General features: G+C 43.5%; 1 protein-coding gene across 4 annotated transcripts; it reads right to left on the bottom strand.

Moving 5' to 3' along the window:
- Positions 1-50,858: 50,858 nt before the first annotated feature.
- WDR11 (WD repeat domain 11) lies at positions 50,859-112,494 on the bottom strand. 4 transcript variants are annotated; one of them, XR_011564308.1, is made up of 31 exons: positions 112,337-112,494; positions 111,228-111,339; positions 105,722-105,875; positions 104,607-104,780; positions 102,039-102,225; positions 99,272-99,437; positions 98,753-98,864; positions 96,130-96,325; positions 95,737-95,840; positions 95,432-95,497; positions 92,304-92,480; positions 89,242-89,326; positions 80,504-80,610; positions 78,010-78,085; positions 75,078-75,186; positions 71,773-71,897; positions 70,911-71,058; positions 66,881-66,987; positions 66,349-66,463; positions 65,806-65,977; positions 63,080-63,188; positions 61,678-61,740; positions 60,474-60,539; positions 59,543-59,720; positions 58,836-58,931; positions 58,063-58,228; positions 57,237-57,334; positions 56,646-56,791; positions 55,815-55,894; positions 53,040-54,192; positions 50,859-52,445 (listed from the first exon to the last, which is right to left on the bottom strand). XR_011564308.1 is itself a non-coding variant. In XM_070780941.1 (30 exons), the coding sequence occupies exons 1-30, from the start codon at positions 112,420-112,422 to the stop codon at positions 54,038-54,040; spliced, it is 3,735 nt and encodes a 1,244-aa protein (XP_070637042.1). In that variant the 5' UTR covers positions 112,423-112,494; the 3' UTR covers positions 50,859-54,037. The 4 variants fall into 4 exon arrangements, 3 of the variants coding, with proteins under 3 accessions (XP_070637042.1, XP_070637043.1, XP_070637044.1); XM_070780941.1 differs by having other exon boundaries at positions 50,859-54,192; XM_070780942.1 differs by lacking the exon at positions 95,432-95,497 and having other exon boundaries at positions 50,859-54,192.
- Between the last annotated feature and the right edge of the window lie 31,685 nt (positions 112,495-144,179).

Here is a 144,179-nt window from a genome sequence, read left to right as displayed (position 1 = left end):
ATCAATGAATAAGTTCAATCAGAGATGTACTGCATTTGAAGTGTGCCGTTGATTCCAAATAGAGGGTTTGCAGCCATCAGGTGGAAACGTAGCACAGAAACATTTGCACAGAGAGTTCCAAAGAGACAACGCAGAGAGAAAGCCAAAATTGCAGCCTGAGAGGTTGCCTATTTTTAGGAGCTGGTACATCAGACACTAAATCTGAAATTCCCTTTTCTACGATCTCTATCTTCTCTACCTATTTTAGTTGAAATCACTTTGGACTCACAGTGCGTCTGCCAATTTTCCCCCTGACCTTGTTTTGATCTTAAAGCCTCATAAATCGGAGGCCTCTCTAGGCATGCACCCCCCACCCCCCAGCAACTTGGGAGACAGCCTGGCTAGCAGCATCCTTGAACTTTGTATCACATTGTGATAAACGGTCCTGGACAATGAACTGCCCTTCCCTTCCCTCACCTTGGCTCTTCTGCCATCCCTGGACACAAATTATCTGCTAAGAGAGCGTATAAAAGCAGGTGTTTTCAGCTCACACATTGGAGCTGGCTGGGAGTATCCTTGTGTCATGAAACAAGGCATTGGCCTCATAGCCTGGGAGCAAAGAAACAGAAATGTAACTGACCAAGGTCAGAGATGACGGTGAGGGAGAAGAATGATGGCCAGGATGGAGTGATGGGCAGGAAGTGAACTTTCTAAACTGGGAGAGATTGGCCTGAATTTGAGTGTTCATGAAAGGAGAGTATTTGTGTAGACGAATGTGAGGATAAGGATGGAGGGTTGACCGAGGGGGCAGTGTCTGGGGAACCATGTCAGCCTGCAGCCAGGACCTCCACCCGGACAACCAGCCAGGAAGAGCCTTTGGCGGGGTAGGGAGAGAGTGAGGGGAGTTCAGGGGTCCCACGTGACTAGAAGACAATACAGAGCTGGACTCTGGGCCAGTGGCAGCTTTCTAACCTCTGCCAAGCTACGTTTCCAGCAATATAATCATTTCTCTGGGCAGAGTGTCCGGGGTAGTTTGGGAACACTGGAACACTCAACCCCCCACCTCCTGCCATCCCCGAAGGCCAACACAGAACAGAAGGTCCTCAGCTCCCCAGTGGAGCTGTCAGAAGTGCCTATGGTGGCCTCAGGTCATCCCCAGCACTGCTCAAAAATCTCCTGGAATCTGTGCCTCACGCTCCCTGCTGTGGTCTCCATGCCATGCTCTGGTCAGCAGAGGCTGCTGAGATGAACTGACCCTCATTCGCAGAGAATTTATTTGCATTTCTAGAAGCAGGCATGCCCTTACAGGAAGGATCCTCCCACGGATAAACAGCGGTTGCTCTCGTAATGTGTAGGATCAGCCAAGACTTAGGGTCCAGTTGTAGAAATGGTGACACCTTGGAATTGTCAGAGTCTGGGGGCTTAGTCCTGGCGGGAGTCTTACGGCACATTTAAGGTAGTTTTAAAAGAAACTCTTGTGTATATGGTGTGACACAACATTTAAGCCATTTTGATATGTATGACTTGGTGGCATTCGGTACATCCACAGTGCTGTGCAGCTACCATCACTGTCAAATTCTAGAATATTTTTATCACCCAGAAGGAAACCATGTGTCCATTAAGCAGTTCTCCCCAGTCTCACCTCCCCTGCGCCCCTCACAACCACTGATCTGTTTTCTGTCTCTGTGGATTTGTCTATTCTGGATATTTTATATAAATGAAATCTTACAGTATGTGGCCATCTCACTGGACTTCTTTCACTTCATATAATTTTTCAAGGTTCATCCAGCTTGAAGCTTGTAGCAGGACTTCATTCCTTTTTATTGCCAAATAATATCCACTGTATGCATATATCTTATTTTGTTTATCCACCTATCCATTGATGTACATTTGAATTCTTTCCACCTTTTGGTTATTGTGAATGATGCTGCTTATGAACATTCACGTGCAAGTTTTTATTTGAGCACCTGTTTTTTTTTTTTGGTCTATACCTAAGAATGGGATTGTTAGATTGTATAGTAATTCTATGTTTAACTTACTAAGGAATCGCCAAAATGTTTTATGCAATGGCTACACTGTTTTACATTTCCAGCAGCAGCGAACGAGGGTGCCGCTTTCTCTGCATCCTCACCCATACTTGTTAGTTTCCTTTTGTTCTGTTTGTTGCCATCCTGGTGTGTGTGAGGGGATCTCATTGTGTTTTCATTTCCATCTCCCTATTGACTAAGAAGGTTAAGTATCTTCATGTGCTTGTTGGTTATTTGTATATCTTCTTTGGAGAAATGCCTGTTCAAGCCCTTTGCCCATTTATAAATTATTTATTAATTGGGTTGTTTGCCTTTATTATTATTTGGAGAAGGCAATGACACCCCACTCCAGTACTCTTGCCTGGAAAATCCAATGGACGGAGGAGCCTGGTGGGCTGCAGTCCATTGGGTCGCTAAGAGTTGGACACAACTGAGCGACTTCACTTTCACTTTTCACTTTTATGCATTGAAGAAGGAAATGGCAACCCACTCCAGTGTTCTTGCCTGGAGAATCCCACGGGTGGGGGAGCCTGGTGGGCTGCTGTCTATGGGGTCGCACAGAGTCAGACATGACTGAAGTGACTTAGAAGCAGCAGCCTTTATTATTGAGTTGTATGCATATATCACATACATTCTTTATATATACATATATATATATATCAGAGAAGGCAATGGCACCCCACTCCAGTACTCTTGCCTGGAAAATCCAATGGACGGAGGAGCCTGGTGGGCTGCAGTCCATTGGGTCGCTAAGAGTTGGACACAACTGAGCGACTTCACTTTCACTTTTCACTTTCATGCATTGGAGAAGGCAATGGCAACCCACTTCAATGTTCTTGCCTGGAAAATCCCAGGGACGAAGGAGCCTGGTGGGCTGCCGTCTATGGGGTCGCATAGAGTCGGACACAACTGATGTGACTTAGCAGCAGTATATATATGTGTGTGTGTATATATATATATATAGTGTGTGTGTGTGAAAGAGAGAGAGAAACAGAGAAAAACTTGAAGATGCTACCACCTTGAAGATGGAGGAAGAGACTACGAGCCAAAGAATGCAGGAGGCTTCTAGAAACTGGAAGAGGCAATGAAACAGATTCTCCCCTAGAGCCTGTGGAAGGAACACAGCCCCTCTGGGACTTCATTATTTTGACCTAATGAGACCTGTTTTGGACTTATGACCTCTAGAACTGTAAGATAATAAATTTGTGTTAGGATTCAAGCCATGGAATTTGTGGTAATTTATTACAGCATTGTGTGTGTGCTAAGCTGCTTCAGTCCTGTCCAGCTCTTTTTGACCCCATGGACGGTAGCCCACCAGGCTCCTCTGTCCATGGGATTCTCCAGGTAAGAATACTGGAAGGGGTTGCCATTTCCTTCTCCAGGGGATCTTCCCGACCCAGGGATAGAACCCACAGCTCTTATGCCTCCTGCATCAGCGGATGGGTTCTTTACCACTAGCTCCACCCGGGGAAGCCCAATTACAATCCTAACAGGAACCTAGCACAGGAGGAGCCGGTGGAAGATCCCCCCACCTCCCTCTGCATGGGGAAACCTGGGGCTACAGATCTGAGAAGAACTTTGTGTGACCACATTTGCTCTCTCCAGGAAGACCACCTTTCAGAAATCCCAGGTTTCTCTAGATGGAGAGGTAGCATAAATGACTTGTGATTTACTGTCCAGGATTCACTCAGAGAAGTAGAATCGGGGGGATTTATTGTAAGAACTGAGTGTTACCTGACACTGAAAACTGGTAGGACATTCTCTGAAAGGCTGTTGCCTCTGGCGTCGAGTCTGAGGTTGATTAGGTTTACAGAGCAGTAGGTTCGAAAAGAAGGCTGTTGTGAAGCAGAGGAGAGCAAGGGTCAGCTGGGATCTGCCTGGGAACTGGAACCGAAAGCTATCTCCCATGCAACCTCGATGACGTAGGTGACCTGCTGGAGAAACCGTGTCCCGTGCCATAGAAGTCATAGGCACCTGGCCCAAGACTGGGAGAAGTTGAAGCAGGAGACCCAGCAGAGCTGCTGAAGCTACTGGTACACATGCTGCTGTGAGTGTCAACAGAGTGAGTCAGTGAAGCAGTGCCTCAGACGGGCTGCCACCGTCCCCTAGACTGACCTTCAGAGCCTGAGGCGGCGACTGCACCACCTGCGCTTTGCAGTAGCTGTTTCATGCTCTGAAGGTCAGTCTAGGGAACGGAGGCAGCTCATCCATACACTGGTATAGCCATACAATGGAAGACTACTCAGGCATAAAAAAGAATAAAGCACTGACATACTACAACATGGATGAACCTTGAAAACATTATTGTAAATGCAAGAACCAGTCTCCTATTGTATGATTCCACTGATACGAACATTTAAAATAGGCAAATGCATAGAGACAGAAAGCAGATGAGAGATTTCTTAGAGCTGCTGCTGCTGCTCAGACACTTCAGTCGTGTCCAACTCTTGCGAACCCATGGACAGTAACAAACCAGGCTCCTCTGTCCATGGGATTTCCCAGGCAAGAATACTGGAGTGGGTTGCCATTTCCTTCTCCAGGGGAATCTTCCCATGCCCTCCTCCAAGGGATCTTCCCAGCTCTCCTGCTTTGCAGCAGAATTCTTTACCACTGAGCCTCTGGGGAAGCCTGTCTTAGGGCTAAAGGGTTAAGAATAAAGGGAAGTGAAGTCGCTCAGTCGTGTCTGACTCTTTGCAACCCCGTGGACTGTAGCCCATCAGGCTCCTCCGTCCATGGGATTCTCCAGGCAAGAATACTGGAGTGGGTTGCCATTTCCTTCTCCAGGGGAATCTTCCCAATGCAGGGATCGAACCCTGGTCTCCCGCATTGCAGGCATACGCTTTAACCTCTGAGCCACCAGGGAAGCCCCAGTAAGAATAAAGGGAGAGTGACTGCTAATGGACCTAGAGTTTCTCTTTTGGTGTAACAGCAATGTTCTACGATTGACTGTAGTAATGACTGCACCACTCTGTGAATGGACCAGCAACCACTGAACTGAAGGTACAAAGTATATGATCACATTGCATGATCATATAATAAAGCTGTTAAAAAATCATGCCACTAGTAAAGAGTAAAGCACATGGTCCTGCTAGGGTTTATGTTTTTACTCGAAAGCCATCTCAGTCCTTAGTATTAGCAGACCCCCAACCTCACCAGGTAGAAGAATCACATGATGAGTTTGTGAAACATACAGATTCCCTGGTCCCCTTCCCAGAGTCCAGCTCAGTAAAAGCAGTGAGGTTCAGGGAATCTTTGTGCTCCACAAGATCCACATGAGTTGAGTGCAGGTGGTCTGAGAAACCGATATCCTCTGCTTAATATAATGAGGGTGTCGGCATCTCAGAGCCAAACATGGCTCCCAATAGTCAATAAGATTAGAGAAAGTGGAACTTACAGAGGTCAGGCTTTTTAGTGGTTTTTTGTTGTTTTGTTTTCCAGACGCTGGGTAGATGTAAAGGAGGGAAGGAAAAAGAGAGGGACGTGGATGCTCGTAGACCAGGAGACTGTATTGGAAGAAGATGCTGAGTCTGAGGGCTTCCCAGGCGGTGCTAGTGGTAAAGAAGCCGCTGCTAATGCAGGAGATGTAAGAGATGCAGGTTCAATCCCTGGGTCGGGAAGATCCCACGGAGGAGGGCATGGCAACCTGCTCTAGTATTCTTGCCTGGAGACTCCCATGGACAGAGGAGCCTGGTGGGCTACAACCCCTGGGGTCGCAAAGAGTCAGACACGACTGAAACGATTTAGCACACACGTGTGCACTTAGTCAGAAACCCATCTGAGGGAAGGCATACCAGAGAAGAAAGGAATGTCAACAGCATGTGGAAATTACTCCAAAGAGGAGAGAGAAAGCAAATACTCACACACTAGCAAAGTTGACCACCTGCCTGAGGCTTTCAGGAGACTGGCTTCAAATTCAAGTATAATCCTTGAGAGAAAGAGGATTTCAGTGAACCTGAGGTAACGTCAGTTCTCTGGGGCTTCTTTTTGAAGAACTAATCTGAACAAGTTTGGAAAGCACCCAGCGGTGGAGGTTAAATTTCAATCTTTTTGTGTGCTTACATCTCTGTTCTCTTTACCTCTGCCTTGAAGTGGAAATGATTGATGCCTAAGTAACTTCAACTAGTGAGTAATGTTTACTCAGACTGCAGGGGAACAAGATAGGGCTTAAAAATGAGGTGGACATTTTTCCTTTGAATGGCGCAAGTTGAGCCTTTGAAAGTCAAGTGTATTCCCAATTGCTCAGTAGAATAAAGAGCAAGGGGCCAGTGGGCAAAAGGTCTCCTGCAAATGATCAATGTACAGTAGTTAAGTGGAACTCAAATAGTCTCAGAAAGCCACCTGAGTTGAGGCCCCAGATGATAAATATTGACTCATTTGGGGGAATATCTTAGGTCTTGTGGTGAGCCCTTTTGACCCAGGAACTGGAGGGCTTTGTAAATAACCTTCTAAAGTTCTGAGGAAAGAGACAAGTCATGTTCCCATATTCTAAACTCTCTCTAGATAACGCCCGCACCCCCTCAGAGGCGAGGGAGCCTGGCAAGGAAAGGGAATCTCCCTCAACACCAGTGATGGGGCGATTGCTGCTAGAGTCCAGTCTCTCCCATGTGTGGGCTGCTTCGTCCCAGTTGGTGCGCGCTGACCTGTTGAAGTCAACAGAACTCAGACCAATCCAAAACACACCCAGTGATTAGGCTGGGTACACTCTGATTCAGTCTGAAAATACATAAGCAACAGCAGGAGGGACTTCCCTGGTGGCTCAGATGGTAAAGCGTCTGCCTACAATGAGGGAGACCTGAATTCAATCCCTGGGTCAGGAAGATCTCCTGGAGAAGGAAATGGCAACCCACTCCAGTATTCTTGCCTGGAAAATCCCATGGATGGAGGAACTTGGTAGGCTACAGTCGATGGGGTCGCAAAGAGTCTGACACGACTGAGCAACTTCACTTTCTTTCTTTCTTTCATTTGCAAGGGTATTCTAACAATTGACTTGGTCGTCTTTGAACCTATGGATTGAAGATTGAACAAAGGACCTACACTCTCCTGGGAAGTAAAGTTAAAATTTTCTGGGCTCTGAATGATAGGTCCAGCAGGGTGAGGAAACAGTTCTCTCTTCTTCGTCTGTGGGGTGAGGTTGGAAGAAGAGCTGGGGGTCTCTATACACGCTGTCTCCCACCTACCTTTCAATGGTCTCTGGATTTGGAGGGCAAGAGCGTGGCGATCTATACTGAGAGGACTAACAAGTTCATTGCCACCATTCCCATCACACCGTGACCAGCTGATGCTCAGTCCTAAAGTGAAAGGGAAGGAGGGATGGAGGAGACTCCGAGAGCTTCTAAAGGGGGCTTTGGGGTTGGTTTTCTTAGATGGAGCCGAGTGGGTGGGAAGGACTCCAGATCCATGAGTTGGCTTGTACTTCTGGCTGTTATACAGCAAGGAATCTCAACTCCAGAATACTTCGATCTTTAACTCCTTCATATTTTAAGCATTTATATTCTTATTTCCTACTCTACTCCTGTTAAAATTTTTAATAAAGTTATCTTTGAAAAATCTCAATCATTCCCTTCGAGCTAAGCAACAGGAGAATTTTCCCCTTGCTTGAGCATATGATACCAGCAGAAAACAAGAGATATATAGTACCATATCTTTCTCTGGTATCATACTTCCATGTGCAAAGACGATTTATAATGGACGGGGTCAAGTTTCAAATGATGGGCTCATTCTTCATGATCACTGATCATAAAGTTGGGGGGAAAAGCTTTATATGTTGCTGTAAAAATTTGATGTTGTGCGACTTTCTTAAGATCACACCACTTGTAGGTGGCAGAACCATGATCTCTGTTTGGGAGAAAGGAAAGATGGATGTGTTCTGAAACAGCCAGTAAAGATGTCTATATTTGTCAGAGTTTGTTAAACTCTGCAGTGACAAAGATCCTCAAATCTTATTGGCTTTCAGCAACAAGAACTTCACTCTCACTCGTGTTGAGAGCTGCAAGGCGGCCGCAGGTTCCACTCCATGAGTCGTTTCATTCTGGGACATGTCCTGAGAAGGAACAATCATACTTGGGATATTGTGTTCTTTTGGCAAAGGGAAAAGTACAAGAGACCAGGTCAAGCCACGTAACTACCTTTAATGCTGCTGAGATGAGGCTTCTGTCTTACCCATTCACATTCCATCAGCCAAAGCAAGTCACACAGCCAAACCTGGAAGCAGGGCAGGGAAGAATCCCCTGCAGTTGGTCACGTGTCAATGAATCAGGATGTTTGGTTCTCCTACAGGGAAGGCAGTAGGAGGGAATATTAATATCATCAACCGTAGCTTCCAGAAGGCAAAGTAGTTACTTACAATCTGTAAGCCTTGGACTACTGGCAACCATTCCTTCATTTAACAGGTTTCTATTAAACATCCCCTAAATGCCAAGGCACTAGGGAGCAAAAACAAGTATGTTTTCTGTCTTTGTGGAGTTTACGGTTGAGAGAGAAAGACCAAGATTAATTATGCTGCTGCTGCTGCTAAGTCACTTCAGTCGTGTCTGACTCTGTGCGACCCCATAGACGGCAGCCCACCAGGCTCCCCCGTCCCTGGGATTCTCCAGGCAAGAACACTGGAGTGGGTTGCCATTTCCTTCTCCAATGCATGAAAGTGAAAAGTGAAAGTGAAGTCGCTCAGTTGTGTCTGACTCTTCTTGACCCCATGGACTGCAGCCTACCAGGCCCCTCTGTCCATGGGATTTTCCAGGCAAGAGTACTGGAGTGGGTTGCCATTGCCTTCTCCAGAGATTAATTATAGAAGTACATAAATCATGATGGAATTCTAACAAATGTATGTGGTGTGTGTGTATACAGACCTAGTCAGGGGATCCAAGAACCCAGAACCATGTGTGCCGACCCACAGAGAGAACCTGACTTCCTGGGCTCCATCGTGATGCGTGCTGACCTGGTGGTAGCAATGCGCTCCCCTGTGACACCGCTTTCTATCAGTTACAGGGTGCCCATGAAGCTACTACAAGGATGTGAGAATAACCAACCCCACAGGAGGACAGGAGGACCTTGATCTTTATGGAAAGAAAAAATGAGGCCCATGGCTAGAGGGCCAGGATGGGTGATTACCCCAGGAGGAGGCTGCTAAGATGTAGCAGTGATGAGACAGGGAGTTACAAGAACGCAGGCTCACTTTTGCCATCTAGGAGCCCTCCCTGGGTGGGCGTCAGTTTTCTCATCTATGGGGGTAATAATGCCCTTCAGATTCACGTGACTGTGATTGGAGATGGGATAAAGGTTCCCCCAGTTAAGTTCAGTTTAGTCGCTCAGTCGGGTCCGACTCTTTGTGACCCCATGGACTGCAGCATGCCAGGCTTCCCTGTCCATCACCAAATCCTGGAGCTTGCTCAAACTCCTGTCCAACATGTCAGTGATGCCATCCAACCATCTCATCCTCGGTCGTCCCCTTCTCCTCCCACCTTCAATCTTTCCCAGCAGCAGGGTCTTTCAAATGAGTCCGCTCTTCCCATCAGGTGGCCAAAGTATTGGAGTTTCAGCTTCAGCATCAGTCCTTCCAAAAAATATTCAGCACTGATTTCCTTCAGGATTGACTGGTTGGATCTCCTTGCAGTCCAAGGGACTCTCAAGAGTCTTCTCCGACACCACAGTTGAGAAACATCATTTCTTCAGCGCTCAGCTTTCTTTATAGCCCCCGACCAAAGATTGTTAAGAATTTTCAACTGGGAGATTCTCCTGGTGAGTCCAATGTAATCACAGGGTTCTTAGATGAGGGAGAGAGAACAGAAAGTCAGAGGAGGAGACATGAGACAAACAGAGATGAGAGGATTCGAGGAAGGGACCACAAGCCAAGAAATGTGGGCGCCTCAAGAATTCAAAAAAGGGAAGAATGGATTCCCAGCAAAGCCTGAGGAAGGAGCACTGCCCCGGGAACCCCTTGGTTTTAGCCCCACAAGCTGGTGTTGGAAGACTGACCTCCAGGACGGTAAGGTAAGAGGTTTGTGTTGTTTCAGGCACATTCATTACATTTGTGTTGATTGGTTACATCATCAATAGAAAACTAGTACACGCGTTAAAATAAAATCATGGATGTTCCAGTTCTTTGAAAAGGGCTTCCTACATGAAAATCGGAAATGTTTGGGCAGCCGGGAGGCGTGGAGGGGCGGAGCTGGCCTCTGGATTGGTCAGACTCACCCTCCTTATTGATTCTGGCCCTCTCTAGGTGGATAAAACTCCCAAACAGCTGGATGCTAGCATCATCCTTCCTGTTACCACAGAGGCATGTACTACTGAGCCACCCCACCGCCAACAGAAATTAGCAGCACCCCTCCATTCCGTTTTCACCAGCTCTGGAATCTTTGGTGGTTCTCAACCCTGGTGTCACACCAAAATCTCCTGGAGAGCTTTGAAAATATTCTTGAGAATGGTGTCCACCTTCAGAGGATCAGATGGGCTTGCTCTGCAGCGTGGCTCAGGCCTCAGCATTTTTGAAACACTCCCATAGAAGCATCCGGTGTGCAGCCGGAGCTGGGAGTGGCTAGCCAAGAGGGGCCACCGCTCGGGTCCGCGGGAGAGTGCCCCCCGCCTCCGACTCACAGGGACGCTGGTGTCCAATTTCTCCCAGCCCCCGCAGCCTGCCTGGCGTCAGCTTTGCCCACTAAGCCAGCTCCTCCCAGACAGGCAGGCTCAACCATAAATTTTAATTCAAAATTTTTCCTTTTTATTATTTTCAAAGGCTCAAGGCCCTACATGAGATGAAAAACTTTTCTCACACTGAAACCTGCAGAAAAGAAGAGAACTTCTCTGCAAGTTCCCCATTGACAAGATGCGTCGTATTTCAGCAGCCCCACCCCCTGTACATGCACACACACACACACACGCGCGCACGCACACTCACATGTTAAACTAGTTATTCTTTGCATCTGTGGATACTGTTCTATCCAAGTGTGAGGCCACTGACTTTGCTCTGCTAAACTCTTTGTGTGGCGGCTCCTTCTCTGGGGCCAAATGGAAAAAGAATCCAGATAATCGTGGATAATGTAAGTGCTGACAGGTCCGGGCGCACAGCTCCACCTGTACGGGCTGCCTCCTCACTGAGACCCACAAGCGTGCCCCAGCACGACTCGCCGCGGCTCCTCGCTGGCGTGAGCTCACCTGCATTCCCGGGTTGTTTTGTTTCTTGCCTCTGCACCCGCCCGACGCCCTGTGCCTGAGACTGACTGAGCCCCTTCTGGCTGGCCTCCAGCCTGGAGCCTTGAAAACCCGAAAACCCGAGGCTGAAGCCTTGCTTAGCATCTGGAGGGCAGTCCTGGTCCTGCTCAGCCTCCCTGGCCTGAGTCTGGGAGTGGAGGGACCATCCTTGAGGTCACACGGCCCCAGGCAGCGAGCACTTGGTCTGGGAGCCCTCAGAAAGACACAGGGCCCTGGTGAACTGGAGAAGCCGGGTCCAGTGGGTCTGATGTGGGCCCAAGGTGCTGTATTTCTCACAAGCTCGCAGAGGAGGCCGATGGGCCTGGTACCTGGACCACACCTCGAGTAGAAAGGCCTGGGGGTTTCCATTGGGCTTTGCATCTAGGACCAAACTCAGCAGGAGCTTTAACAGCAGCATCACTTGCTTATAGGCAGACAAGCTCCAAAGGGAGCCATGGGGGACGCTTGAAGGTCAGCATAGCAGGCTGACCCATTTATGGTCCTAGCTGATGTGCGGATGTAGCCATGATGATGCTGCCCCCAGGCAACCGGTGGAAGAGGCCTCCCGTCTCTCTCCCTTCCAGCCTGTACCCCACAGCCCAGAAGCTGAGACAGTATCCCCTTGTTAGATTCCTTCTGTAGCTCCCTTAGACTAGGCGAGACCTTCCCAAAATCTGGGGCAGCATGTTGGGTCTCTCCCTCGGGTCTCAACCCACCTCTCCAGCCTGAGCCTGCTGCCCCACATCCCTGACCCTGACCCCTGACCCCTGTCCTCTCTCAGGCTGGGACCCCGGACACCCCATCCTGGTCGGAGGCTGAGCTCGGAGCCACCTCCGCTGTGTCGTCTCCCCACCTTCTGCTAGAATGATCCTTGTGTACCCAGGGCTTGAAACACCTTGTTCAGACCCCTCCTCTGCAGCTTTCCTTGTTGTGCTATAATTGTCTCCCCTGCCCGCCTCTGAGTACCTTAAAAATAGCACCTGCCAGGCATGCGGGTCAGTCGCAGGCAGTCAATACCTGTTTAAAATATAAATAGGGTGAGCTGCCTCCCCGCTGTGCACAGAAGAAATCCTTCCCTAACAATATAACAAAAATCAGCCCAGTTCAGAGCCCAGGAAGCAGAAAGGGCATTCTCTGTACAGGAGCACAAGCTGGGCAGAGAAGGACTGTGCTGAGATAAGAGGAGATAGATGAAAAGTCATGTCTCGCTCTGACACTCCCCCTTAATCTTCTTTCCTAAAGAAAAAGCCCCAGGTCTGCAACACGAGCCTCCTTGGAACCAGCAGGTGTATGGAGACCTCGTGGTGTGAGGGCTGAGGATCCCTTTGACAAAGAAGTTCATCCCCCACGAGGGGAGGGTTGGGTTCTGGTCCAAGGCACCCGCCAAGGCCAAGGGGCCGTTGTCTCTGAGGCTTCAGCCTTTCAGTGATGAGATAGGCTCAAATGGCAAGCCAGTCCAGTATTCGTGCTTGGAGAATCCCAAAGACAAGAGGAGCCTGGCAGGCTGCAGTCCACGGGGTCGCAAAGAGTCGGACATGACTGAGCACACACTCAGGCTCACAGCTTTTCCCTCTTCTTTCTTTCCGGGGAGGTGTAGGTCTTTGTTAAGAGCTTTGTAGAGCTCCCAGGGAGCTCGTTTTGGGCGAAGCTATTCCAGGAAAATACAGGAGATGAAAGAGACACGGGTTCGATCTCTGGGTCGGGAAGATCCCCTGGAGTAGGAAATAATGGCAACCCACACCAGTATCCTTGCCTGGAAAATTCGTGGGCTTGCAAAGAGTCAGACACGAGCGCGCGCGCGCACACACACACACTTCTTATTAAATCAAACACATTAAAATACATGCCTGGTTAATATTCGAACACATTTTCACATAACAATTAGAGTGGCAGTTGACTTAGATGCAGCCTTATGCTTTGTAGACATTAAATTTTAGTTTTGTTTTTTTCACTCCCTATCTTTGAGGGAGGGGATGTGGCTTAAACCCTTCTGTACAGTCTGGGTCCTAAGCAAGCCCCATGCCTCTGGGGCCCTGGCAGACCTGCCTGGCTGGGCCGTGGGCCTTGGGAGAGGGGAGTAGGAGGCAGGGAGGCATCACTTTTCTCTTCTCCCATTATCTTCTTGGACAAGCATCAGTGTCCAGCTCATGGCGTCTCTTTTCCGCCTTCAAGCGGGATTCTTCCTCCAAGTTCTCTCCTTTGCGGAAGCGAGGGGAGTGAGCGCCCTGTTGAATAGAATAATTTACCTTGAGCCAGGAACTCAGTGACAGTCCACTCCTTAAGCCACCTAAGTCATGAGGACCCAAAAGTCAACCTGTGGGTTTCTATTTTTCTTTGAGAGGTACAGTCTCCAGGTATGATTGTACAGTTACTTTTCTTTGATGTTGCCCAGCCCAGGGCCCTTTCTAGTGGCCTGACTCCTGCTGAAAAAGCACTTCTGCGGCCCAAGGGCCATGGCGGTGCTCATCTCTGGCCCTCCCTCCCTACTCTACATTTTTTCTGAGTCCCTTTAACCCCAGGTGTCTTCACTGCCCTCCCTGCCAGACGCCACCCCCCCACCCCCCCGCCGCCCCCCGGAAACACAGCTGCAGCGCGAAGCCTCCTGACCTGGGCTGGGCCAGGCAGGTGTGCTCTCCACATTCCACTCCACACTGCGCCTTGCCTCCGGGCTGGCTCAGACAAGCACCCCTCTCCAGCTCCGGATGCACCCCCAGAGGCCTTTCCCGCTCTGCGGCTGGGCCTAATTGCAGCGAAGCCTGGATGCGAGCATCAGGAGGGACCAATGAGAACAGGTGAATGAACAAGCCAGACGCTCCCGCTCTGAATTCTTCACCAGTCAGGATGCCCCAAGCGTGAGGCCCAGAAGCAGAGACAGTGCAGGGGACGGAGCTAATTAAGCTGTAAGCCAGCCCCCAGAGTCCCCACTCATTTGTAATTATGCTCTCTGATCTCAGAAGCAGCCTGGGGCGCTCTGGGAGGGCAAGGTGGAGAAGGGGAAGCAGATGATTGAGAAGTTGATCGGGCCTTTTACAACGGATTTTCATGAAACTGACATGTACACCCTTCTCAGAGACTCCAGCTCCCTGAAAAGAACCAAAAACCGTGCCTAATTCTGCCAGGTGATCTGAGGAGCTCCAATTGGCCGGCCCCAGGGGGGTGCTGACTTATTTTATGTAGGTCAGGGGACCCCTGTGTGGTGTAATTTTGGAAGCCCCCCGCCTTGCTCCTGCCCACAGAAATACCCTGGTTCAGCTCACTGAGGCTGGCAGTCAAGTCGTGCAAGCATTCTAGTGCTTTGGCATCGCAAAAACCCAAACGCTGTGCTTGCTCTTGCAGACGCTGACTTCAGTGCACAGGAGGCACACCTAGTCTCTGTGACAGGACCTGACTGCTGTGTACCCCAACCCGTATTTTTTGTAAACTGTCAGCAAATCAAAACATGATCTAATTTTTAGACCCAATTTTTCGAATAAGTAAACTGAGGACCAGAAAGAGCTAACGACTTAATTAAAGACCAAGGAGACAGGATGTAGCAGAGCAGGACCTGTACCCTCTGGCCTCCAGTCAAGTGGACTCTGCAGTTCATAAGACATGGGGTACAAAGAACAAGCTAGAAAGCTAACGATTGACCAAGCATCATTGTGGAGGCTGGTATTGGGTGGGGAAGGGAGCCTGCAGAAAGGGCTGGAGTCCGAACTTGGTCCCTGTTATCACCTTTGGTTACTTTTTGATTTGTTGACTGTTAGCAAAATCCAGGTTGAGAACACAGCCATGCTCCAAAGGATAAATTGCAAGCAGAAGCTCTCGAGCCGATGCGCTTCCATCTGTTAAGCTCATCCCGTGTCCTAACGGGTCCTGCTGACAGCTGACTCGGGTCTGGGCCCCTGAGCACAGGCTCCCCCAGACCCTGCTGCTCCCCAGACAGCCCCACAGAACCAAATAGCAGCCGCTCGTCTTCGTGTGCCTTTGAAGAAAGCCAGATAATACTGGGCTCAGCCTAGTTTAGGCAGTGGCTATTTCTTTTAAAAACAAAGAAGGAGACAGACAAAATTCCTGCCTGAATCCGTTTGCCCTGGCCCTGTGGCCAAGCCCCAGGAATTCTGCCCTGGCGGGGAAGATTCCAGCCTCAGCACTTTTCTGAGCAGACTTGGGGACTTGGGCCAGAGTCTCCGCCCCTGACTCTGGTTCCCAGAGTGGCAGCAAGGCATGTCAGAGGGAGCTGGCCTTCCAGAGCCTTCCAGATCTATGGCATGAAGCTAGGGGATCTTGAGACTTTTTCTATTTTTGTTACAAATTGTAAACAAAGCTTGTTTCATGGAGTTTTAATAAAGACTCCAGAGTTAAGGAACTTAGCCTAGTACCAGGCAGAGAGTAAGCACCCCCAAAATGGTCATTATGAAAATAATACATTTCTAGTGATAAAGGTAGCTGTCTCATTATAAACAAATTTAGAAAATACTGAGATGTACGAGGAACAAAATGAAATTTATTTACAATCCAAACTCACATACATGGGACCTTATGGATATATATCCTTCCAGAGTTTTTTCATAAACTCAATATATCTGTATCATAAACTGGATTATAATATAATAAACTATATTATAAAGCTGGGTTTAGAAAAGGCAGAGGAACCAGAGGTCAAATTGCCAACATTCACGGGATCTTAGAGAAAGCAAGGGAATTCCAGAAAAACATTGACTTCTGCTTCATTGACTACAAGAAAGCCTTTGACTGTGTGGATCATAATAAACTGTGGAAAATTCTTAAAGAGATGGAAATACCAGACCACCTTACCTGTCTCCTGAGAAACCTGTATGCAGGTCAAGAAGCAACAGTTAGGACCTTACATGGAAAAACTGACTTGTTCAAAACTGGGAAAGGAGTGTGACAGAATTGTATAACTCTGGTGCTGGAGAAGACTCTTGAGAGTCCCTTGGACTGCAAGGAAATCAAACCAGTCAATCCTAGAGGAAGTCAACCCTGAATATTTATTAGAAAGACTGATGCTGAAGCTGTAACTCCAATACTTTGGCCACCTGATGCAAAGGGCCAACTCATTGGAAAAGACCCTGATGCTGGGAAAGATTGAGGGCAGGAGGAGAAGGGAGTGACAGGGGATGAGATGGTTGGATGGCATCACTGACACAATGGACATGACTTTGAGCAAACTCCAGGAGATAGTGAAGGACAGGGAAGCCTGGTGGGCTACAGTCCATGGGGTGGCAAAGAGTTGGACAAAACTCAGTGACTGACCAACAACAAATAAACTGGATATGTCTGTCTCACACAGCATAAATGGAATGTATTTATTCACACAAAAATTTTGTTCATAAACATGGTTATATGTATTATTTGACTATATTTTCACTTTACAGCATTTCATGAGCTTCTTTTCATATTAATATTAACAAATATTCATTTAGTTATTATTCAGAACCACACAGTGTTCCATTATATCACAAACAACTCTTCAGTGAGCATCTTTGCACATAGAGATTCACTCACTTCTGGATAATTCTGTGTAGTTAAAGAGCTTAGGGCCACACGACCCAGCTCCTCTCTAGAATGAGTGGACCAGTCTTTATCCTGAGATCCTTTCAGGTACTAACAATACATTGACACGAGTCTCTCATCATTATTCATGGATTCCGTGTTTGCAAATTCTCGACAAGCATTCCCCAAAGTGTTCCAGAAGTCTCTATGGAAAATAGGATTCAAATGTTGGATATTAAACTTTTAATGCCCCTGGTATACATAATAAGCATTCATTAAATACGGCGTGTGTTGAATGAGTGGGGGGAATAGCCAGAGGTGGTTATACAATTTGGACTGCAACGCAGCATAATGAACTCTTCTGCTTCCTCCTTTGGAACCGGGGTGCTCCTCACCACGTTTGGGCGGCTCTCTATGGGCATTTCTCTGAGGCGCGTGCACCCGCCTTACACGCCCCCTTGAGAAGCAAGGTCCAGATCACACCCTTGATCTGTTGTTACCCCCGGAATTACCAAGCACAGTGGGAGTGCAGCATGGATGATCCTATGTCCCAAACGAAAAGTCAGAAACAAGGATGTTATCTGATTTATAAATCTACTTATGGGGAAGAAGAAAAACACTTGCAGAAAAATAATATTTTGTGACATGTGAAGATTATACAGCACTCAAATTTCAGTGTCCGTAAATAATATCGTTGGAACCTAGCCACACCCATTTGTTCCTGACCCTTGCTGGTTGATTTTGTGACCCTGTGGTCACGTGGAGTAGTTACAACAGAGACTGCACAGCCCACAAAGCCTAAAATATTTACTCTCTGGTACTTTACAGAAAAGTTTGCCAACCGCGGGCCTGGAGGTAGGAAAGGATATTCAGTCACAGTGGACTTAGTATCACAGACACACTCAGAGGGCAAACGTCCTACTGTTGAAAACCATGACTCTCAAACTCCTTGGCCTCGGAACCCTCTTTAACACTGGAAATCACTGAAGGGCTTCCCTGGGGGGCTCAGTGGTAAAGAATCTGCCTGCCAGGGCAAGAGACACAGGTTCAATCCCTGGTCCAGGAAGATTCCATATGCTGCAGAGCAACTAAGCCCATGCATCACAGCTACTGAGCCCGAGCTCTAGAGCCTGGGAGATGCAAGCACTAAGCCCTCGGGCTGCAGCTATTGAAGCCCATGAGCCTAGAGCCTGTGCTCCTCAAAAAGAAAGCCACTGTAATGAGAAGAACGGGCACCGAAACTAGAGAGTAGCCCCTGCTCACCACAGCCACAGAAGAGCCAGTGCCACAGTGAAGACCCAGCACAGCCAAAATAAATAAATAAAATTATAAAGAAACAAAAAAGAAAATCACTGAAGACCCCAGAGAGCTTTTGTTGGCTGTGAGTTGCATCTATTGATATTTGCCATACTTGAAATGGAAACTGTGAGACATTTCAAGCATTTATGTATTAGTTTGTTTAAATTAACTCCACTCATCTTCCCACCAGCAGCCTAGCTTTTCCTGCCTGGGGCCCGATGAGGATTCCTGCTTAAATAAAACCACTAGGCCAGCCTTTTGTGAGCCAGCTCATGAGCTGGTTCTTTTGTTGTAGATCATTGCATTAGTCAGGTTAGGCTCACTACACTACAATAACTCCGAGACTTTAGTGCCTAACATAACAAAGGCTTATTCCTCACCCAGTGTGGCTTGGGGAGAGGCTGAAAGGGAGTCAATGAACTTGTTCTCCACATAGCCCCTTAAAGACCCAGACTAATGACAGCTCCTGCATCTTAGAGTTACACTCCCAAGAACAGGTGTCCTCCATGATTACCATGGAAGGGGAAGAGAGTGTCCCCTGGGATAGCCCACTCCTTCTGTCTTATATTTTAACCCAGAAGTAACAGCTCACTTCCTCTCACAGCCCATTGGCCAGAACTAGTCACACGGGCCCACCTATCTGCAAGGGGACTGGGAAACATGGGAAATGAACACCATATATGGTGGGCAGGAAATGTCTCTGCCCTCCCATGTAAGCACCCACATGTTTACAATCAGGTCCTACTGAAAAACATTCTCGAGCATGCATGCTTAATCCGAGCTACCCCATGGGCTGTCCATGGCTCCTCTGTCCATGGAATTTTCTAAGCAAGAATATGGGAGGGGGTTACCATTTCCTACTCCAGGGGATCATCCCAATCCAGAGATCAAACCCACATCTCCTGTGTCTCCTGCATTGGCAGGCAGGTTCTTTTTACCACTGAGCCACCTGGGAAGCCAGTCCTTTCCTTAGTCTTTAGTGGGGACAGGTGAGATAGTCTAGGCTTCAGTTGGGGAAAGCATGGATGCATGAGAACTTTCCTGGTATCTCTGTCCTAGTGACAGAGGAGGTGAGAATCTGAAGAAATATTTGATGGCTAAGGAGTGATTGATGGCTAAAGAGAACTTCCCTGGTGGTTCAGATGGTAAAGAAACTTCCTGCAATGCAGGAGACCCAGGTTCAGACCCTGGGTTGGGAAGATCCCCTGGAGAAGGGAATGGCTACCCATTTCAGTATTCTTGCCTGAAGAATTCCATGGACCATGGTGCCTGGTGGGGTTACAGTCTATGGGGTCGGAAAGAGTCAGACATGACTGAGAGACATTTTCACTTTCAAGAGTGATTACTCAAGCAGAGCCTGGGAACTAAAAGAGGACACTTGGTGGCCTGAGGAGAAAGAAGCCAATTTTTCCATTGGTGTCTGCCTTACAGACCATGAAGACATCTGGGCCAGTACCTGGAGCACCATCTCTTCCTCCACCTTCTCTGATCCCCTCCAAAATGGATGAGAGGAAATAGATACACAGATTTGTGGGCTTTGAAAAGTGATAAACTTGGGAGTATATATCTAGAGAAATATACATTTTTATTTATACCCTAAGTCCTCCAGTCTAAACACATTAGCTTTTATTTCAGTTCAGTTCAGTCACTCAGTCATATCCAACTCTTTGCGACCCCATGGACTGCAGCACACCAGGCTTCCCTGTCCATCACCAGCTCCCAGAGTTTACTCAAACTCATGTTCATTGAGTCAGTGGTGGCATCAAACCATCTAATCTCTGTTGTCCCCTTCTCCTCTCGCCTTCAATCTTTCCTAGCATCAGGGTCTTTTCAAATGAGTCACTTCTTTGCCATGAACAGTATGAAAAGATTTTATTTAAGAGGTTTCAAAAAGAAAGAGTTAGCTTCTGTTTTTTTACAGTTAGCCAATTCCAAGGAGCGCTTGAGGACCTTGTGGAACCAGAGGCTGTCTCAGTTTTGCTCTGAAATGTAAATCAATCACTCAGGTATTGACTTTGTCCCTCTCATGTACCTGGTGCAATGCTAAATACTTTGATGAAAAGTGCAGTGTGCTATGTGGCAATGAGACTGGTTTTGTAGTAAAACATGCCATTTTTGTAATATTTAACCCTAAAGAATTTGTCCTTTGAAGTAGTCCCTTTAAAAGACTACTTAGAAATAGAAGAGAAGCAACGCCCAGTGAATCTGTATCTAGAAAAATGTGCTGTAGCTGCTGAAGGCAAACTCCAAAGTGCATTTTAAAATTTTGTGGCAGATTATATTGTCCCAAACCAATATATCTAATGATATTTCTCATTCTATATGCTTTTTGAGAAACCTGACACCCACTCATTAAGATGGGGGCTGTAATTCCTCTCCCCTTGAAGCCAGGTGAGCTTCTGACTCACTTGTAACCAACAGAATGGGCGGAAGTGATGCTGTCTGACTTCAGGGTGAGGTCATAAAAAGCAGTTGAGTTCTGCCTTGTGAGCCAAACACTCTCCCCGGAGCCGTGACCCACCCTGTAAGCACTCTGATGCTCCGAAGCCGCGATGCTCTGAAGAAGCCCGAACTCCCCAACATGGAGGAACCGCATGACTGTGAGGAGTGGGAGATTTCCAGGCAGCCACCAGCTGCTCTCTCCTCGCCCAGCTCCAGCCATCATCTGACTGCAAAATGCACAAGAGATCCCAAACCATCCAAACAAGTCCTTCGTTTCCTGTCCCACAGAAGCTGTGAGATAATAAAATCCTTGCTGTATTAAACACAGCCAGTGATGTGTTGGTAGATTTTTTTAAAGATAATTCTAGGCTGTCCAGGAAAAAAAAAAAAAATCCAGATTTGTACTTACTATCTCTATGGTATAGATACTCCCACAATGGCCAACCTTCAGCTACCACTGTGGTGACTGTCGAGCTGGGAGGAGATGCACACAGCCGGCTCAGCCAAGTGCATGAGCTGGCTCCAGTGTATCGAGCTGTATCCAGGGCCAAAGACAGACCCTCTGCAGTCCCAAATGGAGCCCCTGAATGTGCTTTAAAGTTCCTTCCCCAGTTTATGTGACCGAGCCCAGAGCCATGTGGCACTCGAATTTGTGAAGCGTAACTGTGTTAAGGGGTTAAGAGGTCACATAAGGACCCCTCATTTGACAGCATCTTCTCCTGACACTTGAAAAATGTAGTGGAGGAAGCCCTTCACCTTCTAAGGGATAGATATTTTAAGGGGTGGGCAAGTGAAGCCATAGCTCTTTGGGGTTCTGAAGACTCTACTTCCACAACTAGGCTGGGAAAACCTGTCCTGAGGGACTTGACAAGTGCAGAACAAACTTGTACACAAGAAGCTTTGGGAGTGTGGGGCCTGCTTCCTGAGACGTGGCCACATTTCTAGGGAGACAATGTGTCTATACACACCACTCCCACCAGCACCTAGGAAAAAATCTAATCCTACTCATCACCATCCAAGTCTACTCGAGGGGGACAGAACTAGAAAGTCATGCCATTTCAAGAACTTTTTTTTAAATCATAAATTAATATATTCTACTCTGGGAAACACACACACACACACACGAAAGGAGAAAATAAGTCACACCCAAACCCACTATCCCAGCAGAAAACTGTGGGGTTTTGTCTTCAGTCTTTTATATAAATAGTATACACAGGTTTTATCTGAAGTTGTTCTCTTAGAGTTACATCATGGTCACGTCCTTAAAAAATAACGATTATAGGGACTTCCCTGGCAGTCCAGTAGCTAAGACTCCAGGCTTCCACCGTAGGGAGTGCAGGTTTGTTCTCTCATCAAGGAAGGAACATCCCACTTGTGGTGCAGTGTGGCCAAAATGTAATAAAAATTATTACTTTTTTAATGTACCAACAGATCTTATGCCTAGTGAGATGCTTTAAAAAAAGATTCACTTTGAAAAAAATGATGGTAATGGCTGTATAATATTCCATCATTTGGACGCTAACAATTCTAATTAACAGTAGAAGCCACCTCCCAAAACTTTTAAGCCTCTCCAAAAATGGAAAACCTTGTGATTAAGGCTTTGTGTTTTTATTTGACTGTAGAGTATTTGTAGCAACAGGAAAATATAATGAAAGAATATGACCACTTTTAAGACTCTTGATTAATGTTATTGTTTTAAGAAAGTTTCTATCAGTGTGAACACCCATGAGGAATGTGAAAGAGAGTCTGCCCTACAGTAAATTAATACACAAGATGAATTTTCATTATTGGTTTGATTTAAATTTTTGATTAACATATTTGAGTATTTTACACGTTTGTTAAACATTTATATTTCTGTACTTGTGCTCTTGGCCCATTTTAATATAGTTACCTTAGCATTTTTCTCATTTTTTGCAATAGCCTTTCACATAAAAATAAGATTCTTTGCAATACTCATCACAAACACCTTTCCAGGATGTCTAGAAGTTTTAAGGTTTCTGTGGTCAAACACAATAATCTTTTCCTTTTTAACCTATGTCTTAAGCTTTTATATCTATAAAATTCTCCTCTCAAGATCTGAAATTTCCCCATGTCTTCTATTTTTATGTTATTTTTGCATATAACTTCTAAGTGCATGTGGAATTTATTTTGCTATATGGGGAAAGCTAGGGATTATGTCTAATATTTTCCACATGGTTGGTCCTAACATCATTTATTGACTAATCTCCCTTTCCTCACGGATCTTTACCACGTACTAATTTTTTATCTCTACTAGGGTCTGTGCTTGAGACATTCTGTTATACCCATCCATCTGTTGATGGTTTGATTTGACTATTGAAGTTTTACAATATCTTTGTGTTTCTTCTTTTCCCTCAATGGTATAATATTTTTAATAGACTTCGTTCTCAAAATAATCTGGGCTGGATCAAGCTACCAAAATTTCTTGAGAAGGAGCAATCCAGGCTACTGCAGGTCTTGTCTGAATGTAACCCTTGTTGATCTGAGTAGCCGTTGTCTTCTCGTGATAATAATCAACTTTACAACTTTCACCCAGGAACCTACTCTTTTGAATTTTTTTCCCCCTGCTCATCCCAGTTTTTGTTTTGGAATGGAAAAGCAAACAAGGGCAGAAGGAAGAAAGAGCTTGGGCCTTGCTGGGCCACTGTGATAGAAAACTAATATATGTGGTCACTTTTTTTTTTTTTTTTGAATGTCATGTGCCTATTGTTGCTAGAAAGCAACAGCTTCCATTTAGCTGTGTTTTCATTGAGACTTAGCAGAGAGACACCCACAAAGGAAACTAGTAGCTGCTCATTAAAGGACACCCAGCAAGAGGGAGGGGCTCTATTTGTAATGCACGCGTGCTAAGCCATTTCAGTCATTCCCGACTCTTTGTGACCCCATGAAACTGTAACCTGCCAGGCTCCTCTGTCCATGGGATTCTCCATGGACATAAGAATATTGGAGTGGGTTGCCATTTCCTTCTCCAGGGGATCTTTCCTCCCCAGGGACTGAACCCATGTCTCATGTCTCCTGCATTAGCAGGTGGGTTCTTTTCCACTAGCGCCGCCTGGGAAGCCCCTTACTTGTAACTCCACTAAATTATCTTGAGTGCGCTGCTGCTCCTCTCTGGTATTCCACCACATCATCTATAAAATGAGTCTTCCAGACTGGACAGCCTCCAGCTCTAACACAGTGCCACTGGTTCTAAACAGCAGTGCCCAAATCTTACAATGAAATCCTCCAACTGCCTTTATTTTCTGGAAACCAGCATCTGTCTGAACTTTTCAATAGCTCAAAGTGTAGCCATCTTCCTGTTTTTCCTGAGTCTTCTTGCTTTGTGAATGATCCTTTCAAGATCCCAGGAATAAAGCTGTCCCCAAAGCGTGAAGCAGATAAAAAGCAACAGCCATACAAGAGAAGAAGAAATTTGTGGGCTTTTTTCCCTGCCTCTCATTAATTTAACTTCTGACCGATTTAAACATTTGTTACACTTTTCCTGGAAACTTAAAAGTTGAATTTGGAATTCAGTCATGGAGAGAAAATTCTGCTGAGTATATAATGCAAAAATATGGTTGCTAATGAATGGCACTGATTTAACAGGAAATAAGGGAGAAAAATACAAATTTTGGAAGAAAATAAGCAATTTCACAATGTTTCCATTTGCTCCATATCCAGCTTCATTGCTTCAGGGGGTAGCTTGGAAATTTTTCTCCTGAAAGCGCAGTAAATATTCCTGTAGACTGTCTATTTTCTGACCTGGAAGAACTGGCTAGAGATGACAAATTTCCTAGAACAACTCTGGGAAATTTGTGTTGATGGTACCTCTGATTTTAAAATCTTCATTCTTTCTTTTAGTAAAAACACATCAAATTTTGCAACAAGGCAGAACAGAGCAAATTCCTGGTTCTTTAATTAAAAAAAAAAAAACATCTTTTAAGCCTTGGTGGTTGCTTTGTTTGCATGTAAATCCTGGGGGGGTGGGGGCAGGGGGCAACGTTTTTAGATGCCTTTTGAGATAGTTTAGGGAGACAGCACAAAGCAGCCACCTTCCTCTCCATTAGAAATTCTGATTTTACACCATTAATTGGCATTTTCAAAACAACCCGCACCCAATTTGAAGTCTACAAATAAAATCCAAGCCCAGATGCTGTGTTCACACTTGCATGCATTTAACACTTCATAAGCAGTTCATTAAACTGATAACACTTTAAATGGTAACACTGCCTCTTTCAGACTCCCTCAGCCTGTAATTGTCCTGAGGCTCCGAATGAACCCTTCTCAGGCTGGAAACCGCAGGAATTTACATTCTTGACGTGTGTCTCTTAATTATGGACACCAGCGTCCCTGAGTCACAGAAGGCCAGGCTCGGGCCTGCACACCCCAGTGACCACGCACATAGGGACAGGCCCCAGGGGCTGTCGCCAGGGCGGCGCAGGGACCTATCCCAACGGAGGAAAAACCAAGTCTCATAACTTTTCTGAAACTCCTCAGCTGGGTTTCAGCCAAGCCCCTTGCTTCTCCTAAACACCTTCCTTCTGACCTGAAACCCGTTTCCCAGGCGTCAATCTTCCTGATCCAAAAGGATATGGGATGCACCTTCACCACCTTCCTTTTAAGAGTCCTAACCCCACCACTCAAGTTTTCTCCAGAACAAGGGAGACCCTAGTGCAGGGAGGCCTCCCACACTCCCTGTAAACACCCCCAGGATGCGGGGTGACTGTGGCTAGAGAGGTGAAAGAATGTCTTGGTCCACAGTACACCTCCTAGAACAGTGGAAAGGTTAATGGTCTTTGGCTATTCGGACTGTGCCCCGTGAATATGAGCTCCGTATGCCTCTCATTCAAACTCGCAACAAGCCAGAGTGGGCACTGGACTTCTTCTGTTGACGGTGACCCGAGACCAGTCTGGCCCGAGTCAAGGGATGACCATGGTCAGTGCCTCTTCAGTGTGCTTGAGCGCAGGGCGCTGTCCTAGGTCTTTTCCTGCATCATCTCCTTCAATCCCACCAACCCTTCGGAACTAATATTATCCCCACTTTGCAAAACAGAAAAGGGAGGTGGAAAGTCTGGGACAGTATTTGGAACTCAAGTCCTTCGGGCTCTCCTAACAAGGCAATTGTGGAGAAGGAAATGGCAATCCACTCCAGTATTCTTGCCTGGAGAATTCCATGGACAGAGGAGCCTGACAGGCTACAGTTCATAGGGTCGCAAGAGTTGGACAGGACTTAGCGACTAAACCACCACCACCACCATCACCAATAAGGCAATTGACTTCCAGGCCATGGCCCCTCGGTGGACATCGGGTGTGTACAACAAATTAGAGGTTCTCAATGTCTGGCACGGGGGGTTTCACAGGCGAGAATCCTGTCCCTCTTGCCTCTCCCCCACCCCGGCCCCGCTGCCCAGCTCGAGGCCGGGACCCCGGGGTTCCCACGCCTACCACCTGCCCAGGAGATGATTTCCAGTCCCCTGGAAAGAGATGATTTCCAGTCCCCTGGAAATGATCGGTAACTGATGGGCAACTGATGGGTAACTGATGAGTAACTGATTAACCTGAGTGGGGCTTCTAAGACGCTGCAAGCGACACGCGAGCCCCCTTCCCAGGCCCGGAGCCCCGCGGTCTGTGGGAACCAGGAGAGGAACCCGGATTTCCCTGCGCGGAGCCTGCCGTGAGCGCGCGCGCGCGCGCGTGGTTGGAGGAGCGGCGGTTCCCAGGCCGGGCCCACAGCGCCATCGTGTGGTCTGAGACGGCAGCACGGCTGGGGCCGTCGGCTCCCACCTTCTCCAGGACCGCAGTGGGTTAGGCGATGCCTGCGGACGGAGGAAAGACCTCCGCGTCCTAGAGGAACATCACCTGGGCTCCAGCTCTGGGCGCGGGCGGACTGTGGCCGCAGCAGCAAAGGGAGTGGCCCGGTGGAGTCCTGCTGGGTGAGGACTCCTTGGTCAGACCTGGACGCTCCGCGTGGGGAGCAGGCAAGCCACCCAGCCTCTCCCCATGGGGACCGGGTTTGTCACAGAGAAAGGTGCATTGGTGACAAAGGCTGCTGGGAGCCTTCTGCCGCTTCGAGTATGCACCACACTTGGCAGGAAGCCAGGCCGGGTTACATTAAGGCTCCTGCTAACATTCATTCTTTCGTTGTCTGGTTCATCCAGTGAATCGGTTCACAAAAATGTCATGAATTCCTACCATTGCCACCGGGACTCTAGGTGGCTCTTGATACAGAAAAGACTAAAAGTGGTAGCGTAGAGCGGAGTGGGCGCCTTCGCTGGTCACATGAAGCCCCTGGGATCCTTTTAATTGCGGAATGGTCGTGTTCTGTGTTAATATATGATGTCACAAGAACTACAAACCTTTATGTTAACTTCCAGGTTTTCAAAATAGCGATGAGCACAAATGGTATTTCAAGATAACTACCAATTGCAAGGTGACATGAAAATAGCTGAGATTTCTTGGTTAGGAAGCCACAGTCCCTGCTAATACACTGTGACATATTGCACATAATTCATAATTGAAAAAATGTTACATTTCTGTTCGAGGTTACTCAGACTAGTGATGTAAATGCTTCCCTAGGCAAGTTCAAGAACCTTCTGGATTCTATCCACAGAACACTTGGTTAAGAAGCCTAGTAGCTGAGCAGACAATAAGTAAGTAAACAGGGTGAGTGTAGATGGTGCTGAAGGCCCTGAAGGAAATCAAGAGGGTGATTTTGACAATAAAAACAGACGAGAGGGCCTGACTCTGGGGGGATGTCACAAAAAGCCCGGAAGACATTTGATGTTACAAAGCCTCTTACAGAGGCAGGAAATGGCCACCAGGGGCCCCATGCGGCCTAAGCCCTGCACAGTGAAAAATCTGACTCCAGTGGAAGATCTGTTTTTACTTTCTGACCACTGTGCTCCCCCAGTTCCTAAAACCCAGGCTCATTTACATCCTGTGGCTCAAGGGTAAAGAATCCGCTTGTCAAAGCAGAAGACTCGAGTTCAATCCCTGGGTCAGGAAGATCTTCTGGAGGAGGAAATGGCAACCCACTCCAGTATGCTTGCCTGGAGAATCCCCATGGACAGGGGAACCTGGTGGGCTACAGTCCATGGGGTTCCAAAAGAGTGGGACACGACTCAGAGACTAAACAGCAACAACAATTAGGCCCTAAAGGCATTTGATTTTGCAGATTTACTTGTTTGCAGTGAACCAGCCAAATAGCATCGATCTGCCCTGCAAAACTGAACCCCTCAAAGTTTAAAGAAATAGCTCAGTATCTCTCAGATCAGATCAGATCAGTTGAGCAGTCATGTCCGACTCTTTGCGACCCCATGAATCACAACACACCAGGCCTCCCTGTCCATCACCAACTCCTGGAGTTCACTCAGACTCATGTCCATAGAGTCAGTGATGCCATCCAGCCATCTCATCCTCTGTCGTCCCCTTCTCCTCCTGCCCCCAATCCCTCCCAGCATCAGAGTCTTTTCCAATGAGTCAACTCTTCGCATGAGGTGGCCAAAGTACTGGAGTTTCAGCTTTAGCATCATTCCTTCCAAAGAAATCCCAGGGCTCATCTCCTTCAGAATCTCCTTGCAGTCCAAGGGACTCTCAAGAGTCTTCTCCAACACCACAGTTCAAAAGCATCAATTCTTTGGCGCTCAGCCTTCTTCACAGTCCAACTCTCACATCCACACATGACCACAGGAAAAACCATAGCCTTGACTAGACAGACCTTTGTTGGCAAAGTAATGTCTCTGCTTTTGAATATGCTATCTAGGTTGGTCATAACTTTCCTTCCAAGGAGTAAGCGTCTTTTAATTTCATGGCTGCAGTCACCATCTGCAGTGATTTTGGAGCCCAGAAAGATAAAGTCTGACACTGTTTCCACTGCTTCCCCATCTATTTCCCATGAAGTGATGGGACCGGATGCCATGATCTTCGTTTTCTGAAAGTTGAGCTTTAAGCCAACTTTTTCACTCTCCACTTTCACTTTCATCAAGAGGCTTTTTAGTTCCTCTTCACTTTCTGCCATAAGGCTGGTGTCATCTGCATATCTCAGGTTATTGATATTTCTCCCGGCAATCTTGATTCCAGCTTGTGTTTCTTCCAGTCCAACATTTCTCATGATGTACTCTGCATATAAGTTAAATAAACAGGGTGACAATATACAGCTTTGACGTACTCCTTTTCCTATTTGCAACCAGTCTGTTGTTCCATGTCCAGTTCTAACTGTTGCTTCCTGACCTGCATACAAATTTCTCAAGAGGCAGATCAGGTGGTCTGATATTCCCATCTCTTTCAGAATTTTCCACAGTTTCTTGTGATCCACACAGTCAAAGGCTTTGGCATAGTCAATAAAGCAGAAATAGATGTTTTTCTGGAACTCTCTTGCCTTTTCTATGATCCAGTGGATGTTGGCAATTTGATCTCTGGTTCCTCTGCCTTTTCTAAAACCAGCTTGAACATCAGGAAGTTCACGGTTCACATATTGCTGAAGCCTGGCTTGGAGAATTTTGAGCATGACTTTACTAGCGTGTGAGATGAGTGCAACTGTGTGGTAGTTTGAGCATTCTTTAGCATTGCCTTTCTTTGGGATTGGAATGAAAACTGACCTTTTCCAGTCCTGTGGCCACTGCTGAGTTTTCCAAATTTCCTGGCATATTGAGTACAGCACTTTCACAGCATCATCTTTCAGGATTTGGAATAGCTCAACTGGAATTCTATCACCTCCACTAGCTTTGTTCGTAGTGATGCTTTCTAAGGCCCACTTGACTTCACATTCCAGGATGTCTGGCTCTAGGTCAGTGATCACACCATCGTCATTATCTGGGTCATGAAGGTCTTTTTTGTACAGTATCTCTGAATAGTCCTAATTGGGAACCAGCCTCCTTAAGGCTTGGAGAACCCCTGAACCTTCAAGGTCTCTACCATCTTTCATTCAAACTGATGGCCCAGGGTCCCCTCCCCTCAAGCTAGTGGGACACCTGGGTTCTCACCCATGGGTTCCCAGTCCAGAAGCAGCACGGGAGCAGCATTTGGGGCGGGGGAAGAGTTGGTGAGCTCAGGGTGGGTCGGAAGCGGCCTCTGTGGCTGGGCATGAAGCACTGCAGCAGGTTTGTGGGGTGACGTCAGGGTTGGCAGCCGTGAAGAACAACTTTGTTGACAAGAAGATTAATTAGACAAACGTAGTGCCCATCAGCTATTACCGCCCCTCCTCGGGGTCAGCTCTACTCAAGCCTTTGCAAGAGACTTTTTTTGTTCATCTTTTAAAATGAAAACCTAATCTCCTCACAAGGCAGCCAGAAAATAATTCATGGTGTGCCAGAGAGCAAGTACCTACAAGCAGGGACTGGAGAGGAAGGGTTCCTGTAAACCGCCAGGCCGCGGGCTGGCCCCGCCTGGGAGCGACCCGGCCTCTTCCTTCTGCCTGTACAGACCCGGCCCCAGGAAGCATGTTGAGCCCTGAATCCCTCCTCACAAGGGAGGACTCCCGGCTGGTGAGCTGTCTTGATCTCTCTTCCTCTCTCCCTTTCATGGGAGAGCGTCTCTGGAGTGGGGCTGGCAGCCAGCCACACCAGGTCTGCAGAGCTTGGGGCCTTCCGCCACCTACACCTTCCCTCTTTTCAAACGCCCTCTTTCTCCCAGCAGGAGCCTGCCCCATTGTCCTATTATTGGAAGAGACAGTGAATCAGTAAGTCGTCATGGCCTCATTCATCATCCGATAACTATTCCTTGACCCTCTTATGTGCCAGCAACAGCAGGGAGGAAGGGGCGATCGTGATATATCCCCTTGCTTTGGGGGCAGAGGCTTATATTCTGGAAGGAGAGATACAGCAGTGAGTAAGATAAACGCACACAGGCGCCTGTGGTAAAGGTCCAGACAGAGCAAAGTGAGGGGATGTGGTGGAGAGGGCCTGGAGGTGGCAGCCATGTTGGCAAGGGTGTCCCAAGGAGGTGAAATTGCAGTTGAGATCTGAGGAGGGAGGGAAGATGTTGGGGAGAGGTGGCATTCTCTCAGCTACAGGGGACAAGAGTCCGGTGGTGCCAAGGGAAGGGACTCTCTGTAAATACCTATTGACTGAATGAATTAAAAAATGTTTCTAAGTTTAACATTTTAATGTGAATTAGAACCTTCTGGGGACTTGCAGCCCCGTCAGTCCTGTCAGGTCTCCCTGAGGTTCTGGAACGCCCTCACCGTCAGACTGTGCTGTGCTGTGCTTAATCGCTCAGTCATGTCTGACCCTTTGTGACACCATGGATAGTAGCCTGCCAGGCTCCTCTGTCCATAGGGATTCTCCATGCAAGAATACTGGAGTGGGTTGCCATGCCCTCCTCCAGGGGATCTTCCTGACCCAGGAATCGAACCAGGGTCTCCTGCACTGCAGGTGGATTCCTTACCAGCTGAGCCAACATGGAAGCCTCCAGAGTCAGGCTAGGGACACCCAAACCTCATGGATGTCAACAAGCCAGTCCTGGGAACTTGTCAGAGCCCAGGGGGGCCTCGGGGGAGGCCCAGGCCTTAAGTTGTGCGTGGTGGGGGCAGCTGAGCACATGGAGGCTCCAAGTCCCAGAGGTCTCCTTGGTGTGGCAGATGAGCTGGCCTTCTCTTTCCCGGGCCTCTGAAAGCCTCCTAGGGCTGGGCATGGGTGATGGCACTTGATGGCTTTGTCAACCATTTTCTTAGTAGACTCCCCAAAGCTCCACGGGTCCCCCAGCAGCCTCCTGAACCCATATCTACTTCTTCTTGGACAGAACTGAGAATCCTGCCTGCGGGAGCCCAGGTCCGATGGGCATCTGCACCCAGGGCGATCCCAGGAGCCCGGAGGTGCGTCCCGCCCTTTAAGGAGCAAAGCACAGCGGTCACTGCACAGTCCTCCGTCTTCCACGGAAGGAGGAGCCTGTTTGCCGCCTTGAGGGTGTCCTGTCGGAGACCGGAGTGGGAAGGAGCATCTGTGCTGCCTCCTGGGGCCACGCCCCTCTGTGGGCGGACAGGGCCTGCGTCCTGTCCTATCAAGGTCATCTCGAGTCCGTGGAGCCCTGAATTGGCCCCAGGTCTGTGTGTGCCTGACTCCTCCATCTGTTTTCCTCTGGGTGACACAGCAGCTGGATGTGTGTATATGTGTCGGGGGGTGAGGCAGACAGAACTTGGACACGTGAGGCTGATGGGCACACACTCGTGTGCCCTCGCACACAAGCACAAGACCCCTTCAGTGGGCCCACAAAGAGCTGGGGGTGGACCTCCAAGGGATGGGCTATACAGCCCGGCTCCCCGCACCACTGTGTCCTGACAGCCCACTCCTGTGCTTCTTAAATTCAAACCTGGAGGAAGATGTTTATCAAGGTAGAAAAGTAACACATTTTATCTCACAGCTTCTTATCTTGATTAGGAATGGCAATCGACACATGGCATGGGGCCTCCACGTTTACCCTTGTCCTGGCCTCCAAAATGTCAGGAAGTTAGGACACTCTTGGAGGAATTTACCAGAACCAAGGAATCCTCCTCATGGGGACAGCTGAGTCCGTGTCCCCTTTCTCGCATCTTGCGTGAATGAACCTCTGCACCCTGATCCTCCAGGTGAGGGCCAGCCTGGGTTTAACATGAGGTCCCAGGGCCGCCCCCAGATCCGATGAACAGGGTCTCGGGGGAGGGTCTTGGGAAGCTGTGTCTTTTGCCCCTGTTCTCCTTTCTCCATCAAGTGACTCAGAAGTGTGAGCCCTTTGTGGGGAAGGGGACAGGAGTTCTCTGTTTAAAGCCCAGTGGGGGAAATGCAGTCTTGGACTTGCCTGCTGTCTCTGAATAGATCTCTGGGGGCCGTGGGGTCAGATCCTTGTAGGGAACCCCCTTTTCCAGCTGCACATGGAGGGGGCTCCAGACTCATGGGGCTTAACTTAAGAAACCACTCATGTCTGTCCTACACCCCATCTGGAGGCCCCCAGAGCCCCACCTGGTCCTGATTCTCCTCCAGGAGGGGATGCAAAAGTTAGAACAGGAGGCAGTGAATGGCCTGTGTATTATTCTGACCTGCCACCAATCTGTGACCGTGGGCCTTTTTTTCCCCTTTCCAGGCCTCAGTTTCCCAGGGCTATAAAGGTGATTTCAGAAAAAAAACTTCCACATAAGGCATCAATTCACCTCTCCTGGTCACAAGAGAGGGCAAATGGATTAGAAAGTTTTCATTCCTTTGGTCTAGCGGTTTTTGGAGCACTGAGTTGCCAGAGGAAGTGAAGCCACTTAGTCTTGTCTGACTCTTTGCAACATTTTGGACTGTAGCCTATCAGGCTCCTCCACCCATGGGATTTTCCAGGCAAGAGTAATGGCAAGAGTAGGTTGCCATTTCTTTCTCCAGGGGATCTTCCCAACCCAGGGATCGAACCCGGGTCTCCCGTGTTGCGGGCAGATGCTTTATTGTCTGAGCCACCAGGGAACAGATGTTCAAACAGAAGACTCAGTGCCCACACACTGAGTGGGCTCATCCAGCTGCCCGACTCTTCTCGGTTTCCCGGTCTCTGCTGCCCTCTGCTGCCCAGAGCAGGCTGGGCCAGGCCAATGCAATCAGCCTGGAGCGTGGAGCCCAGGACCCCTTTCTAAAGCTTTCTCTTTTCACTTGCAGGAGACCTGAGGCTCAGAATGGACAGCGTCTTCCTCTAGGCCACACACCAGCTAAGCAGGGCAGAGGGTCCTCTGCCCCATGGCCCCTCCTGGGGCCTGGACCAGCCTCCAGAAGGGCAGCTTCTCAGGCCTCATTCCAGACCTGACTCTGAAACGGGTGGCTGCCACTCAGCTTTCAGCATCTTCATAAACCCTCCACGTGATTCTCATGCATACTCCAGATGAGAACCTTTGCTATGGCTCTGAACCTGGAATTTCAGAGGAGGAGTAGACTTTAAGAAAAAAAATCATATTGTGCATCAGAGGAGCCTGGTGGGCTACAGTCCTTGGGGTAGCAAAGAGTCAGACACAACTGAGTGACTAAGCGTATGCACGAACACACACACGCATCTTTAAAATTAAAATGATACATGAAAATGCAGAAGTTCAACTGCTTGGTTTTTATTTCATCCTTAAGCTCAGCACTGTGAGAATGCTGGATTTCCGTAGCACACAGGTGGGTTCTGTTCAAGCTTTTGTTGAGACTCCTTGGGGACACATAGAAAGTTTTCTCTGATCTGGGTGATATGTGTGCCACTCTAGTGAGTGACAGAGAGCTTCTGCTATCGAGCAGGATTTCTGAAGTCTGGAGAGAAGCATGTGATGATCGGCAGCATCAGGGAAGGACTTTGGACTTCCAAGACAGTCCTGATTTGAATTCATTCGTCTATATATTCACCCCTTCACTTACACAACTGTTTATCAAGCTCCAACTATGAATTCTGCAGACTGTGCTGGCTGTTCAGCCTTTGGTCTCTACCCTTACTGATACAGTCCAGTGGGAAAGACAGAGAGGAGACCAAAAATTACACAGAAAAATGAATTCCACTGAAATTAATTAGTCATAATGATAATGAGTTCCCTGAAGAGGGCTTTCTGGGTGTCCTGATAGTCATGAGGGCACAGCCTAGGGAGAGGATTATAAAACAGGGTGACGATATATCTAATGAAGAAGGTGGTCCCGAGGGCTATGGGAGGGGAAGGGATGCCCTCTTCCCACAGGAGCTGCAAGGGGAACCCAGAGAAAAGACCTCACGGAGGTTGAGGGTTGGTGGGCTGAGTCTTTTTACTATTAGAATTTAAACTTGACTTTTATTATGAGACAACATTTTATTCTTAAAAATGTTTTGAATATAGATAATACAGTAAATGTTAAACCACAGACAATCCCACTGTGTAGACATAACCACTGACAAGAGTTTGCTCTAGAGACTTCTGAATATTTTATGTCAGTCTGTGTGATACCGTGTTATGCTATGTGAAAGTGTTAGTCACTCAGCCATGTCTGATTCTTTTGTGACCCCATGGGCTGTAGCCCACCAAGCTCCTCTGTCCGTGGGATTCTCCGACAAGAATACTGGAGTGGGTTGTCATTTCCTTCTCCGGGGGGTCTTCCTGACCCAGGGATTGAACCCGTGTTTTTTGCGTTGCAGGCAGATGCTTTATGGTCTGAGCCACCACTAGCCACCATGCTACGTATTGTTTGGTGATTTGCTTTTTAAATGAGCAATGTGCATGGGCCTTCTTTCTTCCTGCCTACCCTTCATGTGTGAATACCTCTCTGCTAGTACCTGGCTGTTTCAAGGACATCCAATGTTTCTTTCATTTTAATACCTGTCAAGTTGTCCCCCCATCCCTAGGTGTACCGAACACGTCAGACCACTGGGAGGGGATTTTTGTTATGAAAAATGTGGTAGCTTTGGGACTTCCCTAGTGATCCAGTGGTTAAGATTCTGCGCTCCCAATGCAGGGGATCAGAGTCCGTTCCCTGGTCAGGGTAACTAGATCCTGCATGCTGCAACCAAGACGAGGCACAGCCAAAAAAAAAAAAAAACCAAAAAACAAAGAAAAAACTCAAAAATAAAAATGTGGTAACTTTAAGATAGCAGTGGCGGTGTTCTGGGACTTACTGTGGGAAAAATCGTTACACACTCACAGAGATAATAATCCCCTAAGGGCCAGAAGATCATGAAATCAGACCAGAAGCTCCAAGCAAGAGGTGGAGGGGTTCCTGCCCAGGCGGAGACTGGAAGGGAGGAGAAGGGAGACAGCGGTGTGGGTTTGGGGGTTTGGGGGTCACACAGGGAAAGGCAGAGCCCGCTTGGGAGCAGAGAGATCGGGGCTGAGGTGCTCGCTGCCCACTTGCTTTTCTGGGTGGACAACATCGTAACGAGGATCAAAGTCTCCTCCCCACAGACTGCCAATCCACAGTGGAGCCGAGTGCCCTCACGGTGCCCTGGACCAGACACGGCCCCAGGACTCAGCCTCTGAGGGTGACAGAGCCTTCCACAAGGTTCTGCTGACAACGGGCAAGAGCCAGGGTGGAGAGGGGAGTAGCTCCCAGCACACGGGTCTGCTCGAAGCAGCATGGCGGCGTTCGTGCAGAGGGCAGGTGAAGAACTCCGACACAAAGAGAGGGCTAGGTGCCGGAGAAAGCTCAGAAAACGATGTATGCACGTGTGCTGTGTTCACAGCGACCAGCTGCTCTGAGAATTCTGTATCAGTGTCAGAATGATGACTGCGCTTAAACTAGGGAAGCACAGATCACATAGCAAAGCGCTCCAGCCAGGGACAGAGGAAGGCCCTACCTGGGTCTTCACCCATCTCTGAAGGGTCCAGAAAGTCAGCCAAGGGGAAGAGGTGAACACACCCCTGTGCTGAGAAGATGGTCCTTTGTAAGCCGTCGGAGTCTTTTATGAAGAGGGTGGCCTGGCAGGCACTTCATCTCGTAGTCGCCTTCACTGTGATGGGAGGAGAACAGAGGGATAAGCAAAGAAACTCAATCCTGGCCGCACGTGAAAGTCCCTTGGGGGCACTGTGTAAACCTCAGGCTCTCAGACCCCGGCTCTTGAGACTCCAACTGAACAAGGCTGTGTGGTTATATGATTTTTAAAAAGGAGTTTACACACACATGTCCAGTAGCCAGGAGTGAGGCAGAACTTCCTGGGACCCTACTCTCAGAGCCCAAGTGCATCAGTGAGGGGCCTCAGTAGCTCAGAAAGACTAGGGTACTCCAAAGAGCGGCACGTCTTTTAGCTTCTTTTTTCTTTTCTGTTTTTTTCCTTTCTAACATAGTAAAGCTAAGAGATTAAGCGTGATGCTGATGCGTTCTTATTTTTATGATTATGGAAGTCAAAAACTGTCAGCACAAAAGCTGATTTTGGCCTAGCGATGTATTTTGTTTGGCGTTCACTGGATTTTTTTTTTTAAAACTCAAGCCAACCTTTAAAAATCTGGATATTTCATGGAGTTATTTGGACTTGCAGTTTCTTTTGAAAGATCAAAAGCATCTGATACTTGGTGCCCCAATGGCATTGTCTCTGTGCCCACAGACAGCAAGTGCTGAGTAGGGGCTCTGGCTTACTTCGCTGAGCCTGTTGCCCTGGGACCCCCTAATACAGGGTGTGCTTTGCCACTGCACCCTGACTTTCTGATTTGTTTTTAAGCCTGTGGATCCCACATAAGTAAAAGAAAAAAAATTGGTCCATCAGAATCTAATCTGTGCTAAAATTGAGCAACACAAAGTGAGTTGCTCACAGTTCTTTCCAAACCAGAAAAGTGTGTACACTTCATTTTGCCCCAGGAACCAGCCAAACAACATTAGCCAATTTGTCAAAATTACAGCAACACAGTCTGTTTTCATTTTTAAAATAGCATAACCACAAACGTATCTAGAGAAAAAAAATCTGCTGAATTTGACGTTGTTGGTCATTTCCAAGTTCCCTGTTGTACACTGTGTCTGCTCCTTTGCTCACTAATGCAAGGTAAGTTTATCAAAGCCAATGGGAGATTCGACAATGACGTGCTTTCTCTGGCTGCCTTGCGGGGAGGGTGCCTAATAAGGCATTTACCATGCACAGTGCGGCCGGAGACCATGCAGGTGAGGGACCAGGGCTGCTGAATCTCATCGTTTTCTTCAAGTGGCCAAAATGGTTTTTTCCTGGGTTTATACCTGGAAGGACTGATGTTGAAGCTGAAACTCCAATACTTTGGCCACCTGATGCGAAGAGCTGACTCTGGAAAAGACCCTGATGCTGGCAAAGATTGAAGGCAGGAGAAGGGGACGACAGAGAATGAGATGGTTGGATGGCATCACCGACTCAATGGACATGAATTTGAGTAAACTCCGGGAGTTGGTGATGGACAGGGAGGCCTGGCGTGCTGCAGTCCATAGGGTCGCAAAGAGTCGGAGATGACTGAGCGACTGAACTGAACTGACACCTGATGACAGAGAGGCTGAGAACCAAAGTGAAGCTTTCAGCAGACAAAAAGGGATTGAGGGACCCTGAGAGGCTTGGGAACGTGATATAACGTGTGGGGCTCAGAGGTAGGGCACCTGATCTGGGTGGTGGGGGAATGGGAGGCGTGAGGTGGGAGAGGATGCTCAGCCTTGAGGATGTGAGGATGGTTACATGTTCTCCAGGCAGATGAGGCAGGTCAGGTGGTCTGGTATTCCCATCTCTTGAAGAATTTTCCACAGTTTCTTGTGATCCATACAGTCAAAGGCTTTGGCATAGTCAATAAAGCAGAAATAGATGTTTTTCTGGAACTCTCTTGCTTTTTCCATGATCCAGCGGATGTTGGCAATTTGATCTCTGCTTCCTCTGCCTTTTCTAAAACCAGCTTGAACATCTGGAAGTTCATGGTTCATGTATTGCTGAAACCTGGCTTGGAGAATTTTGAGCATGACTTTACTAGCGTGTGAGATGAGTGCAACTGTGTGGTAGTTTGAGCATTCTTTGGCATTGCCTTTCTTTGGGATTGGAATGAAAACTGACCTTTTCCAGTCCTGTGGCCACTGCTGAGTTTTCCAAATTTGCTGGCATATTGAGTGCAGCACTTTCACAGCATCATCTTTCACGATTTGAAATAGCTCCACTGGAATTCCATCACCTCCACTAGCTTTGTTCGTAGTGATGCTTTCTAAGGCCCACTTGACTTCACATTCCAGGATGTCTGGCTCTAGGTCAGTGATCACACCATCGTGATTATCTGGGTCGTGAAGCTCTTTTTTGTACAGTTCTTCTGTGTATTCTTGCCACCTCTTCTTAATATCTTCTGCTTCTGTTAGGTCCATACCATTTCTGTCCTTTATCGAGCCCATCTTTGCATGAAATGTTCCCTTGGTATGTCTAATTTTCTTGAAGAGATCTCTAGTCTTTCCCATTCTGTTGTTTTCCTCTATTTCTTTGCATTGATCACTGAGGAAGGCTTTCTTATCTCTTCTTGCTATTCTTTGGAACTCTGCATTCAGATGCTTATATCTTTCCTTTTCTCCTTTGCTTTTTGCTTCTCTTCTTTTCACAGCTATTTGTAAGGCCCGCCCCCACCCCAGACAGCCATTTTGCTTTTTTGCATTTCTTTTCCATGGGGATGGTCTCGATCCCTGTCTCCTGTACAATGTCACGAACCTCAGTCCATAGTTCATCAGGCACTCTATCAGATCTAGTCCCTTAAATCTATTTCTCACTTTCACTGTATAATCATAAGGGATTTGATTTAGGTCATACCTGAATGGTCTAGTGGTTTTCCCTACTTTCTTCAATTTAAGTCTGAATTTGGCAACAAGGAGTTCATGATCTGAGCCACAGTCAATACCAGACCACCTGACCTGCCTCTTGAGAAACCTGTATGCAGATCAGGAAGTAACAGTTAGAACTGGACATGGAACAACAGACTGGTTCCAAATAGGAAAAGGAGTACATCAAGGCTGTATATTGCCACCCTGCTTATTTAACTTCTATGCAGAGTACATCATGAGAAACGCTGGGCTGGAAGAAGCACAAGCCGGAATCAAGATTGCAGGGAGAAATATCAATAACCTCAGATATGCAGATGACACCACCCTTATGGCGGAAAGTGAAGAGGAACTAAAAAGCCTCTTGATGAAAGTGAAAGAGGAGAGTGAAAAAGTTGGCTTAAAGCTCAACATTCAGAAAACAAAGATCATGGCATCTGGTCCCATCACTTCATAGCAAATAGACGGGAAAACAGTAGAAACAGTGTCAGACTTTACCTTTTGGGGCTCCAAAATCACTGCAGATGGTGACTGCAGCCATGAAATTAAAAGACGCTTACTCCTTGAAAGAAAAGTTATGACCAACCTAGATAGCATATTGAAAAGCAGAGACATTACTAAATGTCTGTTTAGTCAAGGCTATGGTTTTTCCAGTGGTCATGTATGGATGTGAGAGTTGGACTGTGAAGAAAACTGAGCACCAAAGAATTGATGCTTTTGAACTGTGGTGTTAGAGAAGACTCTTGAGAGTCCCTTGGACTGCAAGGAGATCCAACCAGTCCATTCTGAAGGAGATCAGCCCTGGGTGTTCTTTGGAAGGACTGATGCTAAAGCTGAAACTCCAATACTTTGGCTACCTCATGCGAAGAGTTGACTTGTTGGAAAAGACTCTGATGCTGGGAGGGATTGGGGCAGGAGGAAAAGAGGACGACAGAGGATGAGATGGCTGGATGGCATCACTGACTCAATGGACGTGAGTCTGAGTGAACTCTGGGAGTTGGTGATGGACAGGGAGGCCTGGCGTGCTGCGATTCATGGGGTTGCAAAGAGTTGGACACGACTGAGCGACTGAACTGAACTCAACTGAGGCAGATGAGGCAGGAAAGGTGTCCCAGACAGCAAGGACCAAGCTGTGACTATGTCACATGATCAGGAATCACAAGTGTCTCGGGTTGATCACATTGTAAGGTGCAAAGAACAGATGCTGAGTGAGAGGCGTGGCCTGACCCTGGATGATGGAGGGTATTTCATGTCATTTAACTTGAGCCTAGGGGGTTCAGTGACATAGTTACACTGATCTATGGGGAAGACTGGAAGAGCAAAGTGGTTTTCTAAACTTGGAAGAGAGAGCTCTGGTAGGAGATAAGGAAGGGAGGGACATCTTCATTGTTGCAATTCAACAAAGCACAGCTGGCTAAAAGCAAGCAGAATGCAGAGAGAACCTGTGATCAAGCAGGTTTGGGAACCCTGAACACTGTGTCCTTTGCTTGAAGGGACTCAACTTGTATCTGACATATTAAAAGTCCTGAGGTCTGCAATACAGTAATTTGCTTAACTATGTTTATTTTGGCAGTTCCCAAACTTATTTGACTATGATGTTTAAAACATTTATTAATATTTTTGCAGGATATTACAGTTCTAAGGAACACGTACTGGGATAAATTGGCAAAACGGATTTTCTGTTCCAGAAGCCAAGAAAGCTAAAACCACAGAGAATCCTGGACTCTGGAATCTTCCCCGAGCCAGAGTCATGGGTCTGGATGGCTTTGACTCCCTAGGGCTTCCCTGAGCTGTGGGTGCTGGAACTGTTGCTGTCCATGGTTTTCCCTGATCCACAGTGGGCCTCAGAGAGAGATGCCTGCAAAGCATCATGAGGGCTTCTGGAAAGATGGAAACGGAAGGCTGGGAGCCTGGTTATGTCAACCTGGTTGACAGGGAAATTTCTAGTCCAGAAGTACAACTGAAAACCATTCCTCTGTTTCTGGAACTCTGGGCTCTTCCCTGACAAAGCAGATTCAGTAAAACAAACATAGGCAGAAAGCCTCCTCCAGCTTAGCCAGGAGGCGAGGATGGGGGAACGGAGGCAGAATTCTTACCGTTCCGGGTGATGAAGGGGGGCATTGGCCCTACAGCTTGAGGTCCCTGAGGAATTCCCGGTCCTCCTTTTTGCTCAGAGGAGGTGTGTTAGTTGGCCAGGATTGCCATAAAAAAAAAAAAAAAAAGGCACAAACTTAGTGGCTTGAAACAAGAGGAGTTTGTTCTCCCGGGGTTCTGCAAGCCAGATGTCTGTAATCAAAGTTGGTAGGGCCATGCTTTCTCTGCAGGTTCCAGGGAAGAATCCTTCTTGCCACATCCCAGCTTCTGTCCTTCCAGTGAGCCTCAGCATCTGTGGCCGGCAGCTGCATCACTCCGATCCCCACCTGTCTTCACACAATCTTCATCCCTGTGTGTGTCCTCTTCTCTTCCTATAAAGACACCATCATTGTCTGATGATGTCATCTCAAGGTCTAATCACTTCTGCAAAGACCCTATTTTCAAATAAAGTCACATTCTGAGGTTCCAAGTGGACATGAATTTAATGGGAGGGAGATATCATTCAAGCCCCTACAAGGAGCCAGCAATTCCCCAGCAGTCTCCAGCAGGCCTCCCCCTTGGCAGAGGCTGACATGTGTGTCTGTGGGGCCCTCTCTTTCTATTTTGATTTGGATTTGATCATGGCCTGAAGGTCTGGGAGCTCGGAGGCTGGGCTGCAGCCCTGAAATTCACCAAGCCTCTCTGTTACTCTGTGAAAAAGCAGAGCCCCCACCTCTCAGACACAGCAACACCATTCACATCCCCACCAGCCGGCTGAGGCACGAGTGACTGAAATCTCACGGGGAGTCGAGTTTGGCTCAGAAACTTGAGTGGGCGGGAACTTAGGGTAGTGATGGAGCTCAGAGGTTCTCCTTTGTCTCTTTGCTTTTTTAACCTGCCATTGTGTTCTTGAAGTTGTCAGCTGGCTCTGTTTCTAGAAGCGGTTGGAAACTCCATAATCACCTTGGGGATGGACTTTCTTTATTGCTGGACAAAGTGTCTCCAAGGGTTCTGGGGAGCCCTTTGGGGTATACTGTTCCTTCCCCAGGCCCTGAACTTGGAAGCTCAGGGGGAGAAGTTAGGAGAGGCTTGGAAGCAGATTGCGGGAGAAGTTAGGAGAGGTTCCCCACCATTGACAGCTACAAATGGACATAGGGTCCCAAAAGATGGGGAGGCTCATGTCCAACTCTGCAACCTCATGGACTGTAGCACGCAGGCTTCCCTATCCTTCACTATCTCCTGGAGTCTGCTCAAGTTCATGCCCACTGAATCAGTGATACTACATAACCATCTCATCCTCTGGCTCCCCCTTCTTATCCTGCCCTCAGTCTTTCCCAGCATTAGGGTCTTTTCCAATGAGTCGGCACTTTACATCAGGTGGCCAAAGTATGGGAGCTTTAGCTTCAGCATCAGTCCTTGCCATGGATATTCAGAGTTGATTTCCTTTAGGATTGACTGGAGGGTCCTGGACTGCAAGGACATCAAACCAGTCAACAGCCCTAGGGGGGAAGTATAAGTCACCATCCCCATTTGGCAGGGGACTAAACTGAGGCTCAGAGAGGCATAGCTTGCTGCCCGTTGGCACACAGCTATGATGGAGCTGGGATTCTGACTAGCTGGATTGATTCAGAGATCAGGTTTTCACCTGCTACACTGCACTGCCGCTGCCACTTGGGGGGCCTCTGGAGTCATCCCGCTGTCAGCTAATGCCCCTTCTAGTGGCAGAACTTATGATTGATCAGCGGACAGCCTGGGAGGTAGTGAGCACCCGTCCCAGGAGGCCTGTGAGCAGACGCAGGATGGCCGTTTGGAAGAGACCATGGCAAGGCTGGCTTCCCACCCCCAGGGAGCCTGAGAAGCAAAGTGGAAAGAAATCTGCGGTGGCATGAATTATTCAGAAACTCCAAGGGTTAAGCAATCTCATTAAGTGTGTTCTGTTCTCAGGGTTTGTTCTTTGGTTTGTTTTTTTGGTTGAAGTGTTTTTGTTTTCTTTCCTTCTCATGAAACTTCTAGACGTGGAGGAAATTGTTTGATGATCTCAATCCTCGCTTTGTGTGTATAAAAGAGTTAGTGTCTCTCTGGGAAAAGACATTAAATCCTTTTGCTTCAACTGAGGGCAAATCAGTTCAAGGGGAGCCCTGAGGCTTGTTCTGGGAAGGCTCCATCTGTGTGGCTCAAGGGCCAGCCTCCTGCAAGTCCCTGGGTCATCCCTGGTCCCTTCACATTGGAAGTCCCAGAAATGCTGCTGAGAGTGTGGTCATTGCTCTGACCCCTGAGAATGATATCCCATAGCCTGTAGGTCTCTATGTATCTCGGGTGACCGAGTCCACCCCAGTCCCCAGCACAGATTCCACGTGATGCGTGGAGACAGCAGGGGAGAAAGAGAGGACGGGCAAAGAGGGGAGACAGGCATTCCTGGTTAAGTGTGTCTGGCTATTGTTGGTTGAAACACAGTTATGCAGGATTCTTACAGGACTTCTCAGAGCCTTTAGGTGTCTCTGTGCATTGTGACAAGACTTTAGACTATCTTGTTTTCCTGAATTATTTAATTCCTGTCTCCTTTTTAATAAACTTTATTATTTGGCGCCCCCATCCCCCACCAAGCTTTTTCCTGAAGCATATATCATGGGACTACCTCTTGCACGTGTTCCTTGGCATCGCCTTTTGGAGGAAATAACCTTAGACTGTCATCTCTGAATTAGGACCTTTGCTCTCCACAAATATTTATGGAGTCCCTATGGTGAGCCAGCAAGGATGCCAGTTACTTTGGGAACATCTCAGGGAAGGATTCATCTCTCCTGTGGTTTTCTGAGTTCGGTTCAGAACTCAAGGCTAAGGATTCTCATGGGCCTCTTTGCTCAAGGAAGGGGCACAGCACCCCTTCCCTCCTTCCACAGGGCAAAATGTGGAGCTCCGGGCTAGACCCAGAGAAGGAGGGCCCTTTAAAGGTCCCCTCACTCCTCCTTGGTCTCCTCCATCTGTCTTCCCTCTCTTCCCCAACTCCACATCATTCTCAAGCGTCCAGGCCTCCAACACCTCCCCAGGGCTGGGAAGCTGTTTTCAGGGCTCAATGCCGCAGGGTGCTCCAAGCCAGACGGGGTGATGAGACATGGCTCTGGCTGTGGGGATGGCCCCGGCAGGCATCACCCCAGTGAAGCCGGGAGAGGGCTGCAGGGCTGTGGGGAGCGGAGACCCCTGAGGGCAGAACTGGGTCTGAAGGTTGGGGCTGTGTGGCTCTCACCGCAGACCAGTGCGTGTTATGGGGGAACCCTGACTCCCTGCCAGTTGTGGGGGGAGTGGAATGAGCATGTTGGTTCTCTCTCAGCTCCTTCCTGATGATTCGTGAGGCCACTGAAAACCTGAGGTTCCTGGGGCCACACAGGCACAGTTACTCCTGCTCACGAAAAACAAGACACTTCCTTGGGCTCCACTGATGGGGAGGAAGAGGAAGTTTTCCAGGGACACTTGGAGGCTCATTAATCAGAGTGTTAGAGATGTTCTGATCCTCACTTGGCTCTTTGTGGGGAGAACGCAGAGGGGAGGTGGTGAGTCTTCTCAGAATCCTCAGGTAAACTAAGCATGCAGCTCCTCTCTGGAGCAGAGGGGCTCCAGACTCTCGCGAACAACCGTCTCCCCCGAGATAGCGCCAAAAATGAGAGCCAATATTTGTCAGTATTCATCCTGCCAAGCTGTGTCCCAAGAGCTTTTCAACTTAACGAGGGAAGGACTATCATCGAACCCATTGTACAGATGAGGAAACTGAGGCGTGAGGATGCTAGATTCACTGGTCAGGGATTACAAAACTCACAAAGGCAGAACCAGGAGTCAGACGTGGGGTGGGAGTCGGGTCAGGGCCAAGAGTCCGTGGAGGAGCAGCTCAGGGGGCTCAAAGAGCTGCTGAGAGGGACAGAGTGGGCAGAGCCAGCACGCCAAGGGGGCAGGTGACAGCACTCGGGTCACCCCGCCCGCTCTGCCTGCACCCCCCTCCCCGCTTCCCCCACTCCCCACAGTAGAGAGTGAAGTACTGGCTTTCCTGGACAGACTGCATCTTGGTTATCTACAGATTTCAGAGAAGAAAAAGCAATGAACATCATTTTCCTCTCTCAAAAGTGCTTTTTTTCTGGATTCATCAACCACAGTAGAGATACTGTCCAGTTAGTAACTACCCTTCAGTTAGTAAGTTTTCAGATAACCGCATTTAAATAAGATACCGTGTGCATTTGTTAAAGGAAATGAAATATGAGACAAAGATGTGTGAGGAGGCTTGTCCTGCTGCAGGTGCCAGGATAAAATGGAAACTTTCGGAACATGATTACCCAACACCTGTCGGGAACCTTTCTGGAACCCTGGAGAATGTGGGGGCCACCCCAGGGCACAGTCAGATGGGAAGGCCTCTGGTGTCCTAGGGGTGAGGACGAGGCTGGTACCAGGCTGGTCTCAGAAGGCTGTCCGAGCCCTCTGGAAAGGCCACCTCTGGGCAGCCGGTGTGGCTGAGCCCTCCCCAGTCCAGAACTTCCCTGGGCACTTTAGTGTGTGCCTGTCCCCGTCTCATGGACCAAGGCTGTCTCAGTCCTGTACCAGCCTCCACTCAAATCCAGCCTCCTCTCTGACTTTTCCCAAAAGCCTAGTCACATCAATCACAAGGTGAATTTCCTACTTTTATTAAAGATTTGTGGAGCCGCAGGAGAGAGCGCATTGCACATGGCATTTCTGAGAAAAATCCCCATTTCACGTGTCTTCTTCCAAAGCATCTTGATGACAGCACTGCAAATCGGGCTCCGGACAAGGCTGGGGTGAGCGGAGCTGCCATCTCCAGCTTGTGCTCCTGGAAGAGCAGCAAGGCCGGCCTGCCTCTGCGTCTGCGTCCGGAAAGCAGCCCTCTTCATCATCCCCACTCGCCTCGCCCCCTGCCCGGAGGCAGTTCAGTTCAGTTCAGTTCAGTTGCTCAGTCGTGTCTGACTCTTTGCGACCCCATGGACTCTCTGTCCATCACCTGGAGTTTACTCAGACTCATGTCCATTGAGTTGGTGATGCCATCCAACCATCTTATCCTCTGTCATCCCCTTCTCCCGCCTTCAATCTTTCCCAGCATCAGGGTCTTTTCCAATGAGTTGGTTCTTTGCCTCAGGTGGCCAAAGTACTGGAGCTTCAGCTTCATCATCAGTCCTTCAAATGAATATTCAGGACTGATTTCCTTTAGGATGGACTGGTTGGATCTCCTTGCAGTCCAAGGGACTCTCTCAAGAGTCTTCTCCAACACCACAGTTCAAAAGCATCAATTCTTTGGTGCTCAGATTTCTTTATGGTCCAACTCTCATATTGGTACATGACTACTGCCCTGAGGCAGGGATGGTGATAAATAAGCCACCCAGACTGGCTTCCTGCTGCAAAGGCAGGGGCTCCCAGGACCCTCCTCTCTGGTATCCTGATCTTTCTCCCTCAGTGGCCCACTCTGCCCTCTGTGGCTCTGTCATTTCTCAGGCTCCTGGAAGACTGAGGCCAGGGCCTCCACATCCTTTCCTCCAGGATGACAACAATGATGGAGGTTTGGCACGTGTTCATACTGAGCAAAGGCTCATTCACAGGAAAGGAGACTTTGATGGGCGTGGGTTTCCTGCAAGGGCACCGCGTCTCCACCTGCTTTTGTTGGAAGCCGGACAGGGCAGGCCAGCCCTGCCTGGAAGGGGAGTAGCAGACCCAACACCGAGATGATTCTGCAGACCTCTCGAGGCCCTTCCTGGACACGGCTCAGGTGCCACTAAGAAGCACGGGCTCCTGGACAGGGGATCTGGGACAGAGACCCAGGGAGTATCTTAGATGATGGGGGTTGCGGGGAGGAGGACAGGAAGCAGGTCTCAGTGGCTGCCAGGCCCCCCAGAGGAGAGGCTCCCTGCCGGCTCTCACCGGGACAGCCCAACCCTCTGCTTCTCTTCCAGCTCCCCCAGCCCATTTCTTCATGCAGCCTTTCACTTCACATTTATTCATCAAGGGCTTTCTGTGTGCTCGACCCTCTGCTAGGATCTGAGGGCTCAGGAAAGCACAAGATAGACCTGCCCTCGTGGAGCCTACAATCTCATGAGGAAGCCAGGGGTTCTGGAAAAAGGCAAGCAGGATCAGGGCTAGTGGAGTTTGGGACCCTGCTTGTAAGAGAGCAGTGCGGCCCAGCTGAGGGTGAGGTGACATCTGAGCCGAGGTCTTGGGGAGGTAACAGTGAGCCCCGTGAGCGGCAGGGGAAGAGAGCTCCGGGCAAAGGGCACAGCGAGTGCAAAGGTGCTGAAGCGGAATGGATTACATTCAAGGTCAGAGGTAGGTGGGCAGGGCTAGACAACACAGCTGTTGCTACTGCTCAGTCACTCAGTTATGTCCTGACTCGTTTGTGACCCTATGGGCTATACCCCACCAGGCTCCTCTGTCCATGGGACTCTTCAGGCAAGAATACTGGAGTGGGTTGCTGTGCCCTCTTCCAGGGCATCTTCCTGACCCAGGGATCAAACGTGCATCTCTTGTCTCCTACATTGGCAGGCGGATTCTTGACCATTGCACCACCGGGGAAGCACTTAGATAATGCAGGGCCTCCCTTACAGACAAGCGTGTGGTGGGAGCCACTGGAGAGATGTGGCCAGGGCAGCATTTGATGAGAATCTTGTGTCCAAACATCACTCTGGCTGCTTTCAGGGCTTCCTGGGTGGCACCAGTGGTAAAGAACCTTCCTGCCAGTGCAGGAGACATAAGAGACACAGGCTCAATTCCTAGGTTGGGAAGATCCCCTGGAGAAAGACAACCCACTCCAGTATTTTTGCCTGGAGAACCCCATGGACAGAGGAGCCTGGCAGGCTACAGTCCATAGGGTCACAAAGAGTTGGACATGACTGAAGCGACTTAGCATGCACGCACACACGCTCTGTGACTAGACTCCCAGACTAACATGGAAGCAGGGAGATGGCTAAGCTGCTGTTCTCTCTACCAGTTCTGAGCTCCCCTCTCAGGGGCAATAGGCTGGCCTCGCCACAGTGGTCAGACCCGCAGGCTCACTGGCCAGCAGGTCAGGAGCTTCTGCTCTTTCACCCCCTGTCAGAGCAGCAGATGTCAGCTGCCACCTGGAGCAGCTGCCCGGCTCTCTGGTGAGCTGGCCCCCAGCTGGGCCCTCATGGGCGTCCAAGCAGCTGGTCCACACATTCCTCCCACCCAGCCCTGGGGGAGAAGTCCCACATTCCTGAAAAATGGAACCATTTGCTTGTGTTGGTTGTAAGCCTGCTGTCCTGACCACATCTTTCCTTGCACTTATCTGCCTGGAGGCCCTGGGCTCATCCGTGCTCATCTGTCAAGGCTATGCTGACACCCCTCCCTGGGAGCCCCCGGGGAGTCACCCACTCCCCGTCCTCTCTGAACCCCAGTGCAGCTGCTGTGGGCCTCCCCGGCTCTGGTGTCCACTGTTTGCTGTGTCCTTTCAAGGCCACTCCCAGTGGACTCTGTCCTGTCCTTCTCTGGTTGGGTGTGTCCTTCCCTCTTGGGCCTGGGGTTGCTCTTCACCTCCCTGCTCCATCCCAGCCTCCCCCAATTTGAGGGAAGTGCCCTCATCCCCTGACCAGGTGTGTCGAGTCGCTGGCAGAAGGTGGTGGCTCAGTGGGTACTTGGAATTTGGTGGTTCCCATGGGTAGGGATGGGGAGGCATCAAAGGGCTGGGGTGCAGGAAGGGGAGGTGAGTCTCAGGCAGGAGGAGGCTCGCTGAGTGTCCAGGAGACGGTCAGAAAGGAACCGCTGGAAGCAGATGGAGCAGGTCTCTGGAGATGCCTCACGGAGAGAAGGAGGTCCACCCTGGCTCCAGACCAAGTCCTTTCTGCTCCAAACAAGTTTTCCACAATGCCAGTGGGTGATGTTAGGGATGCCCAGAGTCACTTCCCTTCTTTTCTCTCTCCCTTCCTCCCTGTCCCATTCTGATTTCTGCTCCTGGTCTGTGTCACACAAGCAACGACTCTCAGTCCTGAGTGCGAGCTGACAGTGTCATCCGTCTTCTCACAAACAGTGACGCGGGCAGACCACACACGTTCCTGAAGGACTTCTAAAGACTTGAGCAGCCTCTAGACTGGTGAGCCCTCTCATCTGTCACCTGTCATCTTCGCTCAACCATCTTGGAGGCAGGCAGTATCATCCCCCTCTTACAAACGAGGCTCAGTTGACAGCTTGTCAAGGTCAAGGTCAGTCATTTAGATGGCAGGGACACGCCCTCCCCAGGCCACGCTTTCCTCTTTGTTCCACACTGTGGGCACTGGTGTTCAGAAGCACGGTTGAGCAAGCTTGCACAGACAAAAAGCAAAACCCAGGGCTTGACTGACAGTTACTCTGCTGGCCAGCGGGTGGCTCCAGTCGGCCCTCTGCAATGTGCCACGGCATTTCCAAGAACACAAACAGATCAGAGTCTTTGGACTCTGTGGGAGAGGGAGAGGGTGGGATGATTTGGGAGAATGGCATTGAAATATGTATAATATCATATATGAAATGAGTCACCAGTCCAGGTTCAATGCACGATACTGGATGCTTGGGGCTGGTGCACTGGGACGACCCAGAGGGATGGTATGAGGAGGGAGGAGGGTTCAGGATGGGGAACACACGCATACCTGTGGTAGATTCATTTTGATATATGGCAAAACCAGTACAATATTGTAAAGTTAAATAAAATAAAAAAAAAAAATCCTGAATTAACTACCATTACACTTTTGCTAGAATGCTATCCTCCAGGACAGCTGTCAAGCTGCTTCATGGGACACAGTCTATTTTCCTTGGCCTATTCTTGCCAAACATTAGCAACTTTAGCAAGGGCCTACTGTTCAATTACATTCCCAGCTGATGTGAGCTCTAGACCACGGGGCAGTGAACTTAATCTGTAGAACTATATTTTGTCCTTGGACAGCTGGTTCTTTAAGAAAACAATCTGAGTGATTTCCCTCCAAATCAGGAGACCTGGCTTCAATTCCTGGGTCAGGAAGATCTCCTAGAGAAGGAAATGGCAACCCACTCCAGTATCCTTGTCTGGAGAATCCCATGACAGAGGAGCCTGGAGGGCTACAGTCCCTGGGCTCACAAAGAGTCGGACATGATTGGGTAACTAACACTCACTTTCACCCTGCCTGAAGCACTAAGGCTCTAGATGGTAGAACGTCAAAATATTGGAATAAAGTGAGCTCTTACTATAGCAGAACACATTAGGAGGTGCCTGGAGTATAACAGATTTATTTTAAAATGCTGATAATGAAACCGCTCTTGGATTTAAAATTTTCTATCACCTGTTGATGTCAGCTATCATCAGCTACCATCTGTTTGCCCAGAACTGTCAAAAATAAGACTAGGTCAGCATGAGTGATGCATGTTCTATGTAGTTTCCCAGACCCACTGCCATGGGAACTGGAGTCCATGAGTCAGATGAAAGTGAAAGTCACTCAGTTGTGTCTGGCTCTTTGCAACTCCAAGGACTACACAGTTAACGGAATTCTCCAGTCCAGAATACTGGAGTGGATATCCTTTCCCTTCTCCAGGGGATTTTCCCAACCCAGGGACTGAACCCAGGTCTCCCGCATTGCAGGCGGACTCTTTACCAGCTGAACCACAAGGGAAGCCCAAGCACATTGGAGTGGGTAGCCAATCCTTTCTCCGGGGGATCTTCCCGACCCAGGAATCAAACCAGGATCTCCTGCATTGTAGGTGGATTCTTAACCAACTGAGTTATCAGGGAAGCTCTGGGATGATGCTAATAACATCTTCCTGAAAAAAGCTAAGTTATAGTGCATCAGGGCTTCCCTGGTGGCTCAGTCTATAAAGAATCTGCTTGCAGTGTGGGAGACCTAGGTTCAATCCCTGGGTTGGGAAGATCCCCTGGAGAAGGGAATAGCTACCCACTCCAGTATTCTTGCCTGGAGAATTCTGTGGACAGAGGCTACAGTCAGTGAGATCGCAAAGAGCTGGACACGACTGAGTGACTAACACTTTCACACCTCGTCAGAGGAGGACCACTGGTCTGCACCCCCAAGGACAACTGGGTGCTGCTGAAGCTCCATCTCAAGTTGGCATTATGGACCCAGAGTAGCAGTGGGTGAATTTTTCCTATAAGAGGCCAGAGAGTACAATATTTTAGGCTTTTTAGGACACACAGTCTCTGTCCCAAGTACTCAAATCTGTCAAAGGAAAGCAGCCTTGGACAAGGAACAAATGGGCGTGGTTTTTCCAGTAAAACTTTTATTTACGAAACAGGCAAGGAGGGGGCTCAGCTCTGCAGGTTGCATTTTGCAGTTCTTCACCTTGTGGGTCTTGATGAGAGGTCTCTTCCTGTGCAGCCCCCCACCATCCGCCCACACCAGCCCACCCTACTTCAGTTTCAAAAAGGCCATAAACACAAGGGAAAACTGGTCCAAGCTACGTTTTTAAGGCAGTGACTGGAGAATGTTCTTTTATCTGATCTTAAATTCGTAACTATTTGTTCAGTCCTTCTGAAGCTGTACATCACAGGGTTTTTAACAGCCTTCTTGCCTAACTGCACCTGGCTTTGCTAAAACCCCAATCACCTATGGAACCTAGAATATCTTTCCTTCTCTTGTACTTGGAACAGTTACTTTCACCTTGACTAAGTCATGTTTCTCAGTGTCCCGGAAAAAGAATCAGGAGGGTCAGTAGTGTTAGTCGGCCTTTTTAGGTAAAAGAGCCAAATATTGAAGTACGATGTCCGCAGAGACTCATCTGAGAGCCACAGGCACAGAAAATCTCAGTGGGAGAGAGGTGGGACTTTCATGGTGTTATTTTGTGTGGGTCTTAACATGGCTGATGGAGCAAACACAAGGAGCCTTTAAGGACAGGAAAGACAGCGGGGCAATATGCTCATCCAAGTGCCCACTGGACCTGCCCATCTAATTGGATTCTAGCAGTTCTCAGGAGAACTGCATTCCTAAAGCCTAGCTCCTTTGCTTTTCCTCTTTTAAAAACACCAGCACATTCAAGTATTGATAGAGCCAATTTAACAGAGAAGGCAATGGCACCCCACTCCAGTACTGGAAAATCCCACGGATGACTGGTAGGCTGCAGTCCATGGGGTTGCAAAGAGTTGGACGCGACTGCACTTTCACTTTTCACTTTCATGCATTGGAGAAGGAAATGGCACCCCACTCCAGTGTTCTTGCCTGGAGAATCCCAGGGACGGGGGAGCCTGGTGGGCTGTTGTCTATGGGGTCGAACAGAGTCGGACATGACTGAAGCGACTTAGCAGCAGCAGCAGCAGAGCCTTTAAAATGCCTTTATGTTTTAATTGAGGGACTTCTTTCATTCACAAAATGAGAATGAGTCATTTTGAGTCAGTCATATCAATTGTAAGCAAGATCCCAAAGAAATAAAGCCCTATTGGCTCAGAGAATATTTTCACTTGTCTGTCATTTATTTCTGCCTTGCAGAAATCTTTTATTCTAGATGGAATAACTGCCAGTGTGTACCTGAATACTTTACTTAAATCGCAAAGTGCTGCTGAGGAGAATGAAATACTTTGGGTGATCACAAGCTCAGGAATCATAGACACCTAAGACTGTCCTCAGGCAAGACGGAATCTCCAGGCAATCAAGAGCCGAGAGAGGCACCGTTTTATTGAGGTGAGGGCTACTCTGTAGAGAACTTTTGATCTGGCGCATCTGGGAGGGACATGAGGCTGGTATTGACATTGCTCCATTATTGGTTTTGGGAGAACAAAATGTCCTGCTCCCACTTTCAAAGCAATGTAAAGACCTAAAGCCAGAGTGCAGGGAGGCCCAGGGCTGGTCACCATCTGCAAAACAATCAGCAACAGAACAGGGAAAGGTAGTGAGTGACTCTCTGGTGAGCTGCTCTGCCTGGTCCTCTCCGCACTCCCACAATCCAGCAAAGGATCACCGACTATCTGTTGGCCTCCAATCCCGAGCACACGGAACTTTCAAATGCCCTCTGCTGGAATTTCTACTTCTTTCTCTTTGCTTACTAAAGCCAGCATTCTTTTCTCCCTTAGCTAGTTGATGGCTAGATTAATAAAGTCCATCCTGACAATCATTTAACTACTAAACAATATAAAGAGAGCTGGGTTTGCCTGTGGCCTTTAAAAATTTGGTGGAACCTACCCAGGCAAAGAAAGGGCAAGGAGGTGACCAGTTACAGGACCAATGAACGGATTCTGGGTTTCTTTTAGGACATGTAGCAAAAGCACTGGGCTGGGAACAAGCATTCCTGGGACAGGCCCTTCCTCTCCATGGACCTCAGTTCCTTGTTCGAGGGGGGTTGATATCTAAGGGCAGAGACTACGATTCCATCTAAAAACACCTCTCAGTGGGTGTTAGTACATATGCCACCATGGACGTCCAGGGGAAAGACAGGAAGGCCATTTCCTCACCTCTCAGAGCCACAAGCTGAGCCCTACCCACGCAGGAACCCCGGCGGCAGGTGTTCCACCCTGTTCTGTGCTGCGGCCCCGAGTTCCTGCAGCCAGGTTCCGGATTCAGCAAAGCAGTGCTGGAGGGTGGGTAGCTGGACCAACTCCTGAGGCGCCAGCACAGCACCCGACGTGGTGCGCAGCAGCTCAGAGGACACAAAGGCCTGGCTGGGATGAATTCCCTTTTTATTTATCGTTTCTGTACGTTATACACATTAAAATTTTTAGCAATAATTTATAAGTCACATTTCATATAGTTCAGTCATTGGAAGAACACAAAGACAGAAATGAGAGCACTGAGCCTTCAAAGAGGAGGTTACTGTAACACATCACAGCAGGAGCTAAAATCTCAAATATCCAAGACTCCACAGACAAAACCTAAAGCTTACAATTTCTCTAAGAGCCTATGCACTTGAAATTACAAAATTCAGCAACTGCCTAAACCAAGAAATGAACAGCTCTGTTTTCAAGGTAAGAAAACAAGGAATGCTGTGGTAAGTCACCTTTACTGTTTAAATGCTTCTGCTCTGTTTATACCTGGAATGACTGTATATACACACAGGCACAGCACATATTTCAGTACAGCTCTCACAGACTGCTTTTACTACAGATTTAAATCTAGTCCATGAGAAAAGCAATTCAATTGCTTGGATCTTAAGTTTTAAAAAAATGAAAAGCATTTCTAGGGACTCTTAAAGCTGTCTCCAAAGTATAAAATGTTATACTTTCAATATCTGAAGTGTTCCTGTCTTTCTCTGAGATGAATACGGGTCCTAGGACTGGCTTCTCACAGCGTAAATGCTCACACAGTGTTGGGCATACATGGCGAAACAGCTTACGAGCGCCCTGGAGAGGATGGCACCCTCGTGGGTCTGGGCTGTGACTGTCCACAGCCAGACCAACACCCCGGCCGCTGCTCTTGAGGCCGGGTGCCCTGGGGCACGGAGACTGGTCACTCTTCAGTCAGTCAGTTCTTGCTTGGGGGATTCCAGTTCATTCAATAAATCTCTGCCAGCTGCTCCAGCCTTTGAAGCAAAAAGAACCGCTCCCTGTTTAAAACCAAGGTTCTTTAAACTTCGGGCATAATCTGCATATATAGCAGAGATGAGCTTCTGTAAACTGCAGTTAAGGAAGAGAAGGGCAGACAGGGCTCCAGCAGGTTCCCACAGGCCAGAAACAAGGACCAGCTCTGGAGAATGTCCAGGGGAGGGTAGCGCAGGAGGAGCACAGGGGGCTCTTCTCAGGGAGGGCACCTGCTGGGGTTGAGTGGGGGCGGGAAGGCGAGGTTTCAGTGTGCAGTGTCCCTGCACTGGCACCAGCTGAGCCCAAAGCCCGACTCCTACAAGACCCAACTAACATCCCCTCAGATGCTTCAAGGTCTAAATGCACTTAAGGAGTGGAGAGTGAAGGATGACAGAAGAGAAATACATGCGCAAACCCTTGAGCTGTTTGCAAATCTGAGAGGTTGGCGTTTAAGGGGCAGATCCAGCCTCACTGAGTGGCTCAGACGGTAAAGAATCCACCTGTCATGCGGAAGACCTGGGTTTGATCCCTGGGTTGGGAAGATCCCCTAGAGGAGGGCATAGCAACCCACTCCAGTATCTTGCCTGGAGAATTCCATGGACAGAGGAGCCTGGCAGGCTACAGTCCATGGGGTCGCAAAGAGTCAGACACGACCGAGTGACTTTCACTTTCGCTTTGGGAATGTTAGACAGCCCTGTTCCACTGTGTTCTGATATCCAAAACAGCGCCACTGAATCAGAGCCAGCTTAACCAGTGCCAAGGTATATGACACTGAGTTCAATTTTCTGTTAAAAAATATATACAGAAAAATAAAAAACATGACATGTAGATATGAGGCCACAATGTAACAATTCAAGAAAGAGTGCAATGAGAACAACAAAGCCTCTGCAAACACAAGGACCTGAGAGTAGGATTCTCAAGCTCCTTCTTTTCAAAGAGAAACATGTCACTCAAGTGACGGGTGGCAGAACTGAAATGCTCCCGGTCACACATGACCTGCCTACATGACACGTCTCTCTGAAGTGCCGCTGTGTCTTGTTCCACGTTAGCCCGTCCCTGTGGGTAACAGCCAGTTGTTCTTTTTAATCCATTCTGGTACGCATTTATTCCAGCAGAGCCTCCTATACCTTTCCTATACTGCTGCTGCTGCTAAGTCGCTTCAGTCATATCCGACTCTGCGCGACCCCATAGACGGCAGCCCACCAGGCTCCCCCGTCCCTGGGATTCTCCAGGCAAGAACACTGGAGTGGGTTTCCATTTCCTTCTCCAATGCATGAAAGTGAAAAGTGAAAGTGAAGTCGCTCAGTTGTGTCCAACTCCTAGCAACCCCATGGACTGCAGCCTACCAGGCTCCTCTGTCCATGGGATTTTCCAGGCAAGAGTACTGGAGTGGGGTGCCATTGCCTCCTCTGTTTCCTATACTAGATCTTCTATTTTCTTTGCAAGTTCAAACAAAACATTACAAAATCTGGGCTCCCTCCACTTCACAGCCCTTCTAGGCTCTCCATTGATCTCACGCTGATGCTGGTGGGGCAACAACCTTCTTTCTGATTTGTCCCCTCCAGTTTATCCTTTTCCTGGCTCTGGGCAGTCAGAACACAGATCTTTCTCCATACAATAGTTTCCTCCCAGGCAGCACAGCCAATGGGGATGCTTAAAACCCACTCACGGCATCTGGTTCCCCATCAGCAAACACATCCCAGCAAAGGATATCTGTGTCCTCGCTGACTTCGATGGCTCCGTACTTGAGACAAGCTTCCACAAACAAGGCCGCTCTGTCGAAGTACCTCATGCTGCTCAACAGAACACAAAGCACATCAGGAGCTGTGACTTTCATCATTTGGGGGTAGGACCATCCCAGGGAGTGTTTCCATACAAGGACTCTCCACAGAAGCCCGAGGGCTGCATGAGGCACACCAGCACTGTTCTCTGCCCCAGCTTAGAGGAAAGGGGAATTCTCAGGCCCCAACCCTTTGCTCTTTTCTATTAACTCTTATAAAAATTTTGTGAAATCACTGAAATAGACAGGACAAGAAATCTACAGAGACAGGACAAAAATCCACATACCCAGGTCCAGATTTCACAAGTAACTTTCTGTCATATCTGCCTCAACCTACTTCCCTTAGTTTTAAATAAATAAAATGTCCTATGGTAAGTGATAAGCATTAATTACCCTTCAAGGTTCTCAGAGGGGACACCTCCAAATTGCCACACTTTCTTCCCCCTTCCTCCTGCTTTTCTGCCTTTGTCTCAGTTGTTCTACTCAAAGCTAAATTGACCTCAATTCTTTTTAAAACTTCTTTTTAAACAGGTAACTATTAGGTTTAACTAACATTGGCAGAGAAGTAGCAAAGTTCCTAGACCAAAAGAAGAATGAACAAGCATGGATTGCTCCACTCCCTTTAGGTTTTTTCTAAAAAATAAACCTGAAGTATATGCTTCTCCCTTCACTCCCAACATCAAGGACTACCAGCCTCCTGGCAGAGCCTCATGAGCAGTGGTAAATCCTGGGTGGTTCTGACCAGCCACTGACAGTGGGTGTACCTGTGAAGCGTCTCAGCCACGCTGGAAAAGCAGCCCAGGGAAAGGAGAACCAGGAGGGCCTTGGACTTCTGGTTCACTTGAGGGGAGCAAAGGTGGTCGACCCACCGTTTCAAAACGTCAGCGCACTCTTCAGAATTTAAGCGGACCTGAGGAAGATGCCCACGTTAAAAAGGACACCCTGCACTATACACAAGGAAAAAAGAATTCAGATGAAATGGGATCTATTACCATGAAACAGAGCTCATCTCTGCTTTACCACACAGCCCCTGCTGCTGCAGCGCCGTGACCAGAGGCGACAGGGATCCACAGCTCAGGATCAGCGGGCCTGGGACACCTCTGGGCTGGGTGTAGTCTGGGCCCACACCCCAGAAGGGACAGGAGGCAGCTGCCTTCACTTAACTGCTACCAATGCAACCTCCACTTTGCAGTAAGAAGAAATGTAACTTATATGCAAAGAAGAAGATGAAAGCTGCTAAGAAAATATTTGTAAAGCCGCCTTGCAGCCCCCAAAAACACCTCCAAATCATGAGTCAAAAATTCAAGATTGAACTTTCTCGCCCGAAGTTCCAGGCACCTACTAGAATCACCTACTTTGGCAAGCCACGCTGCCCGGTTCCACTCGCCATAGGTCTGCAGGTAGCGGCAGGCGTCCGCAGCTTTGTCTATCAGGCAGAGCAGCTGGACGCCCTCTGGAAGACAAGACAACAGCCCCGTGAGTGACGCTGGAGCTGTCTCTCTGGCAAGTCACTGAAGGGTAAAAACCACCATTTGACTTCACCTGGTCTTGAACATTTTATACCTACTGGAGACACGACTGACTTAAATTTTAAAATGAAGCATTAAAATAGAGTTTTACAATGTTATCACTCAAGTAACTTGGGTTGGCAGTACAAATACAGTCCAGAAAACAAACAAGTCAAGACTATCTCACTCACTGGTTTTAACGTTTAAGGTGTCCACGTTTGTCCAATTTATGTCTATTATTTCGGCCATTATTAATAACACCCCTTTTACTCTTTAAAAATGCACTGGTCTAGATGACTAAATTATATGGTCATCTTTTAATATGAGGGCTTCCCTGGTGGCTCAGATGGTAAAGAATCTGCCTGCAATGCAGGGGATCCAGGTTCAATCCCTGGATCAGGAAGATCCCCTAGAGAAGGGAATGGCAACCCACTCCAGTATCCTTGCCTGGACAATTCCATGGACAGAGGAGCCTGGCAGGCTACAGTCCATGGGGTAACGAAGAACTGGACACAATTGTGCGACTAACACTTTCATAATATAAACTGCTAGCAATAATTTATTTTTCTCCAGGGTATATCAAAAAGAAATATTCCTAATAACCAAATACTTTCCTAGGAATGGGTCTGATTTTTCAGAGTACTGACAAATATACCCCTAAAGCATGCCTCACCTGCCAGTTTTCCGTTGGCGATCATATTAGTTGCCACGAGCTTGATGGTGCTCTGGGAGGGGCCTGACGAGGTGACAGTGGTGACCAGACAGGCTTTCAGTGAATCACAGTAATAATGCTGGTTGTCTGCGCTGGTTTCCAAAAGCAACTGCACGGCTCTGTCTGTCTAATAAGGGAAACGGTTCTTCTAGTTATGAGGCCATTTTCCTCCAACATAACCTTTCAAGATTCATAATTTGGAACACTGAAGTTTTCAGTTTAAAGAAGATTTTCATTGTCAAAAATTATCCATAAACACGTTGCTTACATGTATACAAGTTGAACAAAAGTGCAACACTGCTTCTTTAGGACAAATGTAAAACCACAGGTACACAGGTTTACACAGGTACTTATTTAAGCTCTGTACTAGTCAGAGACAAAACCAAAACAAAACAAAACTAGGCAGGCCTCATGTGGCATTCAGTTCACCTCAGTTCAGTCGCTCAGTCGTGTCCAACTCTTTGCGACCCCATGAATCACAGCACGCCAGGCCTCCCTATCTGTCATGTGACATTATGGAAGCCAAAACTACAAGTTGGTTTACCATACATTTTTGCTTTCTCAGAATGTCTGTTGGTCCTATTTTGAGAGAAAGCATATATTTACACTTATACTTTCAGGGAAATGCTATAGTGTGTGTGCACAGTGTTTGTGTGTGATATAAATGATGCCGTAAAATACCAATCAACTAGCAACTCCCTGAAACATGAAAAGAGTTGTAAAAACTGACATACTTGACCCAAGAGAAGCAGCTGGTCTGTACATTTCCTTGTATGATCATAAGTTGACCGTTTTACTTCCTGGAGATTAACCCTTTCCAACTGAAATTTCTAGAGCAGAAAAAAAAAAAAAAAAAAACAGAGAAAATTGAGCCTGGATTTTAAAACTTTTATTTAACTATTAGTAAACATTACTTAGACTTCTGAGTCAAAGAAGAAGTCCAACAATTTAATAAGAATTTGAGAAGAAAAAAATGTTGAAATGTACTATAATCTGTGCGTAAGTCTGCCTGCTTACAGAAACTGGCACTTTAGTAGAGCTGGAAGAAAAATCCCTATGTGTAATTCAGTACTCTACTGGAGGTTAAACAAATTATGAAACTACCTTTATATATATAGAACAGCAAATTCAAACCAAGTAAATTAAGTATTTGTTATTTATAGGAAATTAATAACATGAGAAAATTAAAATGAACCAAGTTAAAAATTTTTAAGGCCCCCCAAAATTAAAAGGCTGTTAATAATAAAATTTTAATGTCTACTAAAAACTCAGTAAGCGTTTATGAGCTTTTCAAGTCCTGAATCAGGCCTTTTTAATGTGACTGTGCCAAGGGACTCATTTCTGTTATGTGGACCTTTACTTAGTACAAAGTTTCCCAACTTTAAGATACTTACAAAGAAAGATGTAGCTTTAAAGGTTTTTAATATATGAAACATAATACCTGAAAATAGGCATTTTCACAGAGGATGTCGTAACATATATCTAGCGGGTTGTTCACTCTGTCCTGAGGAGCAGCTTCTTTAGCCACTGGTGTGCTCGAGGCCTTTTCCTGGGACAGGCTGTGCAGATAGTGGGCGGCGACAGTCCAGAAGTGCAGCTCCGATTCATCACCGTAAAGCCTGGCCAGGGTGAGATCACAGTCTCCACTGACCTCAGGCAGCAGCGTGGGGCCTGGACGGGGTCTCCCCACGGCAGCCTGAAGTGCTGGGAGCATGGTGCTGGCCCATGAAAGACCAACATGCTGGCTGGTGAAGAGCTGAAGCTTCAAGTCTCCAGCCCTGTTACTGGGTCTCAAACAGCACAGGACCCTGACTGCATGGGGCCCCTTCCGACCCAAGCCTCCCTTTGATCTATGTTAAGAGCAACACCGAGGTGCTGTACCCTGTGCTATTATTTACCCGGTTTGCCATCAGCACATCTTTCAATCTGTACCAGTTAAGGAAGAAGTTCCTCTGGGATCACTGACTAGATAAGGTGTGGAAATAATATACTCTTTATTCTCTGGGGAGTGGAGGGCAATGTCTTTCTTATAAGGGATGGCTCTACTCTAAGTAAGAATATATAGGTTATTCTAAATAGAATCTAAATGTAACTTATGGGTATACTTAGGACATGCCCCTTGTAGCTGATATTTTAAAAAGCGATCTGTAGAATGGAGTCTTTTCAATAGAGAAGGCCTAGATCTCATGTCTTTTTCTTTTTCCTATTTGTAATACTACTTTCAAAACGATCTGTAAGCCAACTATAAAGGATGAACTGATATATTTTCTAAAATTCCAAAGAGTTTGGTTTTAACTAACAACTCTTGATGAAAGGAGTGAGTTAACCTGAAATTCCCTGTCTCTTACCCAGAACACTTCAAATAGTGTTACCTTGAAACAAGCAGGCATCTCTGCAGGAGAGTAAACTCCGGATCGAGCAAGAGTTTCTTTATGTCACTGCAGGCAGGAATCCAGACAAAGGCAAGACAAAATTTTTGAATCCAACAATAAAGGAGATAAATCAATACACTCTTAAAATGGAAAATTCTACCCAAAAGATATGATAAGAACCTACAAAAGAAGTCACTTTGCCACGGCCCTGAAACTGCAAGAGCTTACAGGGCTTAGACAGTATCTAGGCTTGGAGAAGTGGAACCCATCAACCACCACAGCTTAAGGCTCTAATGCTGATTTACCTTCTTGAAGCAGCTCAACTCCCATTCTAAAAAATATGAACAGCTACCTAACTACAGGAATAAGAAGGTCATTGTTGATAAAATGATTTTACTAAATGATCATCAGGAGTACTCTATACTTCAGAGAAGATGCATTCAGAATTTATTCTTCAAAGTACTCAAAAATTAAAATATATAAGTGTTTCATAAATTGATATTTCTACAATAGCCCATTATAGACTATTTATAAATAAGGAAGGAGGGGAGATAGTCTTTAAATCTATTCTTTTCCATTTAAACATAAATGCTAACCTTGGGACACAGAAGAGAAAAAAGTAATTACTTTGAATTCGATATCAATATAATATTCCTTTAGCATTAATTTATTAAGTATTAAAATATATGTTATGGATTTTAGATTGCCAAGATATGTTTTCCCAAGAACTCCTTGTGGAGTCAAATTTTCCTTCTTCCTTTCCAGTGTTATACACAGTACCTATTTGTAAATGTTCTTGACTCTAGGGGGCATATTAATTTCTTAGACAGAATTGTACAAACACAGCACCTGACACAGAGAACTTATCTTAGCAGAGAGAAGCTGACACACAAGAATTGCCCTGTGTACACCCATCCTCTAACGTGAGGCTCTGCAGGGCATCTGTGCTGGAGGCAGGTTAGCTACAAGGCGGCTTACCCCACTGCTTCTTCTCCTGCCCTGACATGAGACCACAGCAATCTGAAACTTACTTCCACAAAACAAAGACTCTAAAGGGAAACAAACCGAGGTGAAGAGAGGGGTCTCTCCGTGGGCCACTAATATTTTCCAAAACAAAGCTTATTTTAATTTTAAAAAGTATAAATCATTATGTTTTTCTTTTTCATAGTCTTATTCTCTAATAAAACATAGTCAGAGTGCTTACTTAGACAATGAGTTCAACTGCTCTTGAAGGAGATTCTTTATTTCTTCATTTTCTGGATAATCACTGTACCAAGAAAAGATTTTAAATGAGTTAGTTTTCTCTTTATTTACCACCATTTATTTCTTCACCAGGAAAAAAGGTGTGTTAATACAGAAATAACTTCTTTGTAGTCCTTGGTTAAAAACCTGCGTGTAGACCGAAAAGCAACAGCCTACTCAGGAACCTACCAATCACCTTTAACGCCTGCTTTTATCTTATTGAGTCAAAACAGAAATGAGCACAGAAAGTTTCCCTGGCTTTCAAGAAACCTGAAAATTTATTAGTGAGCTCTAAAACTATCAGGTTTATAGTCACGTTAATAAGGAACTTAGCAAGGACTACACGAATCTGCTAGTTCTGCTCTGCAAAATTAACATTCATTTCTCTGAGTAGATACTTCTTGGAGAAAGAACATCTCATCACATTTATTTTTTTAATTCTCCTAACCCAGGGCTTCACTGGTGGCTCAGTGGTAAAGAACCCCCCTGCCAATGCAGGAGATGTGGGTTTGATCCCTGGGTCGGGAAGATCCACTGGAGAAGGAAATGGCAACCCACTTCAGTATTCTTGCCTAGAAAATTCCACAGACAGAGGAGCGTGGGGGCTACAGTCCACGGGGTCACAAAGAGCCAGACACGACTCAATGACTGAGCACACACACAGCCCACGCCCATCTGTGCATCCACACAGCAAAGGTCCCGTAGCGCTTGTGGTAGTTTAACTAACCACCGCCAATAATGGTTTCTGTGACTATTTTTTGCAAGGAGGCAGGCTGTAAAACAGAAAACACTTCTGAAGTAGATTCCTTTATGCTGCTTTTAAAAAGATTTAATCTTGTCCCCTGACCCTGATGCTGGGAAAGCTTGAAGGCAGGAGGAGAAGGGGATGACAGAGGATGAGATGGTTGGATGGTATCACTAACTCAATGGACATGAGTTTGATTAAGCTCCGGGAGTTGGTGAAGGACAGGGAGGCCTGGTGTGCTGCAATCTCATGGGGTCGCAAAGAGTCAGACATGGCTGGAGTGACTAAACTGAACTGAATCTTGTCCCCAAATTCCTCTTGGCCTCAACTGGCCCTCTTCACACTCAGTACGCCATGCCCAGGTTCAGACTGTAAGATGACCGAGCACACAGCCACCTGAGACACCCACGTGTATTCACAGCTGTGCCCAGGTCCCCAGAGTGGGAAAGACAAGAGGCAGATCAGTGACTCTTTCAGGGTCTCTGCCATCACTGCCTTAACTCAGTTTTAAGGTTCCAATGCCTGTAAGCCCTGGAGACCAGCCACTGCTAATTTTTATGGGATGTCCTTCAATCTTAAATCAATTAAGAAAAAAAAAAAAAAATGCAAAAAAACTTACACATGAGAAATGTCCAAAGAATACTGTCCATTCCAAGGCTGATGTAATAAGAAAGCTTTCAAGGCGAGAGCAGCCCTGGGAACAAGGAGATATGGGCACCACACAGGCTCTAGACAAAAACACAGATTTCGCTTTTAACAAGTAGAATCATATACAACTATAAAGCTTCTGCTGTAGACAGTTCACAGAGAAGTCAGCAGAGAACAATGTATAAGTCTGGTGGTGGCAACTCAGAGAGTGTATGAGTGTAATCACTGCTTAAGACACAAGGGCTCAGTGTCGGGCAGAAAGTTAGACTGAAGAGTCTCTGACCCCACAGAGATAGTACTGAAAGTTCTTGGAAACAGCATCATACAAAATGTTACTAAACAAGTCTTATAGTTCTGGATTCCTTTTAGACACTGCTAAAAATAATATTGTTTTATGCCATTTTATGCCCCTCATCTAGGCAGCAGATAAGAAGGATTCTCCAACTTAAAAACAGGGATTCCAATTTTCTACATTTGTCTGACTTCCCCTTTTACTGGGAGAAGAAGCAGTGTCAGAAAAATGTAAATAAGGGGCGGGGGTGGAGGAAGAAGACCAAGCTATCCTAAGAAAACAAATTTGAATCAACATATTACGATCTTCTCTATTTGTCATAAAGGAGAAATGAAGCAAATATACTAAATATTATATCAATGCATATGACCTCAAATGATTTTATTATCTTACATCAATAAGGTCCAAAATACATTTCTAATTCCTCAGAATAGAAATATATTACATCAAACATATTTTTCCAAGCTCAAATCAGCACATATCTGGCAGCAAACACACAGAAATCTTTTTCCAAACTCCATGTTTACACTCTCACCAGTCTTTATTCTTTAACATTTACTGAGTGTTGTTCTGAGTTTAAAGCTCAATTTAGGGGAATATATGCATAATTTCATTGACTTTCCCCATTATTATTTTAAAACTTGCCCTTTTTGGCTGAGGTTGCACCATTAGAGAATCAATAGCATTTTTTTAGGAAAATTTTAAAAGGAAAATGTAACCTAAAATCTGGTTGAGAGTCACCTGTTCATTCATGGTATTAAACAGTCATGGTATTAAACATGGTAGCCCATTAAGCTAACAATGGGTTCTCATTAATTATATAAACAGATTAATTTAAAAACAAATACCTTGGCTTTGGCTGCTGTCTATGGGGTCACACAGAGTCGGACATGACTGAAGTGACTTAGCAGCAGACTCAAATTTTAAGATAAAGGTCAAAGAATAGCTTCTCAAACATCTAGATTATATTTGCATACTTCTTTACCTAGAATTGGAGAAGGCAATGGCATCCCACTCCAGTACTCTTGCCTGGAAAATCCCATGGATGGAGGAGCCTGGTGGGCTGCAGTCCATGGGGTCACTAAGAGTCAGACACGACTGAGCGACTTCACTTTCACTTTTCACTTTCATGCACTGGAGAAGGAAATGGAAACCCACTCCAGTGTTCTTGCCTGGAGAATCCCAGGGACGGGGGAGCCTGGTGGGCTGCCATCTATGGGGCTGCACAGAGTCGGACACGACTGAAGTGACTTATCTTACCTTTTACCTAGAACTAATGACTAAGTTAAAAGAAAAAAATCATTCTTGAAATTCCCTTAATTTCTTCAATAACTTTATGTTTCAAGTTAGTATCTATGCTTGTCCTTCCCTAGAAGGAGGTCCTGCTACTTCTGCAGAGCTGGCAGGGATCTTGAGGACAGATGTGGCAATGCAGTGCTCAACTGCAGCTCACCAGAGGACAGTCACGGTTACAGAGTAAGAAGTTATGGTTCCCAAACACAGTGGCAGGGGTGGGGCAGTGTCACAAACAAAAGCACATTTAATCCAAGTTAAAGGCAGCCCAGTCAGCATACACAGCAACTCGGTAGTGCCTCAAGCACAAACTTAACAATGAAGGGTCATGTTTTAAAACCCTACTGTCTCTGAATATGCCAAAGACTGACTCTGAAGGCACAGACAATTCCCAGAGCCAACAGTTTCTATGATGAAACTCTGTAAATGACTAAACAATTCTCTTATATTTTTTTACATATTAGATAGCCCAGTGTATACACCAAAGTTATGCCTGGAGAAAATTTAATGTAGGGACATCTCATTTTCAAATTGATGAGTGCACTCACAAACTTCTCATTCATAGCTACTTTTTACTAAAATAGCTTTCATTCTCAGAAAAAAAATCTCAAAACCACCATACAAAAAAGGGAAAGGTAGTGCAATCATCTAATTCTGTTTTGACTGGCCCTTTAACGAGTCATAAGACAGGCAACACAATTCATGATACTTTCCAAAGTTACTTTTCCATGATATATGGTTGCAAAAGACACAAGACTCACTATTAAAAAACCAGCAGTACTTTACCACTAGATTCGTGTCCTCTGATGACCTCTCCTAAAGTCTGAGGAAGTCATTTTTATTCATGTAAACATCTTTCATCTTTTGACAGAGCACTCAGAAAGGGGTCAAGGAAAGGGTGCTGAGTAAACCAGCATTGGGGAATGACTGACATCTAATTACAGAGTCTAGCATCTCAGTAGTATCAACACTCAAGCTTTAAGTTAATATGCATTCTTAAACACAGATTCCTAGAAAGAATGAAATGGAACAGAAGCAGCTCTCTCCCATGAAAAGAACAGCTGGTGCAAAATAAAGACACTTCCAAGCATCCTTCCCTTAGAACTCCGTACCAGTCAGCTCCTGCTCGTCCATCCTAAAGCACGTGGACTTCATGGACATCTCCAGGACCCTGATACACCCGTCATCGGAAGCCAGGATCACTTTATCCGACGTGCACCAGTCCACGTCCAATATCCGAAAGGTTACATTTCTTCCACTTCTTAAACTGCTCACCATCTGAACCTTCAAGAGTGAATTTGATTGTCACTTTCAGAAAGAAAAGGAAGATGTTTATCATTCCAGACTAAACGAGCAAGAAAGGCAGTGCCTGTGGCGAAGGTCCAGTTCATGTTTAAAACTGAGCAGTCGTGGGCAATCTATCTTCCACATGCAGACTGCATTTTGAAGGTCCCAGAGATGGTGGTAACATTAACAATCTGTTGAGCTGTCACCTTTAGAACAGAAATACTACAAAAGAAAAAATTTTTAAAGGAAGAAAACTGCTCTAAGAAGCTTGACAAACCCATTTATAAATCAGAAGGAAGGAAAAGAAGGACATAGTTCCTGTGACCAGCAGCTGCATTTGCGGTGAGCCCGCGTGCAGCTGGGCTTACCTCTTTAGAATCCCATACTTCAGCTCCATCATTGTACATTGCTATTAATTTTTGGTTTCCTTTACCAGGGGCGAAACGAATCTTCTTCACCCAACTTCGGTGTGTAGGTATTCCTCTGAGGACAAACAGAAACCAAAACACCAATATGAAGTAGAGTAGTGTCTCGTCATTGAGAGAGATGTCCAATGTCTCTTTCTATTTCTGCTTTTGATAAGGTCTAGTGACATGACAGGACAACCACTCTGCTTTCTGGGACAGGGATTGCATATGACAGACGTGGTCTGCTCTTTAACAACAGTTGGAATAGTGCCCCAGCACTTCGTGTGGGCCACCTGCAGGTAAGGGTCATTTATGAATATCCCAGAGTTTAGCTCAAGGCAGTTCCTCCCAAGTTCTACAACAAGAGACCCAAGGGTCCAACTTGCACATGACTATATTTAATGACACTATTGCCAAGTGACAGGCCTCCAATGGAACTATATCGAGATTTTTTGTTTCAGCCAAATAATACACTTGAGTTCTTGAAACATACCTGGATACTCTGCCTTTCAAATCCCAAAAATTTAAATTTCCATCCATATCTCCAAGAACTAACGTATCACCTTTCCAAGCAATGCAAGTAATGCTACCCATGCTCCCCTAGAAAAGAACAGCAACAAACACACATCAATTTCACCACTTATAAGCAGTCACAACAGAGAAATACTTTTATTTAACAACTGTGATAAAATAATAAAGATATCTTGCTGGTGGTTTAGTTGCTAAGTTGTGCCCGACTCTTTACAACCCCATAGACTGTAGCCCACCAGTCTCCTCTGTCCATGGGATCTCCCAAGCAAGAATATTGCAGTGGGTGTTATCTCCTTCTCCAGGGGATCTTCCCAACCCAGGGATCGAACTTGGGTCTCCTGCATTGCAGGCAGATTTTCTACAGACTGAGCCGCCAGGGAAGCCCCAAAGATATTTTAATAAAACCTAATTATAGTATGAACATCATCAAACACTAACAGAGTTTAGTCACTAAGAGGGCTACCTAGCATTTCAATTTCAACTAAGAAGAAACAGAAGATTTCAATTCAATGGACATTATTATCTGAACTAGATTTATAGAGAAGTTCTTTTGAGGAAGACCTACTTCAGAAAAAAAGAAAATTAAAAGAAGAAAAAAGAGAAGGAAAGGACATCCTTTCAGGCACTCCTGTCTCCAAGTTATCCCTCACTGCTAAAGGATGAACACATTTATTCTGGGGAAACTCAGAGCTGTCTCACAACTAACTGTTCAGCAGTTCTTCTACTGAGGATCCATCACTATGCAGTACACCTGAAAGTAACATGATTCTGTATATCGACTATATTTCAATTAAAAAAGAAAAAAGATTCACAGCTTTGCTGATACCTTCATGAATAATGAAGGAGAAGAGATACTATACACTGAAGGCATCTGTAAAATCTGAATTCACAGAAGGTTCTGCAGAGAAGTCACACAGGGAAACGCAAATACAAGAATGAGACACTTCTGTAATAAACCAAAGTGGGCTGGAAGGAGCGTGCAGCTCTAATACAAGCACAGAGGTACTGTGACGGAGAGACGTGGAGTTGGGGCTCTCAGAAAAGCCGTGTGGACCTGAATCCCAGCTGCATCACTGAATGTGCTGCATGATGTGGGGCATGCTTACTTAATTTTTATATGTCTGGATTTATCGTCGATAAAGTAGGGCAAGCTCATAAAATTTGAGGAGTTCCTATTAGCGTTAATAAATTTTTATAGATAAAGGCCTTATGACGATGTTTGCCACAGAGTCAATATAATGCTAGCTATTCAATAATATTGCTCAATTACTTTTCTACTTATATTCTTATATTCAAAGAAATCTTGTTTCATCATTTATAGAACAATATTAAAAATTCATGTTTGGTTCTCACAGTATTGCTAGTAAGAAGTAGGAATGCTCCAGAGTTTTGCTAAACTGGCTGTTAAAAGACTTGCACATATACCAAATACTGCATAAATCCTAGTGGCAGTCAAGAAACAAAGATACAACTGGATTAAAAATAATTATGTTAGTGATTCTATTAGTAAAAAACTTAGAAATCTATGTTAAATAAATAGAATTCAGTACAGTATACAGCAATAGTCCAAGATCTTATTTCTATTCTTCTGACCATATTAACATAATAGAATATTTAAGAGTTTGCCTTTAAATTTAACTTTTTTAGTCCTGAGAATTTTTGTTTAACATTTTTACATTACTTTCTAACTTCTAAAAATTAGAATATTAAAACTTCAGTCCAGAAATCTATCACCAGCTTAGAATTACAAGTGATGTATTAGAACTTTCTACCTAAGAGCTTGTTGATGGAATACAAGCCATATGAAGATTCTAAGGTGCTTTCGGAGAAAAGTGGGACAAACTCGCTTTCTGACTCCAAATAATCCCAAGAGAACCAATGAAAGATTTAAAACTCAGTAGAGTATTATTAGTTGGCACTGATATGTTTCCTACATGTAAAACACGATGTTCAAAGGATCGAAGTAAAGCTGGCAGCAAACGGATAATCATTCTCTCCCACAGTTTTCTGAATAAAGGCAGTCAGTCAACTATAAACTCTCCATGGGAATGTAATTTAAAATATATCAGGCTTCTTCTTTTTACCATTTTTATATGCTCTATAGTTATGGGGCCAAAATTTAAAGGTAAAGTTCCAACTCAAAATAAATGGCTTAGTGGCTTAGTACTTTATATTTGGAAGGAAGGTAAAGAAAAATATTAGATTAAAATAAACAAAACCTCTGCCTCAATTCTACACACTGGTCATTGAAAAATATTTTGATTGCTGAAAATAAAAATAATGAACCCAAATCAATCATTCATGTTTTATACAGTAGATACATAACTCTCTTTTCCTAAAATAATCTGCTCTAAAATATGCACTAATTTCACTGGAGGCTGGATCCTTATTAGGCTGGTCATTCTTCGAAGAAACTGCTTCGAGCTGTGGAATAAAAGGATCTGGCAGGCAGAATTAAGACTTGCTATATCCTAACCAGACCTCCATAAGAAGAGGCAGAATCTTAAAAGCTGTGTTGTGCAAAAATCCTGAAAGCAGCAGGACTTTTCTTTCTCCCTGTCTTCCTTACTAAAAGGAAAATTCATGTGTCTAGTGTTCAAAAGTTTTCAACTTTTTTTAGAGTGGAGGAACCTAGAATCTCAGAAATTATTGGATTATTTCTATTCTAATCTCAAAGGTGATGTAATCAAAAAACAAAGAGAATGAGCTATTTGCAAGTGGCACTAGAGAAGCTAAGGTGGGGCCTTCTCTGAGGTCTAAAGGAGGAGCTCTGAAAGGAAACTGATTTTCCGGAATAGAGCTCTTTACACTGCAACTCTTAAAGGCCATGTTCTTGAACTGCAGTTTTTCTTTCTATGCACTTAAATTTAGGTTACTGCTCCTATTATAATGCCAAGTATTAATCTTTCACATTTGCATTATTTTTATCCTTTCAAACTATTGAAAACTTTTGGCACTATTAAGAGTTTAAAACAGACATCACTAAATCTCAGATATGACTCATTCTATGTAACAGTAAAACTGGAATTACAGCTTGAAAAGCACTTTCACATGCTGCTGCTGCTGCTAAGTCGCTTCAGTCGTGTCCAACTCTGTGCGACCCCATAGATGGCAGCCCACCAGGCTCCCCCATCCCTGAGATTCTCCAGGCAAGAACACTGGAGTGGGTTGCCATTGCCTTCTCCAATGCATGAAAGTGAAAAGTGAAAGGGAAGTCGCTCAGTCGTGTCCGACTCTAGCGACCCCATGGACTGCAGCTCACCAGGCTCCTCTGTCCATGGGATTTTCCAGGCAAAAGTACTGGAGTAGGGTGCCATTGCCTTCTCCGTTCACATGCTGGTTATATATAAGTTATATACACACACACACACACACACACACACACATATATATATATAATCTCATCCTCTACTTAACAATTATAGTAATATTAGCAAAAACATTTTCTTCATCCACTCAGTAAAAAAAAACCCATGAGATATATGCTGACACAAATAATTAACTATAAATCCTTAGAGAATTCCACAAGGCCATGGGGGATATATATGTTTGTAACGATTAATACCTTTACACCTACAACCTTTTTTAAATAAAATCCTTCAGGGTAATACTTGAAATGGAAAGAGGAGAGACTAGACTCAGACACATAGACCTGGGTGTAAACGCTGCTCTGGCATGTCACGAGGCCGGGCAACCTGGGGAAAGTTACTCATTCTCCCTCAATCCTATCACAGATAAAATGGAAATAGTTCCTCATGAATTATTATAATGACAAAAATGAGCAGCACATGGTATGTCATCAAAATAGTTACAATGCTATTCTCTAAAAGTATGCGACAAATTTAATCAGTGGTAATATCTCCTTAATAAAGCTTATTTGGATTAAACTTTTCTGAAAGTTTTCCACCTTAACTGTGGCTTCACTGGCTATAGAACTTATGAGGTCTATGGTAAGAAATCTTCATGCAGGTTTAACCACAGTTTGGACTCACGTCTGGTGGGATCCGAGCACTGTCTTTCACTGAGTTTCCTTCAACAGTGAGATGATAAACTTGGCCGTCATTATCAGTGAACACAAAATGTTCCCGGGCAGAGATGTTCTGACTGAGTTCAGATTTACTTTCAGCCTCCTGCAACAAGCTTTGGGATAAAGGAAAAGAAGATGAAGATTTTTTTTTCCCCTAGAGTGACATAATGAATTAACTCACTCAAAATACAGATGGATTAACAGGAGGTCAAATCATTTAAAAATAAAAGGCTGAAACTAATCTTTGCCCGGCAATAAGAGGAAAACACAAATTACTCTTCATACCATGACTGAATGTTTACCCTGTACAGAAGAATGGAGTGATCTAGACTTCACATGGGAAAGAAGACTCTCTGCTGTTTCTGCTGCAAAACAGAGGCCTTACCTTGGCGCATCATTCTCTCAAGTTTTTTATTTGTAAATCTGGTGGGGACGGGGCAGTACAAAAGTTAGAATTCCTAATACATTTTCTGTGGTGAACACAGATGACAGTAGGGTCCACCTGGGTGTTCACGCTACGTTCATTTGAATCAGAAGCTGAAGTCTATGGAGCCGAAGGGCACTGAGAATCAATCATGCTCACTAACAGGCGCGGACATGTAAACTGCACGCTGCTCTGAGCAATGCAATTACTAACTAACTCTTTAGTCATGTGAGCGTGTACACAGCCATCAAAGTCTGTTCCAAAGCGGACTAGAGATGCCTTAGGATGCCACCCGTCAAATTCCCAACGAGGACTTAACAAATTTCCCAACCAGGAAATAATAAATTCCTGGTTATCTGTAATAACCAGGTTATTACAAATGACAGCGGGAGAAGCAGGGCACCTGATCACAGATGACTCAACAACACTCAGCTCTGTATCTGAGACCACGGTCTGGCGGGCCATGGCCTCTCGGGTGGCCAGCTGTTTCTTCCTCAAGCTCTTCAAGTTGTGAGAAGGTGACCATTCCTGTGAATCAAAGAGAGACACCCACAAGTGCTCAGTCCCTCTTTCTTCCAGAAGAGCGGGTCATACTCACCACTGCCCAGCATCACTTCTTATTACTACACATGAACTCACAATTTGTTCTTAGGTTTTACTTTAATTTTTAGAAAGGCTGAAGGCATGCATTTTTATTAAAGCTTATGATAGAAGGTTTCAATAATCCATCTCTATTTCCTTCTACCTTGAATCTTCAATTAGAACTTAAGGGAAAAGAGTTTAATGGCAAACTCCAAAAGGCTTTAACTTTTGATGCCTTCCATTTTTTGAAATCAAAATAATACATTTAGTTATGGTACCTCCCACTCCTTACGTCCCCACCTCCCCCTTAGATGAACTGATCACACACTCCTCCAGTCATTGCCCATTATCACCTATAGGCCCACCCCAAACCTCTCCTTTTATTTATTTACTCCTGTTTATTCTAAAGCATTTAATCTAATACCCTCTCATATGTATAAATTCTAAACATGTAGTTATTTTACATGAAGGTATTTGTGGTCTGCATGAACAGTAGTAGATCATGTATCTCATCCCATTGCTCTTTTTACTCGGCACAATGTATTCAAGTCCCACTTCTGTTGTTTCTGTATGTTACATAGTACTTCATGGGTACATCTGCCAATTTTTAGTCTAGTTTTTAGTTTAGTTTTCCCAGGAAAGGACACCCAGATTGTCTCTATACTCTCATCATGGGAAATTACACTGCACTGAAATTTCAATGTCCACACAGAAGTTCCTGTATGACCAGAAGCTGACCAGCTGGGGCAAAGAGGATGTCTGTGTTCGACTAAGTGCTGCCAGCCTGCTCTGCAGAATGGCTTCACTGGTCTACATCCCTACCAGCAGTGCCTAAGAATTCTTACAGCCCATACCTCACCCACATGGGATGCTACTGGCATTCCAGTTTTTGTTTGTCTAAAAGGTTTATCATGGTCATTTTACTTTGCACATCTCAAAACCCAGGATTCTGAGTATTTTTCACATGCTTCTTGGCCTTTTAGGTCTCTCTAACATTCATTAACTAGTCACATCTTTCCACTGGGGCTACCACTGCTTCATTGCAGGAGTTTCCACAGTATTAACCCCTTAGAGGATTAGTTAGTCCTCTGTCCATCTTAAGACACTGGACAATTTTTTTTAAAGTTGTCTTCCATATTTAACTTTGACAGTGGTATGATTCGTTGAATAGAAAGCACCAATCTTGATGTAATCAAATTCATTAATTACCTTTCTGCCTTTTGGTTTGAGCTTCCGATATCCTCTTTTGCCCCAGAACAGAAAAATATTCTTCTATATTTGATTATATTAATTTTATAGCTGTAGTTATTTTCACATTTAGGTCATTAATCCTGTGGAGCCCACCTCTGAATATGGTTATTATGCATAAATCCAGTATTCCTCTCTATTAAGTGAGAGGTTCCCCAATACTTTTTACTAAACAAGCTGTTCCTCCCCTTGGGTTTGTAAGTTACTTTGCTGCACATTAAGTTACCAAATATTTATGGGCCTATTAATGAGCTCTTTATTATACTGATCCATTTCTCTTACTTGGGCCAATATGACATTCAGTTCAGTTCAATTCAGTTGTTCAGTCGTGTCCAACTCTTTGGGACCCCATGAATCACAGCACACCAGGCCTCCCTGTCCATCACCAACTCCCGGAGTTCACTCAGACTCACGTCCATCAAGTCAGTGATGCCATCCAGCCATCTCATCCTCTGTCGTCCCCTTCTCCTCCTGCCCTCAATCCCTCCCAGGATCAGAGTCTTTTCCAATTAGTCAACTCTTGGCATGAGGTGACCGAAGTACTGGAGTTTCAGCTTTAGCATCATTCCTTCCAAAGAAATCCCAGGGCTGATCTCCTTTAGAATGGACTGGATGGATCTCCTTGCAGTCCAAGGGACTCTCAAGAGTCTTCTCCAACACCACAGTTCAAAAGCATCAATTCTTCGGCGCTCAGCCTTCTTCACAGTCCAACTCTCACATCCATACATGACCACAGGAAAAACCATAGCCTTGACTAGACAAACCTCTGTTGGCAAAGTAATGTCTCTGCTTTTGAATACGCTATCTAGGTTGGTCATAACTTTCCTTCCAAGGAGTAAGCGTCTTTTAATTTCATGGCTGCAGTCACCATCTGCAGTGATTTTGGAGCCCAGAAAAATAAAGTCTGACACTGTTTCCACTGCTTCCCCATCTATTTCCCATGAAGTGATGGGACCGGATGCCATGATCTTCGTTTTCTGAATGTTGAGCTTTAAGCCAACTTTTTCACTCTCCACTTTCACTTTCATCAAGAGGCTTTTGAGTTCCTCTTCACTTTCTGCCATAAGGCTGGTGTCATCTGCATATCTGAGGTTATTGATATTTCTCCCTGCAATCTTGATTCCAGCTTGTCCTTCGTCCAGTCCAGCATTTCTCATGATGTACTCTGCATATGAGTTAAATAAGCAGGGTGACAACATACAGCCTTGACGTACTCCTTTTCCTATTTGGAACCAGTGTGTTGTTCCATGTCCAGTTCTAACTGTTGCTTCCTGACCTGCATACAAATTTCTCAAGAGGCAGAATACCAGGTGGTCTGGTATTCCCATCTCTTTCAGAATTTTCCAGTTGATTGTGATCCACACAGTCAAAGGCTTTGGCATAGTCAGTAAAGCAGAAATAGATGTTTTTCTGGAGCTCTCTTGCTTTTTCCATGATCCAGCGGATGTTGGCAATTTGATCTCTAGTTCCTTTGCCTTTTCTAAACCAGCTTGAACATTACTTTATTTCTATGGTTTTATATGTCCTGTATAGAGCAGGATGGGGCCTACCTCCACCCATACCACCTATATTACTCTCTTTTTTCCAAGGTTAACTTAGCTACTAGGACTTTTATTTTTCCATAAATATTTTAGAATATGTTTATCATGCTCCTCAAAATATCTAAATTAAATTTTAATTGGACTTTAACATAATATTAGCTTAACCCATCCAAGAAAATAAGAATTATCTCCATTTGTTTAGATCATCTTCTCTGAATATACATTTTTTGCAATAAAACATACAGCAGTAATGATTTTAATTTGAGCTAAAGAAAAATATTCACCATGTATATACATACCCAAATAAACTGTTTACTTCTTTAAAATTATAACTTACCAAAGCAGTTATTGCAGGGAAGTTTTTGGACATTTCTCTAAGAATGGTACAAGTCCTAACATCCCATAACTCCAGGGGTTTATCTTTGAATACAACTGCCAAATACTGCCTAAAATAAACAAAATTACTGAATGAAGCTCTTTTTGCAGTATTTTCACTGTAAGTAGTACAAATAAAAAGTTCATAAAGCTCAGATGACACATTTTAAACGAAGAGAATTTAAACTAACTTTTAGCCCTCCTGATTAGTAGTAGTCCTAAGAAGGTAAAGCTCTAAGATGACCTGTGAGAGTCACACACACCATCCGGGCAAGGAGCCTAGCTCAGAATGAAGAATGAGAAAATGCATGAGTTCACATCCAAATCTTAAAATAACCTTCCTGAGACTCAATTTTCTCATTGAGACATGAAAATACCACTACTTGCATCAATGGGCTGACTGGTATGCAGGTTATGGGAAAAACTAAATGAAAAAGTAAGTAAAGTTTCTATCATGCCGACTGTGAGGAACTGTGACAAAGAGTAGGAAATGTGACTTGTAGCTCAGTGTATCACAGGACTTAAGATTCTCCCACGTGATAGTTATATGACCTAAAAGCATGTGACCTTTTGAGTTTTAGTCTACTTAGCTTTAAAATGGAGTTAATAATACCTGCCTCATCAACCTCACTAAATACTACATGGATAAAGAAAAAGGGACAGCACACATGAACGGATTTTACAAATCACAATGGATTATGTAAATGAAACATGTTACACTTTTATTATATCTAATATAAAAACAAGTAGAGACATGTATGTAAATAACTAATATAAATAAAAGAGAACCTGGTAAATGCTATAAAGATTCACTATGAAAGCTGATATTAACTTTGACAATAGGGAAATGGCATTCTAGGCAGAGTTACAAGTGTGATAAATGGCAAAAGACAGAAAAGGAGACAGGCTGTGTGGGGGAGATATGCTACTTGAAATGCAGAGTATGTGAGATGAGAACAATCATCGTGAGAAAGAAGATTAACATGTGAATTTGGATTCACATTAAAAGCCCTAAGATATCCTAAAATGCAGTGCTATCATGAATAGAGATTCATTCTGTAGAGAACAGGGGATCCTTGAGTTTTGAGGCAGTGGTCATAATGTGACCAGAGGTTTAAGATGTATTAATTTAGTAGGCTTGTATAGAGTCAAGACTGACAAGAAATAGAAAAATCTGGCTTCCAAATATTTTGAGCAATTATTGGACTTTTTCGTGGAAGGACTCCCTTACATTTGAAAAAATTACTGAGGATCTCCCCCAAAGAACTTTTGTTTATGTGGGTTTTACTGATAGTTTGCCTAGGAGAAATTAAATGTAACATAATTATAAACTATATTAATTTACTTAAAATGAGAAAAGAGAAAATAACTACCAAAATGGCAGGTGAAAACATAAACCATGTTGATAACTGCATTAAATATGAATAACTTAAACACTGCAATTAGAAGCAGAGATTATCAGATCAAATAGTAAAATAAGTCCCATTATATGCTCTCTTTCAGAAATCACCTTTATATACAAAGACAGAGATAAGTTACAAATAGGGAGAAGGAAAAAGATATACCATGCAAATACTAATCAAAAGAAAGCTAGAGTGTCTATACTCATCAGACAAATCAGATTTAAACTTCTGAGAAAAGACAAACAGGTAATTTCAGTGATAAAGAAGTCAGTAACTCAACAAGATATAAGCATGGCAGTCAGTGGAACAGAAAATAGAAAACCACAAAGAAAAATGAAAGAAGTCCAAAGGATTTTCTTTGAAACAATTAATAAGATTGATTGACATAATTTACTGATATACAGAGAACAAAGTAGTGATTACCGCTGGGAAAGACGCAGGGGAGAGGGTAAAATGCGTAAAGGAGACCAACTGTCTGGTGACAAAATAAAATCTGGCTGGTGAGCATGTTGTGAAGTATATACAACAGAAGTAGAAACATAGTGTTGTACACTCAAGCTTATATAATGTTATAAATAAATATTATGTCAAACTATTTCAGTATATGAATAATTGAAAACTGAAATTAACAGAAGAAAAAATATAATTTATAAAAGCATCAAAGAAAAAGCAAAAAATAAATCACAAATGATGCACAGGACCTGTGTACTGGAAACTACACAATATTATCGAAAGAAATTAAAGAAAAACTAAATAAGCAGAGAGATATACCATGCTCATGAATCACAAAACTTGGTAAGATGTCAGTTCTTCCCCATGTTGATCCACGGATTCAATGTAATCACAATCAAAATCCCAGTAACCTTTTATCATAAAACTGGTTAAGTTGATTTTAAAATTTATATGGAAATGCAGAGATCCTCAAAAAGCTAAAGGAATGTCAAAAACAATTTCATTGTGCTTACTCCTTCTTTCTTTGTTCTTTTGATTAGTTTTCAGTCAATCTCTGTTGTCAATGATTCTGCTTTACATATATTTTTCCTTGGAACAAAAAACTTACTACAATTAGATCTAAGTTATAAATAAGGAAAATGAATTCTTTCATTCAATAAGCACATACTGAGGTAAAAGCTGAACAAAGAACTTCAACAAATAACTAACATTTCTTAGTGAGTAACAGGTACTTCTATCAATATAGCTATAGTTGAACAAAATGGGGTCACCCATTTTACCAATCTGATGAAATGTTAAGATTCAGATAAGTTACCTTGTCTTATGGTGACTTATCTGAATGGAGAATTAAAAGTAACAGCAACTTAGTTTTGCAATTAATCTATTTTCTGTGATACAGCTGCACATCACAATTTCCTACCACTAAGAAATTCTATGCACATGCATGCATGTTCTCATTTCCTTAAAGATAAAAAAAAAAAAAAATGCTTGAGATTCCCTAGTGATAACACCAGATTTTTTTTTTAGGTTGACACTTACTTCAAATGAGATACTTTAATCATTTCGATGGGCGACTCATCATTACCTCGTTCACCACGGAAAGCAATGCTCCTGCCTTTAATTGTAAATATTAAACAAAATGTAAAAACAACACATGAAACGCGTAAGAAACTAAAAGCTGTACCAGTGTAATTTGATCAGTGGTACCTTCTAGTCTCCTTCTCACTCTTCCATTTGCTTTAAGCTGTTTCTAATCATCTAAATTCAAAACTAAATCAAAAGTAGTATAAGACCAACACTGTATTACTTACATTCAAATATCTATAAAAAGATATTTTCATTTTTTATAGAATTTCTTAACGCCCTTCTACGGTACCTTTCAAATAATTCAATTTTAGAAATTTAGAAACATCAATTTCTAAAGTTTTAATGCATCTATAGTAAAGCAATTATCTACTATAAAAACTACTGGTACATTCAAAGTATTATAAACATTTCCATGTTTACAAATATTAACTAATGGGGAAAACACTCTTTGAATAGGTATTTAAGATTTCTTGTCCCATGTGCAAAATACTCAGCTACAATATTTTGACATGTTCCTCCAAGTCTCTATAAACTGAAATTGAGGAATATTAAGAATGAGTTAACATCCAAAGAAGTTAAACAGTTTTCTATAACTAAAAAAAAAAAAAAAAAGTTCTACCTTATGTTTGAAAAAATATTTTAATAGCATCTCCTAGATTTCTATTTACATTAAACAAAAGGGAGAAGAGACTCAATTCAAAGACAAATGGATACCTACATGTCTCCCTGCTCTTCAAGGCCATCACACTGAATTTCACTATTATTATTCGCCAAATACCCTACACCCTTTCCTGGCTCTGCTAGTCTGCTGGTCTCCTTAGAAGACAAGGCTGTAAAAATCTATAATTTTATGAACCTAAATGTCCTATCCAAAAAAAGTCAGTATCTTTTACTTAGAAATCTGTTCTTCAACAAGAAATATGTGAAAGACAGATTTTGAGTTATCTAAGAGTTCTGATACTTTGCCAACAAAGGTCCGTCTAGTCAAGGCTATGGTTTTGCCAATGGTCATGTCTGGATGTGAGAGTTGGACTGTGAAGAAAGCTGAACGCTGAAGAATTGATGCTTTTGAACTGTGATGTTTGTTGGAGAAGACTCTTGAGAGTCCCTTGGACTGCAAGGAGATCCAACCAGTCCATCCTAAAGGAGATCAGTCCTGGTTGTTCATTGGAAGGACTGATGCTGAAGCTGAAACTCCAATACTTTGGCCACCTGATGCAAAGAGCTGACTCACTGGAAAAGACCCTGATGCTGGGAGGGATTGTGGGCAGGAGGAGAAGGGGACGACAGGGGATGAGATGGCTGGATGGCATCACTGACTCGATGGACATGAGTTTGGGTAAACTCCAGGAGTTAGTGATGGACAGGGAGGCCTGGTGTGCTGTGATTCATGGGGTCGCAGAGTCGGACATGACTGAGCAACTGAACTGAAGTGAAGAGTTCTGAACCTGAGCTGATGGGACAAATGCACAGGCATGTTTTTAGTGAATGATACTACAGGACAGCAGTTCATCCCTGGGCTATCATGTGACTGCAGTGATCAGTGTCAGTTTACCGACAAATCAGGAATGCAGGGATATGGGTCACCAGGCAGGTCATTTCCAATTAAACTAGAGCAACACTGGACTAATAGGAGCTAATTCTTTGAGGCTTAGTAACACAATCTGATAAGTAAGAACTATAAACTGGAAATATGTATTGACAATACAAGGAAGCAACCATAAACATGATTTACTACACACATATATAACTTATTGGTTGAAACTACATACATTTATATTGCTAAGCCATTAAAAAAAACTCCTCATAATTTTGTTAAAAAAAAATACTTGAAATCATTCCATGTGCTATATAAAAAATAATAAAAAACCTTCACCTTACTCTGCTTTTAAGTTCTTATTTTGAAAGGGTTGCAGGTTTTTAACAATTGTGAACAAGTTACTTTACTGGAATATTTCCTATTGTAATGCCTTTAAACTCCTAAATTAAGTTTTCCTACTAGTCAGCCAGAAAATATCAAAAGTTTCAAAGCTGAGCATTTTACAACAATCCTTGTAAGATTTTTAAGAGCTTCCTGAAAAGGCCAAAATTTTTTTAAAAGATTCTAAAAAAGTGTAACTACAAAGATTTATTTCAAAACTGTACCTCTGGTTATCTGGAACAATGTACTTGGAAGTAGAACTGATATCCCATTTATGAATCTGTCCATTTGGGCTAATGGTACTCCATGGACTTGTGCTAACACAATTTGCATACAAACAATGATGAGTCTTTTCTAGGGCAATTATTATAGAGCAACCAAAAAATGAATACATAAACATATAAAAATGAATACATAAATAAAATTCCAAGGTGAAAGAACTTTGAACACATCTTCTAAATAGCGGCATCTTTGATTAACATGATGGTACCATTTTAAATATTTTAATAGTCTAAAAACACAAACCTGTTGGAAGATCAACCAGTTGAAGTTCATTTCTCACTAATCCCATGTTGTTTGGTGTTGAGGTAGCGAAAGAAAGAAAACCAGTTAAACTTGTCCATTCAATACCCCTATACAGAGAAATTAAACAAAGATTAAAATTCTTTGTTTGAAAAATTATTTGAAAATTAAGTTTTTTCTATGTCCTAAATTTTATTATACAAGTTAAAGAATAATATTAATACAACATTTGAGAATAAATTATATATTTCCAACATATAAAAAATTATTTTTAATTAAAACTTTATTTCCAAAGACAGCTCAGTTATCAGAAATCATGGCATTAAAATGACTATTAAAATCTGGCAAAGAAGAGCACCGAATCATTGCCAAGAACTCCACTGTTTGAAACAAGTGGTATAGAAATATTCTGAGCCGACTGCTTAAAGTTGAGTACATGAAGGAACTTTATCAAATTTTATCAACATTCCTAGCTGGTTAGGAAGCCAAAATTCCTGAAGAAATACAGACTGAACTGTTAGATTGGAAGTAGATGAAAGCACCAAATAGTGTATCAATTAAATAACAGCACAAAAGAAAAAAATAAACCTGTATGACAAGACACTAAACCTATCAACCTAATGCCCTGTGAGTCCCATTTCCTTGGGACTGGCAATGGGTGAGTCCATGTTTTTTTCCCACTGACATAACTGGCTTAACCATCAAAGGAAAATGAGGGGACTCAGGACATGTGAATTCATCACAGTAGTCACAAAAAGAAATGAGAAACACTATTACTACCCTGCACTGCTTACAAGGTAATGGGTTCCCCTGGTGGCTCAGCGGTAAGGAACCCGCCTGCTAATACAGGAGACGCAGGTTTGATCCCTGCCTTGGGATGAACCCCCGGAGAAGGAAATGACAACTCATTCTAATACTCTTACCTGGGAAATTCCATGGACAGAGGGGCCTGGCAGGCTACAGTTCATGGGGTCACGAAGAGTCTCTACTACACAAGGTAACAGAGCTGGCTGGGCGACAAGTTTAAACCTCTGTTCTATATGCAATTGCTCATCAGCACTTACAAGACAACAATATAATATCAATGGCTGCTTTCACAATACAATGGCAGGGTTGAGTAAGTGCCAGAAATTTTATGGCCTACTACTACTACTACTACTACTAAGTCGCTTCAGTTGTGTCCGACTCTGTGCGACCCCATAGACAGCAGCCCACCAGGCTCCCCCGTCCCTGGGATTCTCCAGGCAAGAACACTGGAGTGGGGTGCCATTTCCTTCTCCAATGCATGAAAGTGAAAAGTGAAAGTGAAGTCGCTCAGTTGTGTCCAACTGTTAGCGACCCCACAGACTGCAGCCCACCAGGCTCCTCTGTCCATGGGATTTTCCAGGCAAGAGTACTGGAGTGGGGTGCCATTGCCTTCTCAGTTTATGGCCTACAAAGCTTAAAATATTTGCCTTCTGTCCTTTATGGGAAATGCCTGCTGACTGATCTAATTTTTCCATGCCTATTCTAATCTGAATGCTATTGCTCAAGTGAGCATGACTGCTCTGACCACCTCTCTCACCTGCCCAAGCAAAGGTGTGATGGCTCCTGCATCACATCCATGCTGCTCTCTGTGACGGTCAAAGCTACCCAGCAACACAGGTACCTCTCAATCATCTGAACCTGTCTGCTATTTCAATAAGAGTAACTTTTCCTTACTGACCCCTTGTGTATCTGTCTACTTGTCTTTTCTCAGAGGAGCAAAGATAATCCCAAGAGAACTGAAAATAACATTTGCAAGAGCTGGGAATACCTGTTGTTATCAATTTATACCTCTTTAAATGTAAACTGCCTTTGACTGTGTGGATCACAATAAACTGTGGAAAATCCTGAAAGAGATGGGAATACCAGACCACCTGACCTGCCTCTTGAGAAACCTATTTGCAGGTCAGGAAGCAACAGTTAGAACTGGACATGGAACAACGGACTGGTTGCAAATAGGAAAAGGAGTACGTCAAGGCTGTATATTGTCACCCTGCTTATTTAACTTATATGCAGAGTACATCATGAGAAATGCTGGGCTGGAAGAAGCACAGGCTGGAATCAAGATTGCAGGGAGAAATATCAATAACCTCAGATATGCAGATGACACCACCCTTATGGCAGAAAGTGAAGAGGAACTAAAGAGCCTCTTGATGAAAATGAAAGAGGAGAGTGAAAAAGTTGGCTTAAAGCTCAACATTCAGAAAACGAAGATCATGGCATCTGGTCCCATCACTTCATGGGAAATAGATGGGGAAACAGTGGAAACAGTGTCAGACTTTATTTTTCTGGGCTCCAAGATCACTGCAGACGGTGACTGCAGCCATGAAATTAAAAAACGCTTACTCCTTGGAAGGAAAGTTATGACCAAACCAGATAGCATATTCAAAAGCAGAGACATTACTTTGCCAACAAAGGCCCATCTAGTCAAGGCTACGGTTTTTCCAGTAGTCATGTAAGGATGTGAGAGTTGGACTGTGAAGAAAGCTGAGCACTGAAGAATTGATGCTTTTGAACTATGGTGTTGGAGAAGACTCTTGAGAGTCCCTTGGACTGAAAGGAGATCCAACCGTTCTAAAGATTAGTCCTGGGTGTTCATTGGAAGGAATGATGCTAAAGCTGAAACTCCAGTACTTTGGCCACCTCATGCGAAGAGCTGACTCACTGGAAAAGACCCTGATGCTGGGAGGGATTGGGGGCAGGAGGAGAAGGGGACGACAGAGGATGAGATGGCTGGATGGCATCACCGACTCGATGGACATGAGTTTGAATGAACTCCGGGGGTTGGTGATGGACAGAGAGGTCTGGCGTGCTGCAATTCATGGGGTCGCAAAGAGTTGGACATGACTGAGAGACTGAACTGAACTGAAATGTAAACTTGTGTTGAAACAATCAGATTAGATTGCTGAAAACTGAGTATTCTTCAGAATTTTCATGCCTGGAGTGGCCGCTTCTCCTCCTCTCCTTGACCACTACCTAGTTCAAGTCCCAGCTCCAGCACTTACTGGCTCTCTGCTCCTCTATACCTCAACTCCCTCCTCTGCTGTGCAGGGGTCACAACACTGGGCACATAAAGAAGGCCTCGCACAGAGTCTGCACTGTACGGACTCATCATCACCATCAATTACTCTTTATTTCGAGATCTCTAACTCAAGCTGTGTTTTTTTCATTAAGCCTCTCCATGAACTACACTCAAACCACAGCCATAGTGACTATACTATAAGTTGGTTAATTATTCACTGGAAGAGTCCCTTTGTCTCTTGTTTCTCTTTCTTTCCCCTAACATGGAGTACTCATTAATTTTTCTATTTAGAGTGAGTACAATGAGAGAAGCAGCATTTTGGACTTCTGCTCTCTACGTAAGTCTGGTAGCTACAATCAGATCTGTTTACCCACAGAAACCTTAAGATATACTTTTCAAGTCTTGTTGATGGAAATCTGATACTCTGGTATAGTAATGCTGCTATCTTTAGATAGGAAAAATTTCAGTCCTCTCACTGTTCAATTATTACTTTAAGGATACATCTGTTAAGTACCCCATAAATGCTGTTGCCAGTGCTATTAAGTACCCAGGACATGTGAGCAACTTGCCAGGCTAAGGAATACAGCTGCAAATGAGGCGGACTTAACTGCTATCCTTCAAGAGCCCTGTGATCTAGCAGGAAAGAGACATTGTACAAGTGCATCTGGAGTTATCTATCACAAAAGGGAGCACTGCCAAGTTCGACAGGAGTTTGCAAGAGTCACAAAGAAATGTGGTGTCACGGGCCACGTAGGGCTTCCTGGAGAAACATTAAAGCTGAGACAAAGGGCAAATAGGGTTTTGCCTGAGAGCCTGAAAAGCTGAGGAAACAGTACAATTGATGGAGAAGCACTGCCCTAGACTGCACTCTCTTAGGAGGGAGGTACCTGCCCTGGCAATCCAAACACATGATAATTACTCAGCAAATTCTGTTAGATTAAAAGAATGATGTCCAAAAAAGCCTACCACGCCTCCTTATGTTTCTAAGTGCTGTTCATTATCCAGAGAAGGGCTTTCCCCACTGTTTACAGGCTGCCCCAGTGTTGTTCAGTTCAGTTCAGTCGCTCAGTCGTGTCCGACTCTTTGCGACCCCATGAATCGCAGCATGCCAGGCCTCCCTGTCCATCACCAACTCCCGGAGTTCACTCAGACTCACGTCTATTGAGTCAGTGATACCATCCAGCCCCAGTGTTGAGGATATAACAAAACATGGGTGGCTGCTTATTTATAATTGAGCACCATAAGTATATTGTTTGTGAACAGATTCCAGCAGCAGCTTGTGTATCTGACTCCTACTGATTGATTAAAAAAAAATAAAAATCACGTTGGACTTCAAAGTGTATGAGATAAGGAGATTATTTCTCAAAAGAAAAGAATGAAAACTCTTGTTAAGCTGAGCACAACACTGCTCCCTGGATTAGAAAACCACTATCCATCTAGGTTTAACCATACACTGAGCTCTATTAAAAAAAAAACTTGTAAGAACTGTAGCTCATGTTCTGACTCAGATAATCTAAGTTGGTTTTGTAGCATTCCTCACTATTGAACAACGGTAACCTTAAAATCTACCAACAGGTGTTGCGGCTCTGACTCCTACAGATGCCCAAGTCTTCCTTGTTCGCGTGCACTGGGGATGCGACACTGGCTACCTCTCAAGACCAGGTAGTCCGCGGGGAGCACACGCTTTCTGAAAAGCCTTGAAGTTCTACCATGATATGAAACTAATGTCTGCAAGTTTACAGATGAACAAAATGGAGATCATTTTACTTTCCACAAATAATTCAATGTACTCAAAGCAATACTGAATCCATCAGTGTTCTGATACCCATATACATTTTAACAATTTTTGACAATGAACATGGTATTGGGCTATATTATTGTAATTTCAGTCTATAGGACAAAGATACCAACTAATAATATAAGAACTCTAATAATCTAAGAAAACCTGTCTGTACCACTCCACATTGTTTACTTCTAGGTATCTTCCACTGGATCATAAGCCTCCAAGATTTTGTCTGTTTACAGGCATAGAGAAGAGATTCAATACATATTTCATATTTATAAAGTGTAACTGGTTAAAACATCATGGTTTTGAAAAACACACAGATATAAACTATCTATAGTTAGGTAGTCCCAGGCCATGTGTATGATAAGACTGAAGTACTTAAGATTAAGTGGTTTTAAAAAACACTTTTAGTACAAGGTAGAAAAACCACCTTTTAAAAGTTGGCCTTTCCATGTCCTGGCTATTATAAACAGCAACCTAGATGTCCATCAGCAGATGAATGGATAAGAAAGCTGTGGTATATATACACAATGGAGTATTACTCAGCCATTAAAAAATACATTTGAATCAGTTCTAATGAGGTAGATGAAACTGGAGCCTATTATACAGAGTGAAGTAAGCCAGAAAGAAAAACACCAATACAGTATACTAACGCATATATATGGAATTTAGAAAGATGGTAACAATAACCCGGTATACGAGATAGCAAAAGAGACACTGATGGATAGAACAGTCTTTTGGACTCTGTGGGAGAGGGAGAGGGTGGGATGAGCTGGGAGAACGGCATTGAAACATGTATAATATCATATATGAAACGAGTCACCAGTCCAGGTTCGATGCATGATACTGGATGCTTGGGGCTGGTGCACTGGGAAGACCCAGAGGGATGGTACGAGGAGGGAGGAGGGAGGAGGGTTCAGGATGGGGAACACGTGTATACCTGTGGCAGATGCATGTTGATATATGGCAAAACCAATGCAATATTGTAAAGTTAAAAAATTAAATTAAATTAAATTAAAAAATAAATAAAAGTTGGCCTTTAATTTGCATATGAGTATCTAGAATGAACTGGGTTTACTGCTAATAAGTTCAGCAATTTTTATAACACATCTGTGAAACTTTCATAATGGTTTTTAATTATAATACTATAATTGCATTAATTGAAACACAAAGACAGCAGTATTTTAGCATCCTCTTGAGCACCATCTCTGGATGTAAAATGTGAATTATCTTTAAAATAGCAATTAAGAGGGAAAATTTATATTTAAAAAATGGGCATATTTACGAGATCATTCACAATACTAGCCTGACTGAGTAGCATACACTTCAGAGTTATCTGGTACCCCAAGCAACACTTTATAGTTTTTGTGTCAATAACAAATACTATCATAATGTGTAAATCATGTTCTTAGTGACATCTATGACCTGAGCAATCCAGAATAACATCTTACTTATAGCAAATAGCTCACTGATTAACTAGCTACTGTGTCTTTATTAGAGGCTTCATATTGTGGTGATCATTTCACCACACATACAAGTATTATTACACTGTACATCTGAAACTAATATATATTACTGCACCTCAATATAAATAAATAAATAAGATTTCAGTGTTCAGAAAAAGATGAAAATGTGCTTGATTTCCCAGAAGCATGTGCCAAATTCTTGCTATTAATCTTGGCTTAGTCAACATTTTTATCTTACTGCCAAACTGTTTCCAATTAATCTATGTGAATTTTTTTATCTGAAGACCCAGCACAAGGATGCTACGAGCTCAGTTCTGAAGCCTTTTAAAAGCCCTAGACTGAATTCCATATACCTTTTCACAGATGACTCCACAATACTCTGTTTCTTCTTCTGTAAATTGGGAATAATAATAGTGCCTACTGCATAGAATTGTAGTGAGCAATCAATGAAACAATGAAAGCAAAGTATTAATATTTAACATAATCCTCAGAACAAGTATTGATTAAATGATGAGTTCTGACTCATTGCTGTTTGCCATAAAAGGGAACACTGCACACAAAATCCAAGGGAGAGAGGAAATGTCAATACACATGGGAAAGAAAGGGAGAGAGAAGGTATCAGTGGCAGCAGGGACTACTGAAAGGAGAGAAAAAGATGACCAACAGTCTGAAAGGATCCAAACAGACACCTAATGCTTTTGAAGACATTATTCTTCCATGTAGGTGTATTTAGGGAGATACTGGGGGGCGGTGGGGGGAAATAGCATAAAGTGGCGATAAACAGTCACTTAGGCTGTACCAAAAGATCATGAATTTAAAAGATTAAGGCAACATTAACTCTCAGAAAGTGAAGAGGAACTAAAAATCCTCTTGATGAAAGTGAAAGAGGAGAGTGAAAAAGTTGGCTTAAAGCTCAACATTCAGAAAATGAAGATCACGGCATCTGGTCCCATCACTTCATGGGAAATAGATGGGGAAACAGTGGAAACAGTGTCAGACTTTATTTTTCTGGGCTCCAAAATCACTGCAGATGGTGACTGCAGCCATGAAATTAAAAAACGCTTACTCCTTGGAAGGAAAATTATGACCAAACTAGACAGCATATTCAAAAGCAGAGGTATTACTTTGCCAACAAAGGTCCGTCTAGTCAAGGCTATGGTTTTTCCTGTGGTCACGTATGGATGTGAGAGTTGGACTGTGAAGAAAGCTGAGTGCTGAAGAATTGATGCTTTTGAACTGTGGTGTTGGAGAAGACTCTTGAGAGTCCCTTGGACTGCAAGGAGATCCAACCAGTCCATCCTAAAGGAGACTAGTCTTGGGTGTTCATTGGAAGGACTGATGCTGAGGCTGAAACTCCAATACTTTGGCCATCTCATGCGAAGAGTTTACTCATTGGAAAAGACCCTGATGCTGGGAGGGATTGGGGGCAGGAGGAAAAGGGGACGACAGAGGATGAGATGGCTGGATGACATCACCCACTCGATGCACATCAGTTTGGGTAAACTCCGGGAGTTGGTGATGGACAGGGAGGTCTGGTGTGCTACAATTCATGGGGTCGCAAAGAGTGGGACACGACTGAATGATTGAACTGAACTGAACTCTCAGAAACTTCCATCACAATCAGAAGTTGTGATACTTCAAGCACTGACCCTTCCCATTTAGAAAATGCATTTATTCAGAATAATGTGTACGCTAAGGGTTCACTAAGAATTTTAACATATACATGAGGCCTATAATTTATATAATGTACAGAAGTAAGAAAATAGCCTGATACATCTGTTCCAAAATCATCCAAAAATAACCGAAGATTAATATATTTATATTTTACACGTGTAACTTTATAATCTGTCATTACCAGGACAAAGAAAATAATATAGTCATGTGATCAGAAAAATAATGCTACGGAGCAGGTAGGTATATACTTTTTATTTTTACTGGAGTGGTATATAATACTTTAAAACATAAAGCAAGAGGCTTCCTTCTGTCCTGTTAGCCTTCCCTCAGATACCTCTACATTCAAAGAACTCATGAAACAGGTCATATGTCAAATGAAAGAATAAATGAGATTAAAAATTAAAGTGACTATACTCAAATTTTTCATCACAAGTCCTACTATAAGATCTTTGCAGAAATGGAAAAAAACTATATAAACTGGAGCAAGGAAAGAGAGTTATATCCAATAAGAAAATATCCTAGACCTTAGAAGAAATAAATAAGATGCAGAAATAAAGTGAGAAAAAATTCTTCACTGAATTAACGTCCTCCACGAAGTAAACAATTAGTACTTATCCTTGATGAACACAGCTACTAGTTGGACAAGAATATCTATTATTCAAAGCTTTCAGTCAAATAATCACTGCAGAGTATTCCATGTAGAAAAGTCCAAAAGAGCTTTTTGATATTACATATGTTTATGAGCTCAATATCCCAATGACAGACTCACTTGACTTCACATGAATGGATGCTTAACTCCTTGTGCAGCAGCCCACTGGTGAGATGGTACACCAGGACGGAACCATTGCTTGTACCTATCAAAATGACATGATAGAGGAGATTTAATCTAGTAGAAGTTTCATATCTAACAAGTCTTCTCTCAAGATTTCATTTTAAAACATCTATCTTTAATAAAAGGAACCTAAGCTAGGTGTGAAGGAAGAGTATATTTCTCTGCCTTCCCTCTTTTCAAAAATGGGTCTAATCTCACGGACTCTGGGCTGTGTTGTGCTTAGTCACTCAGTCGTGTCCAACTCCTTGCGACCCCATGGACTAGAGCTCTCTAGGCTCTTCTTCCATGGGATTTTCCAGGCAAGAATACTGGAGTGAGTTGCCAAGCCCTCCTCCAGAGAGTCTTCTCATCCAACGGATCAAACCCAGGTCTCCCACATTGCAGGCGGATTCTTTACCATCTGAGCCACCAGGGAACCCCAAGAATACTGAAGTAGGTGGCCTATCTCTTTTCCAGGGTATCTTCTGAACCTAGGAATCGAACCAGGGTCGCCTGCATTGCAGGCAGATTCTTTACCAGCTGAGCTACCAGGGAAGTTCCATGGACTCTGTAATCTTACCTAAACCCAGAAACAGATTTTCAAAGAAAGACTTCAAAATCTAATTCAATACACACAAAATTTGACGATGCACTTTCTTAAGCTTTTTGAATGTTTATTATTATAACTGGGACTCAAAAACACAGCCTAGCAGAACTCATTAACCAGATTTTTCTGGTTTTCTTTACAAAGATTTTTTGCTCTGTCTTTAACATTAAATACATCATAAAGAGATGGTAAAGTACAGTGGCTAACTGTGGATTTTACAGTTAAAGAAGCCTAAGTTTAAGCTCTGGCTCTGCCCTATACTCTTGCAGTTTTCTTGCTTGCATTGAAAATCTATTTATTCATTGGAGATTAAATGAGAAACATGTGTGTAAGACACTTAGTACAACACTCAGCACCATGTAAGGATGTGATGATTATTATTACTGTTATCACTGTATTATGATTTGTAGTGATTATTATACCTAAAGCTTTTCACAGTCTCAGGTAATCAGTCTAAAATTTAATTAGAAGGGACATGGCCATTTGAGAAAGTAATACTTTCTTCAGAAATTAATGTTTCAGCCCTTAATATGTTTTTATAAATGAAGCAAGAAAAGTGAACAATGTTAACGGTTGCACAATCACTTTCTCATTACACATGACTGAAAGAATTAATGGATTCATACGAAGCAACAGACTGTAGAAATAATAATATAATAATGTGAAAGTCACTCAGAAAGAGAAAGTCACTCAGTCGTGTCTGACTCTTTGCGACCCCATGGACTATATAGTCCATGGAATTCTCCAGGCCAGAATACTGGAGTGGGTAGCCTTTCCCTTCTCCAGGGGATCTTCCCAACCCAGGGATCATATAGTAATAGTAAAAACAAAAATTCTAGGCAAATTCCAATCTTGGCTAACTTGCTGAATAAAGCTTCAGAAATTTCTTGCAAAACTATTCTAGAGAAATATGGTATTATAACTTTATATTTATTACCTATGCCACAATATCTTCTAGTTCTAGTACTGAGAAAATATCTAAATTACTCAAACTTTTCAATTAGCAAATGTTCAAAATTATTGTAAGATTTCTATATTCTGCACATTTTGATGTTGAAACTATGATCTACAGGCCCTAGAAGGAGAAGTGAATCCAGCTGAGCTCTGCTTGTGTTTCCTAATGACTCTGCAAGACTTCAGGCACATATATTTTTTGCTTTTACTTTGCTATTATACTAAATTTAATAAATGACTTGCTATTCACTATATGCCACTATAATATAGCTTATTCTACAATGGAAATCTCAGATTCTGATCAACTCTTATTATCTAACTATCTCAAGACATAATTTTCACCAAGAAATTAATAAAATCCTAATTGACAAATTAGATATACTGACATTCAGAGACATACATTCTATGTACATTGACAAATTCCAACTGAAATTTCAATAAGAGGTTTAATATGAACCAATAGTTTCTAGAGCAAAAATTAAACATCTATCTGTATTTATATAAATCTGGAAACCTATAAGCACAGATCACTGAATCTTAAAATTCAAATCACTTTCAAAAGATGATAATGGAAAAAAATGGGGAAATAACAGTACCACCAAACAGTAATACTCAAATGAGCCACTAGGAATCACAAGCCAGCCACTGAGCTAAGACACAAGGGCTACAAGATACATGTGATGAGATTTTATTTTTAGGAAAAAAAAAGAATCACGAATCACATGTTTAGAGAACTGGGAAAAAACCAGAAGTCAAACCAATAGCATCTTAAGAAAATGACAATTTCAAACAAATATTCTATTTTTCAAAATTTTAGAGAAATGAATTTTTAACCTTATATACTTAAAAGCAAATTAAAATTCTGTTTTATCTGTAAAAGAAACCAGGTTAAACACATTACCATGAAATTACTGTGACAGCAAGCTGAAACCCAGACCAATTTTTTTTTTAATCTAAAACATAAAAATTGCAATTTCAACCCAGAAGGCAAATCTTTAGTTTACAAAGACAAGAGCCACTTTGAATAAAATAAAACCAGGTTTAACATACAATTCTTAGCAAATATAGATTCTTGCTGTTACTAAATATTAACTTTGACCACATTGTTAACAAAAACTCAAAACAAAATGACATGTACAGGAGAGCTTGAGATGGTCCACGAAAAGACAAGCAGTCTGGTTTCGGCATCACACAGGACTACCCGCCTGACCTTTCAGAAACACATCCATGGTGTTGGAATCTCTGTCATCTGCCATTGGTGAGTGAGTTATTGTTGTGATTTAAAAAGATTAACAGGAGAGGGGAAAAAGCATTTCAAGATGAGTATTTATACAATTTCATGGAGCCTCTTCCTCCTCTTAAAGCATTCTAAAGGAGAATAAAGGATTTTCTAATAATCAGGAAACTTTAATGTCTTAAAAATGTAAAATAGACATTAAGAGTTAAAACAAGAACTCACCAACAGCAAGCAATGGCTGATACATCTTGATGTTTTTTGTGGTCAATGGGGGGCACATACGGATAGCGAACTGTGGGGAGGGCAGTCCTGAAAGCAGACCTGTTAGCAGGAACTTGAGTTGCACTTCCTGCAGAATGGAGCCTTTGGGATGTTCTTCCCCAGCAACTGCACTTTGCCCTGGTTTGTAATAAAACAAACAAACAAAAATACATTAATTGCAACATATGCTAATCTTAAAACTCTAAAGGAACTTTACAGTGGAAGTACTCTTCAGATCTAGAAGGTGTCACGTAGCACTCTGGGGGCTTAGCTATACACTGGGTCTTATTTAGCTACGGGACTTAATTTGCATCATCTAATATTTCAAAGGTTAGATTACTCCAGAGTATTGCTATCCATAATTCGGGGGGGCTTTGTCTTCTAAGAAACACTGTTTTAGCCAAAGTTGCTGGCTTCAGGGTATCAAAGGCAAATCGAGAAGGACTAGGGTTAGAGAAGAGTTTCTGTACATGACAGATTATAGCATATTCCTGTCTCACTGCCTTCCTTAAGTGTTATGTTTTGATCTGATGCACTTTAAAGTGCACATAAAATTGGTAATCACAAATAGGTTCAAAGAGCTCAAACCAGTCAAACCGAAAGGAAATCAACTCTGAATATTCACTGCAAAGACTGATGCTGAAGCTTAAGCTCCAAAACGCTGGCTACCCGTTGCAAAGAGTTGACTCATTGGAAAAGACCCTGATGCTGGTTAAGATTGAGGGCAGGAGGAGAAGGGGACGACAGAGGATGAGAAGCCTGGATGGAATCACCAACTCAATGGACATGAGTTTGAGTAAACTCAGGGAGATAGTGAAGGACAGGGAAGCCTGGCTTTTTGCAGTCCATGGGGTCACAAAGAGTCGGACATGACTTTGCAACTGAACAACAACAATAACAAAATGTTGCACTACAAAGATTGCAGCAAAGTTGAAACTTTAGCTTACTAATAAGGGTTTAAAATTTTTCTTCCTTTGTGTGTGTTAAGTTGCTTCAGTCATGTCCAACTCTTTCTGACGCTATGGACTATAGCCCACCAGGCTCCTCTGTCCATGGGATTCTCCAGGCAAGAACACTGCAGTGGGTTGCCATATCCTTCTCCAGGGGATCTTCCCACCCAGGGATCGAACCTGTGTCCCTTATGTCTCCTGCAGACAGGTTCTTTACCACCAGCACCACCAAAGCCTGGGATAAAGTTATCACACAAGAATATGTGTGAGTGTATATGCTTGTGTGTTTATCACAGGTGGTGCTACTGGTAAACAATCCACCTGTCCATGCAGAAGACACAAGAGATGCAGGTTCAATCCCCTGGGTCAGAAAGATTCCCTGGAGTAGCAAATGGCATCCCACTCCAGTATTCTTGCCTTGAAAATTCCATGGGCAGAAGAGCCTGGCTGGCTCCAGTCCATACAGTGACAAAGAGCTGGACACGAATGAGCACAAGCACACATTAGTGCACGTGTGAACACCCTAGGTGCTCACACATATACACATCTTGTGAAAGGGAAAAATGTAAATAATTACTCAGAGTGGGTGATGGGATTCTAAATAAACCTCTTAAACTCAAGTCGTTTTAGTAAAATGTTATTATAAAATCGGTAAGATATACACACAAAAAAAGGATCAATCTGAATAAATGATCCCTTAGGATAAGCCATACAACTGATACTCATTTTTAGTAACAAAGATGGGGTCTAAAGCAATGGCAACAAGTAGGTGCCATGTTTACCAACTTTTGCCAGCTTGGAGTTGATTCCAGGAAACTGCATATTTCTCTTCCAGCATTTTCCATGTGAAGTGATTCACAAAGTAGGGCAGATTAGGCCTTAATAAGCAACAGCCTTTACTCAATGAATATAAATCAGACCTCTGTACTTAACTGAATTGCTTTCAATTATCACTAAGTACATACTGAATTTCAAATTAAAAGTTTAATTAGAAGTTTTAATTAAAATGTTTTCAAGTAACAAAGATTTAATTAATACTGTCAAATCAACAACATTGTCAAGAACTGCTATACAATCTGTATCATTTTGTCCCCCCAAAAATGTAATTTATATCACTTAGATACCTAAACAGCATAAAATTTCAAACTCCTATGGGCTTCATATTACTGATTAGTTCTGTACATGTGTGTTCATAATTCTTTTCACTTTAATAGTTTTATTAAGTGCAGACAGGGTCAATTAACTCGGAAAATTATGTTACTGATAAAATAAATTTTGCAAAACAATTATGTGTCTGAACTTCTTCATAGGGATTTATTTATGTGTGAAAGATGAAAAGAAAAAATTTGAAGTATGTAAGTTAGCATCAGTGAGCACAAAGAGTCCAAAACTGGCAGGAAATATGAGAATACCAGGGTATGGAGAGGTCAAGCCTTGCTTTGGTCACAGCGAAGCAGCCAGGACTAGAGGCCATGGCCAAGAAGCAGACTCCAGACTGGGATGATTATGACCACATTTCCACTAACTGGCTGTGTACTTTGGGGCAAGTGTTTTAATCTCTCCAGGTCTTAGTTCCCACATATATAAAATGGAAATAATAATAATAGTACCTAGTCCACAGGGTTGTCAAGGTATTAAGTAGAGAATTTGGCACAGCATTTAATATAGTACTAAGCCCTCAATAAATGTTATCTCTGATTAACATCAATAAGCTAATGCTCTTCTTTCTAGTATATCATTTATTTTTATAGCATTTAAACAAACAAAAAGAAACCTAGTAAATAATGTCCATGTTTAATTACATTATAGAATAACAAATAATGGTAAAGAAAATCCTTTATAAACCACTGGCCACAATTTTAAGTGAATTACACGTTAACTCTGCTTGGCATATTTATAATTCCTAGCTGTATAATATTTGAAATCACCAACCCTCATTCTTCCTTGACTATATTCTGGCTCTATAATAACTAGATAAGTTTGAAATAATATTTTATTTGCAAATAAATATTTGGTGAAAGTAAGAATTCCCAACATAAAAATAAGAAAATGTAAGTCAAGAAGATGATTTTTTTCTAATATTGCTCAGTTAATTATTTCTTCAATAACTATTTATTGTACATCTAGAATGGGCTATACCCTGTGCTGAGTGCTGGGGATGCAAGGCTGAATTAAGCTCTGTCCCACCCTTGTGGTGCGTATAACCTACGGGAAGAAACAGACAAGTAAAATCACAATGACAATCGGCAGATAAGTATTAGGGACCACATAAATTTTACTTATTTTATACCCCTCTGGTTTATTCAGAAAAGAACAAATCTACATTTTAGTTTTCTGAAGTATTAACTTTGATTTAATAGTAACAACAATCACTGACTATTAATTTTGCCCTTCAAAAAGTATACCTAACATGAAAGTCAGAAGGGAAAAAAAAAGTGGCTTACCAATCATATTATCTAAGGAGAGGTCTGGGAGTTTATTCTGTAGGACTCCTACAGGAATTCCACAGAAAGACACTGGTGAATATAAAGGTGACACGCCAGAACTACTGCAAAGATATAATAATTAGACAGTTCTTACATATTTAAAGTCTGCATCATATGTTAGTGACTCAAATTACTAACTTTAGATCATAGTACTCCATCCAGTTTTTACACTAGTCATTAATCTAAACCACAGGTGAAATATCTCTAGCAGGTTTACATAATCCCCTTATAATCTAATGTCTATATATTTTTTACAGAAAAAGGCCTTGCTATTTTTATATGATTCTGGCAGTCTTAAAAAAGGGGGGGAAGCAAAGCAAAACAAAAAAGAGATCCTATTGGTTCATTTACCTGCTCCGTGAATTCCGATTACAAACAGCAGACTTCAGTTCCCATATCATGACCCTGCCATCACTCACAATGAGGGCAGCTGCATTCTCATTGACGGGACAACACACCATACTGAAGGGACGGACAGTTTTTGTCACCCTGATTGCATCACACTGGCTTCGTAGGTCATAGGTAAGCTCCTGGACAGGATCTGGATCTTAACAAGAGTATTGTTTTCTTTAAATATTAGAAAGCAATCATATTAATGTCACTGCTACTTGTTTCAATGTAAATAATACCTCAACCAAATAGAACATCATCCCTTCAACTAAAGCAAAGTTTGTCAAAAATGGTTTCCCTGTGTTTACAATTACTAATTTCTTCAGGATATAAGACAATTAGCTTAGTGACTGTCCACACCAAGTTTAATGTCCAAAGAGCAATTATCAAAATAGCTTATTTAATATTTTTTAAACGAAGACAATCTTTCAAAAAAAGATCAACAGATATATGATTAAATAATGAACAGTACACCTGTAGCCCATCATAATTTACTTGCTCTACATCACGATGGTGTGATCACTCACCTAGAGCCAGACATCCTAGAATGCAAAGTCAAGTGGGCCTTAGGAAGGATCGCTATGAACATATCTAGTGGAGGTGATAGAATTTCAGCTGAGCTATTTCAAATTCTAAAAGATGATGCTGTGAAAGTGCTGCACTCAATATGCCAGCAAATTTGGAAAAAGCAGTGGCCACAGGACTGGAAAAGATCAGTTTTCATTCCAATCCCAAAGAAAGGCAACACCAAAGAATGTTCAAACTACCACACAATTGTACTCATCTCACACACTAGCAAAGTAATGCTCAAAACTCCCCAGGCCAGGCTTCAATAGTACGTGAACCGAGAACTTCCAGATGTTCAAGCTGGATTTAGAAAAGGCAGAGTAACCAGAGATCAAATTGCCAACATCCACTGAATCATAGAAAAAGCAAGAGAGTTCCAGAAAAACACATACTTCTACTTCACTGACTATGCCAAAGCCTTTGACTGTGTGGATTACAACAAATTGTGGAAAAGTCTTAGAGATGGGAATACCAGACCACCTTACCTGCCTCCTAAGAAATCTGTATGCAGGCCAAGAAGCAACAGTTAGAACCAGACATGAAACAAGAGACTGGTCCCAAATTGGGAAAGGAATACGTCAAGGCTGTATATTGTCACCCTGCTTATTTAACTTATACACAGAATACATCATGTGAAATGTTGGGCTGGATGAAGCATAAGCTGGAATCAAGACTGGCAGGAGAAGTATCAATAACCTCAGATATGCAAATGACACCATCCTTATGGCAGAAAGCGAAGAGGAATTAAAGAGCCTCTTGATAAAAGTGAAAGAGGAGAGTGAAAAAGATGGCTTAAAACTCAACATCTAAAAAATGAAGATCATGGCACCTAGTCCCATCGCTTCATGGCAAATAGATGGGGAAACAATGGAAACACTGACAGACTTTATTTTCTCGGGCTCCACAATCACTGCAGATGGTAACTGCAGCCATGAAATTAAAAGATGCTTACTCCTTGGAAGGAAAGTTATGACCAACCTAGACAGCGTATTAAAAAGCAGAGATATTACTTTACCGAAAAGGTCCATCTAGTCAAAGCTATGGTTTTTCCAGTAGTCACATATGGATATGAGAGTTGGACCATAAAGAAGGCTTAACGCTGAAGAATTAATGTTTTTGAACTGTAGTGTTGGAGAAGACTCTTGAGAGTCCTTTGGACAGCAGGGAGATCAAACCAGTCAATGCTAAGGGAAATCAGTACTGAATATTCATTGGAAGGACTGATGCTGACACCAAAGCTCCAATACTTTGGCCGCCTGATGCAAAGAACTGACTCACTGGAGAAGACCCTGATGCTGGGAAAGATTGAAGGCGGGAGGAGAAGAGGACAACAGAGGATGAGATGGCTGGATGGCATCACCGACTCTATGGACATGAGTCTGAGCAAGCTCCAGGAGTTGGTGATGGACAGGGAAGCCTGGCACGCTGCAGTCCATGGGGCTGCAGAGTCAGACATGACTGAGTGACCAAACTGAAGAGTAAGCCTGAAAATAATTGTATTTTACGAAGGATGTGAAAGTCACTTTCACCTTTACATAGCACATCATTCCATAAAGACATCAGTTTTATTCTCCAGGATGAGACTGGAAAAGACAACTGAATGCCCTGAAGACTTCCTAACCTATGTCACTTTACCATGGAAGCGACACAGGCTTAAGACATTCCTTGCTAAAGCAGAAGAAAAGTCAAAGGGGTGTAATAATAAAGGTATACACAAGGTTGGATTGTGTAAAAGAAATGGTCACAAAAGATAACATGTGCTTGGCTCACGGATACAGTCAAAAAGGGATTACAAAATACTACTATTGTTGCTGCATCCAGGAGGTGCACTGTTATAATACCCAGAGATTATCTTGGGTCTGTGCTTTCTTGTGTCTCATACTATAACCATATTCTATTATTTTAAGGCAGGGATTATCATTAACTCCATGCTTTGGCTAGTATTTGCCACATAAAGCTTTAAAAAATAATTCTGAAAAAAAAAATAAGTGAACATTATTGTGAGATATAAACTTACCCGGTTCCTCATTTGAAGTGAAAATACTACTGTAAGATCTTCGAACACGTAAGGTTATACAACCATTTTCATGTAGGCAAAATAAACCATCACGTTGAAAGCAGGGAATTACCTTTAAATAGATGATATATTTATTTTTCAAAACCACAGATTTTAAAATTATATATACAGTGAGACTCATTAACTCATATTTACAGAATACGGGCAAAAAGTAAAACAAAAACACAAAAGCACACATATAATCCCCTAATCCATCAATCCTAAAAAATTTGTCTTTATTCGTGTAACTTAAATAGTTCAGTATCCATCTCCAGATCTGTCAGAATAATTTCTAGGGTTAAATCAAACCAATCAGAAGTCCAGAAAAATAAGGAATGTAAAATAACATTGTCAATCTTTAAATAAATAGAAAAAAGGGGAAACTAAGGACTTTTGCAAGACTATGCAAAGGTATAGATTATTTTTCTCTATATAATTCATAATCAACTTTTGCTGATGTAATTTGTAAGCTGTAGATACCTGCAGAAAAGGAACTCCTGTTCGCTCTATTGCAATCACACCCACTGTCTGATTCACCTCAAGATCAAGGATTAAAATCTCACGAGGATAGAGCAGCAACATGTGATTCCTTTTGGAAGGCAGGTATGCCAACTGAAGGCAATCATTGAGAGTTATGAATTCTGCACTGGAAAAAGTAAACATTTACTTCAGGCATCAAGAAATGAGTCAGACTCACACATGAACGTATGTACAAAACAGATATGGATCCACAGACAAGAAAACAAACTTATGGGTACCAAAGGTGGGGTGGCCACGAGGGAGGGATAAATTAAGAGTTTGGGATTAGCAGATACAAACTACTCTATATAAAATAAACAAGGTCCTACTATATGGCACAAGGAACTAGATTCAATATCCTATAGTAAACTACAATGGAAAAGAATATGAAAAAGAACAGTAATATGTATAACTGAAGCACTTTGCTGTGTGTGTGTGTGCATGTGTGCGCACACGCACTGCGTCACTCACTCAGTCGTGTCTGACTCTTTGCAGTCCCGTGGACAGAGGAGCCTGGCAGGCTACAGTTCATGGGGTTCTCCAGGCAAGAATACTAGAGTGGGTTGCCATTCCCTTCTCAGGGGATCTTCCCAACCCAGGGATAGAACCCACATCTCTTACATTGCAGGCAGATTCTTTACTGTCTGAGCCACTAGGGAGGCTCCATATAATATAATATGCATAAGTGAATCATTTTGCTGTATATCAGGAACTTACACAGCATTGTAAATCAACTATACTTCAATTTTTAAAAGATGAATCAGACTTTATTCATATCAGAAAAAGCTAAAAAAGGATTGAATTTTGTACTTTCCATATAATAACCATCAATGAGAATGTACAACTGTCTCCCGAAATAACCAACATGAGCTAGCATCTAAATATTAGATCTCTCCTTTGTGCCAAAATCCAAATTATGACAATAACACTAGACAGGCTGGAGAGATGTTTCCAAATCATTGCAAGTTTAAAGTACACCAGTAAGTCTATGATATGAGATGGTAAGTGACAATACTACCCAGCACTCATAAGGCAGTACTGTCATTCTTATTTTGTAGTCAGAAGTACTAGATGGAGGGCTGAAAAGAAGCCGTGGGATTAAAACACAACATTTAGAGTAATTAGGGCTAGAGAACTGGATCAGGAGTCAGTGGACTATCTGTTTGGCCTTGAGCAAGTCACTCCCTCTACTCTGCCTTCCTTCACTCTTCAGCTGTTTTAAAGATTTTTTGGAACAAAGTTGGGTATTTTATTCACTTGCCACAGAATTTTCTTCTGTGTAAATAAAAGAGATGAAACAATATGAGGATTGTAAAGATTGTTGAAGAGTCTCAAAAATCATTTCAGTAATTTGTGATTGTTGTATATACTTAATCACAACTTTGTATTTATAATAAATTTACATACTTATTTCAATAGGAATGGGCATATAATTATGTACCATCTTCTTTTTACATAATAATTTTATTAAGGTTTTGAAATTTAAAGTAAAGTTAGATCAGAGGACCATGGAGAGGGATGTGGACTGCATTAAAATTCTGGCTGTGCACTTCCCAGTTGGGCAAGCTTAAATAACAAATTTAAAACAATGTAAGACTCAATTTCCTCACACAGATGAACATATGATTCACATGAGAGAAAATACAGTATGTAGGTCATAAGTTATAAAACTATGCAGGTTAAAAATAATTATTTATGATACAGAATTACTGCAAAAGAAATAAGTTCTCAAGATACTTAAGGAGTAATCTTCAATCATTTCAGCATAGGGTGGGGGATAAACTAGGGATACATTTAACCAGCCTATGGTTTAATATATAAAACTGATATTTACATATCAATTCAGAATTTGTAGAGCAATTTGTATTTTACCACGTTTTTCAGGTAATTACCCACAAAGTCTAGATAGAATAATCTTAGTATATTAAAAATAAAAGCATTTTTAAAATGAATGCCAAAAAACTACCAAAGCAATAAAAATATAAGAACCACAGCACTAGGAAAAAAACAGAAATCTATTTTTAATGCATAAAATTAGTTCTTCAAAATAAAATTTTATTCAGTTGAAATTTCTGAAATAAACAAAAATATAGCATTTACCAAAAGAATGCTTATTAAGTATCAGATACTATGATAAGGACTTAAGTTTCTGTATCTATTAATCTTTGTAACAGGCCTATGAAACCCTTTAAAACACCATATCTTGGATATTGGAAGAGTGAAATCTGAGAAAGACTAAAGTATACTCCAAGTCACAGAGCTATAGTTCCCCTAGAATCTTGGCCCTTAACCACTATGGGAAACCACCTTTACATGCAGAAGAAAAACATGCATATTTTACTGGCTAATGACATTACACAGTATTTAAGTCAGGAAAATGTATTTAAAATCATAATCCAGTTTTTGCCCCCCAATTTGTAATGTGTTCAGTGGCCCCCATCTTACAATCTTTCTCTCTCATTTTCAGAAGTCAAAGATGTTCACTGAAAATTAGTGGGGGTTGTTTACTGCATTACTGGAAACAAAGGAACCATGCTAAGTGCTAAATCTCTTCTTAGAGGAGGAAACAAAAAATATTTTTCCTTTTATAAATTCAAAATTAGAAATAAGAAAGGGTAACACAAAGAAGAAAATCAATCTTAATACATCTCCAAAAATGATATTTTCAATAAACAGATAAACACTGAGTTACATGAATGTTGCTGCTAGTTTTATACTTGCAACTTACCTAGGTTTCTCTTGAGTGATTAAGATTTTCACTTTATTAAGAGCCTTCTTGGCCCCTGTGGCTGCAGCCAGCTTGTTATGAGCTGGGCTGGAGTGTGGACTGGATATGTAAACTTTTTTCCCAGGTCCTGAGGGAGGCTTGGATGGAGAGAAATCTGAGATGAATACAATGCCCTCGCTGGTGAGTACTGTACTGAGAGAAGTGAAACTCTGATTAAAGTTTAATCAAGTTTAGCACAGAGTTTTATTCCAATACATTTTTAAGAGCAAGGTAATGATAATTTTAATAATAAGGAACTGGCAGTGTTATGCAGACATAATGGGAATGTTCTCCAAGTTAAACAGAAACAGGTGGTCCATTACAATTCATCAGAGGCCTCCAAGCTCAGCACTCTAAATTAATATCTTAAATTAAAAAGATACCAGAAGGTTACTGGCAGAAAAAGCAAATGCTTGTTCTTCCAAATAAATTCAGTGTACGGACTTTCATTAGAAACCTTTCCTCATTATATCTCATAACTTCAAAATCTAAAGACTTTCAGAATATAAAATTCACAGAAGAGGAAAAAAAACCTATATATGAGGTTCTGCATACCACATTTGGCAAATTCAAATATTTAACTTGTTGATACTAATTTTTTATCATTATCATGAGTTGCTCTGTCTAAATTTACTTCCTTTTTCTTCTTGAGTGTCAAACTGAAGCTTGGGATATGCAAAGAGTGTTTCACTTAATATCTAGAGTAAAAGTGCCAACAGTGGCTAAGTGTACAGGAAACAGAAATATTTTATGCCTTTTTATGATTGAAAAAATAATCCCCCTCACAACTGGGGCCGACTAACACCTGCTGCTGCTGCTGCTAAGTCGCTTCAGTTGTGTCTGACTCTGTGCGACCCCATAGACGGCAGCCGACCAGGCTCCCCCGTCCCTGGGATTCTCCAGGCAAGAACACTGGAGTGGGTTTCCATTTCCTTCTCCAATGCATGAAAGTGAAAAGTGAAAGTGAAGTCGCTCAGTTGTGTCCAACTCCTAGCAACCCCATGGACTGCAGCCTACCAGGCTCCTCCATCCATGGGATTTACCAGGCAAGAGTACTGGAGTGGGGTGTCATCGTCTTCTCTGGACTAACATCTATCTGATCATAAAAATCTTATCTACCCTGGCTCCTGGCAATGAGTGAGGCTGTTTTAAAGGCAGGGAACAAAGCATTCAAGAATTATGACAACCCCAGCACATTCAATGAGCAAATCAAAGATGTTAGGTCAACTGATGCTTTGAAATCTCGTGCTTTCATCAACTAAATTACAGAGATGCAGTAAATTAACCTGAAGCTTTGTCTCCATTTCAGATTATAGAAGGCATCCTTCAAGGTCGAAGTCTGTCCCCTCCTTTTGTGATGTCCTCACTCCCTGACTCTGTCAGCTAAGCCTGCTCTCCTCAGGGCTCCCACAGCACTGCCCTCCACAGCAACCTAGTGAGTGCACACATACGTTCACATATACACATTTACACGCACAAACCCTAAACACACCGTATTGCAGTTATTTATACAGCTATGTTTCCCATTTTGATTTCTACTTGTCTGACCTTCTGTCCCTCCATCAACTCATATACCCCTCAATAAATATTGGAGGATACAAATTGGAATGTTGAGTCATTCAAATCCAGGGAAAACATTCTTTACCATAGTAGATGTCCTCATCTCTTTGAAGTTGTTCATCAAATATCAAAATGAAGTCTACCTTGACCACTTTATCTATTACAACAAGCCCACTCCCACTCCCTTTATCTTGTTTTATTTTTTATACCACTCATAATACATTGTAGTGTACTAATTCATTATGCTCATAGGTTACCACCTAATTCTTCCTCACTAGAATGCAAACTTTATGAAGGCAAGAATCCTTGTCTTGATTCACTGATATATTCCAGGCTCCCAGAACACTCCACGCATATAGCAAGTAAAAGCTCAAGAAATATTTGTTGGATAACTGAATAAAAAATATTTAGTCACAAAAATATCTGTCTAGAATCTAATTTTTAGATCAGTGGCTCAGTAAAACATTAAAGTATATTGGCAAAAACAGTCTCTACAAGAAAAAACTCCCTTGGGCTTAGTCTGTTCCTGACATGCATCTGTTTATGGCACTCAAAAGGCTTGGAATGAATTAGAACAATATTTTGAAAAGGAAGAAATGAATTCGGCCACAGACTAAATGAAACCCTTGACTCAGGTTCTTTTGATGTTCCTAGAAAAAAAATTTAATTAAGTCTGAATTAGAATAACACAGCAACTCTCTCGTTCTCTGACTAATCTAATTCTGACCACAAATTCCATACACTGAAGGTCTAGCTTGCTGATTTAAATTTCTAATCATCAGAATACTTGAAAAAAATATGGGTTATGATTTAGTATCTTTACTAGGAACTGAAAAGATAGGAACTAGATGTGCGTCTGATTTTAAGATGTATGATGGGTGTACGTGTATGTGTATCTTATGTATATAGCGTTAACCATATATATTACAAATACCTCAATTCATTTTCCACAAGAAAACTAGTACTCACAAGTTAAATGTGAGGGATCAAAAGGATCAAAAGAAAAAGAAAGAATGTTATCAGCATAGCTCTTCTTCCAGAGTTTGGTGCCAGTATCTGCATTCCAGAGCACAATGTAATTCGGCGGATGGATAGCAAGCAATAAATCCCGGGAAGCATCTTGATTCCATAACCACTGAACATCTGCAAAGACCAGATAAATAAAGACAAAATTCAGAAATCACCCACTTTAAAACACTTGGTTAATGCATCCTTTATATCTAGTTGTGTGTATGTGTTTTCATAATCCTTAAAATCTTAACTTCCCCCCTCCTCTTCAATGTTGCATCTAAGTTTATGTGTCAAGATTGACAGGGAAAACTAATTTTACATAAAAATGAGCTGCCTGAACATTAGAATCTAGAGGTCAACATTTCCAAGTAATCTGAAATATTGCTTCAAAGAAAATACAAGGCAATTTACACTATTCATTAGTTAAAACTTTATGTCAAAGACTTGTCCTAGCCAGGATCAATGTCAGACTCTCCTAATGTTTTTGTGGAGTTACTTAATGGGACTTTACAGAATTGCACGTTTTTTCAAGACAATAAAGAAGATAAAGATCTAGTTCAGTAGGTACAGTAAGTACTCAATAAGTGTTTTTTTAACAGTCATTTAAAAGATTCACCCAGTCAAGAGAGCCACGCAGTCAAAGCCAGGAATGCTGTATTGATTAGGTCAGTAACATAAGCAAGCAAATGATCTACTGATATATGAAAATGAGAATAGCATTTTATCTCTATTAGCAGAAAGTAAGCATTGAGAGCTAATTCAAAGGTGCAGTTCTGGGGAGTTTATTTATAGCTTAGATCTACAAGACCATTTATAAGGAGCTTAAGTTTTCTCATCATGCTCAACTGAAATTAATGCATTTTACCAAAGCACAAATCAACTGAGATCTGAGGAAATAAGCCCAGGAGCATATTGATAGGGAAAAGAAAGCTAGATTCGGATCCACAGAACTGGCTACACACAATCAAGAGTTAACTGAGAAGTGATGAAAGTAAATGAAAGGGACAAAAACCAACCGCTCTAACAGTAAGTGTATTAACACAGACGCTCGGTGGAGCAAGGACTTTCCTCACCCTGAATAGGCTTGGCATGCTCTTGGATCTCACACTGTGCTACTCCTGCTGCTACATCCCAAACGATGATCTTTCCATTGACATCAGCAGAAGCTAAGCGCAAGGAATATGGCGAGCCAATGTTATGATGATAATTTTCCCTGGCCCATTTAACCTAGTATCAAGAAGAAACCAAATCAAGTAAATATGTGCACTGGATGTAAACCATACATAATTTTCATAAAACACTGACCAGAACTCAAGCTACATTCTACACTTATATTACAAAAATAGGAAATTAGCTTCCTCAAAAGTCAGACATTTTTATTATGATTTTTTTAAAGCCACAACTAAAATAGTTTTGAAAACATCACAACTTTCTTGCCTTTAAAATATCAGAAATGAGACACAGGCTTAATAATCTAGAGAATTCAGGCAAAAATTCCAGAACACTATCTCTTAAAATGGTATGATCACTGGTATATCATCTAATCACAGTAAAGACCATAAAATCTAATTCTGACAGAACACGTAAAATCCTAAACTGATAAGAAGAATCTTCTCTTGCACTCTATTCTTCTAATTAAAAGGAGACAACTTTGAGCTACCAAAATCTTGCAAAAGGAAAACACAAAAGCAAACAAAAAATCTGGGTAAACACTCATAAATCGGAAAAAAATTGCAGCAGTTTTTTCTCTAAAAAAATAAATTTATGCATCATACTTTTATAATAACATTAATAGTTTTTTAAATAAAAAATACAAGAATCCCAGCACAAATCAGGTTAATTCCTGAGTACTGAGCACTGACAGAATAAGGAATAAAACAGTCCTTCCTCTGAGCCAAGGTCTTCCCTGGCTACAACCTCCCTTCTTTAGCTCCTACTTGTTTACTTTGGATCATTTCCCACATAATACTCTGGAGTTATTTTATTTACTCTGTTTTGACCTATCACCAGTCCTGCTCCACATGGCAGGATCATGGGGCCTTGCTCACATTTCTATTCCCAGACCCTAACACAGTGCCTGCAGCTGACATTCAAGTATGTGTTTAGTAAACAAACTGAACACCGCTGACTCTTCAAATATATACCTATATTTGAATATATAGGGATATACCTATGTACACAGACACACACATGTATGTACACATAAAAGTAAACACACTCAGAGAAAATGCTTAGGTAGGGAGGCATGCTAATCAATTCCAATAGCATTCATGAAAAAGATGGCCAAAAGTGTTCCGAACTTCAGTGTTAACGAGACACATCTTTTCCTCAGGCAAGAATTTTTTTTAAATGAGAATGTGTGTCTGCACATACGCATGTATATATGTTTGAATGTGTATATATGTATATGTTTACTTTATACACGTGTGAAGGTATGTATACTCTCCCTCCTCGTTATTTACAGAAACTGTATTTGTGAATTTGCCTACTTGCTAGAACGCATTTGTAATTTTATTTGTAAAATCAGTATCTGCAGTGCTTTCACCGTCATTAACGGACACACGCAGAGCGGTAACAAACCTGAGTCACTCAACACCCAAGAGCACCCCAGCTGCGGTTGACAAGGCGCTCTTGCGGCAGTTCTCAGGGTGTAACCACTGTCTGTTCTGAGGCCTACTTACTACTGTGTTTTGCATTTCTGGGCTTCCGGTTGTGACTTCACTGTTTAAAACGGTCCCCGGCACAGTGCTCAAGTGCTGTCTAGAGCTCCTAAGCACAAGAAGCTGTGCCATGCATTACAGAAAAAACACACGAAATAAGCTCTGTCCAGGCATGAGTTATGGTGCTGTCAGCCATGAGTTCAATGATAATAAATCAACAGTATATAATAAATAAGATGTCTTTTAACAGAAACACATATAAAACAAGGTTATATATCAATCAGTTGATGAAAATATTGCAACTAGAGGGTCACTAGGAACCAAATTGCATTATTTCCCTCAGGAGCAATCAGTGTTTCAGTATTTGCTAATTCAGTGTTTCCAACAACTTTACAGAATAAAACTACCACAGATAAGATTATTGTAGGGGGGGTGTGTGTGTGTGTGTGTGTGTATGTGTGTAGTACTTGAATTCCATCTCTGTATATATATTTTTTAAAAATCACCTAAACACATCATAATCAAACTGCTGAAAATCAAGATAAGGAGCTGAGAAAAGATACACTGCATACAGAGAAACAAAGACAAAAATTTCCCAACAAAAATTACTCTGGGAGATAATTGAGTGATCTTTAAAGCACTACAAGGAAAAAAAAAAAGTACTGGTGAAACAGTTTCTCAGACAAATAAAATCAGAAAGGATCAACCAATATCAGATACATGCCTCAAGGACTTGAAGGAAATTCTTTAGCCAAAAGGAATATGACACCAGACTGAAACACACATCTATACTAAGAAATGAAAACTCCAGAACTGCAAAAAAGACAGAAATGGGGGGAGATATAATATTTCTTCCCCAAAAACAAAAAAATTAAAAAACAAAACCTATATTCAACATTAGACTTGATGGTGAAAGACTGAATGCTTTTTTCCTAGGTTCAGGGTAAGACAAAGGCATTCTCCCTCAGTCCTAAGCACTGTAGTAGAGGTCCCAATCAACACAAGAGGACAAGGAAAAGAAAGAAAAGACACCAGATTACTAGTGAAAAATCCAAGCTGTCATTATCTGCAGATAACATTACTGTCTACGTAAGAAAAACAAAACAATAACACTCAAGTTACTAAATCTAATGAGTTTAGCAAGATCAGAGGATACATGTAGATATTAAAAAAAAAAATCCCCTGTATATTTCCCTTTTGCACATTACATACAAAAATTAACTCAAAATGGATCTAAAACCCAAATATAAGAGCTAAAATCATAATATCCTTAGACAAAAACAAAGATATAAATCTTCTTGACACTGGGAAAAGCAATGGTTCTTTGTTACAGCCTACATCAAAATCTAAAACTTCTGTGCTTCAGAGGGCACTATCACAGAATGAGAGAGAACATCTGCCAAGGCATGCATCTGATAAGGGGCTTGTATCTAGAACCATACAGAATTCTTTCAACTCCAAAGTTTTAAAAAATACAATTTTAAAATGGGCAAAGGAATGAATAGACATTTTTCAAAGAATATCTACAAATGGCCACTAAGCACATGAAAAGATGCTAAACACTATTAGCCATTAAGGAAACACAAACCAAAACCACAATGAGAACCACTTCATACCCCCTAGGAGGGCTATAATCAAAAGGACAGATGTTGAGTTTGAGGAGAAATTAGAGCCCTCATACACTGCTATGGGCATGTAAAATATTGAAGCCTCTTTGAGAAAAAACAGTCTGGCAGTTCCTCAAAAGTTAAATATAAAGTTACCATGTGAGTCAGCTATTCTACTTTGAGGCTATATACTCAAGAGAAATGAAAACACGGGTTCACACAAACAAACTGTACACAAATGTTCATGGCAGCATTGTTCCTAATACCTAAAAAGTGAGATATGCCAAATATCCATCAATAAATAAATGTTGTATCAGTGGAATATTATTTAGCGATAAAAAGGAACAGAGTTCTGACACAAGCCATGTGACATGGATGAATCTTGAAAAACATTATGCTAGGCGAAAGATGCCAAGCACACACTGCACCATCTCATTCATTTCAAATGTCTAGAACAGACAAATCTACAGAACAGAAAGCAGATTAGTGGCTGCCCAGGGATGAAGGGAAAGGGGGTAGGTGGCAACTGCTAAGGCATACATGGTTTCTTTGCAGGGTTATGAAATTGATAGTGGTGATGGCTACACAACTCTGGATATACTGAAAACCATGGAACTGTATGCTTTAAATGCATGAATTTTATGGTATGAGTATCTCAATAAAACAGTTAACAACCAATAAAAGACCCCAGATCTCCATCTCCAATAATAACATCTTTCCTAAAATTTCAGATCAGTATAATTCAATTGCCCCAGGCGTCTCAGACTTTGCACCTTAAACACTGACTTCACACAGTCACATCATCAAAACAATACTACCATTCAGCTACTCATACAGAAACCTCGAGTCATTCTGATTCTCCCTTAAGACTGTTCACTGTAAAGTTCACCTCTAAAGTGAAAGTTGCTCAGTCACGTCCAACTCTGAGAACCTATGAACTGTTGTCTGCCAGGCTTCTCTGTCCATGGAATTCACCAGACCAGAATACTGGAATGGGTAGCTATTCCCTTCTCCAGGGGAATCTTCCCAACCCAGGGATGAACCCAGGTCTCCCACACTACAGGAGGATTCTTTACCTTCTGAACCACCAGGGAAGCCCAGAAATACTGGAGTGGGTAGCCTATCCCTTCTGCAGTGGATCTTCCTGACCCAGGCATCAAACCGGGGGTTCCTGCATTGGGGTCATTCTGTTGATTAAGACTGTTTACTATAAACATTATCAAGTTCACCTCTTAGAGAGCTCCTAAATCTGACTCCTTTATGTCTCCTCTTTATTTTAGGCCCTAAGGATTTCCTGCCAAAATTACTACAACTCTCCTAAATGATCCCATTGCATTGTCTTGCCTTTTTCCAACAGATCTTCCACTACTGCCAGAGTGAGTTTTTCTAAAATGAAAATATGATCAAGTCAATCTCCTACTTAAAAATCCAAAGTCCATCATAATCTTATAAACCTTTCAGGGTAGGTGACTTTCTCCGGCTGCCTTCTTTCATCACTCCTACTGATTACATGTGTATTCCATCTTTTGGCCATCCTTTACACACACTGCTTCCTTTTGAGTCTATTCTCCTTTTCTCCTGCAGTGCACTTCCTAATTTTTCACTCAGCCAGCTACTGTTTACTAGTCCCTAAAATGAAAAGAATTCTGAGCCCTCCTCTGATCCCTATAACCAGGTGACCTGTAGTCCCTTCGTCTTCCCATAGCATATGAAACAGGTCTCACTTACCACACTGTATTTGTAAGTTTTCTTCTCACTCTTCCTCGCTAGACAATGAATTGCTTGAGGGCTTTCTCATCTCTATACTCTTAGCACATACTAGATGCTCAAAACTAATGAGTGAAATGAGTGGTGCAGTACAGGACAAAATTAGTGTTTTCCACTAGCATTAAAATGACCTAAGAACTAGCATTTAATAGTTCAATACTGATGCGACATTATACATGGAAATACTGCATGCGCATGTGTGATGAGTCTTGTTCAACTCTTTGTGACCCCATGGACTGTGGCGGGCCAGGCTCCTCCGTCCATGGATTTCTTTAGGCAAGAATACTGGAGTGTGTTCCACTTCCTCTTCCAGGGGATCTTCCTGACCCAGGGATCAAACCTGAGACTCCTGCATTGGCAGGTGGGTTCTTTACCACTGAGCCATTCGGAAAACCCGATATGGAAATATTAGGCTACCCCAAATAAAGAGTATCACATGTAAAACCTACTCAACATTTCTACATATGACTTTAATGAGATTCCAGCGATATTTAAAACTTTAGAACAGACAATTTATGATAGGGTGGAAGTAGGATCTGACTTACCTTGACAACATCAGCTTTATGCTTTTCTAAAACTTGAAGCGTTTGAGCAGTATTGGAATCAATCACTACCACAAGCGAATGACATCCATAAGCAATTAAACCTTGCCAGCCCCTAACAAAAAGTGTTAACATTTAAGTTAAGAGCAAAGCAAAACAACTTCTCTCTTGCCAAAAGGCATCCTAAACAACAGATAAATCTAACCAATAGGCACCGCCATTAATAAAATTATTATGTAAGCCCAAAGGCTAGCACATTACATTTTACCATTTAAATAGAAAAGGTCTAGCTAAGCTTTAAAAAACAAAACTTGTTGAAATTTTTTTTTTTTTCCCGGATAAAAAAATTAAGTTCTGAGAGATATGCCTGTAGAGGTGTAAAGACATATAAAGCGACTCGGGTCGTCTATTTGTCTTCGAGAGCTTATCCCTCGTCTTACTCAACTCTGAATGCCAAGCATCCACAGAGTGCGTGGGATCACACTCCACGCTCTGTGATGAGCCCTGGTCCCTCCAACCAGATAAAAAGATGAACACTCAACAGGAAGTTTCTGTACTCTTGCCAACCTTCCCAGGAGCCACAGCTACAAGCAGTCTGCTTTATATTTGCCTGGTTATTAATTATCGTTGTCATTTTATAGTAAAAAGATAAAGGTGAAATGAAGAGTTGGCGAGAGCCCAGGGTCCTGGCACAGCGTCCAGCACACTGTTGAATGGATACAGGTTAAGAAACGGGGATGAGAGAAAAAGAAGACAGAACTGGGGAAGAACGGAATTGACATGGGGGCGAGAAGCCCGGAGACTTGGGAGGAGAGGGTAAGAGTGGGGAATGGGGACGATGAGGAAGGTGAGGGGAACGAGCGAAGAGAAACAAGAGATGAGAGAACGAGGGCAAGTATATCCACCCAGGGTAAGTTCCCATATGGGAGTTTTTACAGCTTTTATAGTAACAACAGAAAGCCGGCATTTAAAAATGAAAATCTCTAAAGTGTGAAGGCAGCGTCCAGTCTTGGAAGAGAAACTAAGCAGGCGGATGAAACCGCTTGTTCTTTCCCCCTTCCCCTCAGAGACTCCTGGCCGAGCCTGGCGGCCTCGGAACCCGGCGCCCTCACCAGTCCACCGCCGCCTTGTTGTGGGCATTGAGAGCCCCGGTGAGGGTGCGCGCCGACACCTTAAAATTCACGGTGTAGGGCAACATCGCCACGGCTAAACTGGGCCCTCAGAGCCGCCGCGCAACCAGGAAGCTGCCGGCCACTGGGCTTCCGTTCCAAACAGAGTCCGGGTGACTCCTTGGGCGCCGCGCTTTGGTTCCGCTAAATCCGAGGTTCCACCGCTTCCGATTCCGTTGCCTTCAGTTTCCGTCACTCCTATGTTCCGCCTGCTTCAGGGTTCCGCCACCTTGGGGTTCCGAGGCTCTGTATAGTATCTGGTTGTGCCTTGAAGGAAAAGGTGTTGCCTGGGGTCACATCTGTTTTCTTAAGACTGGGACTGCGTAAGCCTATGTGCCCTGATGAAAATGTAAGCCTATGTGTCCTGATGACAATAGTGAAAAGCAAGAGCTAAAAGTCCCAATTAGCCTTTTGCCTTCAATCAGTTAACCTAGAAAAACTACCAATGTCTAGTCAAGGCTGTGGTTTTTCCAGTAGTCATGTACGGATGAGAGAGTTGGACTGTAAAGAAAGCTGAGCGCCGAAGAATTGATGCTTTTGAACTGTGGTGTTGGAGAAGGCTCTTGAGAGTCCCTTGGACTGCAAGGAGATCCAGCCAGTCCTGAATGTTCATTGGAAGGACTGATGTTGAAGCTGAAACTTCAATACTTGGGCCACCTGATGTGAAGAGCTGACTCATCTGAAACGACCTTGATGCTGGAAAAGACTGAAGGCAGGAGGAAAAGGGGACAACAGAGGATGAGATGGTTGGATGGTATCACGGACACAATGGACATGAGTTTGAGTAAGCTCTGGAAATTGGTGATGGACAGGGAGGCCTGGCGTGCTGCAGTCCATGGAGTCGCAAAGAGTCAGACACGATTGAACGCAAAGAGCTGGACACGACTGAGCAACTGAACTGAACTGAACTGAACCGAACCAATGCCAGGCACTGTTGTAGGTGTTGGGGATATAGTGAGGAAGAGGATACAAAGTCTCTGCCCTATGGAGTTTATAGAATAAATGAGATTGTGGATTTAAGAATAAGTTTCCATGATCTGCAAAAAAAGAGTAAGAGAATGTATAGGATTTACTGGATGAATGGAGAGAGTGAATGAGATGAATAGCCAGAATTCGAAAATTTTTCAATGGCAACCATGCACTGTATGTGATCCGTTAATGGTTCCTGTAATGAACTGCTATTACTAATACCAGATATCATTTATTGGGAATTACCACATGCTAGGCAGTAAACTAAGGACTTTCCATGTTGCTGCTGCTGCTAAGTCACTTCAGTCATGTCCGACTCTGTGTGACCCCATAGACCGAAGCCCACTAGGCTCCCCCATCCCTGGGATTCTCCAGGCAACAACACTGGAGTGGGTTGCCATTTCCTTCTCCAATGCATGAAAGTGAAAAGTGAAAGTGAAGTCACTCAGTCGTGTCCGACCCTCAGCGACCCCATGGACTGCAGCCTTCCAGGCTCCTCCATCCATGGGATTCTCCAGGCAGGAGTACTGGAGTGGGGTGCCATTGCCTTCTCCAAGTTAGCTAAGCCTTTTCTTTGATCCTCACACCGGATTTCCTTCTTTTGGTCCTAGGTGTCTTGAAAGGTTAGTGTCAGTAATAGAAGGGCATTTATTGTGACTTTGGGCAGATCATTTGAATTCATTAAGCCTCCTTTTCTTCTATTATTAGAGGGAGGGGTTAATTATCCTTAGATCATTAAAAGCATAATGTTAGATAATATATTAAAGAACCTAACACAGCACTTATATTCCTAAGTGCCTTATAATTTACTGACAGAGCTGGAATATAAATATAGGTCCTTTTTTAGGGGTAGGGGGTGGGATAGCACTGGCCCTCTAAGCTGTGCTGTGTTTAGTCACTCAGTCGTGTCCAACACTTTTCCACCCTGAGGACTGTAGCCTGCTGGGCTCCTGGCTCCTCTGTCCATGGGGATTCTCCAGGCAAGAATACTGGAGGGGGTTGCCATGCCCCCCTCCAAGGGATCCAACCCAGGAATCGAACAGGAGTCTCCTTCATTGCAGGTGGATTCTTTACCAGCTAAGCTACCAGGGAAGTCCCCACCCACAACTAAGCTCAGTCTGTTCAGTCACTCAGTCGTGTCCAGCCCTTTGTGACCCCATGGACTACAGCACACCAGGCTTCCCTGTCCATCACCAAGTCCTGAAGCTTTCTAACTCGTGTTCATCGAGTCCATGATGCCATCCAACTATATCATCCTCTTTTGTCCCCTTCTCCTCCTGCCTTCCATCTTTCCCAGCATCAAGGTCTTTTCCAATGAGTTTACTCTTTCACATCAGGTGACCAAAGTAGTGGAGTTTTAGTTTCAGCATCAGTCCTTCCAATGAATATTCAGAACTGATTTCCTTTAGGATAGACTTGTTTTATCTCCTTGCAGTCCCAGGGACCCTCAAGAGTCTTCTCCAAGACTCTTAGAGTCTTGGAGACCCATTCCTTGGCACCACTCATGGGGTGCCCAAGTCCCTCTAAGCTCCCTTAAATTTGTAGAAAGATCTTCCCTCTCTAAGGTGTATCCTGCAAGAGAAGAAGTAATGAGAATTTGGCTAAAAGTGGAGTTGGATTTGCTGAGTCACTCATGGGGATACCAAAACCACAGTGATTTGCTTTAAGACCAGGGCTTTAAGGGATCACAACAGTGAATGTATCAGACAGGGTTTGGGGAATCGCAGTTCTGGATGGACCATGATGACCTTGGCTCTGAAGGGGCTAACTCAGCTCTTTCTAAAAAGCCAGGCTGTCCATACTCATAGCCAAAGACATAGGCTGTTTGAGCTGCCAGGCAAGCCCTAACTGGTGTTCCTCTGACCACCTTGCAGTCATATCGTGCTTATGATGCAGTCTGGAGCTCAAGTCTGTAGCCTCAGGAGTTAGCTTTAAAAGACTACAACTTATATATCTTTCAGGATAACGATGTCCCCTTCTTTTCCAGACTTGGATCTCCTTCCCTTCTCAGGCTGTGTCTTTACTCAAACCCCTTTGCTGACAGTTGGTCACTTAGCTTCCCACTGCCTCTAGCATCAATATGGGCCATGACATTTACTACATTAGTTAGATTATTTTTCTTATAACACTGCTATTTTAAATTGGTCAATCCTGTCTTATTTTAAATGAAAGCATTTGAACTGCAAACCAACCCTGTTTCATCAGTGGTAGGTATTTCCAACTCCAAGTTCTAGATAAAGAAACTCAGCCTCCGAAAGGAGGGGGGATTTACCCAAGATCACATTTCTGGTCAGTGAAAGAGGTGAACTTCCATACACTCAGGGCTCAGTCCAGGATACAGAACTGCTCTCATATGAGGTTTAGGTATGGTTGTGCATTGTCGCCAGGGATGAAACTGGGGCCAAGTGTCCGCACTTTGTGCAGTCAATGCATTTTAAAGGAAAGGCACCCAGGAACATGGGAGGCACAGTCGGCAGCTGAGCGGGGGACTGGATGAACAGGAGGGGGTACTAGACTGACAGCCTAGATTGGCATCTATTTATCTTTCTTGGGTTTTTCCTTAAATACCTTCCACCCACCCTTTACTTCCTTGTGGATGATCATCAGTCCGATTTATTGTCTGACTACTCTTATTATTGATCTCTTTTTGTGTCTGCACATATTATAGGTAATTATTACAGTATAATGGATCAGTCACTGCACTTTATGACTTGGCAATTGAGGTTTATTAGACTGAAGGAGGTTTCTGAGAAAAGCAGTCATGGTGAAATGGATTTCTCCTGAGGAAGCTGTGTGAGGGATGTGTTTTTCTTACATCCTGAGCACAAGGAGAGGCAGTCAGGTGTTGCTGGAAAGGGCAAGAGCTTTGTGGTTAGACAGACAGACAGACAGGTGGGAATCCTGTTCTGGTCCGGCCACCTCCTAGCTCTGTGACTTAGGGCAAATTTAGGGTTTGAAATATGGTATGCAAGATTCTCCAGTGTGATGGTTGTCCTGGCTATTAAGGGCAAGGAGCCAGGTGTGCACCCATTCGGGCCCCCTCTCTCTTTCCAGCTGGTCCACATAATTGACCTGCAGGCAAAACTAATTCCTGGGATCACTGGTGGAGAAAGCGATGGCACCCCACTCCAGTACTCTTGCCTGGAAAATCCCATGGACGGAGGAGCCTGGTAGGCTGTAGTCCATGGGGTCGCTAAGAGTCGGACATGACTGAGTGACTTCACTTTCACTTTTTACTTTCATGCATTGGAGAAGGAAATGGCAACCCACTCCAGTGTTCTTGCCTGGAGAATCCCAGGGACGGGGGAGCCTGGTGGGCTGCTGTCTATGGGGTCGCAGCAGCAGCAGGATCACTGGGGCTCTGTCAGTGTGTGTTTATCCAGTTACTGGCTGTTTTTAATGGAAGAATAAGCTAGAGGACATCCTTATTTGATTCATTCATCAGACTTTTATTAGTCCAAATAAACAATATCTTAATATTGAGCTCATGGAATAGCGTTTCATAAATTAGATTAACTTTACAAACTTGTAGCTGGTGCACAAGCATGCTTTCTTGAGAAGAAGTAATTCTATTGATTACACATTCTTAACAAGCTTGAATCTGGGTAGAAATAGACTGTGAGACACTCTAACAGGCTTAAGGGTTTCTGGTCTTTCACAGAATCTTCCAGTTGTTGCAACTAAAAACAAATGCCATTTTGACACTTCTAAGTGTCATATTTGTGTTCCTACCCAGGGTATATGGCTGGCTTGTAATTCAAAGTCTGCCCTAGTTTTGAGTGTAGACAGACTAAATCCAGAGTCCTAGAAGCCAGCATACGATAAAAAAGTGAACTTGTAAGCCCCCTGACATTTCCTGAAAGTGTTTATTTAAGAGCATCTAGTTTTACTCTCTTGAAATATTAAGAACAATATCACAGTTTTTAAAAAGAGAAAAATGTGTCCATAATCTTTACTTGCTAATGTGAATTTTATATTCAGTTCAGTTCAGTCACTCAGTCATGTCCAACTCTTTGCGACCCCCTGGACTGCAGCACGCCAGGCCTCCCCATCCATCACCAACTCCCAGAGTTTACTCAAATTAAAATCCATTGAGTCAGTGATGCCATCCAACCATCTCATCCTCTATTATCCCCTTCTCCTCCTGCCTTCAGTCTTTCCCAGTATCAGGGTCTTTTCCAATGAGTCAGTTCTTCCCATCAGGTGACCAAAGTATTGAAGTTTCAGCTTCAGCATCATTCCATCCAATGAATATTCAGGACTGATTTCCTTTAGGATGGACTGGCTGGATCTCCTTGCAGTCCAAGGGACTCTCAAGAGTCTTATCCAACACCACAGTTCAGAAACATCAATTCTTCAGCACTCAGCTTTCTTTATGATCCATTTCTCACATCCATACATGACTACTAGAAAAACCATAGCTTTGACAAGACAGACCCTTGTCAGCAAAGTATTATCTCTGCTTTTTAATACGCTGTCTAGGTTGGTCATAGCTTTTCTTCCAAGGAGCAAGCAACTTTTAATTTCATGGCTGCAGTCACCATCTGCAGTGATTTTGGAGTCCAAGAAAATAAAGTCTGTCACTGTTTCCATTGTTTCCCCATCTATTTACCATGAAGTGATGGGACCAGATGCCATGATCTTTGTTTTTTGAAAGTTGTTTTAAGCCACCTTTTTCACTCTCCTCTTTCACTTTCATCAAGATGCTCTTCAGTTCCTCTTCACTTTCTGCCATAAGGGTGGTGTCATCTGCATATCTGAGGTTATTGATATTTCTCCCTGCAATCTTGATTCCAGCTTGTGCTTCTTCCAGCCCAGCATTTCTCATGATGTACTCTGCACGTAAGTTAAATAAGCAAGGTGACAATATACAGCCTTGACGTGCTCCTTTTCCTATTTGGAACCAGTCTGTTGTTTCATGTCTGGTTCTAATTGTTTCTTCTTGGCCCGCATACAGATTTCTCAGGAGGCAGGTCAAGTGGTCTGGTATTCCTGTCTCTTTCAGAATTTTCCACAGTTTGTTGTGATCCACACAGTCAAAGACGTTGGAATAGTCAAGGAAGCAGAAGTAGATGTTTTTGTGGAATTCTCTTGCTTTTTCTATGATCCAATGGATGTGGGCAATTTGATCTCTAGTTCCTCTGCCTTTTCTAAATCCAGCTTGAACAGCTGGAAGTTCTCGGTTCACATACCGTTGAAGCCTCACTTGGAGAATTTTGAGCTTTACTTTGCCAGCGTGTGACATGAGTGCAATTGTGCAGTAGTTTTGACGTTCTTTGGCATTGCCTTTCTTTGGGATTGGAATGAAAACTGACCTTTTCCAGTCCTGTGGCCACTGCTGAGTTTTCCAAATTTGCTGGCATATTGAGTGCAGCACTTTCACAGCATCATCTTTTAGGACTTGAAATAGCTCAGCTGGAATTCCATCACCTCCTCTAGCTTTGTTCATAGTGATGCTTCCTAAGGCCCATTTGACTTCACATTCCAGGATGTCTGGCTCTAGGTGAGTGATCACACCATCGTGGTTATCTGGGTCATGAAGATCTTTTTTGTATAGTTCTTCTGTGTATTCTTGCCACCTCTTCTTAATCTCTTCAGCTTCTGTTAGGTCCATACCTTTTCTATCCTTTATTGCACCCATCTCTGCATGAAATGTTCCCTTGGTATCTCTAATTTTCTTGAAGATATCTCTAGTCTTTCCCATTCTATTGTTTTCCTCTATTTCTTTGCATTGATTGCTGAGAAAGGCTTTCTTATCTCTCTTTGCTATTCTTTGGAACTCTGCATTCAAATGGGTATATCTTTCCTTTTCTCCTTTGCCCTTAGCTTCTCTCCTTTTCTCATCTATTTGTAAGGACTCTTCAGACAACCATTTTGCCTTTTTGCATTTATTTTACATTTTTCTTGCAATCCTGTTCAAATAAAGATATATTTCATACTTTCATAATGCACATACGTTTTATTAATCTTTTTTTGACCCTTCTATCATAAGTATGGGGTTCCCTAGTGGCTCAGACCATAAAGAATGTGCCTGCAATGTGGAAGACCCAGGTTGATCCCTGAGTCAGAAATATCTCCTAGAGAAGGAAATGGCAACCCACTCCAGTACACTTGCCTGGAGAATTCAATGGACAGAGGAGCCTGTTGTGCTACAATCCTTTCGGTCGCAAAGAGTCAGACATGCTGAGCAACTAACACTTTCACATCATAAGTATACTTATAATACTTATATAGTCATCATAATTATTATTCAAATTAATTCACAGTATTTCATAGAATAGATAAACAATGATTTATTTAGCTATTTCACTATCTGCTGATATTTAAATTATTTCCATTTTAATAAAAAAGATAAAGCTACAGTGAAGATCTTCATGCTTAGAGTTGGTTTTAATTCTGTTATTTCCCTAAAATAATCCACAGGAATGAGTATAATTGTGTTTTATTTTAGTATTAAAAATTTTCTAAATTACAAAATAAGTAAGTGCTTATTGTAGAAAATATGGGAGTTCCAGAAGAGCATAAATATAAAAAAATATTATTATATGATTACTGGTAATATTCTTTTAAGGCTTCTTTTAAGTGACTACGGAGAAGGCAATGGCACCCCACTCCAGTACTCTTGCTTGGAAAATCCCATGGATGGAGGAGCCTGGAAGACTGCAGTCCATGGGGTCGCTGAGGGTTGGACACGACTGAGTGACTTCACTTTCACTTTTCACTTTCATGCATTGGAGAAGGAAATGGCTAAATATTTCTTCCTTTAAAAAATGCATATTTTTTTATAAAATTCAGGTCATCGTCTAAGAACTAATTTTACTCTCTTTTCCACTCAGTACTGAGATATAGTCATTTGCAAATATTTCCCTAATTTAATTTGCCCTTTATTTGGTGAATTTGGGGAAATACAGAAATTTAACATCTTCTACGGTAATCAAGTGCATCGCCCATTGTATGCCCTTTTCATACAACAAAAGCAGGTCTTTCATTGCTTAACCACCAGACTACCATTTGACAGTGCAGTGTTCTGTGTTTGTCATGACACACCCGACTCTAGGCCTGGTGTCGATCAAGGAAACTGAAGACGAGGAGCCCTTTCTGAAGTCCCCAGGTGCTTCCAAGTCTGGAGCAGAGCCAGGTGCCAGGACTGGCGGTGTCGTTCCTCCTTCCTGCTTATCCTGCTCCTCTCACTGGCCTGCTGTTTTTCCCATGGGGACACTGGTGCAGCAGGAGCTGTCTCCCAGAATCTGCACTCACTATCTACATAGTCCCCACGGGGAGCCTGGGATTCCCTGTCTTTTCTGGTCTTTGCTGGTCCCTTGGGTGTCACTGAGCTCAACACCTGGGAGTCTGGTCCAGATGGCAGGAGGCGGCTGTGAGACCCATGAGTCTGCCTCAAGACAGACCCACCAGGTGGTCACCAAACAAGCTGATTATTGAGAATTCAGCGCCTTCCTTTGAAGGATGCTGTTTTGAGGGTGAAGTTAATGTCTAGGGGTTTCCAGGCAAATTCACTAGGAAAGTGACACCTGACTTTTTTGTGGGCTATGTCTCTCATGTCTGTCTCGTTTGCACAAAGGGTTTCAATAAAGAGAAGGAAAAGTCATAAATCTTCTTCGTGGCAGAATGCAGTGGTCATGAAAGTTAATTCTCTGTAGGATAGAGGTTTAAATTTCATTTAAGGTATTTAAAAGGGAAAACCACTAGGATTCTTGTATAATTGTACAAAGGGACATTTTATAAATCTTGATGAACTGAGTAACAATGCTGTTTATTGAGAAGCAGTCCACTAAAAATTTGTATTTCTTACTAGGTATATGTACATAGTTACAAATACAAATATTCTCTCAAAGTTACTCAGTAGTGTCCAACTCTTTGTGACCCCATGGACTGTAGCTCACCTGGCTTGTCTATCCATAGAGTTCTCCTGGCAAGAATATTGGAGTGGGTTGCCATTCCCTTCTCTGAGGAACTTTCCTGACCCAGGGATTGAACCCTGGTCTCTGGCATTGCAGGCAGATTTTTTACAGCCTGAGCCACCAGAGGGTAAGTGTTAGTTGCTCAGTCATGTCTGACTCTTTGTGACCCCATGGACTGTAGCCCACCAGGCTCCTGTGTCCATGGAATTCTCCAGGCAAGAATACTGGAGTGGGTTGCCATTCCTTTCTCCAGGGGAATCTTCTTGACCCAGAGATCGAACCCAGGTCTCCCACATTGCAGGCAGGTTCTGTACCATCTGAGCTACCAGGAAAGAATGTAGTAAAATGGCCGTGATATTAAAATGTTCTCCTACTGAGTCTTGCCTGTCCTAGCTGAGCACTCTCTGTGGGCTTGGGAAGCAGAAGATGTGAGTTACTCCTGAGGCCAAAACAGAAAGGGCCAATAGAGCAGCCATTATTGAAGACATTTATGGTGTCTGTGATTGAGGAATCCATTGACTCTCTGCTTTATTCAGCTCATAAGAAGAGTCTTTCTATGGTAATATATTCACATCAGGGCTATACTGCAGGATTTGCATTAGGGCTCATTAATCTACAACAGGAGGTAGGAAGTACTTTAATATGAACTTAAGTGATTCAAGGAAGCAATAATAACACATCAGTTTTTAAATTAAGGGGAAATTGTCCATCCCTGAACAGTACCTATTCCTCTAAAATGGAGTGTGTTGAGTGCAGTAAAAATTTCCTTTATGCTCTGAAAACTGCACAAGCCTTCCCAGTGGCCCCCATGAATCAGATCTATCCTCTTGGGAAACCATGCTCTCCCCTAACTGCTGCCCTTCCTCTCCTGCTCCTATATGAGGCCCAACCTGGGCAGCCAAAATGACTAGGGGTCCCTTCCACAGGCCCCATCACATTGGGAGTGAAGATTTCTACATATGAACTTCGAGTGGATGCAAGCATTCCATCCATAACAGAGAAGTGGAAGTAAGAATTAAACTAGAAAGAGTATTTGTGTTGACAGTGAGGCCTGGAAAGGAAAGGGGGCTGTTCAAACTTTTAGCTAGTTAGCACTAGCTAAATACACGGCTGGCTGCCTGTCATGTAATTCCTTTGAGTCCCATCTAACAGGACTCAGACCTGATTCAGCTGTGTTAGTGTAAGTAAGTGTTAGTCACCTAGTCGTGCCCAACTCTTTGCTACCCCATGGACTGCAGCCCACCAGGCTCTTCTGTCCATGAGATTTCCCAGGCAAGAATACGGGAGTGGGTTGCCATTTCCTTCTCCAGAGGATCTTCCCGACCCAGGGATTGAACCCAGGATTCCTGCACTGCAAGACATATTCTTTACCGACTGAGCTACAAGGGAAGCCTGTGTACCCCTTCCCAAATAATCCATAAACCCCAGGAGACACTGGTTTCACTACCCTTGGCTGTAAGCTTGGGCCTGATCGGTTCAAGTGAGTCCTCTTCCTTTTTATCAGTGGGTGTTTCAGGAATTGACATGAAATATGCTTCTGCCTGGGCTTTCCAGGTGACTCAGTGGTAAAAAACGTGCTTGCCAATGCAGGAGACACAAGATATGCAGGTTTGATCCCTGGGTCAGAAAGATCCCCTAGAGGAGGAAATGGTAAGCCACTCTAGTATTCTTGCCTGGAAAATTCCATGGATAGAGGAGCCTGGCAGGCTACAGTCTATGGGATCACAAAGAGTCAAACATGACTGAACAACTGAGCACACACACACATGTACACTTCTGGCCAGTAAAATATGAGAAGTGTTTTGCTGGAGATTTCTGAGAACATTCTTCCTTGGTCCTCTGAGAGACTTTGAGAAACAACTCACCATTTCTTCTCTTGGATATGAACAAGGGAGAATTAGTCCTAGTTATTGCTAAAGCCACCCTATGAGCAGGAGGAAAACCCAATTTAGGATGCAATTGACTCTGGACATCAGAGGAGAGTCGTGGAAAGAGCTTTGGGTCCAGTTATATCCTGAGCCCGATGTCAGGTACCCTAAGGCTCACCCTATCTTCAGACTTTCTCTTGTGTAAGTGGATTTTCAGTTGAATTCAGAGTGAGTTGGTTTTCTGTTACTGAAGCCTAAAATACCTAAAGGATGACATCTTTTGACACTGGAAATAATATATACTCTAAAACTTAAATCATAGCAATAAAATATTGGTGCAAGCGGTGTCTGAAAGCATTCTTTGCCAAGGGCCGATGAGCAGTCCACACTCCCCATCAGGGATGTCATTAAATGCAGAAGGTACACACAGCCTCCTATCAGGAAACATCAAGCTCCTGTGAAAGCAATTCCTGCTCTGTAGCATCTGAGTCTGGCAGACCCTGTTTTGACCAACATTTCAGCCCCTCCACTATTATCTGGACACTTAGCCTTGAGTTGTGCCATTGATTTTCTTAAGACCTTTTCAGCTCTCCATTTCTCCACTACTAACCTAACAGGCCCAGGAGGGCAGCAATCACTTACCCAGAGAAGCATTTTCATTTATATTCATGATTAATTTGTGGGGAGCCAGCCAAGAGTCAGCAATAAAAATGCTGTTGCCTGGGAAACAAGATTCTTCCTCGAATTTTTTGAGAAACGTGGGGTCCTTGATGCTTCACGAAATACTCAACTTCCTCTAAGAGCTGAGCCACCAAGGTAACCCTGCCGATCCATTTTAGAATGAAGAACTCCAGAGCCTGAAGTCATGGTTGACTTTTTACTCTGCCTAAATGTGCGATCACTGACTCAATGGACATGAGTTTGAGCAAACTCAGGGAGATAGTGAAGGACAGGGAAGCCTGGCATGCTGCAGTTCATGTGGTTTCAAAGAGTCACACATGACTTAGCAACTGAACAATAACAACAAAATATGTTCAAATCTCCTGGAGGAGCACTTTGTACTTCCTACTCAGAAAATTAAATCTACTCTGTAATAAAGTTCACATCCTACAGGCATAACTGAAGATAACACATTCAGAGCCACTCCATACTGATCTGTATTCTACCTGCTAGGCTGGTGGTGGCGAGTTCTTTGTCAGACACTCATGGTGAAGATAGCTTTTAGCCCTGGGGATGGAGTATTATACACCCCTGAGGAATTCCCAGTTTTCCCTGGAGGAAATAGCATGTTGCAACAGAAGCTGAAATTCACGGGTAGCATGCTAGCAGATTTAACAAAATATTAAAAACCATGCCATCCCACCAAGGTGTACTAGGGTTCCAATTTCTCCACATTATTGCCAACATTTGCTGTCTTTTTTTTTTTTTTTTTTTAATCAATAGCCATCCTAGTAAGAGCTGTGAGATGTGAGAGTTGGACCATAAAGAAAGCTGAGTGCTGAAAAATTGATGCTTTTGAGCTGTGGTGTTGGAGAAGACTCTTGAGAGTCCCATGGACTGTAAAGAGATCAAACCAGTGAATCCTAAAGCAAATCAGTCCTGAATATTCATTGGAAGGACTGATGCTGATACTGAAACTCCAACACTTTGGCAACCTGATGCAAAGAACTAATTTATTGGAAAAGACCCTGTTGCTGGGAAAGATTGAAGGCAGGAGGAGAAGGGGATGACAGAGGATGACATGGTTGGATGGCATCATTGACTCGATGGACATGAGTTTGAGCAAGTTCCAGGAGTTGGTGATGGACAGGGAAGCCTGGCATGCTGCAGTCCATGGGGTCACAAAGAGTCAGACATGACTGAGTGACTGAACTGCATTGAACTAATCCTAGTAAGTGTGAGATGATATCTCACTCTGGTTTTGAAGTGCAGCTCCCTGATAATGAATATTAGTGACATTAAGCATCTTTTCATGTATTTGGCCATTTTAAAATTTTACGTATTTATTTACAAATAAAAACCTGCATCAGGTCTGAGTTGCCGCACGCAGGATCTTCATTATGTCATGCAGATCGTTTGTTTCAGCGCCAGCCTCCCTGTGTGGTGCATGGGCTTAGTTGCTCCATGGAAAGTGAGATCTCAGTTGCAAAACCAGGGATCAAACACCCATCCACTGCAAGGCGGAGTCAACCCCTGGACCGCCAGGGAATTCCCCATATACTTGGCTATGTGTATGTCTTTTTTTGGAGAAATGTCTATTCAACTCTTGTCCATTTTTAAAATCAATTTATTAAGGTTTTTTTTTTTCTTGAGTTATAGAAGTTCCTTATATATTTTAGAGATGAAGTCATTATCAGATATACGGTTTGCAACTATTTTATTCCATTCCAAAGGTGACCTTTTCCACTCTATTGACTGTTCCCTTTGCTGTGTAGAATCTTTTTAGTTTGATATAGTTCCACTATATTTTTGCTTTTGTTATCTGTGTTTTTGATGTCGTATCCAAGAAACTAGTATCCAGATCAATGTCAAGAAGGTTTTCCCCTGTTTTCTTCTAGGAGTTTCACAATTTCAGGTCTTATCTTTAAGTCTTTATTCATTTTGAATTCTATTTTTTTTGATGGAATAAGATATAAGGTTCAATTTCATTATTTTGCAAAGGGATATACAGTATTCCCAAAATTATTTATTGAAGAGACTATCCTTTCTCCATTGTGTATTCTTGACACTCCTTTCAAAGATCAGTTGATAATACATTGTGAAAGTGAAATTGTTAGTCACTTCAGTTCAGTTCACTTCATTTCAGTTGCTCAGTTGTGTCCAACTCTCTGCGACCCCATGAATCACAGCACACCAGGCCTCCCTGTCCATCACCAGTTCCCAGAGTTTACTCAAACTCATGTCCACTGAGTTGGTGATGCCATCCAGCTATCTCATCCTCTGTCATCCCCTTCTCCTCCTGCCCCCAATCCCTCCCAGTGTCAGGGTCTTTTCCAATGAGTCAATTCTTCGCATGAGGTGGCCAAAGTATTGGAGTTTCAGCTTCAGCATCAGTCCTTCCAATGAACAACCAGGACTGATCTCCTTCAGGATGGACTGATTGGATCTCCTTGCAGTCCAAGGGACTTTCAAGAGTCTTCTCCAACACCACAGTTCAAAAGCCTCAATTCTTCAGCACTCAGCTTTCTTCACAGTCCAACTCTCACATCCAGACATGACCATTGGCAAAACCATAGCCTTGACTAGACGGAACTTTGTTGGCAAAGTAATATCTCTTCTTTTCAATATGCTGTGTTGGTTGGTCATAATTTTCCTTCCAAGGAGTAAGCGTCTTTTAATTTCATGGCTGCAGTCACCATCTGCAGTGATTTTGGAGCCCCAAAAAATAAAGTCTGACACTGTTTCCACTGTTTCCCATCTATTTCCCATGAAGTGATGGGACCAGATGCCATGATCTTCGTTTTCTGAATGTTGAGCTTTAAGCCAACTTTTTCACTCTCCTCTTTCACTTTCGTCAAGAGGCTTTTTAGGTCCTCTTCACTTTCTGCCATAAGGGTGGTGTCATCTGCATATCTGAGGTTATTAATATTTCTCCCTGCAGTCTTGATTCCAGCTTGTGCTTCTTCCAGCCCAGCATTTCTCATGATGTACTCTGCATATAAGTTAAATAAACAGGGTGACAATATACAGCCTTGACGTGCTCCTTTTCCTATTTGGAACTGGTCTGTTGTTCCACGTCCAGTTTTAATTGTTGCTTCCTGACCTGCATATAGGTTTCTCAAGAGGCAGGTCAGGTGGTCTGGTATTCCCATCTCTTGAAGAATTTTCCACAGTTTCTTGTGATCCACACAGTCAAAGGCTTTGGCATAGTCAATAAAGCAGAAATAGATGTTTTTCTGGAACTCTCTTGCTTTTTCCATGATCCAGCAGATATTGGCAATTTGATCTCTGCTTCCTCTGCCTTTTTTAAAACCAGCTTGAACATCTGGAAGTTCACAGTTCACATACTGCTGAAGCCTGGCTTGGAGAATTTTGAGCATTACTTTATTAGCATGTGAGATGAGTGCAGTTGTGCAGTAGTTTGAGCATTCTTTGGCATTGCCTTTCTTTGGGATTGGAATGAAAACTGACCTTTTCCAGTCCTGTGGCCACTGCTGAGTTTTCCAAATTTGCTGGCATATTGAGTACAGCACTTTCACAGCATCATATTTCAGGATTTGAAATAGCTCAACTGGAATTCCATCACCTCCACTAGCTTTGTTCGTAGTGATGTTTTCTAAGGCCCACTTGACTTCACATTCCAGGATGTCTGGCTCTAGGTGAGTGATCACACCATCGTGATTATCTGGGTCGTGAAGCTCTTTTTTGTACAGTTCTTCAGTGTATTCTTGCCACCTCTTCTTAATATCTTCTGCTTCTGTTAGGTCCATACCATTTCTGTCCTTTATCGAGCCCATCTTTGCATGAAGTGTTCCCTTGGTATCTCTAATTTTCTTGAAGATATCTCTAGTCTTTCCCAGTCTGTTGTTTTCCTCTATTTCTTTGCATTGATTGCTAACTCTTTGCCACCCCAGGTACAGGCTCCTCTGTCCATGGAATTCTCCAGAGAAGAATACTGGAGCAGGTTGCCATTTCCTCCTCCAGGGGATCTTCCCGACCCAGGGATCGAACTCTCATCTCCTACATTGATAGGCGAGTTTTTTTTTTTTTTTTTTTACCACTTAGCCACCAGGGAAACCCATGTTGTATACTTAGATATTTGTTAAGAGTTATATATTATTTTAAATGTCCTTATCATAATAAAATAAAATGTAAACATGAAAACCCATACAGAGAAACAACCCCATGCCATCCCAAATAAACACAAGGGATGTTTAGATCAAATAAAAATGGTGCTCCAAATCAGGAATTTTGGTTGCAAGGGACAGAAATTCAACTCAAACTAACTTTGGCCAAAAGAAAATTCTTTGACTCATAAAATCCAAAGGAAGGAAATACCCAAACTATAAGGAGGAGAGTGATGCAGGCAGGCATCTGGTGGAACTGAATTAGAAAGTCAAGTACTGGCTAGACTCAGCACCCTCCCTGCACCTTTGCTCTCTGTTTCTCTCTCTGTTGGCTTTTTTCTTTCTCTCGCTGCAGCCCCTTTTCCTACCAGATTGCTGGCAAGATGGCTGTCAGCAGCTTTGAGCTAAGTTTCATTTCTTCCTGAGGCTCTTTTTCAATTCCAGAACAGCTGATGGAGATGAACTTTGTTTTGCTTTTTCTTTTTTCTTTTGTTCTGATTGGAGATGGACTTTGATTCACCTGTTTGGGTCAGGTACTTGGAAGAATCCCCACTGGCCAGGGGAAGCCAGGCTGTGTAATAATGTAAGGGACCCCATATAGTTGTGTGCTTGGGGGAGATGTTTCTGGAAAAAAGGAGAAGTTTCATGCAAATGATCCCTGGAAGTTTCACTCTACAGAGCCTCGGCTATGAAGGCAGCAAATGAAAGAGCTGGCAGGCAGTCTGGGGACCAGCTGGTCGGAGTAACCAGGAACCAGCTTGCCCCAGGGGCTTATCAAGGATCACACAGAAAATGAAAGGTAAGAAAAAAAATTGAGTCTAATTCTCCTGGGAAGATCATACTTCTCAGCTTCTTAGAACCCTACAACAAACAGGAAAGTGTAACCCGTTTTGCTATTTAAAGAGGAATTAAGAATCCTTTCCTTCCTCTGTGTTAGAAAAGAAGAAAGGGGTGGGGACAACCTGCAGGAGCCAGACGCTGCGTTGCTGTATTCAGTGCTTCACGTTTCTCATTTCGTTCAATCCTCAGAGCACATCCTGAGGAAGCATCTGCATTTTACAGACGAGGAAACTGAGGCTCAATGGAACAAGAGAACTTACCTAAGATCTCCTAGTAAGAAAGGGATGGAATTTGCTGGCAGGAAGCAGGTTAGAGACACTCTCCATGGATCACCCTGGTGAGAAGGGATGAGGATGGTGGTAGCTGGCTTAGAATCTGCTCAGCCCTGTTATGGTGAAAATATACTTCTTTCATCCATGCTCACAAAGGATTCTTCTTTTTTTTTTTTTAATAATACTTTGTCTGCTGTGGCTGAGACTATCACAACCTTGTTAATTGGCTATACCCCAATACAAAATGGTTTTGGTGTTTAAAAAAAATAAAAACATTAAAAAATTTTTTTAATAACTTGTATACATTCTTTAAATTTTTTTATTTAGTTAGGTAGTTATTAGGATTTTTTCATTTTGGCTGTGCTGGGTCTTCATTGCTGCTCGAGCTTTTCTCTAGTTGCAGTGAGCACGGAGTACGTACTCTTTGTTGCAAAGCATGGCGGGGCTTCAGTGGTTGTGGCTCCCGGGTTTGAGAGCTCAGGCTCAGTATTTGTGGTACATGGACTTAGGTACTCCACAATATGTGGGGTCTTCCTGGACCAGGGATCGAACCTGTGTCTCCTGCATTGGCAGGTGGATTCTTTACCACTGAGCTCCCAAGGAAGCCCTGCAAAGGATTCTCAATGAATTTCTGGGGGATTTTTAGAGCTTAGGGATTACTTGCCCCCTGTCTTCCCTTGCCCACTGGGTCAGGTCTGGATGGAGCATAAATGCTCCTGCTTCCCACTTTGTTGTCCGGGTAACTAGAAGCCACCTCCAGCACCAGGCCCCAGAATCTGCCTGAGAGGGCTCTAACCCAGCCCCCCACACTGCCTGGGCCTTGAGGTCAGCTGCACCTGTATAAATCCTTGTTTGGAAATTGTCATGTATATTTTCTCTCTTAAAATGAGTAGGACTATTTCATTGATTTTTCAGAGATTTGAATTTCAACCATAAGCACATCTTAATGAAAGGAGCAGATTATCCAGGCTGGACCTTATTGCAGTGTCTTCCAAATTATATTAAAATATTTATTTATACCCTGAATAGTCCACGGGGCTGCTAATTCCTTTCATAATGTCACCTCATGCCAAGGCCGACAAAGCTAACGAAATAATCTTCTCCACTGCCCCCCTCCCAAAAGCAATCATTTCTTATCATCGAATCTCAGAAACTGTGCACACAAAACCCTTTGCAGTAGTTTTGGGGACTGTATTATAGAGATGGATTTCTGCTGTGAGAGTGAAATTCAATTTAAATATTTTCAGCTGGCTGTCCAGGTATGAGAAGGCTTTCCCAGTGTTTAATGGAGCCATTTGTCTCTAGAAATAAGCACTAATGCAATGTGATGTGTATAGACCCAGAGTTCTGCCTCTTTTTTTCCCGCTCTGGCTTGAGCCGCCAGTGGGGGGAAGAAAGGCCCTAGTATCAGTGAGAATCACAAAAGGCCGCTTTTTCCTTGGAGAAACAGTGAACCTCCAGGGGCCTGCAAGAGTAGCCTAGAAAAGTGGGACCTTATTTCCCCCATCAGGAATCAAACCCTGCAAGGTAGCTTGCAAATCTTGCAAGGTATCTTCTCAACCCCTGAACCACCGGGTGGTGAAGTCCCAGAAATGCCTGGAATTTCGACCTAGGAGAAAGGCTGGCCAGGAATATAGCTCCATCCTAGCAATTATTACTCTTACAGCAGTTATTGAGGCTGTGGTGGTCACTTCAGTCTCATGTAGAAATTGGCAACATGCTTTGTAATCATTTTATGCCAAAAATCAAGAGGGGACGGGCTCTTGCTGAAAAGCATTCAAAAGTTGCTGACAACTAAGGAAAGATCCACTCTGGTGAGGAAGTAAGTAGCTGGCACTCATTATAGAAATTTAAGAACAGATGATATGTGCGGATGATAATAACACAGCACTGTGCTTGCTATGCTCTATCATTTAACTAGTGTGATCCTTATCACTTCCTGCAGGGGGCAGGTATGGGGAAACTAAGGCATAGAGACTAATTCAGGGTCACCCAGGTGCTTATTCAATTTCTTCTGTTTTTGCTTAGTTAATCTCCATTGCTGCTTTTGGTAACAATACTCCATTTACCCTTGAGGAGCCACCCACCCATCCCCTACTCTCACTGCCTGTGGTTTGCTTGAGGTTGACTCCCTCTGCCCACTCCCAGTCTCGCCCTCCCCTCCCCACCCCTCAGTGAGTGGGATGGGTGGGTATGTGACTCAGGCAATCAGCAAATTCTACTTCCGGGCACAATGTCTGATTCAGGGAAGAGAGCCATGGAAACAGTTAAGCCCTGAAAACTTCTCTGCAATGTTAAGAGAACCCATCTTCGAGCTTGAGGCAGAGCACAGAGCAGGGAGGATGTGTAAGCCTGGGGCTGCAGGAATCGCACTGCACCCCTCCCCACCCTGACCCCCCGCCCAGTGAGAGGCCATCTTTCTAATTGTGGAACCACTCACCCAAAGCAGAGCAGACCTACAGAAGGAAAGTGATGGGGCTTACGGATACTGTGGAGGCCCCACGCATCCTGCCATTTCTAGAGTCTGCACTGGGCTTGTCCCACCTTTCCTTTTTTTTTTTTTTTTTTTAAATTCAGAGGGTTTTTTTTTTTTTTTTAATATTTGCAAGATTGTGCAACCATCATCACTATCTAACTCCAAAAGTTTCATCAGTCCTAAAAGAAACTCTTTAGCGGTCACTGCCCACCCGCCCCCAGCAGCCTTTTGCAGTCATGAATCTGCTCCAGTTCTCATGCAGTTTGCAGGTTAGAACCATTGCTCACTTGGGCTTCAGGACTTCCTCTCTCTGGCTTCCGTCCCAGCCCAAGGAGAGCGTTGGTCTTCATGAGGATCATTGAGGATGTCTGCTGGGGATAATTCACACCAGGGATGCCTTCTCTGTTATACATAAACACATTAGGAAGTAGAGAATCCACTGTGAAGGTGACAAGCAGAGAAGAAGGGGGATAGGGTGTTTGTGACATGTGACTCTGATGCTGGGTAGGACCACGCCACCCCTTGTTGTTTGGATAAGACAGTCACTGAATCCCCCAATTTAGAGCCTTCCAACCATTACCTCGAGTCGCTGATGGTGCAGGGTCTCCAGGCTGCCACCCTGGTGCCAGATCCTCCTTTTAGACTGTGTTGCTGACTTGGCATCACTTGTGCCAAGCTGGAACTTGGCTCTTGTTCAGTTTGTTTTTCACTTAAGCTCCACTTGCACAAAATTTACTGGTAGAATCAACTTTAGGATATGTTGAGAGAGAAATAAGGAAAGTGATTTTGGGGCCCCACAAATAACTCCCAAATAAACATCAAGCCCTCAAGCCAATCATAAGTCTTCCTGAGACCAACTGAACGCTCAGCTGTGAGGCAGGGACATGACTTCAGTGGGCCCTCAGCACTTTTACTTTCATGTGCCACCTCATTCATTTATCTATCTTCATATATGTTTGTATTTATATATATTTGTATATGTGTAATTATATTTATGACTGGGATTTTCCTGATTGCCCAGAGGCAAAGAATCTGCCTGCAATGCAAGAGACACAGGAGATGCAAGTTCACTCCCTGGGTCAGAAAGATCCCCTGGAGAAAGAAACAGCAGCTCACTCCAGTGTTCTTGCCTGGAGAAATCTGTGGACAGAAGGGCCTAGAAGGCTACAGTCCCAAGGGTTGCAAGGAGCACGACATGACTGAGCACAGATATTTATAACTACATTGGCATAAGAAAAATGTAATTTTAGTTGTATTGTATTTTTTTTTAAGTTTTGACTTTAAGAGAAATTAAAACTTGCTAAGGAGATCTTCCCTTGTGGCTCAGACAGTAAAGAATCTGCCTGCAATGCAGGAGACCTGGGTTTGACCACTAGGTTGGAAAGATCCCCTGGAGAAGGGAATGGCAACCCACTCCCGTATTCTTGCCTGGAGAAAGATTGTAAAATTAAGATTGTGAGATTGTAAAATTAAATTTACACAAGTAATTTACACGAGTCACATCAAATCCAACTCTGTCTGATTCTGAATCTTGAGCTCAAGATTCTTCTAAACCCTAAAGGTAAGTGTTTCTCATCCCCTGTTTGTGTGCTAGGTGGTGTCCAACCCTTGTGGCCCCATGGACTGTAGCCTGCCAGGCTCTTCTGTCCATGAGATTTCCCAGGCAAGAATACTGGAGTGGGTTACCATTTCCTTCTCTATGGTATCTTCCTGACCCAGGGATCAAACCTGAGTTTCTTGCATCTCCTGCAGTGGCAGGTAGATTCTTTACCACTAGCGCCACCTGGGAAGCCCCTCTGAAGTCAGTCCCTTCATCCCCTAAAGTCAGGTGCTATTTCAGATAGTCATGACTATCTGAGGCTTGAATCTACTCACATTTGTACATGAAATCTTGTAAGAATCTTCACGTCAATGGTTTTCAAATGGGGGTGACTTTAGCTCCCCGGTGGCTTTGACAATGTCTGGAGATATTCTTGGTTGTCACAAATGGAGCAGGGGAGGAGAGTGGTACTGATATCTAACAAGAAGAGGCCAGGGATGCAGCTTAATATCTACAGTGCACAAGACAGACCCCACAGCAAAGAATTTTTATCCAGCTCCAAATGTCAACAGTGCTGAGGCTGAGAACTCCCGCGCTTCTACATAAAGTAGCACTTGACTCTAAAATACACAAATCGTCCTATTTTGTCCCTCTTAATACAGTGTGTCATTTGCCAAGAGTGCAAAGTACAGTCTTCAAAGCATCCGTCAGATATGACTCTTAAATGGATGGTTTTTCAAGCGTCCCACTGGATAGCATGACCAGATATGTTATCCTGCTAATCAGGACACTGACTATGAAAGAAGATCCTATTTACAGTTACTCCATGATATCAGGTGTATACCTGGACAAATGGCTCCCTTACTATTGAGTTCACTATGAAAACATGCTTGTGGCAGAAGTCAGTGCAGCAGTAAAGATGAAATGCTGCCTCATATGTCTTGGCAATAACTTCAAACCTTTGCCTCCCAACTTAAAGATGCATTTTCCTCCAAGATCTCCAGAACCCTTTAGACGGCCAGAGGCCATTCTGTGTCCCTCTGTCACCCATACAAGTGGCATTCAGCACCATCCATTGTTTTTTCAGACACCACTCAAAAGCTTTTGCTCTGCAGCCAGTTTTCTTGCTAGTTTAGAAAGCCCATCACTTGAACTTTGGCAATTGTGTATCTTCTACGGGTCATTTTCTTTTGGCGAGCACCCTGTGAGGGAGGTCATGTGATATGGTCACCTTTAAGAAGTGTAAAGTGAGACACAGAGAGGTTGGTGGCTCTGGGGAGCAAAGCAAGTCCCAGTCCAGTAACTCTGTCATAAGACAGGAGACAGATGGCATCATATTCTAAATGCACCCCTCTGGGTTTACCTGGATTCCAAGGAAAACCTAAACAGCTTTTTTATGACAACCCTATCTAACTACCATCTTTGTTGACAGGTGTTAGTAAAGGCATATCTTGAGCCAGGGAAGAGCGGAGATGATGGAAGGGCCCTTGACTCTTTTCCCTTCCACTCAGGAGCACATATCAGAAATGCGAGTGAAAGCAATTTCTTTGGAAGGATAACCTTGACTGCATTCTGTTTGTTAGAAAAAAGATATAGTTACAAGCTTTAATTTGTCACAGGAATTGCCTGTGACCCATCTCACGGTCAGCCATGCCTCACTGGCACACTGAGCTCTGTGCTCCAGCTTGGGCCTCTCTTCCACTGCGCTCCATCTCTGGGGAAGTGAATTTAAGAAGTAAGCAATAAAGTAAAATGCTGTCATTAGTTGAGTTCTTATCTTAGAACCATTTCATCTCGATTTCTCTTTTGAATCCAAGATCAAATCCCCTGGTTAAAGCTTGTGGGTTTAGGGGGGAGATAACAGTAGATAATTTGAGGCATAAAGTGTCTGTGTTAAGACTCTTAATGGATAGAACACAGCCATGAAAGGTAAAGAAGCTACAATTCGAGGTGAGGTCTTGTGAAAAGAAGTGGACTCCCCCACCCCAATGGAGAGGACGTGATATTGATGAGGTAAAAAAATTAGGTTGTGAGATTCATGTAGGGCTTTATCACACATCCTTTTAATTCTGCAATTAAAAGAGGGAAATATGTGTGCTGTGTTTCCTTCTCCTTCAGAGACACGATGGAAGCTGGGGGCAGAGATGCCCACTGACAACCAGAAGAGGAAGATGGATGACCCCAGCTCCTTGGAGAGGTCGTAATGAAGTTTTCTCCTCCACTGCATTCCATTTTTCCTTGCCACACATCCTGAGTTCTCCCTGTCCCCAGCTGAAATACAGTCCCTTCTGTTTACAGATGGCAAATGTGACAGTGCAGTGAGCTGTGGGCCATCATCCAGTCTGACAGGCACCCAGGTCTGTGAGGGGAAGCCAGAAATAGGGCGGTAACAGACCATGGAGTTGAGATGGCCTCCTGGAGTGCTAGAGAGGCCCTGGAGACTGGAGGGTGGCTTGGCAAATCAGCTTTCTTCTTCTTGTCTTCCATTTTTGGGGGGCTTCTTTTTCATCTCCCGTCTGCCCTCCCCAGGCTATTCTGTCCCAGTGATTCAGAGCAGAGCTGTAGCACTTCAAGAATCACCTAAATTAACTTCTTTTTGGGGTTTATGGGAAGAAGTGTGTCTTTCCAGAGAACCCGCAGAGTCAGCAGAGGCAAGGTAGCTGGGAGAAGAATGGGCCTGGGAACTTCAGCTTGTTGGACCTCCATGTGCAAGAGCTGAAAGCACAACTTGTTTGCATCGGTGAATGAGCAGTGGGTTTGAATGTTACCCTATATCCATGCAGGAGAAGGCAATGGCAACCACTCCAGTACTCTTGCCTGGAAAAATCCCATGGACTGAGGAGCCCCGTGGGCTGCAGTCCATGAGGTCACTAAGAGTCGGACACGACTGAGCAACTTCACTTTCACTTTTCACTTTCACGCATTGGAGAAGGAAATGGCAACCCACTCCAGTGTTCTTGCCTGGAGAATCACAGGGACGGGGGAGCCTGGTGGGCCGCTGTCTGTGGGGTCCCACAGAGTCGGACACGACTAAAGTGACTTAGTAGTAGTAGTAGCAGCTATATCCATGCACATAAGAAATGTTACAGTGTGTTCTCCTAAATCAACTTTAATTGGCTCTGAGCTCCTGTCAACCATTGGCAGGAAATTCAGTCTTGGTCATGGGACAGGGGTCCTCACTTCCCTCCTCTGAGTTGTACCCAGGCTCGGAAGACATGGCAGAGTCCAGAACATTCATTGGAGGTGTCTTTGGCCTTTGAATTACATTCCTTATTTAAGGGGTGCACTGAGGTGCCTTGAAGACAGTGCTTCCTTGTGGAGCTTAGCGCAGAGAACGTTGCTGGGACCAGGAAGCTCATTTCTTTTTTCATTCCCATGGGACGTCCTGCCTAAGCCCCACCCACAATCCCAATACCAATGTGCAATATGGGAACAGAACTCAGGCTCCAACTGCCCATTCAGTCCTCCAAAGCCCCACCTCCTCTCAGAGCCTAAGGAAGCTCTAAGTGATCTTGTTCCCTCTCTGTGTCTTCACCATTCTGAGTCCTCAAATTCTACCCCATCCCTTCCCTTGTCTCCAACCATCTACCATGACTGCAACATGAGCCCAGACTTTGGCCAAAGACCAAGTTGCCATCAGGTTTGATTTCTTCTGAGGGCTGGAATAGAGAATCTGCTCCAGGCCCCTCTCCCAGCTTTCAATGGGTAACTAGCTAGCTTTGACTGTCTTGACACCTGCTGATGCCGGCCTTCTCAGCCTTCATCTTCACATGGTTCTCTGTGTGCCTCCTTGTCTCCAAATTTCCCCCTTTTATAACAACACTAGCCATGTTGGATTAGGGGCACTACTCAAGGATGAATTTTTCTAATTACTATTAACTAATTACAACTGCAATGACCCTATTTCTTAAAAGGTCACGTTCTTAGATACAGGGAATTAGTGTTTTAACATATGAATTTTGGGGGTACAGAAGTGAACCCATAAGAGTGACTAGTTTGCCTCAGTTTTCCTGAGATTGCCCTGCTTTTAAAGCTCCAAGCTGGACTTCTCTGGTGGTACAGTGAATAAGAATCTGCCGACCAGTGGAGGAGACAGGGGTCCAATCCCTGGTCTGGGAATATCACATGCCATGGAGCAACTAAGCCCGTGCATTACAACTCATGAGCCCAGGTACCCTAGAGCCTGCGCTCCGCAACAAGAGAAGCCACAGCATGAGAAACCCACACACGGCAACTAGAGAGTAGCCAGCCCCCAGTCTCCTCAACTAGAGAAAGCCTGTGCACAGCAATGAAGACCCAGTGAGACCAAAAATAAAATCAAGAAATAAATTATAAAAAAAGAATACAGTTCCCAGTCCTGGAAACTTCCTCAGTCCCAGGCAAATCAGAAGATCTGGTCCCCTTATTTAGGGACAATGCCAAATTAGTAACAAAAAGTGTCCAACATTTGATCATTGCCTGGAATCTATTTCTTGGGAGCTGCAAAGCAAAGACCAGCTAGTAGCAGATAAATTTGGATAGTCCTAGATTCCCTGGATGACTGTCACTTCTTTAACTCTTGAAATATAGCAGATATTGACTAAGTGTTGATGAAACATGAAGGAGAGGTGCAGAGAGAGCTGGGCCAATGGCCAAATGAGTGTGAACAAGGAGTGGGTGGAAGCTGAAGGATGGTGGGGAGAGTATTCTTGTAGAAGAGACTGGATAGTTGAGGTGTCCGTTTGAGATGCTAGGGTGCAGAGAGGAGGGCCTGTGGGGCGTGTGCACCTGAGCCCCCCTCCTCACCTTGTTGAGAGTGAGCCATCGTGCCAAGGAAGCCCAGTATCCAGTGGCTCTAATCTCCGCCATGTTTCCTAGTTGCTGCAGAGGAGTGGGGGCAACTCTTTAATTCTCCCATAAATTGAAGGTGATGAGGGTCACCTCTTAGAAGGTTCTGGTCATGCTTAGAACACATATATGGTTTGCAAGGAACCATCCAGGACTGATTACAGAGAAGAAGGAGAATTCAACTTTGAGGAGGAAATCCATCTTATTTTTAAATTTTTATTTATTTATTTTGGCTGCATTGGGTCTACATTGCATTGCACAGGCCTTCTCTAGCTGTGGTACGTGGGCTTCGCTTGTGGCATCAAGCAGTTGCCCCATGGTAGGTGGGATCTTTGTTCTCCAACCAGGGACCACATCTGCATCCCCCACATTGACAGGCAGATTCTTAACCACTGGACCACCAGGGAAGTCCCCCAGGAAACCCACTTTAGAAGAGCAGAAACTGCATCGTGGTAAAAGGAGGATCCCCTGCCCCCAGCCTGCTCCCACAGTGGTCGGCTGTTGCTGCTGTTTACAAGTTAGGTTTTAGGAAGTTTATGCAAATGCCTCCCAAAGGATCTATGTGTTATTTGACGTGATATTGAAATAATCCCCACAAAATAAGTTTTCTGATTACTGATCCAGCTTATAGAGAAATCAAAATAAACTCTCTTTTGTAAAAACCACTATCATGGATATGCAAAAGTGTCCTGAGCGCATAATTTCAGAAAAAGGTATGATTTTGACAAATCAGCAACTGCTCTTGTTAGATAATCATTCTCCTTTCATAAGACCAAAAATAAGTCACAGCTCAAGAGAGGCACAGTTGATTAGAGAAGGATATGTTCTTATTTATAGCCAATCAATACTACTATAATCAAGCAACTATTAGGTACAGAGCAAAAATTTTAAGGATTTCAAATATTTGGCCTGGAATAGAGTTTCCCTACATTATCAGAAATTTATGCCACTATCCACATTATTAATGACTCAGTCCTAAAAGACAGTCTCCCTGGTTTAATGAAAATATCTTCAAAATTGCTCTGGGGCAACCCAGAAACCTATTTTACAGATGGAAACACTGAGGTACATTGTGCCTTATACAAATATGACGAGAAAATCGACAGAAACAGAGTCATCTCTAAACTGAGCCTCTGAGTTCTGCAGACTCTACACCCCACTGATGTTGGGAGGGGTGTCTGACTGGACAGTGTCTGTGGGTCTTGGTTTTAGAGGGGTTCACCCCATGCCATCTGTTCATTAGTTTTGGGGTCAGCGCAGCACGCTCCCCTTTCTGATTAGCAACCGCCACCTGCTGTTGGAAGTCAACCCAAAGGCTCTGGCTGTGTTCTGTGCCAATCTGTCACCTGGCCTGACAGAAACACCTCCAGCATGGGAAGAGTTCTCCAGGCAACAATCTCACCCTGCCTACCCTTCCCTTGTCTCTCCTCCATGCAGGAAACGATCACAGGGGGAACCCTGAGAAAGGTGAGGAACAGGGACGACCAAGAGCTGCCCTGTGGGAAGGCACATGTGCAGCTTAGAGGCGTCAGATTTCTCTTGGCTTTTGCCGCATCAAATGAAGGGTGCTTGGGCACTGGGTTTTATATATTTGTCTTTCATCTGTCTATCTCTCATCTATTTTTATTGAGCTGTGAAAGTGAAAGTTGCTGAGTTGTGTCTGACTCTTTGCGACACCATAGAATTCTCCAGGCCAGAGTACTGGAGTGGATAGCCTTTCCCTTCTCAGGGGATCTTCCCAACCCAGGGATCGAACCCAGGTTTCCTGCATTACTGCTGCTAAGTCGCTTCAGTAGTGTCCAACTCTGTGTGACCCCATAGAAAGCAACCCACCAGGGTCCCCCATCCCTGGGATTCTCCAGGCAAGAACACTGGAGTGGGTTGTCATTTCCTTCTCCAGTGCATGAAAGTGGAAAGTGAAAGTGAAGTCACTCAGTCGTGTCCGACTCTTAGCGACTCCATGGACTGCAGCTCACCAGGCTCCTCCGTCCATGGGATTTTCCAGGCAGGCGGATACAATTCAGTGGGTTTTAGCATATTCACAGAGTCGTGCAACTACCACCACTAATTCCAGAATACTTTGATCACCCAAAAGAAAAATTCCATACCCAATAGCAGTCACTCTGCACTAGCTTCCCCCAATCCCTAGCAGCCATCAACCTACCTTCTATCTCCATGGATTTGAGCATTTTGTTATTAAAGTCCTGCTGACAGGGTCCTTGGCACCTGCCCATTAACAGCCAAGAAAGGGAAAAATTAAGGTCCACAATAAAAGATGGAAGGCCATTTTTCATGACCTTTCTTCTTGACTTCTGAAAGTAGCAACACCCCACTCTTCTCTCTGGTAGCGATTCATGTCTTTCTTTTGTATCCACTGCCTGCACCCCATGGTGCTGTCTGGGGTTCAGCTCTGCTCTGGGCATCAGTGTGTCACACCCTTCTTCCCTGTCATCCACTCCATCCATTTCTGTGGCTTTGAGCATCCCTCGTGGCCATGACTGCACCACTGGTCCCTCTGAGCCCAGTCCCTCCTTCTGAGCTTGATTTCACCAGATACACTGATGGGTGCTTGAATTAATTTCCTCTTGCTGCAACAAATAACCACAAACTTGGTGGTCTACAGCAACAAGAATTTATTGTCTAAAAGTTCCGAGAGTCAGAAGTTCAAAATCATGCCATTGGACTGAAAGGCATTGAGAGGGCTTCACTCTCTCCAGAGGCTTGAGAGGAGAATCCCCTTCCTTGCCTCCTGCAGTTTCTAGAGCTGCATTCCTTGCATCTGTTGGCTCCTGGCCCCTTTCTCTACCTTCACAGCCTGCGGGGCAGCATCTTCCAATATCTCTCTGCTTTGTTGTCACATGACCTTCTTCTCTGACTATGACTCTTCCTGTGTCCCCCTTAATCACATCTGCAGAGGCCCCTGTTGTCATGGAAGGTCACTTGGTCACTGTTCCTGGTATTAGGGCGTGGTCATCTCAGGGGCCATTATTCAATCTTCCACGGCACTCAATGTATGTTCACAAGAGAGATAAAAGGAGGAAGGAAGGGAGGAGAGGGGAAAGATGAAGACAAAGCATAGTGTTTCCTCCGAGAAGGTCTGATCCACTGATAGTTCTGATGACTGAGGAGAGGACTCTGGAAAGGCATGGGTCTCTGGAAGAGCCCCCCATTCAGGGGAGGGACATGGTGGAAAGGTGGTGACAGGGCACCTCTGTGATGCTTCTGACTGTCTCATCTCTCCTTTCATCAAACTGCTTGTATTTTAGGCCAGGCCTGGGGTGCAGGACATGGGGTAGGGAGAGAATTTGGGTAATAGCAGGAAGTCAGGCAGAGCTAGGTGTCCTGTGGCCATTGTAGAAGTGGTGGCTGAGACCCACTGCCCAAGCAAGGAAACTCTTTCCCCTATTTAACCACATTTCAAAAGGCAGATCAAGGAAGCAACTGGAAGAAAATTAAGAAAATACTACAGGATGTTTTCTTCTCTGCTTCCACTAAATCAGAATAACTAAAACATGAAGTGTGTATGGTCCAATGCGCGACATCCTCCCAGACCTTTCAGCATTTAGCATGTTATTTCTGTGTAGATTCTTGCACGATGCAGCCATCAGAACTGAGGCACATGCAGTTGAAAAAGTTGCTTAGGAAACCAAAGCGTGTCATCAGATCCCAGGGTTGGGTAAGTGTGGGTCAATTTAACAGACTTTTTTGTTGCTGTTATTTTCAATTTTTATTTAAATAAAATGAGCTGTTTACAGCAAAAATAATAATACATTGTGTAGCTTATAACATTTGTGCGTGTGTTAGTTGTTCAGTTGTGTCCAACTCTTTGTAATCCCATGAACTGTAGCCCGCCAGGCTCCTCTGTCCATGGGATTTCCCAGGCAAAAATACTGGAGTGGGTAACCGTTCCCTTCTCCAGGGGATCTTCCTGACTCAGGGATCGAACATGTCTCCGGCATTGCAGGCAGATTCTTTACCATCTGAGCCACCAGGAAAGCCCAGTTTATAACATACGTTGAAGTGAAATGTATGACCACAATAGCATGTAGGCTGGGAGATGCCACAGGCAAGGCTCTACAGAAGACAGGCAGAGCTGTACTAGTCCTTGAAAATAGACTGGGATAAGTTTAATAATTATAGTACATACACCTATTCACCTTGGTTTTATTTTGGAGACTATGTTGTTTTTTAATAAAAAATTATATTACTTAACATGGATCAGGCTTATTATTGTTGTTTTAAAATTCAGAGGAACCTGGAAGGCTGCTGTCTGTGGGGCTGCAAAAAGTCGGACATAACTGAGTGACTAACACTTTCACTTTCACTTGGGCTTGTTTTAAAATGAATCAGGGAAGATTTTTAAAACTGCCTAGTTTTAATTCCTAAGATGATAAGTATTGATACATAACCCACAAAAACAAAAGCTCTTTGCAGTCTTCAAGCTTTTTAAGAGTGCAAAGAGGGGCTTCCCTCATGGCTCAGTGATAAAGAATCAGCCTGCCGATGAAGGAGACATAGGTTTGATCCCTGATCCGGGAAGATCCCACACGCCACAGAGCGACTAAGCCTGTGCACCCCAGCTACTGAGCTTGTACTCTAGAGGCTGTGAGTCCCAACTACGACCTCATGCGTTGCAACTACCGAAGCCCTCGTGCCCTAGAACCCATGCTCCGCAACAAGAGAAGCCACTGCAGTGAGAAGGCTGTGCACCCAATGAAGAGCCACCCCAACTCTCCACAACTAGAGAAAACCCCGTGCAACAACGAAGTCCCAGCATAGCCAAAAATAAATAAATATTTTTTAAAAAAGAGTGCAAAGAGATGCTGACACCAGCAAGATTGAGAACCATGTGACCTTGAAAAGAACTTGTCATCCAATGTTTATTATATTTGATATTGACTCCAGGGTCTGTTCTCTAATATGTGACTGCCCTGCTTCTCAAATGTAAAAAAAAAAAAAAAATGAAATTTGTAAAAAATAAAATTTCAGAATAAAAGGGAACATTATTACTTGATGAAGAGTTTACCTGAAATATACAAGTGAAGTGAAGTCGCTCAGTCATGTCCGATTCTTTGCGACCCCATGGACTGTAGCCCACCAGGCTCTTCCATCCATGGGATTCTCCAGGCAAGAATACTGGAGTGGATTGCCATTTCCTTCTCCAGGGGATCTTCCCGACCCAGGGATCGAACCCAGGTCTCCCACATTGTGGGCAGATGCTTTAAACTCTGAGCCACCAGGGAAGTTTATACCTAAAGAGGAGAACATGATACATATTCCCTCTAAACCCAAAACTTCATTGTTTCAACTACTGTTACTATTCTACTATGCATTAGCTTTAAGTCAGTATAATAAAATAAGAAAAACAAAATGTGTAAGAATTACGAAGGCAGAAACAAAATTGCCATCATTTGCATTATTATTAGCTTCTCTGGAGCTGCAGAGAAGCTACAAGAACCAATAAGTCAGTTCTATATGATTGCTAGACAGAAGAGTAATACAAAAATCAATACCATCCTCATATCCCAGAAACTGTTAAGTAGAATGTAGTTTTTTTAAAAAGACTAAACTTCATATTTGTAACAAGACTTTCAGATAAAAGGAAAAAAGGAAACAAAAAAATCTTCCTTGAAAGTTATAGAAAATCTAAATATCCAGTTTGTAGGTGGGAAGATTTGATATTATAAAGAAGGCTTATTACTTTTATTATTTCATTGCTTATCTATTAAAAGTCTTAACATGGATTTTCACAGAATTTGATAAAGTGCTAAAGACAAATTTGAAGAATGTGGCCATGTGTGTGGTAAAGAAGAAAGTCGGGGGAATATATCTTGTCTTATTTGATAGGAAAGCAGGCTCAGTGAATAAAAGGGCACAGCATTGGACTGGGGGTGTATACAAAGGCCAGTGAACCTGTGAGCAGCCTGGAAACAGAACTGCATATGGGTTTGACCTGGTATATGACACAGTGGCTTTAAAATTGGTAGGGACAGAGTAGCCCAAACAGCTAGTGTGTTGGACGACAGACGGAGGAAAAGCGTCCACTGAACTGAGACAGCATCTTGAGACTGAAAAGCAAGGCAGGCAGCTCCATAGTCAATGGGTCAGTTTTTTAGAGGGCACCTTACAGGGTGGGATGGGGTAGTTGGCTGTTTGGAATCACTAACAGCTGCACTCTGAACTGCTGAGGAATCACTGGGATAATTTTTACCATTATCCTCGGCTATGGTAGTAGGGGCTCAGAAACAGGAAGTGCATTCCTAAGATTTATAAACGGTAACTAGTCTC

Source organism: Bos indicus, chromosome 26, assembly GCF_029378745.1.
Source record: "Bos indicus isolate NIAB-ARS_2022 breed Sahiwal x Tharparkar chromosome 26, NIAB-ARS_B.indTharparkar_mat_pri_1.0, whole genome shotgun sequence".
In the NCBI taxonomy this organism is placed as follows: Eukaryota; Metazoa; Chordata; class Mammalia; order Artiodactyla; family Bovidae; genus Bos; species Bos indicus.
The sequence above is the reverse complement of the archived record's forward strand: the minus strand, read 5'-3'. Positions and strand labels throughout refer to the sequence as shown.

Coding starts and splice junctions, on each gene's coding strand:
- WDR11 (XM_070780941.1), bottom strand. CDS start 112,422: ATGTTGCCCTACACCGTGAATTTTAAGGTGTCGGCGCGCACCCTCACC. Junction 75,187..78,009: donor ATTAAAGTATCTCATTTGAA/GTAAGTGTCAAC, acceptor TGTTTATTTTAG/GCAGTATTTGGCAGTTGTAT. Junction 60,540..61,677: donor CAGTTGAACTCATTGTCTAA/GTAAGCACTCTG, acceptor TCCTGCCTGCAG/TGACATAAAGAAACTCTTGC.